Genomic DNA, 105,587 nt, shown 5'->3' on the forward strand with positions numbered 1-105,587 from the left:
TGAGCTTTAAGCAATGGAATCCAGGTTGAGCAGAAAAATAATTTATTAAAAGCTATTAGGAGGTTTATAGGATAACTGGGAGGATAAAAGAGTCAGTTTACAGGTAACAGAGTACTCTATATTTCTGCCACTGGCATCTCCAGAACTAAAAATAGCCACTTCTATGCTAACCCAGGCCCTGAGTAGTCTCAGCAGCAGCATCCAGCCAGCTTCATATTACTAGCTGCCCAGGTAAAAGCAGAGCTGACTACTGTGACTGATGGCAGCAAAGTTTTGCCTGTGTGCCTGGGTCCCCGCAATGAGCAGCAGGGAGAAGAGCAAACGGCATTTATGTGTCCTGCACTGCTTTAGGGTGGGGCACTTTGCAAATATGGAATGGAGGCTCCACTGCTGGGAGAGAAAATAATGGACAAAAACAAATGAAGGACACATTAAGGAAAAAGAATGAAGAAGAAGCAAAATGAAGGGGATCATGCTTGACGTAGTAGTGCAGAGAGCTACAGTTGCTTGTGGTGAGGGTTAGGTCGGGATGTGCCAGGTGACCCCGGACAGCAGGAAGAGGAAGCAGCATGTTTAGAGTCATGGAGTTGTGAGAAAGGGACATTTGGAGAGCCAGAAATACAACAGATGACTTTTCTTTAGCTGTCTCAGGAACAGTAAGGCATTGCTGCTTACTCCTGAAAACCAGATAAAGTTATAGCATGTGTTTCATTAGACAATATTTCCACTGCCAGGACAAAATACCTAACACCCACAACTAGAAAGATGAGAGATTTATTTTGGTTCACAGTTTTTATAGGATTCCATCCATGGCTGGCTGGCTCCATGGTGGAAGGGCACAGTAGAGGGAAAGTGGTCACCCATGGCAGCCAGAAAGTAGAGGGAAGTCAAAAGTCTGGGTAAAGAATAATTACACACTCTAGATCTGCCCAGGGACACACCTCCCAGCAGCACATGAACTCACCAGTGGGCTAATTCACTTGTATGTGTAGTGTGCCCTGATGACCCAATGACCATCCAAAAGCCCCACTTTGGAGTACATCAGACTTTGGGGGGAACATTTTAGGTCTCAACCACAATATGTGCTTACCTGGTACATTTACTTTAACTGAAAATGTATCTGTATATTCCTTAACCATTTATTTTTATATTTGTTATATTTGTTTTGGTATATTTGATATACCTTAGTGTGCTTGGACTGCCTTAACAAAATCCATGGTTTGAGTAACTCACAAGCAACAGGAATTTATTTTGCACATGTCTAGATGATGGAAAGTTCAATATCAGAGTATCAGAATGCCATGGTTCTGCAGAGGGCTCTTACCCAGCTTGCAAACAACCAACCTCTCACTGTGTCTTTATATCATGAAAAGAACAAAAAAAGTCCCTTGGGTCTCTTTGATAAGCCTTCATCTCTTAATACTGTAGTCTTAGAGATTAAGATTTCAATTTGTGAACTTTGAGAGGATACCAACATTCAGACCGTAGCATGTTACAAGACCAAAGCCATTGTTCTCAATGTGGGATCATTGATTCTACTTCCCTTCCCTAAAAAAGATTTTTAGTTAATGTGTACTAATATCACATCATCTGCTTTTTCTAGTTTTGCTTTCTCTAAAATGGAAAAGAATTTTAAAATATTTGCAAAAGACTCTAAATATAATGTCCTAACTCTTTAACGAACTCCAGCCTTTAGATCTTCAATCTTAACTTCCCACCCCAATTTGCCTAAAACATATTTCAGTATACCAAAATCAAGTCTTGTCAAATGTTTTCACAGTATGAATATGTCAAAAATCTGTCTTTCTTTGTGTACTTATATTTTATCAACTTGTATAATGTAATTACAAGTTCTGATTTAAGCAAGTTTGGGGACAGGCACAAATGACTTGGCGAGTTTACCTGTTACCTGGTGGGAGCAGAGGTACACGGTGCTCTGAAGAATAGATTGCCAGGGTCCAAGTCTCACTGTGAGTGTCAGTGCATTTAACAGAGAGACCTACTGTTTTCTTCAGCAGCCGTTTCAATGAAAGACGTCCATAGGCATCCGCCTAACACAGCATTCCAGTACGGAGAGTCCGTAGAGAAGAGTCTGGGATGACACCTGGGAGAATTGATGGGTGCCAACAACTACCGGAGTGATCTGCTAGTCTAAGAAGCTGTGCTTTAGTCCAGAGTGAGAAGTATATGGAAGAGTTTTAGTCAGAAGTATGGCACAATAATTTTTTTTAATTTTATTTAAGGAGAAAAAAGAAAAAAAAAACAAAAAGGGTACAAGTTATACAGAATTTCAGGAAAAATAAACAGTAGGAAATCACTAATTAATTACGTATTGTCATCTTAGAAATAGTTGTTGAAGTTACAAAATTAAAGCATATAGAGGGGACTTTCAAACAGTGAGACTGCAAACAGTTTTGTTCAACGATCCAACAAAACTCAGTAATATGGTTATCTATCGTATACACTTAACTATATATGCAGTTATATCTTTTAGAGAACTTTCTTTTCCTTTCTTTTGTACAATGACAATTACACATTTTGGGTTTTATTGCTCCCACAGTTCTTATTACTTTTTTTTTGAAGAAAGTAAAGCCAAATGTGACATACTACGACAGAGTCAGTCAAATCAAAAGGATGGACATAATACATAATGTAAAAACAAAATACAAGGTGACCAACAATCGTTACCATAATGCCTCTTGTTATCTTAAAAAGAATTGCCTATATCATCAGTTAGAGTAAAATTGAACAAAACAGTAAAGAATAAGACCAATAAAACCAAAACATTGGAGACATTAGAGGACTTCAAAAGAAGATAATGGTCAACCAGAATGGGCGTCACAATGAATCTTACTGTCTTCATAGTTGTTGCCTGTACTTTCAAACTTGGTACTATCAAGCATAACAGAATAGAGGAAAATCAGTCAAAACAAGATGGTGAGAGCAATACAGAGTTTCAAATCAAGTTAATAGGAAATCAAAGTGGGTTACTATAATATATCCTGCTATTTTTTATTTATTTTATTTTTAATTTTTTAATTTATTTATTTTTATTTTTTTATTTATTTTATTTTTTATTTTTCCCATAATTAAAAGGATAAAAATGAAAAAGTAGATAATAAAAAGGAGATTGAGATAAAAAAAAAAAGAGGGCATAACAACAAAACAGCGTAGGTCAAAACATAGCCATTTAAGCAAAATAGTGTTTCACCACAAGATAATCTCGACATAATAGTAGTTACCATAGCGTCTCTTCCCTTAAAATCTTTGGGTATAACTTTGTATACTGTAGCATCAAACATATCAAGACAATGTAAAACCATTCAAGAGAATGACAGTATTACAGGGTATTTAGAATCAACTAACAGAAAATAAACAATGGTTTCTATATAACCTCCTTGTCTATAAAAGTTTTTGTTTATATTATCACATATAATAAAATCCAATAAGATAAAACACGTTAAAACCACTGGAGACAGAAGAACAAAAGCTTGATGGGACTTCAAAACAAGAGGATATTAAATCAGCACCACCTATTATGTCTTGTTTTCTCCAAAATGGCTGTTCCTACCATCCAACCTTCTCTGTCTCATTTCTGTTGAGCTCTTTTTCTGTCATTAGCTGTCAGTTTGTCCTCTTCATTTCGCTTTCTGCTCTATTCATTGTGGCCTCTCTGCCACTTTTTCTGGAATCTTGGTATTTTTCATTTTTAGAATATCCTGCAGTAATCTCTGTAGAGTTGAATTGGTGGTTGCAAATTCCCCCAGTTCCTCTTTATCCTGGAAGCACCTTGTTTTTCCATCAATTTCTAGGGACAGTTGTGCAGGATATATCTATCTTGGCTGGAGGTTATTATCTTTCAAAGCTTGAATTATTTCCCCCCACGCTCTTCGTGATTTGATGGTTTGTGCCGAGAAGTCTGCTGTAATTCTGATGGGTGTTCCCTTGTAAGTGATCTGTTTCTTGTCTTTGATGGCTTTTAATATTCTGTTCTTATATTGGATTTCTGGTATTTTGATTATTATATGCCTGGGTGTAGCTCTGTTTGGGTTGTAGGTGGCTGGGGTCCTGTATGCCTTATACATCTGAGTATCTTTACCTTTTGCTAAATTAGGGAAATTCTCCTGGATATTTCTGTGAATAGCTTTTGTAGTTCATTTGTTTGAGTCCCTACTTCTTCTTTTACGTTCTTAATTCTTAAGTTATGGATCCTCTTATCATCTTCTAGTCATTGTATTATTGCTGTTTGTTTTCTTGTTATTTTTAAGAAGTTTTTCATTTCATGCTCCCACCTTACAAATCTGTCCTCCGGTTCTGATAATCTATACTTAGTTTCTTTCAAGCTGTTATGCCAGCTTTCAATAGAGTTTTTAGTTTCCTGGTAATCTCTTTGAACCTGCTTCACGTATTTTATGTTTTCTCTATTTTCTCCATCAAACAATTCTCCCCTTTTTTTCTGTTCTTCCATTCCACCATCTGTTTTTTCTTGGGCAGTGCTTAGCATTTCTCTAACTATTCTACTTATTACTTGCTTTATTTCATTAAATACTTCATTTCTGAACTCGTCTATGAGGCTCTGGAGATACCGCTTTATGTCTATAGGTGCCGTGTTTGATATTGCATGTTTTCTGTCTTCATTCTCTTTTGCATTTACCTTTCATGGATCAGTGTTCTCAGGATTGGGGACTGAGGACCCCTTTCTTGTTGCTCCCTTTTCCCATACTTTTTGTTCCTTCCATACAAGCATATGTAGGAGGCCCAGTTGTTTTTTTTTTTTTTTTTTTTTTTTCTCTTTCTCTTTGTCTGTTACAGTTTGTTTGAATCTGCCAGTAAGATGTTCCCGCCCACTGCAGTGTACTAGGGAGACACAGACCTGGGCAGCCTCTTCTGGGCCCGCCCCTCCAGGTCAACCTACTGAATGCTTCACTGCTAGGGTGCACCGCCAGGCGCAGGGACCCGATTTGGGCTAGCCTACTGGATCTTAGTCCGCAGCGTCACCAGGCCAAGTGCTTCCCACCACTCCCGCTTGAGAGGGGAATATGCGACTAAAGTCACTGCAAGGCCCTGTTCCGGCTAGTCTGCTCATTCCCAGAATGTCCTCTGTTGGAGCCTCCCAGTCTATGAAAGGGTCCCCATTTCATGCAGGTCGATGCAGGGCTCCCTGCCAGTCCCGCTCTCAACGCCATTTGGTTCGCCGATTCCAGCTCTCAGAGGTTTCACATGTATCTCTCCCTGCCATGCAGATTGGGACGCAGTATCGGCAGCAGGAAATTCAAATCGCGGCTTCCAATGGTGCAGGATCCAGCTTCCGCACTGAGATTTTACCTGTCCCTGTTATAGCAGCAAGATTGCATTTCCAGTTGGTTTCTCTCAGCTTAGTTCATTCCTGGGTTGGCAGGGTACATCTCCCTGGCATAGGACTCCTCACACGGCACCGCTTCTGGATTCTAAACTGGTAATCTCAGAGAGCCTCCGTGGCTGCTGTTATTTGTCTGTCATGTTCTCTGAAAGTCTGGCACAATAAATTTTATGTGCATGTGTCTGTCACATTTATGAGGGAGTATTGATTCAGCAGAATATTAATATGAAATAATTTTTATGGTTTTTTTTTCAGTAACTGTTGAATTCTCTTTTTTAAATCAGGTTTTTCATTTACCAGTTAATCCAGTCTTATTTTAAAATGTAATCTTATATTATTATCAGAGCCACACACATATCCATCATTAGCCATGGCAAGAGTGATTTAGACAGAAAGAAAGATAACAGTTTTCTGTTCTCTCCACTACTCATCCTTCTCTATTTTTATTTCTCACTCTTTCCTCCTTCCTTTCTGCCCCCTCCTCCTCCTCCTTATCCATGATTTTTTAACATCTTAAAATACCATACTTTTCTTATCTCACATTCTCAGTGAGTCTGGACATGGTTTAGCTGAGTCCTAGCAAGCATACAAATCAAGATGTTAACTAGCGCTTGATTGTCTTCTGCAGTTAGTGATGGCTCTATTTTTGAGCTTTCTCAAATTGGTGGAATTCAGTTCCTTGTGGCTCAGAGTTCTGCTCCTAAAGATCCTTGCCAGAGTGTGATTGTCTTCATAAGCTCTTGTGCAACATGGCTGATTATTTCTTCAAAGTCAGTATGATACAATAAGTCTATAGAAGATAGTCTTACATAATATAATCACAGAAAGGGCATCTCATCATCTTTGCCTTATGCTAGTGAACAGGAGAAATCTAAAAGTCACATACATGCAAGGGAAAAGAGATTAACCAAAGGCGTGGTTCTAGGAGGTGGATGTCATATTAGAGCCTATACACATATGAACTTAGTCATCCCTGTTTTAACCCTGTCTCTTAGTTAAGTCTCAGTTATATATATATTGTATACATATAATATATATTTAAGTCTCTATATATAAGTATATATATATATATATATATATATATATATATATATATGTTTTAAAATAAGACTGAATTAACCTTTGCTAAGTGGAAGGAACCTGATTTAGAAAAGGGAATTCAACAGTTACTGAAAAAAACATAAAAATTATTTCACTTAAGTATATATACATAAAACTGGGGTATTATGGGTAAAATTGTATCCATCCAAAATTCATAACTTGAAGTCCTAATATCCAATAACTTTTGAGTGTGACTTTATTTGAAGATAGGTTCTTAAAGAGGTAACAAGTTAAAGTGAGGTTATTCAGAGGGGCCTTAATCTAATATGACTGTTGTTCTGTAAAAAAGCAAAATATAGGAAGAGATATCCACCCAGAAAGAACATCACATATACGTGAAAGTAGAGATGAGGATTAATGGTTCTGCAGTATGTGGAGTGTCTATGATTGCCACAAATCACCAGTATCTAAGAAAGAGTCATGGGGCAGATTAATCTTCATGTCTTTTAGAAGCAACCAACCTAGCCAGCACTTTAACCTCAAACCCCTATCCTCTAGAACTGAAGATACTGTAGTAAATTCGTCTTGTTGCAGTCTGCCAAATTCTTCTACTGAGGGAGGTAATCAGTGGGGTCATATGACTTCTCCAGCATCCCTGTGGTCTGGGTTTCTTATCTTGTTTTTGGAAACTGTTCTTTTCATTGCATAAGTTATTAATGCATGAAGACTCACGCCATCCATACACCGTTTGTGAACTTGATCTCCACGTGTACGCCATGAAGCCTCTTTTTCTTTCTTTCTTTTTTCTTTCTTTCTTTCCTTTTCTTTTCTTTTCTTTTCTTTCTCTTTCTTTCTTTCTTTGTCTTTCTTCTTCCTTCCTTCTTTATTTCTCTTTCTCTCTCTTTCTTTCTTTCTTCCTTCCTTCCTTTCTTTCTTTACAGTCTCTGTTACAACACACTCCATCACTTGGTTCCCAGAACTCAGATCTCAGGCTCACCATTACCTTGGCGGAGGCCTCCCTCAACCTCCTCCTAGCCTAGTCTCACCTGCTTGTCCAACACCCCTAATTCTCCCTCGCCCCTAATTCTCCCACATTCTCCCCTGATCCCATTTTATCTGACTCATTTCGTAATCCTCTCAGGCTTCAGGAAAGCAGCGCCACCCACACAGCCTGTAGGCTCTGCCCCTGAAACATGTTATATTTTTCTGCTAGTGTGGGCCCTTAAGAAGCACCTAGGAATCTCTGAGAATGCCCAGATCCAGCCTGGCTCTTACCTCTTTTCCTAAGAGTCTCCATTTCTAGAGGTCAGATATAATTGACCTGGTATAGATCCTGTTTATCCATACTAATTTAAAAATATTATCCAGGGGATCCCACTAATCTCTACCATGATTCTCTGTTTATTTCCTTCAAAACTACTTTTACAACACTAATTACTACATTACCTTTTGTTGATTGTTATTGTCGCTCTTCATTTCTAAAATTCAAGTTCTACCATGTGTTTTACTATTGGAATAAAAATCGATGCTTAAACAAGGAAACCAAGTTTTTAAAAAAGGAATTGCTTCTCAACAAATAGAAGTTGACACACAAAGATCTACTTTATCTGGACTTCTAGCTCACTTCGGATCAGGTTGTAGTATGCCCAAATTTGGTGGCAAGGTTGCAAAATCCGTTTGTCCCTGTGCTAGTTGGGCTCTCATACTGTGAAAGTAACCCTGGATTTATGTCTCAAGGTGAAGAATGACACTGCCAGTGGAGGAGTTCAGAGCTGCCAGGGAGTTATTAGGAAAGCAAAAGTAGGCTTAAGGAAAGCTCATATTACTGGAGGGGAGCTGAAAGAGGGTTGCAAAAGTGTACTGTTTGTCCAGGAGCTTTTATGGGACCCAAGAAGAAAGTATTCCTTTTCATGGCTATCTACCAGGGTGATGTGCTTCCTGTTCTACAAGGAAATGATCATTTCTACAAAGCCCAGTGATAAAGATGATCACCATGCGAGGTCCACATCTTTCCTTGACCAGCTTGGTCATACTCTGAGGCAGCCTTGGGTGGCTGAAGATACTTGCTGTTTATCTGGTAATACCTTCTTCCAGACTTTAGGACTTCTGCCCTTGCAGTTAGGACTTTTTGCACCTGCCTATCTTCTTTACCTTTGTGGGCCTGTGTTCTAACTGCCTGTGCCAAATTCATCACATATCTCAGTATGATCTCCCCCAACTGCTACCAGACGGGTCATTCTAAAGAGAACATATGATCAGTTCATTCCTGTAGGGAAAGCCCTTCGACACCCAGTTTATCCTGGAATGTTCTTAGTTATCTAGCCTTCTACAATGATACCTCAGTTTATAAACAATGTGTTTTATGATTTGGAGAAAGATGGCTGTATATGCACTTGTGTGGGGAAGATGGTCATGGTCATGTGGTCACCCAGTACCGAATTTGCAAACAGAAAAAATATTTTGCCAAACTCTTGTGAATGGAATTGTTTGCAAACTGAAGAGTTCATGAACCAAAGTATTACTGTATTTCTTCTGGCTGCTATTACAAATTATCACAAACTTCATGGCTTAAAATAATATAATTTTATTCTCCTATGAATCAGTCAGTCAGAATTGTAAAGTGAGACTTGTGGAGTTAAAATCCAGATGTCAGGATGGTTACATTCTGGAGATTCATCAGTTTCCTGCTTTTCCCATTAGTAGAAGCTAGCTAAATTTCTGAACTCACAATCCCTTCCTCCATCTTCAAAGTGGATCCATCTAACCTCTGTTTCCCTCATCATGGTGTCTTCCCTCACTCTGATCCTCTTTCCTTCTGTGTATAAGGACCCTTGTGATTACATTCTGTTCACCCTAATAATTAAAGATAATCTCTCCATCTTGAGATCCTTAACACTTTTACACCTGCATAGTCCTTATGGCTGTGTAAAATAGTATATGTCTATGTCACTGTAAGACACGGACATGCTTATGGGATTGTTATCTGTTCTACCTTCTCTAAACCTTTTTTCCTCTCTTGGCATGTTCACTGTCAGTCTCAGTGTGTCTCAATCACTAGCTTTTGCATGTGCTATTCTCATTGTATGACTGGATCATACTAGTCCTTCAACACTGGCTTTCAACCTAGGTTGCTTCCTCCTATTGTCACCACACTGATTTGTAGTTACTTTATTTTTCTGACTCCTTTATGGGCTTTTAAGCATCCTGGCATAGAGCACTATGATTACTAGGAGTTATGTCTCTTGCTAAAGCCAGTATCTAAAATCTAGTAGGTATTCAATCATAGACACAATTGGGTCAAAGAGTGAATAAACATATGAGTGAGTAACATTTTATTAATCAAGTTATTTCTTCATCACCATTTAAGATAAAAGAATGGTATTTGTCTGTTCAGACAGAGGCAGGCACCGCATCCCTCAGAGAGCAGCACATCTGGGCAGCCACGTGCAAGGAGTCGGTTGCCTTCCGCATCCACAGTTCCTTGCCCAGCTGCACTCTTAACCACCGTAACCACAAAAGTGGGGAAACAAAACAGTGGGTAAGTTGGGGAAAACCTTTTCCAGTCTTCATTTCTCTGATGAATATCTGCATTTAATTTCATTTGTTCATGCATCTAGTTTATTTTAGATCCACGTTGAAATCTACCTTAACTTCTGAACTTTAATGGCTTGTGGCATTTATTTGTAGCTTGAAGTGACACAGCTGTTCAGACAAAGGAAGTGTCATATGTACAACCTGGTAAGCCTGAGGAGTAACTTAATGCTGCTTAACACACTGGTAACGACCAAACTAGAACAAACAACAGGCAAAGCCCATTAAGTGTGGGAATAGTTTAAATGTTGAGTTCTGTTGAAACCCTTGAATTAATCTAGAGGATTCTTCAACTGTAAATTATTAGAGCTAATTTTCTTCTCTTCTAGATAAAGATTTTTACAAAGAACAGAACTTGTTAGATAATGAAAATGACTTTTAAGTGCCAAATTTTTTCTAGAATACTAATTGCACTAGGCTAGAAAGGTAGAATAATTATAGGATATTTTAATGTCAAATTTATCAAATCCCATATGTTTGGCTGAAATATTACTTTTAGAGCCTATGGAATCATTAGTTTATCTCAAATTAAATGCTACATCATGATACAGATGCACATGCTGTAAAATCCATTTTATGTAATAATAAACTTTCATAAATTCAAGTGTGGAGTTGCTACAAATGCAACTTTGAATGCAAATTTGAGCTATAAATGATTTTATTTTTTAAATGAAAATTTCCAGGAAATGACAATAGAACATGAGTCATTGTCATATTTCATGGTAAACTATTAAAAGCACTCCATTAAACTTAATAGTAAAAAGAAATTCTACTATCATAATATTTAGCATTATTCTAAAAGTTCCAGGAAAGGTGGACAAGAAAATAAAGTAAGAAGCTTATTGAGTAGGAGGAATATTGGATAGAAGTAAACTAAACTATTACCACTGAAATGATTATATATCTGGGAAAGCAAAGGGATCAAGTAAGATAATAAGATACAGATTTCAATAAGGTCTTGGCTTACAGTTTTTCCTTATGTTGTTTCTTTAAAATTTTATTGTGTGTCCACAAATTGAAGAAACATAGGTAACTGTAACACAACAGGTAATAATGTTATTCTCTAATCTCATTCCTCAAAAGCAATCATATTTAATAATTCATGTGTAGTCTTCCAAGTGCTTGTCAACACAAATACTACTATTTTAAATATCACATGGAGAAACGGATGTTCAAAAATAATCTGCACAATTGGAAGAAGAGACAAACTCAGAAGTTTGTATGTACAAGTGGCTTTCAATTTTGGTATATCAAAAATTGAATGATCAATAGCATAAAATAAAAAAATCTGTGAACTAATTACAAAAATTTCTAATTAGTGAGGAAAAGCTGAATTGTTTAATAAACCTGGGTGAAGTAATACACTAATTATTCTCAAATAAAGAAGAAAACTATCCAGTGTCTTCTTCCAAAATAAACTCCACATAAGCCAGATATATTTTTAAAATGAAAACAAATATAGGACATATGAATGACTCACTTTATACTCATTGGATGTAGAAAGCATTTCATAATAAGAACACAGAGACATAACAGGAAAGGATTGACACATAAAATTTAGAATGCTGATAGTTTTTTATTGAATTTTAAAATATATGCAACAAAAATAAACTTTAAAAATACAGTATTAGAGAAAAGCTACAGAAAAATATGTCAGTATCCTTAACATCTGAAGGATTAGCTGGTTGTGGTAATCTCAACACTCTGAGGGACTGACGCAGGAGGACTGCAAATTCAAGCCCTGTCTGGGCAACCTGGCAACTTAGCAAGACGTTGCCTCAAAATAAAAATTTCAGAAAAGGTTGGGGATATAGCTCAATGCAAAGGTATTGGGCTGAATCCCCAGTACAAACAAACGAACAAACAAATACCTTACAAGATGAAGAGTCCAAGATGTAAATGAAAAAAACACATTACCACAAGCTCACAGAAAAAAAGATGAAACTGAATTTTAAAATACAATATATATCCTCAATCTTATTCAGAAGCAAAAAAGCAAATAAAATGAATGTGACAAATGTTTTTGCCTTTTAAATTTTAAATTGTAAATGAAACTAGAAGGAAGTGATTGATTTCAGCTGGGTTCAGCTGGGAATACCTCTGTTCCTTGAGCTGTCTTTCTCCAGATTAGTTTGATCTGTGTCTTTTACAACAAGGGCACCAGAAAGAAAGAAAAATCTCCAACTCAGCCCTCCCCTCAGGCTACCTTCTTTTATTGGTCAATCAGTTCATTTGACCAAGTCTAGAATCACAAAGTAAAGAAATATACTCCGCCTTGTGAGGAAACACCAGATCACATGACGGAGGGGTGGATGGGCGAAGGAATGAAGCGTTGAGCAATTACTACAGCTCCTACAAGCAAACTGAGAACAGCCAGGGCACATTTAACTCAGCGGTTGCCCCTGTGTGAGCGGGCTTCTGCTGCCTCAGCCATGGTACAGCAAGACCACAGCCACACTTAATGCAATGACTCTTGTGTCTTCCTCTGCTGAGAAGCCTTGAGGAAGAACAAAGTGATTGGGCCATGGAAAGATTTTGAAATTCTTGGATGTTTTCATCTAACAGCGAGACACGTGACCATTTCTTACAGAAAATGTTAATTAGAAATCACTCTTCTCCTAATCACAGTATGGAAAAATTTCCCTTCAGCACCGAGTGATCCAAGTGAGAGATGCACATCCCTAAACCAACAGTGGTCGCTAAGACAGTATCATGTATTGATGGGCCTAGAAATGAGGGCTCACCCTCTCCAGAACTGGGGATAAGATGACTGGTAAAGGAGAAGAAAATAAAAAGATGTTGAGAGAGTAAATATAAATGTTTACAACTGTGAAGATTTTCTTAGAGAGACAGGATATTAGAATGAGACTATACTTTTGTTTAAAAGTCAAGAATATAAATGTTTCAAAACATTTTCAGTGGTTATAGTGATCATAATGAGATAATAGGTAGATACACAAAAGTAGGAGACTTCATTTTATGGTTGTCTTTTTCATTTGGGGAGTAGGAGCAGGGAGGCATTGTGTATGCATGTATTATTACAAAATAATTAAAACAATAAAATATTTTAAATATAATCCTTATTTCTATTTTCTTTAAAAACTAGAGTAAAATAATCTTTTGCTTTTTGTTTAATCAAATAATCTTTATTTTATTAAATAAAGAGATCTTATGCTTTAGTCACAATCTGATTTTTTTTCTTGTGATATAAACAGTAGAATGATGCGTTTCAAGACTTTCTATCCTTCCATCTTTTAATTAACCACTAAATTTTATCACAGTTCACTGACCCCCTTTTATGTGCAAAGTGTAGTTATAACGACTGTGTAATAAAACTATAAAACATGTTCCTACACTTTTTTCACTTCCCTGCTTCACTGTGTCTATTGAACCTCCAAATACTGCCAAAAGGGATTCATGTACACTTAGGCGTTCTAGCTTGCTGCTTGGCAGCGTCCTCTTCCAGTACCTTTAGTGACCATGGCAAGTCTCCATCTTTCACTTGAAGCCCTTCATTCAGTCTAACTTATTTTATTCACAATGATTTTGTTCAAACTTTTCAACAATTGGGAACATAACCCAAGTTTCCCCTATTTCCCTATCCAAATCTACAAACTCCAAAACCCTTAAGACTTAACTGTCTCCTAGTTAAAGACTAAAATGTCCTGACATCTGCATAAAACAAAACCAAATATTAATGCCTTTAACTCTCTCTGCCTCCTACTCCAGAGCCTTGATTCATCAGCCATCCAGTCTGTCTGATAGCTGGGCTTCATTCATCTGTTTCTTTCTTCTTTACCCTCAAGATTTTCGGATACATCTAGACCCACACCTTAAATTTCAGAGTTATGTCTGTGAAGAAATACAGTAATTTTTTGTTCGAGGACAGATCCCCAGCATGTAAAGTACTTCTCACTAGCAGCACCTATTGTTTGTTCAGTGAATATTTGTCATCTGAATGAATGAATATCCAACTACTTGTTGGAGTTCTCATGTGGGTATTTCACAGATTTCTCAAAACTGTCCTCTTCATTTCCTCCACTGAAAGCTTTTCAAAATTGTCATCTCAGAAGTATAGTAGAAAATTTCCCAAAATTCAGTGGAATTAAGGAACACCTGGAAAGAAGAGAAGTGATATCACAGGGAAAACTTGGATGAATAAATCAAGATTACATGACCCATCCCTTCTCCTCCACCACTCGGTGCTTCTTCAGATCCAAGGCCCTGGCTCAGGTGTAGGTGGGGTCTCAGTGGTTTGAGCTACATTCTGCCTGCCAGTTGAATGGGGGAGGACTCCAAGTCTGAATGCCAGAAACTATAAAAAATATTTGTATCTATATGATAAGTGGACCATGTTATAAAAATATGTACATACTCAACAAAATGTACATATAGAATAACAAAAGGACACATTAATTTTGCTGAAAGATGTAAGAAATCTTTGTCAAGATTTTGGTTTTTGAGTTGACCCTTAGAATATGAGGCAATTTATTGAATTATGATTCTTTTTTAACTCCATTTCAGACTCAAATGGATTTGCAGTAATTCAGTTCTGACACCAATCACCTAGAATTAAAGCAAACTTCACTAGTTAAGGGGAACAGACCCAACAACACTGCTCTTACTGTAGATATTTTCTGCTACTTCGGGTGTCTCCAGGACATTCATGCTTCTTATTTAGTGATCTTTGGAAAAACAAAAGCTCTAGTGAATGAGCACGTGTACAGGTGTGTTGAGATAGAAAATTTTAAAAATCAGTTCATATCATTATTAGGGCTGACAAATACAAAACTTGTAGAACAAGTCATCAGTCTTGAAATTCAGGTGTTAATGTTGAAGTCATGAACTGAATTCTGTAGAACAGACAGAACAAGTTGGAAACTCAGGAAAGATCTTATAAATACAGGGTCCTAAATCCCTCCTCATAGTGTTCAGTAAATGGCTACGGTTAAGCTTCTAGGTCTGCTATAAATGATACAGAGCAGGAGATCAGTTAAGTAAAGAGCCATGTAGGCCAGTGTTGGAGAGGGAACACAGATCATTCTTTTGTCATGGAATTAGGGCACGTCATGTTCCAAGCACATCAATGTATTTACCAACCAAAATGCTACACTTAACCCCAAAGTTCAATTAATTAGGAGACAATTAAGTCCCAAATTTCTCTTCCTGTATGTAGCTGGTCTTTTTGGTGATGAGCTACATTCTGAAGCTATTTAGCAACACACTCTGAGCCATCACATTAATGTGACAAAGACACACACTCAGGAAATTCTTAAGTTTTAGAAACTCTATGCCAGGAATCCAAGACAAAGACTGGACAGATTTCTTACCACATGACGCATATAATGGAAATACGGGCAATAGGAATGGTGTAATTGGTTTACTAAATCTCACTGATTATTCTAATTAATGATCTCCAGATGAAGCCATTGTTGAGCACACCAATCTGATTGCCCTAGTCAGCTATTTGGGACTACTTTAAGGTACATTCCAAGTAACACAGAAATAATATAGCTTTCAGAGAGACATTAAAATACTGTGATAATTTATATATAATGAATTAAAAGAAAGATGTAGTTAATTCAGGATGCTATAACAAATATAGATTATGGCTTAATTAAAACCTGAGCTTCTTTCTCATAGTTCTGGAGGCTGGAAGTCCAAGATTAAGGCCCTGGCAGACTTGGATGAGGCCCAAATCCAGGCCTTTGCCCTAGTCACCACCTTCTCTCTAGTATCCTCACATGACAGAGTACGGTAACATGACAGAGTGTCCTCACATGACAGAGTACGTTAACAAAGTGCCTGGGGCCTGTTTTGCAACACTGATTCCGTTTACTGGAGCTCTGCTTCATGACTTAATCACCTCCCCAAACATTTCCATTTCACAATTCTATAATCACGGGGACTAGGAGTGCAGCATGCAAATTTTGGGGAAGGCACAAAATTCACACCATAGCAAGAAATATGTTTTTTAGAAAGTTCTAAAAAGGCAAATATCTCTCCCAGGCAAACAAGATATCCCAGGTCTTGAGTAATTTCATTAATATGTAAAAGCAATAAAACTAAAATGAAGAATGTGCCCTCCACACCCTGTAGGTCATTTGTCAGCTATAAAATATTGCAAAAAGAAAGACTAGCGGAGGTATCTTTTTTAGGCCAACCTAAGGACCTTGTAAAATGAAAGGTATATCTCACTGGCAGATGAATGTATTTTTTTTATTTAAATAAAGCCAAAACAAAATAGAAAATGGGTAGAAATACTACAATTTTCAAAGGAAAAAATAAACAATAATAAATCACTAGTTGATATTTACATATTGACCTCTTACAAATAATTGTTCAGGATGCAAAAGTGGAACATATAAATGGGAATTCAACCAGGGAGACTGCAAATAGTTCTGTTCAACTATCTAATAAAACTTAGTAATATGGTTATCAATCCTAAACACTTAAATATACATGCATTTATCCACATCTTCATTTATGGTGATAGTAAACAAACCAAAGCAGACTAAAATCACTCTGAACAAAGAAAAATAATATTGCTTGATTTCACACCATGACACTCCGGACAGCACTGGGTACTGAGGCGCCATTTTTTCCTTCAAAGTATTTGTTCATTTCATCATGTGTCATAAGATCAGTTCTCGTAAACTGTTTATAGGATTTACACAAGCATGAGGCTTAACATGAATTTCTATCTTTTCTATATTAGAGGGAGAAACAGAACAAAGCAGGACAGAAAAAAAAACATTCCTATAGACACATAAAACTAAAAAGACATATAAAACTGCTGTACAATGAGTTCTACCATGGTTACTATGTTGTCTCTTGTTAACACCAATAGAATTGGCTATATCATCAGATAAAGTATAATTGAATATATCAGTACATAACAGTAGTAACAAAAATACAACTTTGTAGATAGTGTAGAACTACAAAAACAGGTAGCAATCAAACCAGAATAGGTACTGTAGTGAATCATTGTCATTTTCAGTATAGTTGTCTATACTCTCTGACTTGATACTCAGATGAATGCATTAAATCCTTGTTTAACTATACTGGTGTTTTAATCTTCATGACACTTGTTTGGATTCCAGTAACCCAAACAACCCATTAAAATTCTCCTTCCAATGAGATATCTGTCTCTAGGACAAAGTTCTTGCATTTACCAGGTAAATAAATACCTGGGTTCATAAGATGGCACAGCTCACTGAAAAAGAAAGTCCCTAAATATGCATAGATGAGAAATCCCCAGTCCTGCATGACAAACACAGATAAGGTTGTTGCCATGTTGCCTCAATATTGTTGTAGCACAAAATTCAAGGGTAGAATGTGGTCAAAGAAGGCCGAAGTCTTTCTCCACTTCCTCAACCCCTCAAATGTCTCACCGCACACAAGTTCCTGAGACTATCAACCATGTTCACAAATAAAACGATCGAGTGAGGGCCATGAGTTCAAGAGGCAAAGACAACTAGCTGTCCATCCAAATTTGTACCACACTCCCAATAGTAGATTTTCACTGGCAAGAAGTTTTCCAGCAGGGACTACACTTCCCAGCCTCTGTTGCATTTAGATATAATTACATGACTAGTTATTGTCAAGTAAAACTCAAGCAGAAATGTTATGTGTCACTTCCATGCCAAAATTTTTCAGCTTTCTCCATATCCTCTTTCTCTTTGAACACAGATATCATTGACCATAGCATCCAGGGAACAGCAGAACTAGAAAATGGAAAAAGCTTAGAACTCTTTTTCACTACATGGAAGAAAGCTGTTCACTGTCTATGAATGCATGATATGTAATTCTGCCCCATGAGTAAAGATAAACACATATGTTGTGCTTGAGCTTTTATAAATTTGAGAATTTATTTGTTATGCTGTACAGTTAGTGTATCCCTAACATTATAATTCTACTTATGTATCAATCTATGTCTATACCCTGTATACTGCTTAGCAGTGTCTTGGAATATAAACTGTTAAAAGAACCTCCACTGAAACCTAAGCTCTCTCATTCTCTCAAATCATCATGCTCAGATGAGGTTTTTTATTGCATTGGGAAATATGAGCATTGTATTCATGATGGTAGACTAATTGTTTAACATTCTAATTTTTGTGTCAATTTTGATATTGCTCAATATATATATATATATATATATATATATATATATATTCCTTTTTGAAAAATTGACCTATTCCTAGTGGGTTGACACATTCGAGTCTTTGAGGCTGAGTCTGCATTAAACAGTCCTACACTATGAGAAATCTTTTAGCTTAAAGGCTTTTTCTCTTCTATAATGCCTGGGAGGTAGATATGTGCTATTGCCTTCAAACTTTTATAATTTTAAAGACAAGGAAAGGATGATCCACTAGCCAAAATTCATGAATTACGTTGGTCCACCAAAGGTGGGTAAACAACAAACTAAACACACTAAACATACACAAGCCAAATCTCTTTACTCTTCACTATTCAAAATTTTATCTAAAGAACAGAGTCATCAATATCATAGTGAAGTTTACTAAGGAGGCAGAAGTTCAGTCCCTATCCCTGACTTTTGAATGAGAGTTAACCCTTAACAACATTCCCAGGCAGGTGAGTGCTCAGTAAAGGCTGAGAAGCCCAGCTGCAGACTTCCACCTGCTCGGCCACCTCACTGCTGTCCCCTCTCCATGGTGAAGGACCTACAGGAGTTCAATCAGCTTGCAGCTCATTTGTTACTTGAGAAGCAGTTGTTACGAAGAGAAAATCAGTCAGAAAACTTGAAATCACACTATTAGGGAAGATCCCAGAAATAAATTTAAAAATTCTGACAAAACTGTTTCAAAATTCATCTCTGGTTTATCCTAAACTTCAGCAGTCCCCCAAAGGTTGCAGCAAACACTTGTTCCCCATGCCCCCTCGTTCCATTCTAATGGTGTGACCCAGTAAGTGAGCCCATCCCATGGAAGTCCAGTCTTTCACCAAGTAGACCAGTCACTTGGTCTACTTCCTCTCCTCACCAGTGTCATTATTTCCACTGTTTATGCAAGTATGGGAATTTTCTGAGTATAAATCCCTGCACTGAAACTTAAATACAGCTTGGGATGGTGGCACACACCTGTAATCCTACCACTCGTGAGGCCGAGGCAGGAGTACCACCACAAGTTTGAGTCCACCCTGGGCTACATAGTGAGTTCAAGGTCACCCTGAACTACACAACAAAACCCTGTCTCAAAATAAATAAGTAGAAATAAAAGAAAATATAAAAGAAAAGGCCATGCATTTTGGAATAAAATAAGCTTCTTTTTATTTGTATTCACCAAGGAAACAAAATTAGTAAGCTCTGTAAATTTTATATAGCTAAATGTACCTCTTTTCCTTCTATTTTAATCTTCTTTTACAGAGTCACAGGACAGTAAATAAAGTGGAACTATGGGGAACATTTGCATCTACAAGAAGATCACCCATAACAAGTAAAACATCTCTATCTAGGAAAAATTTTCAAATCTCAGTTAATGCTTTCCTTTTTCCTTTTTCCTTTCTTCCTTTCTTCTTTCTCTCATCTTTTCCTCTTTCCTTCCTCTTTCCCTACCTTCTTTCTTTTCCTTCTAAATTAAAATTATAGTTTGAGATTTTTTATGACAATGAACATATTCCAAATAACTAAGTAAGATTATTAAAGCTCTATTGCTTTTGAAATTTCAGATCTTTCAGAAACTTTAGTTTGCATCTTATCAACATCCATAATGCTGGACTTCCTTTAAATTCATTCTCCTCTCTGAAATTTCCAGATTTACAAAAAACTTTTATTGGAAGAACTTCATAATCTCCAGGTTTTGGTCATCATCAAAACAAAATAGGCATCAGTGTCAATGGAAGCACTAACACCTGCATAATAATTCAAAAAGTCTTCTTCTGAAACCTAAAGGGAGAAAGAAAAGGTGTCAAAATATGGAAGCCATAGTAGAACACTTCCACTACCCCTCAGATGTCTCCTATTGAGTGTGATTCATAACTTGCAATGAACAAGGGATGAGCCAATCAAGTAGCCTTTGAATTTTCTTTCTCTTGATGTGGCTTTCTGAAATAAGATATTTTCAATCGTGGCCATAGTCTTACCCACTCGTGGTCAGTTACTATTCCCCCCCATCACTATAATTTTTGCAGTAAGATAAGGTCTCTAGATCTCTACTACATTATCCAATAAGATAGTCATTAGCCAGCTGTGACTATTTAAGCTTATACTAATTAAAATTAGGTGAACAAAATGTTCAGTTCCTCCATTGCACTAACCATATTGCATGTCTTCATTAGCCCTACGTGGCTGATGACTCCCACACTGCAGAGCACAAAGAAAAGACAGTTTCATCATGACACAGCAAGTTTTACAGGACAGCACAGCTCCAGAGTATACACTCTGTGACCATATTTGTACTCATGGGTTCTTCACCTGTGATTCACCTATCTCCATTTGAAGTTATTCAAAAAAACAAAATGCATGTCATCATTTCCTAAATGGAGCACCTATATTGTATGAAGAAGTTTGTGCCATTTAGAGATGATTTAAAGTACATAGGAGGATTCAAGTACATTGTATGCAAAAATCACGCCATTTTATATAACATATTTGGAATCCAAGGATTTTGTTTCTTGTGGCAAGTCCTGAAAGGAAATTTCTATTGATAAAAAAGAGGAAATACTGTTTTTTAGGGTAGAGAAATTCATAGCATAAATGAGACCAATAAAAAGTACCTTAGGAAAAAGTAGATTAAGACTAAACACATAGATAGAAATAGAGAAGAGAGAGAGAAGTTGACAGGGTCCTCGGGTGGCTAGGAACGCACAGCAACACAGTGTTCCATGGTAGAGTGCAGAGACAAGCCGTATGAGAGGTCCTAGGCCAACTTTCCCATTTTAGCCATTCAGCAAGGATGTGTGTATTTCATGATTAAAAATTTGATTTCTATGATGGGGAAATGAGGTTATGAGCAAGATGCACAGAGCAGGAATCAACATTGGGTACCGTATCTCTTCCATATTAACCTCTCCTATTCCTTAATACCAGCAGTAGAGCTATACCATCCCTCACAGTCCTAAAACTTCTGAAATATGGTTGACTTGCTAGATAGGTGTAAGTCTATCCCTGTAGGCATAAAAATAACAGCATCACACTTTCAAGTTCTTATTATCAGTTGTCAGTACAATGATTTTATGAGTAACAATGTTGTATCTTTTTAAAAGTATGGAAAAATACAATATGAAAAAGACCTTATCATTTTCTAAGAAATTTCATCATCTACCAGAAACAGTATACTGATAACATTTTAAGTGACCCAAAAGCACCATTAGGGAAGTGAATGTGAATGAAGCATATTGTTAGTGAATTGAAATATATTTTGGAAGCACAAAATTGAAATGGAAAGCTACATTTTCTTTCTTATTGTAAGTTGCTATTTCAAGCAAATTAAAAATTCTTTTAAATCAGAGTCATATTAACGTGAAGCATAGTTTGAGAATGTGATAAAAATAGCAAAGTTGATAATATAAATTAAACTCAAGTTTGGTAACTCAGAACCCTCTCAATCTGTGATTTCAAGAAATGATATTCCAAATATTTTCATTAAGGCAGGTTTTTGTTTTCAGTGCAATGCAATGCAATGTAGTTTACCATGTAAGCATGTGCAACTTTTAAAATGCAATATTTTAGTATATCTGCTGCCAAAGCAAGCACGTAAATAAAATATTTTAACATTTATGTCATAAATATGAAAATTCTTCTGTACCAAACATGATGTTATTTTAAAATCAATCTGTATTCCATTTCCATTTTGAAAATACTACCAAAGTATGATTCACACATGGGAACACCTTGCTACATAAAGTATTGATGATGAGACAGTTTCTTAATAATATGTGGGGCTCTGTATGGCTAGCATAATGATTACATTTATATGCAAACAGATATTCCCAGAGACCTGTAAAATTTATATAAGCACAACTATTTTAATCATCTAAGCAACACTGATTTACTTAACAACCTGCTTCCATTTTTATTTTTAGTTTAAATGAAATAAAAGTAAATTTTTACTCAGTGCTTTCTAAATGTCTTCAATCCATAGAGCCTGAACTTTTAGTGATCTGCCATATATTCTTTGCAGCTTCAACAACAATCTTAAGTCAATGGATTTTAAATGATATTGCTAAATAAGATTTCAGACATGACTAAGTATGAAACTTATGCAAAGGTACTTTATTCCCCAGTTCCCTTGGAAATGAAAGCACTAGTCTGGGTTTAGTAATACAGTTCCTGACATTTGGTAGTAGCCTGCATTTGCGTAGAACTTCATCCTATTGATGTAGAACCAGAGTCTCCTGATAGCCTCAGAAGGAGGCTGCACCTCTATATGTGTCATTTGCTCTCAATTTCAGGTCTCCATTGTATACTAAGTCTCTCTCAAAGTGCTGACTATCATCATTTCTGCCTGAGACCTAAGCATTTCCAGGAGACAAGCCACTGAAACCTTTCAAGCTATGTTCCCAAATCAGTACTAATCTCTGAGCACTAAGGTTTAAAATTAGTAAATTCCATTATGAAGAACCAGGACAAGAATGTATACCAAAGAAAAAGGCCATTACATTTTGAGGCTTTCTATCCCTTTTGGACTGTAAGGTCAATATCAAAACCTCAGCTACTGTGAGTGTTTACATGCTCAGTGGATTTCACTCCTCAGGATCACCTTCCACTACATTTTGCTGAGGAGAAAACTGGCTTTGGCAAAGCAGGTGTGAGAATGAGACAAGAAGGTCATGCTATTCTCAGAGAGGAAGGGCTGTTTCACCACAGCCTCTCACCGCACCAACCAAGACAGCAAGAAGAATTCTTCCCACACAGTGGTGTTCTCAGAAGCCCCATCAATCACTTGTTTATATTTCTTTCAACAGATTTCACCTGTCATCCCTTTTAGAAGAAATAACTTGAAGAATTAACTTAGTGGGTTTTTCCATCAGAATAAAGAAACTACCCCTATCAAAAGTACACAGTTTTCATATAAGCATCTTGGAGAAATTAAACCACGTTAAGATACACTGGCTATCAAAAGAATCAGTTATGTGAATATCCCTAATATTATATGATAGTCTGAAAGACCCCAGGCACCTTGTTTTTTTGCTTTGAGTCATAGCACTTCTAACATTTAAAGAGTTGTTGTTTGATTCAAAAAACTTAATTTAACAGACCCTTAGATACCCTTTGAATCAGGCACATTTCTAAGATTTAAAACTTTTGGTTGACTCAATAAGTTCTTTAAAAGAATAATGAATTATTTCCAAGAAATCATATTTGTTGATAAATTTAGAAAATTGGAAGTTGTAATGTTTTGTATTCTACAGCCAAAATAGATGTACATAAATCCAGAATGTATACTACTCAGAGAGTATTAATAGAATTTCCTGAGGCAGAAGTAGAAGGGCACCCATACACCATCCAAGAATATATTTGGTTAACTTTATCTGTTCACTTGGTTAAGCATCAGCATCACAAACTGTACCTGAAGATAGCTTCATGAGGGTAGAATCATTACCTACTTGTTCTCTTCCTGGTTCAAGAGGCAATCTACACTGACAAAGAGAATAGAAAGCATATGACAATACACTGTCTCTAAGAATAAGTAAGGATTATGTTTACACGGTCATTTAGGTGCCTATGTTCATCAAATTGACTTCACAGTTTCCCAACACAGTGTTATACAGAGAGAAAGCTCTGGTTTGAGGGGCTGGCTGGGACTCGTGGAGAATTTCTGTACCCAGGCTCCTTTTTATTCACTGTGCCCTCTTTCATCATTTGCCAACTGTGAGTCATTAGTTTGATATGAAAGCTATTGATTATTTTTGTATTTATTCAAGTTTGCTCCTCTATCTCCACATCCCAGAAGAGTATATGGCCAATAAATACTTATTAAGGGGTTCTATTTTCAAGCTACAATGCATGTCAAGTCAATCCAAAGTCTTCATGGACCAGCTCTGTCTTCAAAGCTTCTATTTGAGTAAGATAGGCAACTCCATGCCTACTGCTAAACCATCATTGCAGGAACACTGTTCTCCAGCGTGCCATCCGGAAGCCATCAAAATTAAATTGCTAGTGCAAACCAGAACTAAAAGCTGGCAGGAAGAATTCTGCTTAATCTACAACCCAAGACATCATTACACTGTGAGTGGAATTCAAGTACAGTGTGCAGGAACTTGCTGTGTCGGAGTCTTTTACTGTCTTTGCATAGATATACCATGAGTATTCAGAACCTAGCCCCAGTATTGTTATGGGTGACTTATCAAAGAATGCTTATCTACATCAGTCCTGTTTCCTGAAAACCTGCTAATGGCAAACTCTTGTCTTTGGCTTGTTTAATGTTTTATATGGGTCCAGGCCAAACAGGTGAGATGCTCTTGAGAAACATTTTGGGAACTTTTTATTATGTTGTATCTTGACACAAGTGTTTACTTTTTAAATTGATTAAGGAATGGGGTTTAAAATATGGAAGTTAAATAGCAGAAAATTATCAATCTTTTAAAAAACATATTCTTCTATGTTCTTCCCACTGTTACTAGTGGAAGAGTTAAATAATGTGCTGACTATTCAGGAAATCTTACATAATGTTGAGAATAGGAATGTATAATCCTGGACCACTTTAAGGTTCTTAGGAGATCTAATTTCCAGAGGCTGAAAAGGACTTCATGGACTCTCATTCATAGACACAGAACTCAAAATGCAAAAAGGGAATAACTGAATGTGTCTGAATATTCTGAGACATAGGTTATTTCAAGTTGGACAGCTGTGCCCTGTGACCACATTAGACAGGAAACAAACTAGCAGTGATGGAGACAAGGCTGATGACGACAGCGGAGGCCCTGCTCAGTGTCATAAGCTCACTCTGTACCCCCATTAAATAAGACATGAGTCATAACTAGAATCAAAGGTGTAATTCTATCTAAAGCAGTAGGCTTGAAACCTCATCATGCCCAGAAAATGGGGGATCTTTCCTTAGCCACATTTTTCAGCGTGCAGACTACAAAAGTATAGATTTTTTTTGCTACATTTCTTCATAACTTCTTTTGGGTTTCCACATTTTGCTTCACAAAATTTGGTACCTTTTGGTCTTTCAGCCTATGCATAAGTACAGATAACAGATCCAATGGAAAAAAAAGATTTATGTTATTTAATTTAGCAAAACACTCTTATATTTCTATGATATGAGAACACTCAAACTCAAGACAAAGTCTCTTTTCCAGCCTACCCCTTGGATGAATAAGGGTTCAGCTTCCAGACAAGAAACAAAGCAAGGTACCCTATTAATTGATAGCTGTAATTCTCATCTGGTAGTGCCTGTTTTCACAATTTTTAACTCAATGATTTCGACTTCCAAGTCTGTGAAATACAAAGTAAATAAATCAATTAGTACAAAAATGGTAAATGTGTTTAGTCTTTAAATCCAGAGCTACATACAAAATCATAAAGTAAACCATTAAACTAACTTATTTCCCCAAACCAGGGAATGAATACAGTGAAGACAAAAGTGAGAAAAAGGAATTCTGGACAACAAAGACAAGTGATAACTACCTATACTCACCACAGCCAGAGTCTGCTGACTGTGTTTTATCTCTGATCAATGACAAAGAATAAACAGCATAAGAACTACAGTTTCAGTGAATATTTTCTAGAAGCTGGGGCTGCTTCTATAGCTACTGGCATTGCCAGAAGATATTTTCATATGCCAACAATATAAAATGAGAGATCAATCCTTGAAGGAAGAAGCTTGAGCCATGAAGTATGGAGATAAAAATCTATTCTGGAATATGCCTATGATCCTTGGCTATGTGACACCCTTTGTGCTGATGGAAACATCATCGTGATTAGCCAACCACAGGAAAGGGGTGAGACAAACATTCTGCCAGGTAAAGTTTTCTGGCATCACAGTTTAAAATGTTCCTGGTAAAATCTGAGACCACAGCAAAGCTTCAAAACTTTAATCAAAGGAATATATGAATAGTCAAGGGTCTCTCAATCAAAGAGGGGGACTCCACCCTTACATCAGTCTTCAAAAATGCCTGAAAACATAGTCATTTTCAAACTACTTGCCAGACTGAAGTATTCAAAACCTTGGGTAGTGAAACTCAAGATTCAAAATTGAGGCTAACACGTGGTCTCTTTCTGGTTCCCAAACAGAAGCTGAAACACTCAAAGATTTATAATCATAAAAGTAGAAATATTTTTCCATCTAGAAACAGACTATCTAAAAGATTAAGAAAGGTTGAGTCACACAGATCGGGGTGGGGTTATAATTAGAATATTTAAATTTTCATTAATGGCCAAAGAAATACAAAGTTGGTTGACATTCTTTAAAAGCATGCATCAGTTGTAGCACTAAAAACTTTACAGATATCATTTTATTTAATTTCTATATTAGATCTAAGGAAACAGCTTGAGTGGAGGCAAGTTTATGGTTAATTGTTTTACTGTCTTTATTTCTGCTGTTTTCTTAGCCCTAGAAAATACAATGTGTTGACAAGAAGGGAACACTTCTAGGAACATGAAATCAAACAAGGTCCTGGGTCTTGAGCTGAGATTTGATCATTTGGAATCAGCGTCTGTCTCCAGCGCCTCGTCTCCTGTTGTGATGCCTTTAGAGGTTCCAGGCAGTTGTCATCATGACAATAAAGTATATGTCAGTGTCAATGGATGCACTCACGCCTGCATAGTAGTTCATGAACTCCTCAGGGGTCACCTGCAGTGGAAAAGTTAGAAATAAAAGAGAAACATTCTTCTCACCCTTGCTACGGAAGCCCATCTTTCATCCCTGTAAACAGAAGGGAAATGTCCACCAAAGAGGTTTTGTGTGTGATCATGACTGAGGAGTAGATCTAAGAAGAAAGAAAAGTAAATGAAATTGAGGATGGCAGTGAGAGTGGCTCAGGAAAGGAGAAGAAAGTCTCGAAAATATTCAAATAGATATTGTATCTATTGATATCAAATCTACAATATCAAATAGATATTGTATCTATTGATGCGTTTATTCTCCTTATAAAAACCAGCCTAAATGGAAAATGAGGCACAAGTTGTCATTTATTTTAAAGCAGGACTTCATCACTTCAGTGAGTAAAGCTGAAACTCAGAATAAGAAACGAATGTCCTCTAAGTGTAGTTAACGCTATTTTCCTGTGGCACGTCAGCAACATGCAGTATCATGCGTCAGTCTAAGTCATTTTCCACTTTCCAAAAAACAGGTGCTGTCCTAAGGATAAAGAAATAGATTTCTGGTCAAAGATGCCTGACTTACACACATTTCTAAGAGACAGATTACTCATTCCAGGCTCAGAGCGAACAAGCCTTTACCTCCTGTTTAAAGCCTACCACCCCACTCCAGGTTCCATTTCCATTCTACCCCTGTGACAGTTAATTTAGGGTATCAAGTAATGTGTTCTCCTATACTCAGAGTTTATGTTACTTTCAGGTTGGAAAGAAATTTTAGAGTTATAAAAGTTGTTTTAACCTTTTCTAATTTTTCTGTGAAGCATTATGGATGATTATGCCTTTGATACTAAAATGGTGACTGGTTTTTGAAAATCGCTATGAAACTTTTGTGTTAATAAGTGTAAGTGATATGAGCATTGCAAGTCAGGACTGTTGGCTGACACGATTAGTTGAGTCAGGGGAAGAATTGTCCTCCTGGTTGACAAACCTCTATGGTTAGTTTAGCTCAAAGAATGGAGTTGCTCATATGGAAGGATGCAAACCCAGTGATGATGGCCACTTGGGAAATTCTTTTTCTCAAGTTTCAGCACTAACATCACAAGAAGGAAAACCTATAATTGCATGAAAACATCTTTTTAGTCCATGGAAATTTCAAGAATTGTAAAAGTCATTGATCCTTTAATTATGCTAAAATTATAAGTAAATATAAAAATAAAATTCCAAGATCCACAGTTACTTTTCCTGAACTGGCTTCCCTGTACCAACACGCACAAAAGTGAAAGGCATTAGGAAAAATGGAATTGGACAGACTGAGTCTGAAGAGTGGAGTTGTGCTTGCCAGTGATCTATAAATACAAATAGATATTGTATCTATTGATGCGTTTATTCTCCTTATAAAAGAATTTCCCAAAGACCTTCTCTATATCAATTTTTTACATATTTAACCTATGATTCAAAGCACAAAATTTTGACTCAACTTTCATATTTTTATTTTCACTTACTAATGTAATTTACTAATATAATTAGTAAATTATAAATTTTGACTAATGTAATATCCCTTACAAATTTTTTTATCACAGTGCCTAGTTAATGAGACTTCTAGAAAGAGGGAGCAGTACGCATTAACAAATTAACCTCTCCAATATTTGGAACCTAGACATTAGAAATACAACAATTTGGGGAAGAAAATAAAGAGGGAGGTAGGTCCCCAGGACCCAGGGCGATCTGGAAAGAAAATTGGAGCGCACAGAGAAAGTGAAGAGCCAGACTTCAAGGCTAAAAGAGGAGGGGGAATCTTGTACTTTCTCTCTGGCTCCTGGCTTTTGTTGTGAGAAAGTAGAATCAAATCTACAGAGACACTGTGAGGATGGGTGATTCCAGAGGCCTCTGGTGAGAAACACGGAGTAGAATGGAGCGGTGGAAGCTGTATGCTACAGCAGCTGTGAGTGACTCCAGTCTAAAATATTGCTGTGTCCTGGGGAGAGACAGTGGTTGGTCAACATCACGTTAGGGTGGGGCCAACTGAACCAAGGATTTGCAGTGGCCATGGGTTGGGTTGATCTCAGGGCTCCCAGTGTTGAAACCCCACAGGGACTGCATGAGGGACAACTATGGAAGACATGCAGGGTCAGGGAGCCATGGTCAGGTCAGCAAGAGACACCCAGAGTGTAGTAGGCTGGATGATCAGGCCCCAAGCCCATGATCAGAGGGTGGGATCAGTCTGAATTTCTGTGGATTTCAAAGGACCAGAACAGATGCCCTTCTGTGATACGACTGCAGGTTTCCTTAGATATCCAGCACCCTTTCCCAATCCTACTGCAGGCTTGCTGGGATTCTGCTGGGCTCCGGCTGCCCCATTTGTCTACCAGAAAGACCAGAGTCACATCCTGAATAGACACTACCACAAAACTCTAGACCACACAAGATACCCATAGGCCTGAAATTATAGAGAAGTCTACCTCTTTTATTTTTAGTGTTTGTTTTTGTTTCTTCGTGAGTGTGGATGTGGCTTTTGAGATTTTTGTTTTGCTTTTTGTTTTTTCCTTCTTTTTCCCTCTCATCTTTTTACCAGTTTCCTGAAGCTTGAGTAATCTTCCTTTGTCCTTTATCCTTGCTTCTAGTCTCTCTCTCTTTTTTTATTTCTGTATTGTTTCCTCTTATCCCTTTTAAATTTCCTTCCCATTTTTTATTTGTCTTAGATCATATATATATATATATATATATATATATATATATATATCAGTTATATCTTAATACATAACTATAAATCTTATACCTATAAAGGTAGCAAGTTAATAGTTATTGCAGTTTGTTATTTTCTAGTATGTGCTTAATGCTAATGTTAATACTGACTGTACTACTTTAGCCAAGGTGACATAGTTGTGATCAATTGACCTTCCTTGTATACCAACACATTGATTATCTAGGGGTGAAAAGCCATACCATAGTCCAGTACCAAAGAACCGAGTACTAGGTCAAACAGGCAGCACCTTTCATCCCTAATAAAATGAACAGGTAGGATCATGGATTCAAAACCAAAACTGAGCTATGCCTAGACAACATCTCTAAAAAGTAACCATTTCCTAAAGAAGTCTCGATACTAGCAATAAAGCTATCTACTATAAGCAATTTACAAGCCTCAATGCAGAAATAATGCCTGGTTGATAAATAACTCAATAAGCATCCAGATTGGAATCTTTATGTTAAATGAGGCTCATGTGCATATTACTTTTAGTAATGAAAAACAAGAATTTCAGGGCAGGGGATATGGCTCACCAGTACAGTGCCTGCCTAGCAAGTACAACGTCCTGAGTTCAATTGTACACATGCACACGTGCGCATGCACACACACACACACACACACACACACACACACACACACACACATACACACACAGGCATTTCTGAATATCTTAAAACTAAAATCTCAAATATGAATGTATACAAGAGACAACTTCCACATTTGTTAAACACATATATCTTTGGGCTCCACTCCTTAAAAGTCATTCTGTGGTTCCTCGAGCAACCAGTAATCTGAATTATTCATACATAGCTGATAATGATGATCATGAACTGCAGGGTTGGGCATTGCTATGCTATTCAAGTGACATCAAATGCTGTAATTGTGAAAAACCTCAATAACCTTTTGAGAGATTAATGTGTCTGATTAAGATAAATGTCAAGAGGAACAGGAGTGAGGACTTTAAACCATCTGAATCACAACAATTAGCCACGTTGACTTGAGCTAGAGGAAAGAGCAGCTGAAGTCCCCCCGGGAGTAAGAGGAACCACCTGCAGGAGGAAGAAAACCGGTCCTGGGATCCACACGAGGTTGGACTGCTTAGGGGAAATGGCAGTTGGCTATTTTTCCACTGATGTCTCAGAGATCAAAAGCCAGCAGTACTAGAAGAAAATATGCAGTTCTGTTATTTATGTCTAAGCATTCAGCTGCCCTGCCAAATCTAGGCCCCCTTGCACATTCCTTGGGCTAAATTCAAAGGTACTTCTCCACCCCTGATAAGAAAATAGCCACAGAAAGGAAAGAAAAATTTCTTTATAATAGAACTATTCATAAAAGTTTTGTGGAAAAAGTTGGGGGCAAATCCTTTCAAAATAGAACAGATATTATTTTTCCTTCCCCAATTCGGCACCTGTTCTTCCTGTCCACTGTCCCACATTTCTTTTCCAGTGTGGCCAAGGAGTTAAGAAATAACACAGCCAGGATTCTGCCATTGTTGATTAAGGCTAAAGAGAGAAATTCCTCCATCACCAAACCTGCTAAGGGCTCACTCACCTAAGGGTAAAACCGGCTTTGTGTTAAGAAAAGTCCACTTAGGGGTGTTAATAAAGACATACCACATTTCCATCTCAGCCTAAATGCAGTGACGGAGAAGTGATTCCTTATCCTCCCAGGCTATGCCTTTGTAATTAACTATTAATGAAGATGGAGTGGTTGCTTTCATTTTCAGGTTCATTGTAATTAAGAAATGCAAGTTAACCTTAAAGGATACTAAAGAACAAATCAAGCAAATCCTGTTGCCTGGCACTCCCTTTACCAAAAGCTGTCTTCAAAACATTTGCACATCACACAGCAAAATGTGATGACAACTGATGCTGAAAAGGGTAAATGTATGTTGTGAATCTGTCAAAAAGTTAAAGTTAAATTGTGGTCTCGTTTTGATGTTAAACATATTTTGTTGTAGTTTCATTTTGGAGAATGTGGCTAGCAAAGTGTGCTGAGTATCGTAGTCATGACATGGAGTTTCTAATCACAATATCACATTTTCCACAGGATGAGCACTTAGCAATATGTGGTTCCCCTACCTACATACTGTACGTCTGCAGCTCTGTGTATGTGTGTCTTTCACATATATTTTATTACTTTAGCTTCCAGCTCTCTAGATGGTCTGTACAGAAATATTTTATTTCTATTTATAACAAATATGATATTGATATGTTGAATCTTTAAGGTTTTAGACCTATTTCACATTTACAATTCAAGTAAAAGATTTTTTTTAACTTACCAATCCATCTTTTTCATAGGGTGAATCAAAATTATCCAGAAATTTCCTGAAGACTTGCTCTTCGGTCCATTCTCCATTTTGGTACTTTGGATGGTGTTTTGCGTTATATACTCCACGCAGGTCTTCAATTGTTATAACACCATCTCCAGTCTTGTCTAACTTTCTAAAAGCTCGCAAAATGACCTCTTTTCTAGCTCTAGACATTGGAGGCTAGAAAAACAGAAAAGCACATAGGCATTCACCATCTACATGCAAATAAGCTTTCCTGGTCTCATGTGCAGTGACATTTTTTTATTCTCCCCAATGTCAAGATGTTTGTGGGCTGCTAAAGGAGATGAATATTGATTGTCCCACACAGTCTCAGTCTGCAGTCTCTTGCCCACTCCTACACAGTGCACTAACAACCTCTAAAAGCAAAACCTCACAATAGCCAACCCAAACCACGTGAAAGCCAAACTCACCAGATAACACTGATTCACCCCGCCACTTACTCTTAAAGTGAGAAGAAATTCGTTGAAGTCTATGGTTCCACTTCCATCTTTATCAAACCTGCGGAAAAGTTCTTCAGCCTCTTCCTTTTCCATAACCACTGCGTAATCATTTAACCCTTTCAAAAATTCTTTGAAATCAAGGGTTCTGTTGTTATTGTCATCCATAATTCGAAACACTCTGAAGAAAACACACAGAAAAGAAGAAAAAACCCACGAAGAACAAGGTGTGGATGTGAAGATTTAAATAAAAAATCACTCTCAAAGATTGCTTAAAGTTAAATATAATAGTCTAGATTCTTTTCTGCACCCCAGCACTACTAAAATTGGAGAGCCTCTTCTTAGCCCGTCATAAAGAAGAAGAAACTCTAAACACACACATATACACACAAACACGCATACAGTTGCACTGTACGGTTCTGATTACATCTTGAATGTCCCCTGATGGCTCATATACTCAAAGGCCTGTTCATCAGCGTGCGATGCTATTGGGGATTAGTGGTGCCCTTAGGAGATGGAGCCTAGTGAAGGTTACTGGGGTGCACCTTTGGTATTCTGCATCTAGTCTTTTACCCTTTCTTCCCAGCTGCTCTGAGATGATCAGCTTTGTTCCACAAAGCACCCCCTTTATCGACTGCCTGAATTATGGGCTTAAAAGCAATGGAGTAAAATGACCATGGACTGGAGCCTGCGAAACCATGAGCCCAAATAAACCTTTCCTCCTTATAAGTTGTTCATCTCAGGCATAGTAATAGAGAAACAGTAACAGCATATATAACACTTTCAGACACCTACCTTTGCTAATAGACCCAGAAGACCTAAGATTTCCTATCTCCCAATTACAGTAAAACAGAAAATACAGGTAAGGACATAGAAAAACTTACTTTATTGTATTTTTACATAAAGTATATAGAACCTAGCATACAGTGTGAACATGGCTTCTCGTTTTTTTAAATATATATCCACTGAATGTCTAAATGTAGATACTGTTTTAGCTACAGGAAGCTTGCTTTAATGTCTTCAACTGTATCTAATCATCTCCAGAAAGTGCTTTCATATTCTTTTCTACGAAAGAAAGAAAATATCTTCCGATTGTGTTTAACTGTAATTCACTAGTTCCTCCCATCAATGTCATCCTATCCTCTTATCTTATTCACTGCTACGTATGCCGCCTCCTCCTCCACCATCTGCTATTACCCTCAGAGCAGTCCTTGGAATTTTCTATTTGCTGGTATTCTAGTAGAATGCCAGTAAATACTCAGGAAACTGGGGTATGAAGTACAGCTCTACAATTAAAACTGTGTAAACTCAAATGTAAGTTACAAATTTTCTTGGTGCAAGTTTCAAATTTTCTTGGCCTCACTTTTGTGTAAGAAGCTACACTGGTTATTGTTTCCCTATTAATGCTAAAATAATGTATAATTTTCAAGTCATAACTTACAATGTTATCTGCTAATTATATATAAAAAATGATAGTTACTATTTAGTATTTAACGCTTAGTTTAACAAACAGCATTTTGCATAAACTTGAATACTGGTTCCATAAGAACAGAAACCGGGACTCTTCTATTTACAAGGCTTCATATTATTTATCTCTTTACCAATATTTTATCACTTTATTAATATTTATTGGTAAAGCAGTCATTTCATCAGTATTCACTGCATGAATGAATGAATAAATTTACTTGCAGCCAAACTGTACTGTGATGGAAGATGAATCAGTTGCTTTGTGAAGCCCTGCTGAAGCTGAGCTGTCAGTGACCCCACAGGAAGTTCTAGTGCCGCTAGAGGAAAACTACACATGACTGTCCAGGAACAGAACTTCAGGGTCTGAGATTAGGGCCAGCCAAACCACTAACCTCCCTCCCTCAACCCAGCCTGTGTTCTCGCCACTCAGGGATGCCTCTCTCATTATCCTGCTAGATGACTCCGTTCCCATACCGTGCTTCTTCTTTGATTTCAAATTGCTTGGGGAGCTGCCCTCTCTTATAACAGAAAAGAGCTTTGCTGAACATGGGACTAAGAATCAAAAGCTTTCACAAGAAACCTCGGAGAACAACTTTTCCAAGCTCTGCATTTCACCAAGGAGATATGAAACCGTAAAAAGAAATTCCCTGCTCAGAACCACATAGCCAATATCAGCCTCACTTAGTTGCCTCCCACTTTTATATACCTGCTCTCTGCCATGTGCATCCTACCTGCTGAGTCCTTTTATGCCCGCGGAGCCCCTGGCCAGGCACTGCAATCGGAGTCTTTCAATGGGGTCAGTGGTAGTGGTGAGCTTTTTCTTGGCCTGGATGGCCATCTCTCGATCATGGCGTGCCGTCCCGGCCATCTGGAGAAAAGATAGCATGTCAGTGGAACTCGGGGCTCAAAAATGCCTCTAGCTGAGCAGGCAAACATCTCTCAGAAGAAAGTTCACAGCTTGTTGTCTTCACCTACCAAGTGCCATCTTCCACCTCCCAGAATTCCCAATTTTTAACTCTGCCACTATGCTTGGCATGGTTGTTACTACTTATTTATTCCGAATATATCTGCATTTTTCAGCCTTAATCCACACTTTTAAAACACAGCCATCTCACAATGTGCTTTGATCTTTCTGCAGCCCTCTGCCTCTCACAAAAAGTTCAGTTTCTCTACTCTTTTGAATCAACCATATATTTCATATCCTTTTATTTAGAATTCTCAAAAACAGCTAAGACCCCTCTGTTAGCAGCGGATGCTCAGAATAGGGAGAACCAGGAAGACAGCCAAGCCCCACAGGCTGGGAGCCAACCTGAAGCCTGAAGTCTGAGCAATTGCTTAGAGGACAACAATACGCAATATAGTAACTATTGTTGATTTCCTACTGTCTTAGCACTATTTCATTTAGATTGATTGTTGTTTTATTCCTTTAAAATAAAAACATAAATTTAAAAAACGAATTCTCCATAGTTTATTCACCCCACACTGAATGTTCTTCTCTTTTATCTAAATACTCTTTTTGTTATTTCTGTCTTCACTAAGACTCTCAACATTTAAGATTTACTGGTGATTCTTACCTAGCAATTAGTATGATCTCTGATTAACAAGTTTGTGTCCATTCATGCCAATAAGGATCTCAGATCAGAAAAAAATTAATAGTAAATAGACACTATGTATTTTTTCTTTTTCTTCTGCTTTGATTTTGTGGTGTGTGTGTGTGTGTGTGTGTGTGTGTGTGTGTGTGTGTGTGTTGAACATTCAGAAATAGGAGAGAGGTTAGGAAAGTGCCCACCTCCTAAAACACCTGGATAACAAGCCTCGAATTCTCAGATTCTCTCATTAGTGAAAAGAGTGCTAGACTGGAGGCTGGAGATCCCTGTTCTAGTCTTGCTTCTTCAGCTCGTCCCTGGTGATGTGCCACCAAGTCTCCAGGCTTCCCACACTCTCCTCTGTTAAGTGGAAGAACTGGGTTAGAGCAGCAGTGGTGAGCCTATGGCATATGTGTTGTTGTTTCCTTTTAAGACAAAAGATGTTAGAGTTCTTTTCCAAAACAAAACCGGTATTTAGGTTTAAGTATAATGTTGGCACTTTGTGATAAATAATTGAGTCAGGGGTTGCAGCTTGGCACTTGGTCTCCAAAAGGTTTGCCACCACTGGGTTAGATGACCTTTAAATTTCATTCCACGTCCAAAAACCACTAATCCGAGAAGGACCCAACTAAGAAAGAGAATTACAGGCCAGTCTCCCTAAAGAACATTGATGTAAAAATCCTCAAAAAAATATTGGCAAACAGATTGCAGCAAATCATCAGAAAGACTATACACCATGAAGCAGAATTCATCCCAGGGATGCAGGGATGGTTCAATATACGTAAATCCATAAACATAATACATCATATTAACAGAGCCAAGGGCAAAAATCATATGATCATTTCAATAGATGCATAAAAAGCTTCTGACAAAGTTCAGCACCCATTCATGATAAAAATCCTACAGAAAATTGGAATAGATCGTCTTTACCTCAATCTAATAAAAGCCATCTATGACAAACCAACAGTCAACATCATACTAAATGGACAAAAACTGAAAACTTTCACTCTAAAATCAGAAACAAGACAAAGATGCCCATTGTGTCCACTGCTATTCAACATAGTCCTAGAAACTTAAGCCAGAGCAATTAGACAAGAGAAAGAAATAAAAGGAACAAAGATAGGAAAGGAAGAAGGTAAAGTATCATCATTTGCAGATAGGGTAATACTCTACTTAGAAGACACTAAAAACTCCATCAAGAGACTTCTAGATTTAATAACCAAATTCAGTAATCTAGCTGGTTACAAAGTCAACACTCAAAAATCAATAGCCTTCCCATACACGAATAACAAACTCACTGAGAGAGAAATGAGGAAATAATACCTTTTACAATAGCATCCAAAAAATGAAACACTAGGAGTCATTCTAACAAAGGGTGTAAAAGAACTCTACACTGAAAACTACAGTCCTTTGGAAAAGTAGACCGAAGAGGATTTTAGAAAATGGAGAGATATCTCATGCTCTTGGATAGGAAGAACAAATATAGTGAAAATGGCCATACTTCCAAAACTGTAATACACATTCAATGCAATCCTAATAAAAATTCCAATAGTATATTTTACAGAATTAGAGAAAACAATACTAAAATTCATCTAGAATCAGAGGAGACCTAGAGTAGCAAAGGCAATCCTGGGCAACAAAGACAAGACAGGAGCATCACAATACCTGACTTCAAATTATACTATAAAGCTACTGTGATAAAAACAGTATGGTAATGGCAATAAAAAAATAGAACTGAAGATCAATATAATAGTTTAGAAGATGCAGAAACAATTGCAGACACACTAAGCTACCTTGCCTTTGACAAAGATGCCAACCACTTTTACTGGAAGAAAGATTGCCTCTTTAATAAATGGTGTTGGAAAAACTTTCTACATGCCAAAGATTCAAACTGGACCCATATCTTTCACCATGTACTAAGCTAAAATCAGAATGAGTTAAAGATATTAATGTTAAAACAGAAACACTAAATCTTCTGGAAGATAGAGTAGATAAAACTCTTGAAGATACTGGTGTAGGAAAGACTTTAGAAAAAAACCCAGATTACACAGGATTTATCACAAAGAGTCAACAACTGGGATCTCATCCTATTGAAAAGCTTTTGCACAGCAAGAGAAACCACCAACAGAGTGAAGAGACAACCCACAATGTGGGAGAATATGTTTGCCAGCTGTTCCTCAGATAAAAGGTTAATATTGAGAACATATAAAGGACTCAAAAAATCCATCCTCCCAGATTTAAAAACCCAATCCAACAATGGGCATCTGAGATGAACACATACTTCTCAGATGAAGAAGTTCAAACAGCAAATAAATGCATGAAAAAATGTTCAACAGCACTGGCTATTCGAGTGATGCAAATTCAAACAACACTGAGATTTCACTTCACCCCAGAAAGAATGGCAAATATTAAGATATCAACTCATAACAAATGCTGGAGGGGCTGTGGGGAAAAAGGAACCCTTCAACACTGTTAGTGACAATGCAGACTGATGCAGCCACTGTGGAAATCAGGGTGAAGATTCCTCAAAAAACTAGGATTCGAGGCCCCTTTCAATCCAGTTATTCTGCTTCTGGATATTATCCCAAAAGAATTAAAAACATCATATCACAATGATATATGTGCACCCACATTTATAGCAGCACAATTTGTAATAGCCAGATCTTGAAAACAACCTAAATGTCCATCAACTGAGGAATGATTTAAAAAGATGTGGTATTTCTATATGATGGAATACTACTCAGCCATAAAGAATGATAAACTGGACACTTTTATAGATAAATGAATGTGCACTGAGAGCATGCTTATCAGTGAAATAAGACATGCATGTGTAAAGTTGTATTGTTTCATTAGTGTGACAAGATGAAAGAAAAAATGTATATGTGTATGTATATGTATATAAAAACAGTTTAGATAGCTTTAAGAAAGAAGAAGAAAAAGCATAACAGCCTCCCTTGTCATTCACATAGCTTTTTCAGAAGCAAATCCAATGCCTCCCTTCACTGAACACCTCTGTAGATTCTGCCTTCTTTTCTATGCTTTTTCCGAGTCTTTTTATCTCAGAGACAATGACCTCAGCCAAAGCAATGACTCAGGTTACACTAACCCACTGTGAGGCATTCTGAGTTGATTTTTGGATGTCTTAAGAAGTTTTTATGTGCTATACGGTTTGGGGTTTTTGCATGTTGATATCCAGTTGTTCCAATATATTTATTGAAGGTACAAACCTTTCTCCACTTAATTGCTTTTACATCTTTGCCAGAAATCAATTGTCTATTATGTGGGTATCTATTTTGGGACTTCATATTGGTACCTTGGTGGCTTGTCTACCTTGATATCTATGCCATTTTGTCATGATTGGTGTAATTTTGTGATAAGTCATGGGTTTGGATGGGTTGGAGCTCTAATTTTGTTCCTTTATCAAAGCTGTTTAGACTCTTCTGAGTCTTTTGTATTTCTACAGAAATGTAAGAATCAGCATGTTAATTTTTATGAGAAATGATGTTGGCATTTTTAAAAAATCACTAGTGCTTATGAATTTCCTGTACAGTAAATGGAAAGTTAGAAATTACCTTATGAATGAAAAGAGCAAGGAGCAGGAGGGCAGGAAGGGGGTGCAGAGAGAAGCACCCGATGTGCAGCATAGAATGGTAATAAAGTGATCCCACCTTGATTCAAGGCTTCCCTCCCTGCCTAAATTCTGGCACTTCCCCGAGGGCCTCATAAATCTGTATTATGTGAGTTTCATCTGGATTTTTTTTAAATCCTCAGGAACATATTCATGGCTAGATTTAAATATTCAAGAATACTTCAAAACATGATGTTATACACGGCTATTAGATACAGTTTTACCCATAGTTCAAAAATAAGTAAACAAAAATTGTGTCTGAAACAGTCATCTTGACAAAAGAGTAACCTAAGGGCTAAAAATGTGCTAACTACCACTATTATATGAATTTCACAGATCGTGAAATGGCGATGCAGGGACATCAGTTAATCTGCGTATGTCAGAGAGCGACATGGCTCATTGAAATTCACTCAGCATTCAACCAAAATACTCAAAACCAGATAATTTATTACAAGGCAGACATTTATTTGTCTCACAGGTGAAGACTGAGAAGTCCAGGATCATGGTGCTGCACCCACTTGGCACTCAGCGAGCACCTTCTTGCCACCTGATAATGTAATGTGGGGCATCACAGGCTCAGACAAAGCCAGCGTGCTAGGTTGGGTCTCCTTCCCTCTACGTACAAAGCCACATTACTACCATCATGGAGTGTCCATGCTTACGACCTCATCTAATCCCAATTAGACCCCCAAGGCCTCATCTGCAAACTCCAGTGACGTATGACGTTATAGGTTAAGTTTCTAATGCATCAGCTTTGGAGTACACATTAAACCACAGCAGTCACAAAGGATTAGGTTGGTAAAGTGACCTGCCTAAAAGTCCTGGCCAACACCACAATACTGGACTTCTGATTTCCAAGTAGAGCTCTTTCTACTATAACACTTTGCAAAATAATATATAAGAAAATCAAAGCACACCTTGGTGGAGCTCGCTCATGGGAAGGAAGACAAATGCTGGAACCCAGAATCCCAGTCTGTCCCACCTCCTGAGTCAGTCCCCACCCAGGGATGACACAGGCAGTTTCCTCTGGAATCTAATTTGATAAATTCAAGGGGAAATTACAATCTTTTCTGCAAGACTATGATGGAATTTTAAAGATTTGTGTTAACCAACTTTTAAATCAGTCACTCAATTCATCAACAAACAAATAACAATTATCCTGTAGTATTTTCAAAGCACATGCTGGCCAGAAAGTGGGAGTATGAAGGACTCAGAGAGACAAGCTCTTGACTAGCTTAGACTCTTAAGCGAAACAGAAAATAAAGTTTGCAAGAACTGCAGCTTCGGAGGAAGGCAGGATTTAGTAAGCTCTCTGGGAAAAAAAAAAAAATAGGGCAATGCTGAGAATTTTTGAGGTTTGTGCGAATGCACCAGGCAACAGAGTCTCTCCCAACATAATGTCACGCTGTCACAGACATCACAGCACTGCTCAAAGTGTTCCTGACTCCAAAAGACCCTTTCTGACTCTCATGGTGGTAAGACCAGCCAGACTCAGGAAAGATGAAAATGCACTGTCCTCCCCAGTGCACGTGTCTACATCGCCACCCAGTGTCACCTCATCGTCTCCGCAGTTCTCCAGCAGGAGCACAGTCTATGCCTTTAAAGGGAAACTATCAGGGGCTTAGGAAGACTGCGCTCTGTGCTCCATGTGGAGCGAAACACAGAACAGACAACTTTTACAGCAAGGGAGGGGAGTAGACTCCCACTGGTGAACTACGGATCACAAGAGGGCAACCAGCCTAGCTTTAAAGGGTGGATTTCTGCAGACATCACAAAGACCATGATGTCTAAGCTTTATTCCTCGGAGAAGGTGACAGTTACCCAGGCTGGCCTGGGAGAGGAAAAGGAAGGGAACTGAATATTTTAGATGGCAAGTGTCCTGAGTATGTAGCCAATGACACAGGCACACCTATGATATCTGTGTTACTTTTCTTTTAAATGTCACTGGCCGAGTTATTTTTTCCTAAACTGAAACCTCAGTATCCAGGTTTAATTGCAGCGTTGGCACTTGACCATGAATAAATGGGTTTTGCTTTGCAGTTTGGCCACATCTCTAAAATGTTCACTGTCACTGGCCTAGACCAAAGTGAAAAATGATGATATAAATAAAGAAATGCAATTATTTTAGTATGATCAGAAAATAGGGGCACAGGTTAATGAAGACTTGAGGATGTCCGGAGGAAATATTAGCAGAAGAAATGTGCATGAGGATGAATCTGAGCAGAGGAGCAGGCACCAGATCACAAAACTCCAGCTTGGCGGGGTGGGGTCACAAGGGCTCGAAACAGGAAACACCAGATGCCATTGCAGAAGGCGCATCTGGGGCTCGTGTGGAGAATGGTGGGGAGGAGGGATAGGAAGACCTGGGGAGACTGCTGTAGCCAGGGTTCCGCTTGGGCAGTGAGGACAGAGAAGGGAGACATGCAGAATGGCAAGCAAATGGGTGCCCAGTTTGAGAGGGTGGACGCGGGCTTTCATCCACAGTGTCAGATGAGAGGGATATTCGCAAAGCAACAAAACGCAGCAGCCTGGAGATCTGGGACAGGGGCTGAGTGGGGCTGCCAGGAGCAAGGAGCACAGGCAAAGGAATCTGTGACATTGGTCCAGCAAGGCCGCCTCCTTCCACTGCCCTGGTGCACAGGCTGCTGCCACTGCCAGCACGCTGCCTGCCTCAAGGGAGCGGATTTGGAAAGCTGACGATGCCTGGAAATCTATGTTTGTCATGGTTTTCAGACAACTTTAAATCAACACCTGATAGGTAAGGGAAATGTTCAAGCCCCAGCCTGCATACTATCAAACTGTCATTGATGCTCCCTGGTGGAGTAAACTAGATTAATCTCTCCCTTCCCATTGCCTGGCCTTCCCTGGCCTCCTATCCCCTGTTGTTGTTGTTGTTGTTGTTGTTGTTGTTGTTGTTGTTGTTGTTCTTCTTCTTCTTCTTCTTCTTCTTCTTCTTCTTCTACTTCTTCTTCTTCTTCTTCTCCTTCTCCTTCTCCTCCTTCTCCTTCTCCTTCTCCTTCTCCTTCTCCTTCTCCTTCTCCTTCTCCTTCTCCTTCTTTTTCTTCTTCTTCTTCTTCTACCCGGCCAACAGTCTAGGTGAAGTGGATCTTATTGTAAAAGAGGCTACCCTTGGTCCACACACTATAAAACATCAAGAACGTCCATACCTTCTTTATGGCAAAATCCAAATGAAATGCCTCAAGACCTCTCTAAGAACCCCTTCCCCTTCTGTTTCTCCTAAACTACATTCTTAGCTTTCCTCTTTCAGAGTAAAGACCGTTGCTTGAAAAAACTCAAGGAACTGAAGCAAGTTTAGTCAGCTTGGGTGAGTTTAAAAGAGTTAGCCAGAGCGGAACTGGAGAGGGAGAGACAGGGTAAGTAAACAGGGAGGCCGTGCAGAGGCCATTCGAGGCCCAGCAGAGACATACTGCGGATAGCAAGTGTCTCTCTGGCAGGCAGCAGTGTGCACTGTGATAGTTAGACCAGCTATTCCAAGCCCAGGTTTTCACCTGCACCCTGCTGCTTGGGGACAACATACTCTGTGCGGGAACTTTTCTACTGAGGAGGTCACAAGCTATGGTTTATATCTAGATGTATCCTCAAAGCCTCAGTCAGTTGTAGGTGGGGCTTTGGGAAGGTGGTTAGATCATGGGGGATGTGGTCATCATCAACGGATTAGTCCACTGATGACTGTCTAGATAAATGGGAGATGAAACCTAGTCAGAGGAGACAGGTGGAGGGTGATGTTCTGGAAGGTTCTATCTCTTTTCCTCTTCCTTAATTGCCCTATTTTTATACACTGCAGGCCATGAGCTGTTTCTTTTCCAGGCCCCTCTGCCCTGCCTTAGAGTTAACTATGGACTACAACTTTTACAAATTTAAGCTGTGAGTGCTGGATATTGTTTCTCAGTGATTAGAAAGTAACTGACATAGCACATTAGCCTATCCCTATGAGAACAGCAAGGACCTAAAGAGCAGTTCAATTTTTCCAAAGGTCTTAGATCACCTCGTAATGCCAGCAAGCCTATTTCTCATTTCCCATAAGTCAATCTGGTGATAATTTTTGCCTTAAGAGTGTTCTTAGGCATGTCTGTGTTCGTTAATATGTCTCCCATTACATTAGCCATTTTCAATGACAAGGAACCTGGAGTTGCTCTAAGAGCCCTGTGTGATCATAAGACATTCTATTATGTAGAAAGAAGAAAAAACAAAGGCAGTATAGAGAACAACTAGAAATCAATTAAACAAGGAGGGCTTAAGCTAGTTCTGAGGAGGTAGAAAGCATGTGCCTTCTCTCGAGTTCTCATCCAAGTCATAACCCTCCCCAGCTCTGCTAGCCCAGGTTTGATCCTAAGCGCGGAAACTGCTCACTCTCCCATGGGAGTAGAGGACTGTAATGACTTCTTGTGATTTTGTGTTGCTTTGTTAATCCAAGTTTAATTTTTCATACCAGAAGCAGGACTCAACTACTTTTGACAGTTTCCATCTCTGTATCATACTAAAATGGCTCAAGCGTTGGTCAGAGATAAGAATTTAGCAGCATCTCTACATCTAGCCCACCAGGATCTCCCCCGACTCCTTCCTTTAAATGGCCCAATCAGGTATTTGCCCATGAATGTGAAGTGAACAATGCTTAACCCTTTATATATAGTGCTGCCCACTCACTTCCTAAAAGCTATTCAGGAGGGAGAAGGTCTCATGACCTAATCAATTCCTAAACTTCTTAACAGTTCTTAATTAGGGATTGTTACATGAATTTTGGAGATCACTAGCACATTCAAATCATAGCAGCACATGTTGAGAATAGCCTAGCAGGTTGCTAGAAAGTGCACACACCATGGTGTTCTCTTCTGAGAATGAGATTGAAGACTCAGATGTATTGAAGGAAGACTTGTAGTAGAGAGGCTGGCAACCCAGGTAAAGGGTGCATGTCAGTATTGCTGACATGGTGAGAGATAGTTTATCAAACCCACCTGAGCTTAGTTCAACTTAGTTCAACCCCAAGTGTACTGCTGGGTATAAAAATTGCTGCACTAATTCTTCAGATGATATTGTATTGCAGTGATTCCCAACCACGTATGGTTTTATGCCCTGAAGACATTTTTGGTTGTTACAGTTAGAAGACAGGGAGAGAATTACTTGTATCTAGTGGGTAGAAGTCAGGGATATTACTAATCCCGCAGAAAACAAGGCATCCCATGACATGAGCCCAGAGTTATCTGATCCAAAATGTCAATGGTACTGCTTGTGAATATGAAGATGCCCACACATCTTTACTAAACAGAAAATTAGATGCCATAGATGTGGATGCTAGGGTAATACATTTTGACATTTTCAGATATGTTTAATGTATGCCTTCATTTAGAAACTAAGTGATAGGATATATAAAGTCACCCTCTACTAAAAGGAGTAAAAACTTGTAAGGAAATACGTGTGTGTGTGTGTGTGTGTGTGTGTGTGTGTTACTTTTCTCTCATTCCTAAGGCAAAATATCCAATATGCAAAGTTAAAAGGGGAAGGCTTTATTTAACTCACAGTTTGTGGGGGTTCCGGTGCATAGCTGGCTGGCTCCATGGATGGCACAAGGTAGAGGGGCATCAAAGAGAACAGCTGGTGGTGCCCACAAGGTAGCAAAGGCAACAAAAGGGAAGGCAAGCCTTTTTCTATTCCTTGTATTGTATTCAGTCTACTGAGATTAGGACAGTGACAATTCAGTAAGTGGACTGATTTAATCACCCACTCATCATCCTAGCACCCTTAATTCTAGCATTGCACCATGAATTAATCACATATTCTAGATTCAACCACCTCTGAAAAAGATCTACCAGTGACTGCATGAGGTTTTGATGCAATATCTAGACACAAACCATAATACCACAGCTCAGGATAAGATGAAGACATGAAGAGAAGTGATAGTAATAACAATTGTAAGTATGTCAAGGCCACAGCCCATGGCTAAAGCACTTTACATACAAGAACACACTGCCTTATGTCATGGGGTCTGTCCTAATATAGGAAGTCAAGAAAGACCTGGAGATAGCATGTTATTTATTTGAGAACGTGAGCACCACTAGGGAGTGGCAGAGCCAGAGCTATAATGACTATGCAGAGATGCTGATAAATTGTTTGGGGAATTTAGAGAAGGTAAGGAAAGAAAACATCAGGGAAAATATCACCGTGGCTCACTGATTGGACTTTCCTGCAGCACAGGGTAGTGGCTGCCAGGCAACTCACAGCTCTGTAAAACAACCGCTTTCTCCACTTCAAGTCCCTAGTTTGGGCTTTCAAATCCTAAAACTTCCTTGAGATGGACAGTATACAGAATTCTCTTCTTGCATCAATTTTTTCTTGCTGTTGTTTCTGTTTTTTAAAATGAAGTGTGAAATTTTGTGAGCTTTTTTAAAACTTAAACTCAAAACTCTTGTACTAGCATCCATAAAATTATTTACAATTTTTTACATATTGTTTTAAAAATGAGACATGGAGAGAGACAGAGAGAGAGAGAGAGAGAGAGATCTGTTTTTTCCTAGGATTGTCACTCTCATTCATCACTTAAAATATGATAGTATTTAATCTTTAGGGATGCAAGCATATTGTAGAAATATGGAACTCCAGCCATTGGCACACATGGGGCTGGGTTAGACCCAGGCCCCTCCCCCAACCCCACCTCTCCAGCAGACTACCTTGCAGGAACCAGCAACTCCAGCCAGTGAAGTAGGAGGATCCTGGCCAAAACCAGGCCTTTCCCATGTCCCCTGCAGTCCTGACCATCCCACCTCTGGACCTAGGAACTCCAGCCCACAATGTGTGCCCCTGCAGTTCCACCACTGTCATCTGGGATACTCCCACTTCCTGGACCTACTATTGCTTTTGAACTTTGGCTCCCACACATCCCCCCAGAACCTTGGACTGCAGTGGATTAACCATGCAGTATGGAGAGGAGACTCAGTAACCCCTCATTCAAACAGAAGAACTCAGCAGGAATCCATCAATGAGGTGAGTTTGCCCCTAAAATAGGAATAGAGTTTTCCACCTTCAGTGGGAAAGCAGGAGTAACCCAAATCCCCCTCTAGAAGTAGGCCACTGGCAAGCTTGACAAGTGGGTCAGTGAGTTCTTCCTCCACACAGAGAATATCAGGTAGGTTGAGGAGGGCCTCCCCCAACCTGGAGAAAATTGAGGGGGACTATGGGACACCCAGAGACACAGTAAGGTCCCAACTGAGACAAACACTGTAAACAGGGAGGTATGGTGACTCTGAAAAACCTGAGGACATAATAACATCAGGAACTATACTCCTCAGCTTGTCAGCCTTGGAATAATATAGGTCTCACCTAACAGGCCCTGCAGGGGGAAGTTAGGTGACTGGCCTGACTTCTTTGTAGGACCCAGCAATTGGACAAATATCAACCTTACATTAGGACGCCAAGGTGCACACTATCAACAGTTGGCACTAGTGGGGTAAAAGGACCAAATATTAACCTGAAAGGGGAAAATGGCAAAGTGAAAAAAGCAAAATGCAATCTCAAACATCTAGTCCATCGGGAGAAGTACAGGAGACATTTAAATAGAGGACTTCAAAAGTAGCACACTAGAAATTTCTGAAAAGCTAGCAAGTGAAATTAAAAAACAACTCCATGAGGCTAAAGAGGAAATCAAATTAGAAGTAATCTCTCATGTAAAGACAGAAACAACAATCTTAGTAAAGGAGTTGTTCAGTGAAGCTAGAGAAGAAATAGATTTGAAAAAAAAGTACAGGAGCATGGGAAATTGATTGAAATCTTGGATGAATAATACAGAAAACAAGCAGAATTCACGAAACAAGCTCAAAGAGACATCTAAGAAACAAAAAGTTCTATTGAAAGCTGGCAAAACCATTTAAATGAAGCTGAGGATAGAATTTCATACTTTAAAGACAGGATCACAATTAGCAATCATGAAAGGATAGAACTTTTAAAAATAACAAAGCAGTATGAAATGACAACCCAGAAGCTTCAAGATGATGCCAAGAGAAACAACATAAGACTAATAGGCATCAGTGAAGATGTAAGAGTCAATGCAACTGACGTAACTATTCACAGAATAGCAGAAAATTTCCCAAATATGAGGAAAAAAATCTGATATGCAGATAAGTGAGACATATAAAACACCAAACAATCACAACCAACATAAATCTATACCCAGACATATAATAATTAAAATCCCAGACATGCAGCACAAAAACAGAATGCTAAATGCTGTTAGAGAAAAGACATGACTTACCTAATCAAGGAAAGCCCATTAGAATCACAGCAAACTTTTCAGCACAAACCCTCAAGTCAAGACCAGCTTGGAGTGAAGTATTTCAAACCCTAAAAGAAAACAACTTTCAACCCAGATTGATGTACCTAGAAAAACTTAATTCAAATTTAATGGAGAAACAAGATACTTCCATGACAAAGAACAACTGAAGAAATTCATGTCCACCAAACCAACCCTAGAAAGAGTATTGAAAGACATACTAGATAGAGATAAAAAATGACCACAATCTCCAGAACAACAACAGAAAAAATCTCCAGAACAACAACAAAAAGAAACCACCAGGTAAGACAAGCAATTAAACAAAGGAGAAAAGTAAACAACTAGAACGTAACATGGCAAAGTTGAGCCAGTACATATCAGTTATATCCATAAATGTAAATGGCCTCAATTCACTTTTCAAAACAAATAGATTGACAGAATGGATCAAGTAACATGATCCCACAATATTCTGTACACAAGAAACACATCTGACCCAAAAGGAAACTCAAATTAAAAGTCAAAGGATAGAAAACAGTATTCCATGCAACAGGAACCCAGAAAAAAGCAGGGGCCACTATTCTATTTTCAGACAATGTAAACTTCAAACCTAAAATGATTAAAAGAGATAAAGAAGATCACTACATACTCATTAGTGGAAAAGTTCAAGAGGAAGAACTAACAATTATAATATATATGCATCAAATACAGGAGCATCCAACTATATAAGACAAATACTAATGGACAAGAAAACCAAATACACAAGAACACAATTATAATGGGGGATCTTAACAACCCATTGTCACAAAGAGATAGATCAATTAGATAAAAAATCAGCAAAGAAATAATAGAACTGAATCATACCTGTGAGCAATTGGACTTAGTAGATGTTTACAGAGTGTTCTACCCAACCACATCAGAATACACGTTCTTCTCAGCTGTGCATGGGAAATTCTCTAAAATAGACCACATAGTATCCCATAAAACATTCTTAAGTAAATGCAAAGGTATTAAATTACCCCATGCATAGTATCTGACTATAGCACACTGAAATTGGAAATTAATGGCAAAAGCAATTGCAAAACTTCTATAAAATACATGGAACTTAAATAACAACCTTCTGAAAAACCAGTGGGCTACAGATGAAACTAAAGAAAAAATAAAGCAATACCTACAACTCAATGAAAATACAGAAACAACATGCTGCAATCTGTGGGATACAATGAAAGTGGTCTTAAGAGGGAAATATATAGCAATAAATTGTCATATCAAGAAAACAGAACAAGCACAAATAAACAATCTAACATTTCATCTCAAGCTTTTAGAAAATAAAGAGCAAGTTAAACCCAAAGCTCATAGAAGAGAGGAAATTGTAAAGATTAGAGCAGATATCAATGCATTAAAACTAAAAAAAAAATACAAAGAATTAATGAATCAAAAAGCTGGGGTTTTTTTTTTTTTTTTTTGAGGAAATAAACAAATCTCTAGCTAACCTTTTAAAGAAAAAGAAAGAAAAAACCCAAATTCATGCAATAAGGACTAAAAAGGGGGAAATTACTACAGACCCCATGGAAATTCAAAAGATTATGAATACCTACTTTGAAACCTCTACTCACATACAGTGGAAAACACAGAGGAAATGGACAGATTTCTAGAAACATATGAACCACCAAAGCTCAACCAAGAAGATATTGCAATTTTGAATACTCAATATCACCTATTGAAATTGAAAATGTAATTAAAACCTCACCAACAAAGAAAAGCTAGGTCCTGATAGAGTCATGGCTGAATTCTACAAGAAATTTAGAGAAGATTCGATACCAATACTCCTTAAACTCTTCAATGAAATTGAAAAGGAAGCAATCCTCCCTAAATCATTCCTGGAGGCAAGTATTACTCTGATATCAAAACCAAAGAAAGACCCAACCAAAAGGGGGAACAATAGGCCAATCTCACTAATGAACATTGATATAAAGATTCTCAATAAAATACTGGCAAATAGAATGCAGCAAATCATCAAGAAGATTATACATCATGACCAAGTGGGATTCATTCCAGGAATGCAGGGATGGTGTAACATATGCAAATCAATAAATGTAATATACCACATCAACAGAGCCAAAAACAAAAACCACAAGATCATCTCAATAGATGCAGAAAAAGCTTTCAATAAAGTCCAACACATGTTCATGATAAAAGCCCTTCAGAACCTCATAATACACGGTGTCCACCTCAATCTCATAAAGGCCATCTATAACAAACAAACAGCCAACATTATGCTAAATGGACAAAAAGAAAAATCTTTCACTCTAAAATCAGGAACAACGCAAGGATGTCCACTATCACTACTCCTATTCAATATAGTTCTGGAAATACTAGCCAGGACAATAAGACAAGAGAGAGAAATAAAAGGAATAAAGATAGGAAAAGAAGAAGTTAAATTATCACTTCTTGCAGATGACATGATACTCTGTATGGAAGACCAAAAAAAAAAAAAAACTCCATTAAAAGACTACTAGAGGTAATAAATAAATTCAGCAGCATAACTAGATACAATGTTAACACTCAAAAATCAATATCATTCCTGTGTACAAACAAACTCACTGAGAGAGAAATTATGAAAATATCGCCTTTCACAAAAGCATCTAAAAAATGAAATACTTAGAAATCAACCTAAGAATGTAAAAGACCTATGTGCTTAAAATTATGCTATGCTAAAAAAGGATATTGAAGAGGATATTAGAAAATGGAAGGATATTCCTTGAACTTGGCTAGGAAGAACCAACATTGTGAAAATGGCCATACTCCCAAAATTGTTATATAGATTTAATGCAATGCCAATCAAAATACCAATAACATACTTCACAAATCTAGAGAAAAACACTCCTAAAACCCATTTGGAAACAGAAGAAACCTAGAATAGCAAAGGCTATTCTGGGCAGCAAAGGCAAGGCAGGAGGCATCTCAATTCCTGACTTGAAACTATACTACAAAGCCACACTGATAAAATCAGCATGATACTGGCAAAGAAATAGACCTGAGGATCAATGGAACAGATTAGAAGATGCAAACATGACTACAAAGACACTCAGCCACCTGATACTTGACAAAGGGGCTAACCATGTTCACTGGAAGAAGGATAGCCTCTTTAATAAATGATGTTGGAAAAAATGTCTCTCCACAGACTAAGGACTGAAACTAGACTCATGTCTACACCATGCATAAAACTAAAGTCTAAATGGGTCAAAAATCTAAATATTAACACAGAAACACTAAATCTACTGGAATACAAGGTAGGAAGAAGTCTTGCAGACATAGGGGTAGGCAGAGAATTCATGAACAAAATGCAAACTGCACCCGAAATACTTCAAAGAATCAACAACTGGGAGCTCATATTATTGAAAAGTTTTGCACTTCTAAAGTAATCATCAACAGAGTGAAAAGAAAATCCACAGAATGAGAAAGAATTTTAGCCAGCAACCCCTCAGACAAAGGACTTATATGCAGAACATATAAATAATTGAAAAACATCAAGCCCCCTAATTCAAAGACCCTCTCTAAAAATGGGCATCTGAAATGAACACACATTTCTCAAATGAAAATATCCAAATGGCAAATAAATACATGAAGAAATGTTCACCATCACTGGTCATTCGAGAAATGCAAATTAAAACAACATTGAGATTTCATCTCACTCCAGAAAGGATAGCTGCCATCAAGAAATCAACTGATAGCAAATGTTGGCGAGGCTGTGAGAAAAAAGGAACACTGCTCCACTGTTGATGAGAGTGCAGACTGGTGCAGTCACTATGGAAATCAGTATGAACATTTCTCAGAAGACTAGGATTGAAAGTGCCATTCAATCCAGCTATTTCCCTCCTGAGTATTTTCCCAGAAAAACTGAAAAGGTCATGTCACAGTGATATACATGTACCCATGTTCATAGAAGCACAATTTGTAATAGCTAAATCTTGGAAACAACTGAAATATCCATCAACCACAGAGTGGATGAAAAAGATGTGATATTTTTATACAATGGAATATTACTCAGCCATTAAAAAGGATGATCTTGAGGTCTTCATAGGTAAATGGAGGCAACTTGAAACTATCCTCATAAGTGAAATAAATAAGAATCATATTTATAAATATCACATTATGTCTGTAGTATAAAACATAATAAGAACTTTAGGAGTAATAAAACCCAAAATGTATAATTGCTATTGTGAAAATGAGAGGAAAAGAAAGTGCTCTAAAGGATATAACTGCATGTTTGTTTAAGTGTGTAAGATATATAAGCATATTACTAAATTTTTGTTGGATCATTAAACAGAACTGTTTGTAGTCTCACTGTTTGAATGTCCACTTTGTATGCTTTAATTTTGTAACTTGAACAACTATTTCTAAGATGACAGTATGTAATTTATCAACTAGCGATTCCTTACTGTTTATTTTTTGAAATTCTGTATTATTTTTACCTTTTATTTTCCTGTTTTGCTTTTTTTCTCTTTAAGTAATTTTTTAAAAAAGAAATATAATGTCACTGAAATCTTGCACCTTACCAAATTTTCCTTACACCAAAATAAACTTTGTCAAAATGTATAAAATTTATATTGCAGGCCTTTCCAGTAGATAGGATTTCCCAGAGTTCATTTCTGACAGGATGTCTCACTGACAGGATGTGAATTAAAACCTTAGCTTAATGTTTATGGTCCAGAACACTTTAAAACGACTGTTTCATAAATATCATTGACATACAATGTTAACATCAAAGATTCGCCTTCTTCATACCTTACTGGATTCATTCATTGTTGGAGCTCCCACTAGTAAGTTAAAGGAGCAGTGGTAGGGGAGAATCCAGGATCTGAAACACAATATCTGAGAGAACACTCAATCTGAGGATCACACAGGGTCATGAAATCTCAGGATCTCACATTTGGAGCCTCGGTAACTCTCCTTAATATTGTACCCTAGGCACTTTCTTCGTCTCACTTATCTTGGTCTGCCTCCAGCAGACCAAGACACAGTTTACTGAGCACCTATTATGTGTAGCATAATAGCACTTGGAAGATAATCAAGGTTCTAACCCTGGGAAATTTACATTCTCAGGGATGGTTTCAACTTTATTGAGTGTAAATAGCAGCTCATTTTCTAAACACTAAATACTGGCTGATGCTAAGATCAATCCATATCCCTTTCTCTGGTGTATTTCACTTCAGTTGAGTATCTATGGAGGAAAATTCTAGTCACTGAGAGCCAAATAAAGGTACTAAAGACTGGAATATCTTTTTAATCATTTTTTCCTTCCTTCTGACTCGAGTCTGCATGTGACGTCTGGAGATGGGGAGGCTATGAAATTGTGAGGGAAAGGACGGGGAGTTGCAGCCAAACCTCCCCTTAAAACCTTAAAATCACTGAGCTGCCAAAACAGTGCCAACAACGGCTGACATCACACTCAGTCTACATGAGAAACACAATCCTTTTGTGTTATTTGTTCATCCATTGTTAGTCTTCTGATGCTTAAGACAAAGTATTTCTAACTGAAAGAATAAGCAAACCTCTCTCTGCTGTGTCTGTATTTGAATTGGCACTAATTACTGGTCTATACGTGAGTGAAATAACTAGCATCCCGAGGAAGAGAAGCTCAGATCCCCTGAGAATGGAGAGGGTGCGAAAAGTCACGGTATTGTAACTTCTTTTGATAGAACTTTAACTGTTAGCCTCTCTTTTACTAAAAAATAACTGAGAAAATTGCCTAGGATATTTTTAAGTATTCATATAACAAACTAATGTGATGAAATCCTAGTTTTAATTAACTACTGGCCCTCTGAATCTTGAACTTTTTTCCTCTGTATGAAGCTAAGATCAAAATATTGTAAGAAAAGCAAAGTAGTGGAAGGCTTTATTTAATGTATTAATTAAAAATATTAAAGCAACAGTTGACAGCACAACACTTATTCCATGAGCTAAACACATTCCCAGCCCTTCATCTCAGCAAATCACCACCACCACAGGAAGTTACTGGGAGAGGCCACCCATTTCAGGATGAGGAGGACCCTCCATGCAGAGATACTCAGACTTCACTGATTCCTTCTTCACTTAAGAATCTCCTCAAATGGTCAACTTCCCAATCACCATCTGCCCCCTTGAGCTGAAGATGGTTTCCCAAATCCCTGTGCTGATCTGCTCTCCATGCATATTTGTACCGCAAGAGTTTGACCTCATTAACATCATCCCCTTTTCCACTGGCTTCCAGCTCGACCTCACCAATAAGAGGCATCACCAAGAAAGAGATCAGAGGGCAGAAGAAGGCTGGAATTTGTGTTCCCTTTGTTTTCCTCCCTGCCAAACTACAGTTTCTCAGTGTCTATAATCCTTCACCAGGATGGAATTTTTCCCGCACAGCAATGGTCTTGCTGAGATCTGGACCTGTTCCTTCAGACTGTTGGAGATTACTCCTTCCCTCACCATTCTGGACTGGGACATTCCTGGGTATTCTGTCATTCTTCACAGTGGAGGACCACCTGGAAGACTATCCTTAAAAGAATAGCAATTATCTTCATTTTGGCTACACCTGGCCCTGTTTTCATGTATTGTTATGTACAGAGCTGGTTAGGACTTTTCCTTATCCCTTAAATTGGCTTTAAGCAATATATAAGTCAGTCTAGCTGAGCTACTAATCTATAGTCTTTGCAGCAAAGTGACAGATCAGTGTTGCCCCCAATCTCTACCTCGTAGCTCCAAACCAAAAAACTTGTGTGAGCTAGGCAAGAAGGAGAGCCACACTCCACTCTGTGGGCTGGGAGAGAGCCATGAGATAAGAAGTTATGACTTCCCAGGGCATAAAAGAGTACATATCAGATAAAACATTAGATGCTAATTCAAATTGTGTTATCCAGATTTCTCTTTCCACGTACCCTTCTCTCTGCATAACGCAGAGGTGATTTCAGGACTCCTACCTCACCCAGATCACAGCAGTACCCGTGCACTCCCCACCATTCTAACTGTCACTCATCCTTGAGCCACTTCCTTCTTCACTGATGAATAAAATTCAGGTTCAGTCCTGAGTTGAGGCCTGTCCTGGTTAGTAATCCCTCTGGCTGAATTTAGGACCCTTTGGCTCCCCAAAGCTATAAATACGCTTTGGTGTCTTTATTCTCACCTGTGTTGTAAGTTCCAATGGCTTTTTCATGGGATTACAAATAAAAACTTGCCAGTCTGGGAAGGGCTTGCTGTCCTTCACCTGTACCCTGTACCCACAGCTTTGTAAAAGTTGATTATAATTCTTTTCTGTTATTATTTTTTAAATGTGCTATTGATTTTCTGCAAAGAAACTGGGACAATGTCTCTATCTAGCTGCTACTGGATTTTTTGCAAGGAACTCCAATTGTGGTACAGCTTTCTCAGATGAAGTCACTTCTGACATCAAATTGTTTGCAATATAGAAGGTATATTGCATTGGGAGCCACTGAAGGTGGAAATTGAACACAGGTGCAGGGCTGCAACTTGGTTGGGGCATGGCTGACCTGAGAATGAAGAGACACCTCAAAGGGAAAGATAAGGCCACAGCGGAGGACACCTGGCTCCTCCTGGACCCCAGTTAACAAGATAGAGATTGTAGCTGCAGGCATTTCACTCCTTTAGTGAAAGTCAACCTGGAGACTTTCTCCTAAGATACTTCTCCTAAATTAACATAAGATAGTTCTCCTAAATTAACATAGTTTGTTACTTGGAAAAGTCCTTGAACCACTCCCAAGGTCCTGCTCAGTTTTCTGGGTTTTGCACTGGTAACTCCTTCCTTGTTTGAAAACTAAATAAATATGGGCTGCCCAGAGACATTCCTTGTCCCAGCGCCCAGAGTCTCAAACTCTGCTAGAGGGTTTTGATCCTCCTGGAGCCCTAAAATCATACACTTGTCTCATTTATTTAAGCCTTCTCCATATACTCATTTGAGATATTGAGGATTTTGGCCAGGTCCCTGATACTCACAGTCTCCAGTGCACCTTATCTCCTCCATTATGTCCCATTCTCATGGTCTCCTTAGAGGCACAGCACAGCTGAGCAGTATTGTTATGCTCTCTGTACCTCTTCCATTTTCTCTGTCCCTGAGACTCTGACTCTGGCCTCATACATGACCTCTCCATCCAAGGGTATTCTTCAGTCTGGGAAACTCAGAGCCCATCCACGCAACCCATCCAACACACAACCATGAAGTTCCAGGAGCCTCTTGGCCTGTACTAACTTTATCTGTTTTCACCATTCCCTTCCAAGAGGGTTGTGTTTGTCCAACCACTCTAAGAAAGTATGAAATTCAACACCTACTTCAGTTTCATTTTTAACTTTCATCATTCAAACTTGTTCATGAAAAGACAACTAGAATCTTCAGCATGCATTTTTACCCCAGCCATAACCTATCTCATTCTGGATCCACTTTCTTATTTATTCATTCTACATATTTCATATATCATCTTTTGTTTTGTTTTGCTTTACGCTGCCTTGCCTTGCCTTGCTTTGTTTTTTGGTGGAAAGAATCTTGCTAAGTTTCCCAATCTTATTTTAAACATATGAGTTCAAGTGAACTTCTTGCCCTGCCTCCCTGCTACACACACACACACACACACACACACACACACACACACACACACACAGAGTACCATTCTCATCACACTTAAGCAGCTCAGCTCTCACTGCCAGTCTCCCTGCCTCTCTTATAAATGCCTAGCATGCTTCAAAGTACCCAAGATGCCAGAGTGCAGAAATGCCAATGCATTTATTCTTTTACGTACAGGTGGACTTTCAGAGATATTCCATTCTACTTTATATGAAGTTGGTCCTTTTCTTCCTCCAAGCTTTGCAGAGTAATTCACACATCTGCTACTCATCTCTATATCTTGTGTTGAAAGTCACAGGAAAAAACAGTCATCACAGAAAGACTCACATCACCCCTGCCTCTTACAAATCTATAAAGGTACAGCTCTCAAAGGCAATCCTGATTTATCTCCTGTCTCCTGGAAGTATTGCAGCTGAACTTCTACGTAGAGAACATCTACCTGTAACATAAACCCCAACCTGCCCAGGAGTCTCGGCTATTCTCTTTACAGCCCCTACCCTAGAATCTCCATTGAAGAGTTTCAGGTTGCTGCAGTTTCTCTTTATTCACACTGTAGACTACTTCAGTGGACTCTTCAACCTGTTGGTGCAATGAATGTGCTCTCTAGAATCTACTGATAACCTGATCAACGATTTCGGTAGTCATTCGGTTTACTTCTCCCCACAGTTTACTCTAATGATCAAATTCCCTTTAGAAACTCTCTCCATTCAATCTGTAAGAGTCTGTTCCCTATCTCTGCTCCTTCTTCTTGTGTCAGGCTCATCTTGTTTCTTCCTTCTCTTCCGCCAGCTCCCTAAATGCTACCGTTTCTCAGCCATCAAGTGTTTACTTTCTGCCTCTTGCACTAATCCATGGAAGTGTCAGGCATAGCCCATGACAAAATGATGACTTGCAGTTGTTTTATTCTCCTGAGCTTCAAATCTAGATTTCCAATTTCCCATAAAACATGTGCACTTGAATGACCATGCAGTTTAACACAGAACCAAGTCGACGTATTTGCTCCAGGAAACAGCAACCCCATTTGCTTAGGACATTAACTGAACATTCTCCAAGACTCCTCCCCACCTTCCACATCCAATTACATTTAAGTCCAATACAGTTTCACTGCCTTAACACATCTGGCAACTTTATTACCCTCAATGTTGTGGCTGCTGACCCAGTAAGCAAACAGGTCCCCTCTTACATCCACTGTTGCAACTATCTCCTACCCAGTTCCCTGGCTCTAGCCTTGTTCTCTACAGTCCTTCACACAACTATCAGAATAATGTTTATAGAATCAAAACCTGAACTTTGCTTTCTAGTTTAAGACTCTTTTATAGTTTCCAGTGATATATATTGGAAAGGGAAATATTTTAGGATTAGATCAATGCACTGAATGATCCTATGATTTCGTCCTGCTTTTTTTTAATTCTTTACCTACTTAAAATCCATTCTGCATCTCTATTCACTCAGATTTGCCTCAGATATCATGAAGTTCCAGGTCTCTATGCCTCTGTACATACAATCATACTTTGAGGAACACCTCCCCTCGTTGTTGGCCTAGAGAAGTCCTATCTGTTTTGGGGTAATCACTGTAGTGAAGCCTCACATAATTACTCCCACCAGAGTGGAATATCTAGTGAGGTCCTTTGTAAACCTCTACACAAAACTAACAGCATACACATTGCACTGTAGTATAATTCTTTGTTTCCAGAACTGCCCACTCCACTAGACTACAATGTCTTAAAAACACTGGCTCTATTTTTAGATTTCCTACCATATTCAACTCTTAGGATGACCATCTTAGAGTCCTATTAGAATTGATCAGCATGTTAAAGATAACTCATCCAAATATAAATGCAAATTCTTATAATTGAAATCTTAATATTTAAAGCATAAAATAAAATATAGATTTTTTATTGTAAGGTTTTAATGAAAAACCAAGAAGTCTCAAAACAAGAAAGGATTTCATGAGCAAGTATGATTTACTTCCACTCCAGACTAAAGGGAAGGAGGGTGCAGATGCCTGAGCAACTAGTATTGCCTTATTGACAGCTTTCTTCACTAATCCAATCAATTATCTGATAAAAGTTTTGAAGAGGCCACGTCAGATAAACACTCTGCACTTGTGTACCCAGTACATAGTGAATGAAATTTTTATTTTTTCCCCATTTACTGAGTGGAATTTCCTTTTTATACTTTTTTTTTTTTTTTTTTTTTTCCGGTACCAATGATTGAGCTCAGGACTTCGCACTTGTAAGGCAGGTGCTTATGCGGCTGAGCTAGATCCCCAATCCCTTACTTTTGTACATTTTTGTCCAATCTTTTCTTCTCAAAGATTACAAATCCACTTTTAATGCCAAGCTACTTCTGCCAGAAGACAGCCCAGTGACATCGCAGTATTTTAAGTTTTCTCTTTAGAGATTAATATTTACTATGCTTTTTTCTTAATTAAGCAAAATAAAAGTAATCAGGTCAAAAGAATTGCTTTACCTTAAATACTAACCTGTTGTCAGTGTTGCTTGGAACTGAAACTACGGACGCCTCTCCTGCATCTGGAAAACTGGTCTCCTCCCATACCTTTGTGAATTCCCTTTCTTACCTGCCTTTCATAGAAGTATTAGTCAACTCTCTTAGCCCTAATTGGGTGGCCTGGGAACACAATACACACTCTTGGCAGGATTGGCTCAGCTCACTGTCAATCTCCATTCCAGGCTTGCCTCTTCTCAAGTTTACATTCTTGTTGCCTAGGAAACTCCAGCAACTAGGGAAGCCCAAGCTGCTTGCTCTGGGAGAAAAGCCAGCAGGATGTTTTGAGGGCAATTGAATGATTTCTAAAACAGCATCAAAACTTGCCATACATGTTTTAGAAGGTAATGTTTAGCAAAATGTCTTTCTTCTTTTAGGCCATTGTTTCCTACCATCTCTAGAAAATAGTGCTAAGATAGATTATTACTGTATGAAACAAAACTACACCTCTCAGAAGTAGGCAGGCACAATAGGTGACTCAATACCCTACTATTAATCTACATTTACACACGATAGCTGTTGTTTCCATCCTTGGTTTCTGCTCTTCTTTCTTTTCTTCAGTTTTCACTTCTATTTTTACACTTCTTCCTTAGAAATAAGTTTTCCCGATAAGAAGTTCTCTAGTAGTTCTGTGCAGAGGAAGTTACCTAAAGAACATTCTCTTTCATTGATTGTCTGTGACATCCACACCCCACACACATCCCCACTCCTCTGCTTCCTCTGGTTGTGGAGTGATGCAAAGAAACAAGATTGTAACTATGAAGACTTGAGTTCCTCTTCCTGTTCTTTGTCTTACCTGATATATATTCTCACATGTGGTAGTTGGTTTCTCAGATGGGCACTAGATCTACTTATCAGTTTTTTAGACTTGCCAACACAGGATTAGATTTAGTAAATCTTGACATTAGTTGAAAAGATTTCCTATAGAGTGTGATTTATGGGGGAAGAAAAGACCATATGTTCAGTATTATTTCCTTTGGCTCTCTTTTGGGGTTAGATCATTTCCCAAAGAAGGGGACAACACTGATTATGGTACATTGCATCTACCAATCAAAGAGCAGGTACTGATGCAGGCAGAAATTCAGTGGACTTCACACTTGCATGCCATCGTAGGTAAAAACATCTTCTCAGAACACTGCCTATCATTTTGTCCAAAAATATCTCTCTACAATATAACAGACTTAGCAGTATTGAGCTGTGCCACTCCACCCTCATTAAATTAAATTATGAAGCTAAACTAACTGGCTATTAAGAAAACCAAACATTGATGGATAAATGTGTCTTTAATAAGCCACTAAGATGATAAAAGTCAATTAAGAATTTTTAGGAGAGAGTCTGGTTCATCTCTGCATCTGTCAGTGCCCTTCAAAGTACCTTGTGCAAGCATGAATTGAGTTTCTTCAAAATTAATTGTTGAACTGTATAAAATGCTTTATAATTAAGGACACTTTAAGTATATAATCTGATTTTTGGACAGTTTTTTTTTCCAGTTGAGATTGTGTCAGACCTTAGGTATCATTTTACATGAATAAATGGTGACATTTAAATAAATCTCAATAACCTACAACTGGAATGTGATGAGTGAAGCAAGAGGAGATTTATAGGAAGGAAAAATAACCTCAGTAGTGTAGATAAATACGTAAATAACCATTGTGTGGCTGTGGCTTGTTGTGATGGACTTACATACAAGACAGAAGAATAGCTGAGCCACTCATTAAAAAATGAGTGACTTATTAACCTTCAATTTAAGATCTGAAAATACATCCCCAAATATAGACATTCCCCAGTTGATAGTGGATCGGCTTACTACTTTTGAATTCACGATGGTGCCAATGTGGTATGCCTGCAATAGAAATTTTGAATTTTGATCTCTTCCTAGGCAGTGAGCCACATTTTTAGTCAGTCAAGATTAAAAGTAAAAACAAATATGGTCTGCTGTGCTGCTAAACTGTGATGTTTGCTAGGTTAGGTTTATTAAGTACACATTTAACTGGTAATCTTTTCAATTTACAGTGGGTTTGTGCTTAAGTAAGGCGGGAGCATCTGTATTTGGTTTTATAAACAAATTCATAATGTGCTTCACATTTCATAAATACCATTTCAAGTTCAGCAAATTAAATACTTTGCTTGTGCTTATAATTTTTCAAATGTGCAAATTCCATTTATATAATTACAGAAGTCCCATTCGCCAAATAAACATACACTAGGTCTGAATCTGTGAACCGGCGACCGAATGTTAGGATGTTTATCATCAGCACTATTGTCCCCAGGGAACAGCTCTGCTGCTTGTACACACGTACTTCCTCCTCGCTCTTTCATATGCCTGATACTATTTCAGAAATCATTAAAATGTGTTCATTTTCAGTTTTATTCAAATGCAACAATAATTTACAAATACAAGTGCTAAATTTTAAGACAATTATCTAGAAAGAAAATGCATCTCAACCATAGGCTATTCAAATGTATTTTAAGTTATGTTCTCTGTACTAAAACCATATCCACTTAAAATGTATCGTTCATGAGTTTTCATAGAAATAACTTCATGTTCACTAGTATGAGTCCAAACCACTTCACCCATGAGTAACCTCCACTTGCATCCATTTACCTACAAGAGCCTCAAGGCTATCCTTCTTTATAGCTGAGTAAATTTCCACTATATGAAAATATATTTCTTATCCATTCTGCGGTTGATGGGCAAGTTACCCTTGCTTTTTTTTTTTTTTTTTTTTTTTTGTCTCCTATCATGTGGAACAATTGTTTTCTCTTCTCTGATTTCAGGGTATGAGTTTCCTTTCAAGTTAAATGTATTTCTTGTATATATAGATGGATCTTGTTTCTTGATCCACTCTCCTTGATGAATTGAGGCCATCTACATTTTAATGGTTACAGTTGTATCTTTCAGTACTCTGTAGGGTTGGCTTAATGGTCATGAATTCTTTCAGTTGTTCTGTATCATGGAAGTAGCTTATTTTTCATCAATTTTGAAAGATAATTGTTTTCTTTCACAACTTGAAATAGTAAAAAAAAAGAACTTCAAATAGTTCATGCCAAGCTCCTCTTGTCTTGATGATATGTGTTGAGAAGTCTGATGTGATTCTGATGGATTTTCCTTGATAGGTTATCTGTTTCTTTTGTATGACAGGTTTTAGTATTTCCTTCTTGTGCTGAATTTCTGGGATTTTAATTATTATACCACTGGATGTAGATTTATTCTGGTTATGGTTAATTGGAGTTCTATATGCCTCATATATCTGTATGTCAGGGTCTCTTCCCATGATTGGAAACCTTTCTGCTATTACTTTTGCAAATAGTCTTTTTATGTCACTTACTTTGACATCTGCTTTTTGATTGACACCTATTAATCTCATATTGTTTTTCTTTGCATCATCTTGCAGGTGTTGAATTGTTGTTTCCTTGTTACTTTTAAGAGATCTTTCTTTTCATGATCATTAGCTTCTATCCTTTTTCAATGTCTGAGAATCTTATCTTCAGCTTCGATCAAAGTGTTTTGCTAGCTTTCAATGGAATTTTTAATCTCCTGAATATCGCTTTGAATCTGTTTCATGCATTCCAATTCTTTCCTACATAGTTCATTTAAGGTTTCCATCATTTTCTTACATTCCACTATTTTTTATCAGTATCTTTAGATATGCTCAACATTTCTTTCATTATGTTTATCATTTCTTTATTTACTTGAGAAATTATTTCTGATCTAATTTCCTCTATAACCTCATGAAGTTGGTACTTTAGTTGCTCCCTGGGATGCTCCGTGGATCCACCTGGGCACTGAGCTGGGAGGGCTTGGCTCCTCCAAGTCCTTTGAGGTTCATCAGGGTGCTTCCCCAATGGATGGCACTGGGGCACTGTGCTGGGTTGGGAGGAGCTCAGAACCTCTGAGACCCATGTGATTGGCCAGGGTATATCCCAAAGTCTTATTCCCCGGCTTTGCATTGGACTGGGCTGAGCTGGGGACCTCCGTGAATCTTGTGGCTAGCCTGAGGTCTCTCGTGATGGATGGCTCCAGGGACTTAGGCTGGGCTGGCAGGGCTTAGTACTTCCAGGATGTGTACCACTGACCAGGCACCCCTCTGATGAACTGCACTGCAATGCTTGGCTGATTAGAGCTTGGATCCTCCATGGCTAGCTTGGCTTGCTGGGACACATCCCCGAAGTATGACACCATGGCTTTGAGCTAGATTGGGGGGATTCAGCTCCTCCAGGACTCATGTGATTAGCCGAGACATAGCCCTAAAGTATGGCATTGGAACTTTGCACTAGGGTGGGCAGAGCTTGGAACCTTGGCTGGGGGATACCCCATAAGTATGGCACTGGATCCTTGTGCTGGGCTGGACAGGACATGGCTCCTCTGGGACACATGTAGTTAGCCAAGGTGCACCTCACCTGGGCTTTAAGATGGACTGGGTGGGATTCAACTCCTCCAGGACCAGTGAACCTGGCCAGGGTACACTCCCAAAGTGTAGAACCAGGGCTTTGAGCTGGGCTAGGTGGGACCACTGCAGCTGGCACACTGAAGTGTGCAACAGGGCCTTGTGCTGAAACAGGGCTCTGAGAAATTTGGAACTCCCAGGACCGATGTGCTGGGCAGGCACACCCCCAAAGAATGGCACTGGGCCTTGGACTGGGTTGGGTAGGACTCAACTCCTCTGGGACCTGTGTAGCTAGTTGGGGCACCACATATAGCTTTCATTAAAGGTACTGCTATTATTTTCATCTGGCAGATGAGAAAAACACTAATGCAAGGTGAGATGACTTTTCAACTTGCACACTTAATACTGGGTATGGTTATATTAAAATATGAGCCTTTAATTTCATAATCCCCAAACTTTCTTATTAAGAAAAATGCAATTTTATTAGTAAAAATGATACATGTAAATATATTTTTCAATCATAAAATAACTTCTAAATTTGATTTTCAAAACTAATAAAAAGGAACAGATCCTTGCTGTCCTATTTTTCAGCAGGATCTTTCTCCTAATGCCCATACATCATGATCTTCCTGACCTCATTTTTCTTTTCAATTCATCGAATAACCTTTACTATAAGTATTCAGTTCTACTATGGCACAACTTAATGGATTTCACTGTAATATTTCCATATATATTCATAATGATTTAATGATATCCACACTCTTCTTTCATCTACAAAGTATTGTGAATGATATAGGTAAATATTATCAAATAACTGTAAAGTGAAAAATATTTTTATCTAATTTTTATAAAAATCACACAAAACTTTAAAACATTTTATTACAGTATCATACATTACCATTAACCCTGTCAAATACTCCTCATCACCTCAAACATTTGTCTATCATTAGTGCCACTTTCTGGAGCAGTTCTGGAAATCTTTCTAGTGTTCACTAGTTGTGCTCTGTGGCTGGCTTGATGTCCTGAATCTATTACCTATCATGGTCATGTGGTCTTTTCGATTTTGGGAAAGAGCACACAGTTACTGACCTCGTGAATGAGGTGAAAAAAGACACACATTAGTTTTTTTCCAGGCCTGCCTTTCCATTGGGTGGCAATTTGTATTAATGTTCATTGAGCTTTGTATCATAACTTGTAAAGACACTGATGAAGACTTTCTGAACTTCACTTAAAGTGTGAAGGTACATTCTGAGGGGGATTAATTCCAATGTGTCTTACACTCTAATGAAATTTTATAAATTTGAATATTCACTATATATTTTGATTATACTCCAAGGGCAGGTTAAAATCAGACCAATGGCTACTAAGTTTTGTATGGTAACAAGAAAAATACAAAGAGAAAGAATTGGGTTGTATAGTGTAGATTACAAGAACAGAAATAAAAACAGAGGTTTGCAATATAACCCTTCAAAATCTATTTTTTACAGAAATTTGTAAAAAAGTGTTGAATGGCTTTTCTACCTCTATACATAGGGCTGAGTTGTGCTATGTAAAGTGTATTAAGAAAATTATTATTCCAAAAGAAAATTAAGGCTTTAGCACTTAGAATCAGTTTAACAAAAAGGGATGTTGTAGATCTGGTCCAACATATTAAAATTATTTAGACTTCCAAAAGTAGACTAAACAGTGCCTTCAAAAATTAAAATCCATTATTAAAAAATCTATTGAAAGAATGTAAAGGTTGATTATCCCAACTCTTTCTTCATTTCAAGGCCAAATTTAAACTATTTTTAAGCCTAAAGAGAACAAATGATGCCTCGCAAAGCTTGACATCTTTATTATGATGATTTTCTGTGCAAGGGATCCATAATCAATGTTAAAATTTCTTATCACTTCTCAACATTCTTGTAATACATTTGACTAATATGCTGTGTTCAAGGCCTATTTCAAAAGGCTTAAATGCCAATTTAATACGCAACACTTCAACAGCTAAAAATTTTCAACAAGATCTTAGTGGCATCCAACTTTTCTTAGAAGCACATTTATGAAATTATAATGAAGAAATTGTTTTAGAAGGCAATCCAAGTGTATTCACTCAAGACATATGCATGGGGAACATTTATTTAAAAATATAAATAAACTCACATAAATAGAAAGTAGAATATATATAGATATATAGAGATATATAGATATATATATAGACATATAGATATATATATATATCTGCAATGAAATAAAAAGAGGAAAGAAACTTTGCTGCTACTAAATTTTTTCTGGTTACCATGTCACAGACTATTTCTCCTTTGCCATGCCGCCTTGCCTTGAGCCAGTCAACTATGGACTAAATCCCTGTAAGCTAAGGTAAATCTTTCTGTCTTTCACTTGTGGGTGTCAAATATTTTATCCCAGAAAGTAGCTGGGAAAAAACTATATATATATATTCTTTTTTTCAAACAAGTTAGGCTTACAATAATAAGGTAGGCCTTTTTTAAACAAGGTATCAAGGTATACAATCAAAAGCAAAAACTTGGAGCTCACTATAGAGTCCATGAGTCTTTATCAGGAATCCAAAGTATCTGTATTGAAAGGTTAAAGACTCTCTGTTGGGAGGCTGAAAATTCTGCACTGGAAGCTTAGCTACAGATGTTCAAAGGTAATGGTGAAGACTGTAGTGCCTCCAAAGAAGCAGAAGTGAGATTCCATTCTTCTTTTCCTTTTTATTCCATCCAAGTTACAAGTCTACTGGCTGGAACCACTGACACCCACAGTGGGTCTTCCTTCTTCAGTGAGTCACTCAGCCAGACACACTCATAACTCTGCTATGTCAATCAAGTAGGCATTTCTTACTCAAGTTGACACCACAATTAACTACACAGTCCACCCCTTGTCAACTTGACAACCAGGCACACTGCCTCAAAATCATACTTGAGTTCCTAAGTACACCTAATATGGTACAACTACTCCAGAGTACAAATGGAAGCACACTAATATTATCCCTCAGAACAGCAGGCAAAAATTTTTTTTGGTGAGGTAATATTCTTAACGTTTTTTGGTGAGGTAATATTCAATTTAGAGCCAGCAATATAGCTCAGCAGCGCAGTACCTGCCTGGCAAGCTCAAGGTCCTGATTTTGATTCTTGGTTCAAAAAAAAGTTATAATTAGATAGATAGATAGATAGATAGATAGATATAGTGCATATTAGCAGAATTGAAGATAACAATTGTAATTACAATTCTCATTTCTGTAACTGATCATATAATTATCACTGGTATTTATAATTACCTTCTTCTGTTGCCTATTCTATGTTCCTTTGGCCTTCAGCTAGCATCTCATTCAGTCTTGGTTCTTTTCCTGGAAAGATGACCTATACTTTTTTTTCTGATGATTCTAGGCCAGTTCTCAGCCTACCTAGACTGGATTGTTGTGCTTCCCTATTGACTTCAATACCAAGTCATGTTAATACTATTAGGTCTCCTAAGAGATCTTCTGCACTCCAAGTATATTCTTCCTTTCCACCATTATGGATTAATAATCCAGCTTACCCTTGATAATTTGGATCAATTGCCCCTTCCAATGTCATAACTCCCTTTTTAGCTTTTTTAGTCTGTGGCATGAGGAGCCCAAAATGACCAAGGGGAGATTTTAGCTTCCAGTTCATTGGAATCATTGTTGTGCTTCTGGTTCAAGCCTTCACCACTCTGAAATGAAGACTTCTAGGTCAGAAGAGTATAAGTTCATTAGAGTAGGAAGCAAAAATTTTGCTAGTGAGTCATTAGGAATAATGGTGAATGGTGCCATTGTCATTTCTACCCCTTAATTTCTGGACTAATGAATCATGGTTATAGGAGAAACCGTGTTATATAGTTTGATCCGGCCTGCGGACCAATCTATGGGTCTCACCTGGAGAGGGGATGGGGATGGGGGCAGGGCAAGAGAAAAGAGAGATGGAGACAGGATGCAATTATGGCTACAACTTATATAGGGTGGGGGGCGGGCCAAGGGCAGGAAGAGGGCACAGAGTGTTATCTGATAGGTCATCATCACATCCGGATATATGACGTAAGCAGGAGAGGATTATGGGTAATGTAGGCGGACATGAGGATCATGGGAAATGTAGGCTGACACACTAAATGCCCTCAGGCGGGAGGGGCAGGGCAGCAGCAGCTATTCGAAGCCGCTCCCTACAATAATTGGCACTGATTCAAAGCACATACAGCCTTTTGAAGAATTTTGCCTCAGCCTTGAAAGATATTGCCACCCAGCTAGTATTGTAATTACAACTTCAAAAGTCCCTTCCACCTTTCTGCCAACCCAGCTGTTTCTGGACGCTGAGGAATATTATAAGATCAGGGAACTCTATGAGCAGGAGCCCACTGCCTTATTTCCTTGGCTCAGAAGCAATCCTATATGGACTACCATGACAGTAGATTAGGCATTTTATAAGTCCACAGATAGTAGATTCCACAGAAGTATCATGTGCAGGGAAAACAAATCCATACCTAGAATAAAAGTCTATGCCAGTAAAGTCAAAGTGTTGTCCTTCCCATAATGGAAACAGTGGAAAAAAGGACTATTTGAAAAAGAAATTAGGAAAACAATTCCATGTTCTCCAACTAATTTCATGACAGTCTCTTCTGGCTATTTCCCAATCAGTCACCAATGTAGGATTTCCATGGCAACTCTATGATTTCTTTATGACTTTTATTATTTTATGACTTTAGACCTCCACCCTAGCTCAATCTCAGACAATAAGCCTACTCTTTATAAGGTTAAATTTCCTGAAAAGTGGTGAAAGTTGGATGTCTAGGTGTGGATTTGCCAGGTCATAAGAACAGTACATTATCCGAACCTGAATCATCTGATGAATCACTTTCAGCCTTCTCCCACAGTTGTAAAAGCAGGTTTTCACAATGTGTTGTACTGAATTGGTCTAGTTCCATTGATAATTAATCACAAGTGTATACACCTTTTCATTCATTACAAAGTAAGTGTACACAAATATCACTTCCCGTATTTCCCCAGTACAGTTAGTGATGCACAGCCAGATAACATAATACAAAAGTAAATATCTCACTGTAAAATTGTGATCCGGTGTATTTTACCCAATCTTATGCATGAAAGGTTTTAAGAGAGCTTCTGGGCATATCACTCCAATATACGAGAAGTGCTACAGTATATTGCTTCTCCAAAGCTAACCCCTCATACAAGCAAAGCTACTTTCTGACAAAATTCTCAATCCAAACTTAAAGTCTGTAATAGCCATGGTTCCCTCAGGCAGCTGGGCTGCCCATCTATTTTTCATCTTGGGAGTTTCTAGCCTTGTGTGGATTTATATTGTGTTTGATGTTGGGTCCACCTCCTACCACCGTCATCAGGAGTCAAGACTTATGTTGTGGACTGCTGTGGACCTTTGTCTGTCTTTCTTTTTCTCTGTTTTTTTAAATTTCCTTTCACCACTTTTTTCTTTCTCAATCTTTCTCTCTTTCTTTGGAATATAGTTTCTCTTTTCTTACCACTAACTTTGCTAAGTTGAAGATTCTTCTGTTGCTACTTTTTTAAAAAAGGCAAAAATACCTAAAACATTGCAGGCACAGGGCTGATAGGTATTAAGAGAAAATATAACATTTATACAAAGACCTACATAAAAATGTCCATATCAGATTTTTAAAACACAAAAGTGCAGACAAGCAGACAGCCTAATTTAGTAAGTTTAAACAAACAAACAAAAAAAGAAACAGTAAAACAATTTCAAGATGTTGAACAGTGAGAGTTTCAGGACCTTTGTAACAGGCTAGAGAGAAATTTTAGAATACATGTCATGGAGTTAGAGATTGCATATTTTTAGGGCATTTCACTGGAGTGGAAAAGATTGAATTCAGGTTTCAGGAGGAGGACAAGGCAGCTGAAATTCATATATTAGAAAAACAAGGAATTTCGGACTACATGAAAGCCTGAGCTTAGAGTCTCCCTGGAACAAGCCAGTAAGCACATGTCAGCAAACTCATCAGAATAGCAATAATCTCTAAAAAGGATCAGGTCAAACAAAATTGAGGTGAATCATAGCCTTCTTCAGACTCTTAATACTTATTTAATATCTAGAAAAAAGTTTTACTATTGGCGTGGCAAAGTTGACATTACTGACTCCTGTGATTAACTGTGTGTGGATTCTGAGATTTGAGAGAAAGGTGACTATATTAAATTGTGTAAATCCCAGTAATCTGAAATTGATTTCAAGTTATAAAGAAAATGAAGATACCTAAAGTAGATACCATTTATGGAGAATCAGAAGTACCCAGGCATTAAATCATAACCTTGAACTGGAAGTTAGGGGCTTTTTTATACTAGCTATGAATCTGCTTCCTGACCTACTCACCAAAAATGTCGAGACTTTGTGGAAGGGATACAAATTGTCTGGACTGAATGCCTTAAGCCCATGGCATTTGTGGTTGCAGCCAGTCCCTAAGAATTACAGATGTAACGTGTTAGGCCAGCAAAAACAAAGATGAAATGTGTCCTGGGACATAATGTCTCCTAGTTATAAAGGTACAGGAAGAGGATTTTTGTTGAAATTTGTATTTAATAAAAATACTGTAAAAATAATAAAACTACTTTTAAAAGCCTAAAACTCTGTCAACATTTTAATAATGTGGTACAGATTTTCCCCAAAGAGATTATGAATTTGTTAGTGATAACCAAGTGACAGATCTCTTAAAAATAGCAAGAGACCAAGAAATATTGATTCAACAGCTGATAGATGATGCAAGAATAATAACGTAAGATTAATTGTAATCAATGAAGAATCAGAAGATACCACAAAAAATGTAAAAAATGTAATTACAGAAGTAATAGCAGAAAACTTTCAAAAAGTGAAAAAAACAGAATTTGAGATGCAAATAAGTGAGGCATATTGAATTCCAAACAGTCATGATCAGAAAAAAGTACACCAAGCAGTAGGATAGACAAGATCGCAGAAACTCAACACAAGCATGCAATATTAAAAGCTACTAAAGAGAAGTCTGGGTGCCGCCTGTTCTTCTGCCTTCATTTCCCATCGTGCTGAGGTGGGTGGCATGGCGGAGAAGGATGACACCGGAGTTTGACGAAGAGGTGGTTTTTGAGGTGTAGCCAGTTCTCCTGAGTCCAGGCTCTGGATGTGAGTGCTTTTGTGTAGCACTATTTTAAGACGTTCTCTCTGCCATCTTGAATGAAAAATATCGACTTCCGGGAGAACATGGCGGACAGATAACAGCAACTACCGGAGGCTCTCTAAAAACTAGGCTCAGAAGCCAGGTATAGTGCGGACTAAAGAGACATAAGCAGGTGGAGTTATGCTCTGCTGACTCAGGAACGAACTCGGCTGAGAGTAACCAACTTGGAATGCAGTCCTGGTGCTAAAACAGGAACAGAAAAGCCTCGCTGCTGAGGCTGGACACCACGCCATTTGGGTTTCCCACCCTGCGGTGGCTGGCTGCCTCTACATCGGCTCGCAAGGAGAGAGACGCACGGAAACTCTGAGAACGGGAGTCTGCGAACGGAGTCGAAAACAGGACGGGCAGGGAGGCATGTTCTGACTTGTGGCGAGGTGAGTGAGAGAAACTGACACTCCACCACAGTTTGACTCCAGCGGACTTTCTGGGCCCGAGCAGTCCTGTGGGAGCAGGGCGCGGTGGGGACTCCAGCCACACATCCCCCTCTCGGGCGGGATTGGTGAAAAGTGCCTGACCTGCGTGACGCTGCCGGCGGACCCCGTAGGCTGGCCTAACCCAGATCCCAGAGCCCGACGGAGGCCGGGAGGGGCGGGCCCCGCGTAGGCTGCCTGGTGCGCAGCGGTGAGCGGGAACACCTAACCGGCGCAATTCGATCAGGCTGTGGCTGACAGGGAGAGAAGCTGGGCCTCTCATATAAGCTTGCATATATAAGGAACAGAGAATATGGGAAGAGGCAGCAACAAGAAAGGCTCCTCAGCCCCCAATTCTGAGAAACAGGCAATAGCAGACACCGCACCATTACACATAAGGCGCCACATAGAGAGCCTCATAGACCAATTCAGGAATGAAGTTATCAACGACCTGAAGCTAGAAGTATGCAAAATAGTTAGAGAAATGCTAAGCACCACCCAAGAAAAAACAGATGGTGGAATGGAAGAACAGAAAAAGAGGGGAGAATTGTTTGATGGAGAAAACAGAGAAAGCATAGAATACGTGAAGCAGGTTCAAAGGGACTACCAAGAAACTAAGAAGTCTATCGAAGCCTGGCATAACAGCTTGAAAGAAACTAAGGACAGACTATCTGAACTGGAGGGCAGAATTGTAATATCGGAGAATGAAATGAAAAACTTCTTAAAAATAACAAAGAAACAAACAGCAATAATACAAAGACAAGAAGATGATAAGAGGATCCATAACTTAAGGATTAAGAACATAAAAGAAGAAGTAGGGACACAAACAAATGAACTACAAAAGCTACTCACAGAAATAATCCAGGAGAATTTTCCTAATTTAGCAAAAGGTAAAGATACTCAGATGTATGAGGCATACAGGACCCCAGCTACCTACAACCCAAACAGAGCAACACCCAGGCATATAATAATAAAAATTCCAGAAATTCAATACAAGAACAGAATATTAAAAGCTGTCAGAGACAAGAAACAGACCACTTACAAGGGAGCACCCATCAGAATTACAGCAGATTTCTCTGCACAAACCATCAAATCACGAAGAGCGTGGAGGGAAATAATTCAAGCTTTGAAAGATAATAATCTCCAGCCAAGATTGAGATATCCTGCACAACTGTCCCTGGAAATTGATGGAAAAACAAGGTGCTTCCAGGATAAAGAGGAACTGGGGGAATTTGCAACCACCAATTCAACTCTACAGAGAGTATTGCAGGATATTCTAAAAAAAGAAAAATACAAAGAGTCCTGAAATAATGGAGGACACAACGAATGGAGCAGAGAACAAAGTGAAGAAGACAAACTGACAGCTACTGACAGAATAAGAGCTCAACAGAAATGAGGCAGAGAAGATTGGATGATAGGAACAGCTATTTTGGAGAAAATGACATCTTAATAGGTAATACTGATTTAGTATCATCTTGTTTTGAAGTCTCATCTAGCTTTTGTCCTTCTGTCTCCAATGGTCCAAATAGGTTGTATCTTACTGGATTTTATTATGTACGATAGTATAAGCAAAAACCTTTTAAAGACAAGGAGATTATACAGAAACCATTGTTCATTTTCTGTTAGTCGATTCTAAATACTCTGTAATGCTGTCATTCTCTTAAATGGTTTTACATTGTTTTGATATACTTAATCCTGCAGTATACGAAGTTGTACTCAAGGATTTCAAGGAAAGAGATAATATGGTAACTACTTTTAGGTCAGGATTATCTGGTGGTGAAACACTATTCTGCTTAAATGGTTATGTTTTGATCTGTGCTGTTTCGTTGTTATGCCCTCTTTTATCTCAATCTCCACTCCATTATTTACTTTTTTATTTTTATCCTTTTAATTAAAGGAAAAAAATAGCAGGATATATTATAGTAACCCACTTTGACTTTCTATTATCTCGATTTGAAGCCCTGTATTACTCTCACCATCTTGTTTTTGACTGAGGTTCCCCTATTCTGTTTTGCTGGATAGTATCAGGTTCGAAAATTTAGGCGTCAGCTGTGAAGATAATGAGATTCATTATAACGCCCATTCTCGTTGACTTTTATCTATTTTTGAAGACCTACAATGTCTCCAGTGTTTTGGTTTTGTCGGTTTTATTCTTTACTGTTTTGTTCAATTGTATTATAACTAATGGTATAGGCAATTCTATTAGAGATAGCGGGAGGCATTATGGTAACGATTGTTGATCACCTTGTATTATGTTTTCACATTATCTATTATGTCCACCCTTTTGACTTGACCGATTCTGTTCTGTTATGTCACATTTGGTTTTACTCTCTTCCAAAAAAGTAATAAGAACCATGGGAGCAATGAAACCCAAAATATGTAATTGTTATTGTACAAAAGAGAGGAAAAGAAAGTGCTCTATACTATATAACTGCATGTATGTTTAAGTGTATAGGATGGAAAATGATATCACAGAGTTTTATTGGATCATTGAACAGAACTGTTTGCAGTATCATTGATGGAATGTCCACTTTACAAGCTTTAATTTTGTGACTTGAACAATTATTTCTAAGATGACAATATGTAATCCATTAACTAGTGATTTCCTACTGTTCATTTTTTTTTCTGCAAATCTGTATAACTTGTACCCTTTCTTTGCTTTTTTTTTCTTTTCTCCTTAAATAAAATTTAAAAAAAAAAAAAAAAAAAGCTACTAAAGAAAAGAAGCTAATTACCTATAAAGTAAAGCCCATTGGAATCACAGCAGACTTCTTAACACAAACCCTTAATTCAAGGAGAGCTTAAAGTATTTCAATCCCTAAAAGAAAACAAACTTCAACTCAGACTGATGTACCCCACAAAATTATCTTTCAAAATTGATGGAGAAATAAGATATATCCATGAAAGAGAAACTTGCATGCCCAAAATTTCTGAAGAATATTTGAGAAAAAGGAAACAATTTCAAGAATCCCAATAAAATTTGAATCTACCAGGCAGGGCAAGTAATTAAATATAAAGGGGAATAAGAACCAACAGCAAGAAAATAATATGACAAGGATAAGTCAATGCATATTATAGCCATCGATGTGAATAATCTCAGTTCACCTCTTGAAACAGATTGGCATATTGGATTAAGAAACAAGATCCTCAATATGTTACAATCAAGAAATATATTTAACTAGAAAAGAAACTCATAGACTGAAACCTATAAAATGGAAAATAATACTCCATGTGACCAGAACCTAGGAAAAAGCAGGGGAGGCTATTCTATTTGCAAACAAAATGGATTTCAAGCCAAAACTAATGAGAAGAGACAAACAGGAACAATCCAAGAGGGAGACATTATCATAAATATATATGCACCAAATACCAGTGCACCCAACTATATGAAACAAACACTAAGGTATATTAAAAATCAGATAAGCACTGATATAATTGTAATGGGAGATCTCAATACCTACTGTCATAAATAAATCAACAAGACAGGAAAATTAACAAAGAAGTATAAGAGCCCAATAAAACTTTTGAACAAATGGAGTTAGTCAATGCTAAGGATTATTCTACCCAACAGCAACAGAATACACATTCTTCTCTGCAGCACACAGAATTTTCTCCAAAATAGGTCACATACTAGCTCATAGAATATGTTTAAATAAATTGAAAAGAATTGAGATTATCCCACAAATATTATCAGATTCTGATGCAATGGAATTGAAAATAAATTGTAAAAGAAATAAAGAAACTACATAGATGCATAAAATTAAATAACAACTTCCTGAACAGCCAATTGGTCACAGATGAAATTAAAGAAGAACTTAGATGGTTTCTACAATTAAACGATAATGCCAATACAAGATATCAAAAATTATGTGTGCAATGAAGTCAGTCTTCTGAGGGAAACTTATCATGTTGAATTCCTACATGAGCAAAACGAGCAACCTCAAGCAAATAATTTTGAACCTCAAACTTCCAGAAAAAGAAGAGCAAGTTAAACCCAAAATGATCTGAGAGAGAAAAATTATAAACATCAGAGCAGAAATTAATGAAACTGAGACTAAGAGAGAGTCAATTAATCTTCATTATGCATGTGTCATTTTTAACAGTTGGTGTAATAGAAGGCCCTTATTCAAATTTCACCAATTATCCCAATAATACTCTCTGAAACAACATAATTTTCTACTAATGATGTCAACCAAAGATTGTTCATGGCATTCAATTATTCTGTTACATCCCCTTCAGTAAGGTTTAGTTAATTAGATTTTCTTATCTTTTATGTCATTAACATTTTGAAGTATATTATTTTGCGAATGGCTCTCAATTTGAGTTCTTCTGATGTTTTCTTCTTATCTGCTCGTTATGTTGTTTGTGTGAGTGATGTCATTTGCCTTTCAGGGCTCACAGGAGGAAACACATAATGTCAGATTATTACATTAATATTAATAACATTAACATTAATGTTTGATTATGGTTGCATTCTCTCAGTCATAGTTGTAATTTCTCCAATGTAAATATCATTGATGGTGATATTTTCAACCTGCACTGACTCTTCTTTATCAACTAACTGACCTTTACCAATCTCCCACATATACATTTTGTCATCTTAAATTCTTGGTTAAAACCAAGATAGTTGCCAGTGAATAACTTCCATACTCCTATATCAGGTCCTGACCTTAGATCCCCGATCTTCCAAACGAGTGTATGGCAGAGGACAATTTAAAAAGGACAAATTGTATAATTTTTTTAGGGCTCCAGGAGGGTCAAAACCCTCTAGTTGAGTTCACGACTCTGAGAGCTAAGACAGACTTCTCTGGATCAGCCCACTTTTATTAGGACCAAGGACAAAAGGCTGTGAATCTTATACCTACAACACCAAATGAGTTGTGAGTATTATCATTCCCACATTTCTAATTCCTTTTAGGAACTTGGCTCAGTATTATCAGTTCATTTACTCATTTGCTCAATCCAAAGAGTGAAAAATGGACTTCAGTGCATTAACCCATAAAACTGTGAATTACAAACTTACACAATAAAGTATATGACTTTTTACAGTTATATTTGCTTTTAAAGTGATACTTGTATACTCACGTTAATTTATTCTATTCAGTGGTTAATTCTGTTAAATATTTTTTCATGTTTTATGGTTATGGTATCCACCTGTAAAAAGATAAAGTTTATTTCTGTTCAAACTTAATTTTAAAGATTTCTTCTATTGTCTATTGAAATAAGTATTTCCTGCATATCATATTCACATAACTCCAAAACTCAAAGCTACATGAAATGCTAAACTCACATTTCACCTTCTTCATCATCTTGCTCATCTTATTCCATTAACACTTTAGTAGATATTCTGACACATGATTCTCTGATATATTCTTTTTATGAAAACTAAATGTATATTCTGTGAAGGATGGGTTTATCTTCTTTTATCCTCCCCTCATCAACTTACTTTATCTTACAAAGATCGGACATTCTATATTCATTCTTTCAGTCTACCCTTTTTTACTTAACAATAGTGAAATTCACTGTGTATCAATTTGTAGTTGTGTATTATTCCAGTATCTGGATGTTCCATAGTGTCTTCTGTTAATTTTAAAAAGAAAAAACAATAATACAGAATTTCACATCAAGATAGTAGGAAATTAACAATTGTTTATATATTGCATATTGTTATCTTCAAAGTAGTTACTCAGATTACAAAATATAGGCATGAAAAGTTGATCTAACAATATAGGCACAAACTGTTCTTTTCAATGAACTAAAAGAAATCGTAGTACAATTATCTTAACTATCTCACATATATATATATATATATATATATATATATATATATATTTCTTTTCTTTTCCTTTCCTTCCTTTCTCTTTTCCCCCACCCCAGCTGCTCTTTCCTTTTGAGCAGTTTCTTCCTCTTTCACTTTCATAGTTACTGTAGATTTTGGATCTGATTTATTCTTTCAGTTTTTATACTATGGAGACAATACAATGTTTACACATACAAGGCTCATTCATTTCATTTACAATAGTCTCTAGTTGCATCCATTTGCTCCACAGCTTCCTTCCTCATTTTAACTTCTTTACAGGGGATTAGCCTTTCACATATAATGTATGTTGGGAAATTTCTTTCTCCCAGTATTTCATCTGTGTATGACATTCCTCTTGGTCTTTTTTTTTTATCCATGCAAAAGTTTTTTTGTGTTTTCTTTCTTACGTTGTGAACTAACTCTTCGTTGGGAAAACTGTTTCTGCCTAAGTGATAGGCCAGGCTTCCTGAACTTTAAAGAGGGCTTACAGGACAGAAAAGATGCAGGTATAAAGTGTAAGAATTTGCCAAATATTTTAAATTTTTTTACATCAAGTGATAGAAGAAAAACTGGGAAAGACAGAAGAGTCATCTGGACAGACAGAATGAAATTGCCAGAGCACTGCACCTGGGCAAGGCAGTGAGGAGAAGGCAGGGCTGGGTTGGGAAGATTTGTAACTGAGTTGAGGTGTCCGAGTCACTGGTGGACAGTCAGCAAGTCCATTAGTGGTACATAAGGGTTTCAAAGCAAAGGCAGATAATAGTGAAGAGCAAATGTCAAAACATGGGCAGGTGCAGGAAAGGGAAAGACACCAGGGTTTCCTGTGCTAGGATGAGGGAAAGAGTCAAAGAATCAGGAATTCTCCGACAGCCCCCCAACAAAGCTGCATTTGGCATCAAACCTTTTTCAGCTTCTTTTCCCCACTCGGTCACCTGGTCACCATACCCAGCAACTTCCCACAGAACCACATGATGCTCAGAGTGAGCTGGATGAGCAGGAACAAAAATACATCAAGCAAATACTGCTCATACCATGGCTGCTGGAAGGCAAAGAGCTTGAGGTGTGCAGCACCCTCATACAGAGGTTGTAGGCGATCCATCCCACCAGTCTCTGAGAAGGGTACAGAGGGTGGGAGCATTGGATGATGCTGGCAGCCACCACAGCAGACTTGTACCTTTAGGAGGAGACAGAAAAGGGGTATTATAGATGTGGTATCATAAGACTTAGAGAACTTCTCTCTCTCTTTCTCTCTGTCTCTCTGTCTCCCCCCCCATACCACACACACACACACACACATACACACACACACACACACACACACACACACACACACACACACACACTTTTTTTAAAATTTTATTTAAGGAGAAAAGAAAAAAAAGCAGAGAAAGGGTACAAGTTATACAGATTTACAGAAAAAAAATGAACAGTAGGAAATCACTAGTTAATGGATTACATATTGTCATCTTAGAAATAATTGTTCAAGTCACAAAATTAAAGCTTGTAAAGTGGACATTCCATCAATGATACTGCAAACAGTTCTGTTCATTGCTCCAATAAAACTCTGTGATATCATTTTCTATCGTATACACTTAAATATACATGCAGTTATATAGCACACAAACTTATTTTACAACTTTATGCCTATAGGTACTTTTCCAAGAAAATTATTTGGCATCACCTTGGAACTATATCTGGATCCCTTTGAAATTTTCAATAAAAAACCTGGACATAAAGATCTGTAGTTAATTCTGAAAGTGCTTCACTGTATAAAAGTGACTTAATCTGTTAGGACTGCACACTATAGGAAAATTATATGTGATACAATCATTTTGCATACATGTAGATCTCATACATTTTAGAGCTATCTTCTTGACTCAGTGGTAATCATTTCCTGGGGAATGCCAGGCCAGAAGGAGTCCTGCACTTCCCTGAACCATCAGCATGTCATGTTGACCAGGGATGGCTTCCTCGATTGAGACCTGTGTATTTGCTCAACACACTTTGTAACATCCTGTGTTTGATCCTGTCACCATCTAGAAATTTCTAAGCTTTATGCAAGAGTTCTCAAGTTTTTGTTTCCCTCTAGTTACAAATTATGTAACTTGTCCTAATGATGCTATATATTTGAGGACCACCCCATCCCAGAATGATCCCTTCAATGAAGCCTGCAGATAATGTATATTTGGAGTTTAATCCTTTGAAAAACCCAAAGGAACACCCATAATACATTAAATTTAAAATATATACAATTTTCCTGGTGTGTAATAACTTATCTATCTCTAAAGCCTTCAGCTATGTGTTTGTTTTTCATTTATTTGGTAAGAATGACTTGAGTATATCTTGTGTGGATGGTAATAAGAAATGAGGCCTGATTCAGGTTTATGCTCTTAAAACTAGTAAATTGTTCATTTCTTCTAACTTATAAATAAAAAAACTTTAATTCTCCCATGAGATTATTGTACTGGATGAATGGTTATTTACCTTGGAGGTCATTGGGCCTTTTTTTTTTTTGCCTTGTTTAATTCATTAATTACTTATATGGTGGCAGATCTTGTGCCAGTCACCGAAAACATCATAGAAAACAAGGAACATACTCTGTTGTCCTTACAGAACTTGTTCTCTACTCTCTAGTGTGGGAGGACAACAATTAAATGAAAAATGAATAAGTAATTGTAAACTCTAAGAAGCAGTAGGAAGGAGATAAAATAACTGGGTGTCAGAAGAGAGGCTAGGAGTACTGTCAGAGAGGAAGCCTCTCAGAAGGTGACATTACAGGTGAGGTTCGAATGCCATGAAGAAGCCATCCCTAAAGAGAAGGGAAGAAGCATTAACAACAAGCACAGGCAAAAGGCCAAGGAAGAAAAGAGCGGGAAGTATTTATGGAACAGAAAAGAAGCTGCCTGCCTCAGTGGAATTCTAGTGTAAGGACCCAAAGTATAAATATTCTCAGAACCCCTGTGTGTAGAGTTTGGGTCCCTCGAAGCCATAGCTTGAAACTTATTCTTTGCATTATATTGCTCTAGTATTGTTCTCAGAGGACACAGGCCAGCTATTAGTTTTACAGAAACACACATCCTGATAATTTAATCTCTAATGAAAAACAGACACACAGAATGGTAGGGTCAGGCCACCATGAGCCTAACTAACCACAATCCCACAGAACTGCTACCTCTTGTCTTCTATGACTTGTTTCATCTTAAGTCAGTGTCAGTGTCTCTGTCTTGAGCTTCTTTAATGGAAGAGAAACTCCAAGTTTTTTTTGGAGTTTCTACGTGGACCATGTTTTCAGGCTGTTCTCCAAAGAGAGGAACCATGGCCACACCACACTGGCTGGTCTCTGCTATGCTATTCAGCTACCATTTGTGGCAAAGAGATGGATGTGAGAGTGAGCTGTTGCAAAAAAAGAAAAAAAGAAAGAAAAGCAGAACATTTCAGGTTGAAATTTTGGAACACCAAGTAGACCAGACCAACATAAGGAAATACAGAGAGAATCTAACCATTGTAAATAATGACTTTGCTTGAGGCACATTCAGTGATGCATGCTTCAAGATCCAGGACTCAGAACTTGCTGTTATGGCTTGTATCTAGATGTCACCCAAAAGTCTCATGTGCTCATAGATGAGACATTTATGGGATTAAGGGTGTGTGGTACTAAATTAGTCCACTGATTGAATTGGCATAGTTCTGGGTGTGGCTGAATGGATTTACTGAAGACAGCAGCCCTCCACCACGGGTGTGGGTGGCTGGAACCTTGGATCAGATGAAAAGGAAAGGCTCGCTGTTGCTGCTCACGGCCTGCTGTTTGCTGCTTTATGTCTCCTGCCTGCTTTCCATGAAGTTCCTCCCCTTTGATGCCCCTCTGCCATGCCACTCTACCTTGGAATCAGCAGAGTATGGACTAAAACCTTACAAACTGTGAACTGAAATAAACATTTCCTTCTTAACCTTGAGTGTCTGGTATTTTGTCTCAGAAAAAAAAAAAGTAAGGCACTTGCTTTTGTATACAAACTTTTCAACTCAACCAGAATCTTGCTAATAGTCAGCATGCAGAAAAAATACTAAAAAAGACATGTACTTCTATGTACCCCATCCATCCATTCATCCTTATTTCTGTGCTCTTTGTGTCTCTCTTTGCTTTTCTCATTTCTGCTCTTTCTCCTCACGTATCTGTCTTACTCCTCTCCTTTCATCCTGAGATCTTTACTGCCAACTAATTACTCTTTTCCCTTCATTTCTGTCACATTCATTGACACATTCACAACTTATGTCAAAAAAACCCTTGCAGATTGTATTGTATCCTCTATTATATAAAAATTCCGTTAAAAACAGACCAGACTCTACAGCTTAGTATCTCCCATTCCTGTCTTTCCATCACAGCATTATTTAGAGATAACTAAAATGATTACTCATAATGAAAAATAGTATCTCAGCTTGTGTCATTCAATTGCAGTGTCTGTCAGAAACTTCTTGTCACTTCTTTGAAATGGGAATCGTGTGCTTCACCACATGCAAAGAAATGCATTTACTAAAGGAAAACAAGAATCTGTTTCTTAATTCCCCAAGTTATTTTAAACCACAGTCTTGATTCTGAGCCTCTGTTCTAGTCAGGGACTGTAACAAGATGACTAAGAAGGAACACTGGGCACAATGAAAATCTGTTGAAGGGTGAGAAAGTTCTTTGTCACTAGACAACCCAAGTCAAAAAACAACCGTAAGTTTGCTAAGCTTGTCACCATCAAGGTATTTAAGTATATTCTCAATAAATCATTGACATCCATGACATTGATTTGAGTTGCTCAGATCTTTAGTATATTTATAAAGTGAATGCATAGCCATTTGTTCATGTAAAGACCCATGACTGAATTGGTGCTTATGAAACCATTAAGAGTGGCACCTTCCTCCGCATCCACCCACAGCTGTATTCTCAGTTAATGGGTTGTCTTGGACCTTTTTGGATGCCATTTTCCAAGACTAAGTGCAGTAGAATGAAGAGGAGTTGGCAAGAGTTTCACTCTTGATTATAGACAGTAGGCCTGAGATAGAAAGGAATGACAGAAACATGTTGTTTTGGTGCCTAGCCTCATAGAAGAATAGCTTGATTCCCCCAAGAACTCCAAATGGCTGCTTCTTTCCTCCCCTCTGAAGACATACCTTTCCCTAAGAGCAGCTCCTTCTTATGTTGGTGCCTATGCCCAGCTAGAGCTATGAGTCCTGTGATCCCTAAAGACATATCAATGGAAAGAAACGAACAGACCCAGACAGCCCTTACCTAGATCATTCTGAGGAAGCCAGTTCACGATTTTCACATTTGCAGCCAATTTGACATCTTTGGGCCAAAGAAAATTCTTATCCTTTCCTACCATTCATTGCGAGAGTTAGAAAAAGGCACTGTTCATCTCCTCGAGGTCTTCCTGTTTCTGGTAACTACTCACCATTGAGCCCAGAGCCACAAGGATAAAATCAGAGTCCCCAAATTTGGTGATGAAGTTTTCCAGGTACTGGAGAGATAACAATGTAGAGGAGACAGCAAAGTTGTTTGAGACAAGATGAAGTCAGATCATTTACTAACAGTCCTCCCCTCGGGGCCTCATGCTTGCTGTCTTGAAATCCTTTCTTCTGGTATGATTTAGCATCCTCTGAGTTGTGTTTATGTTCACTGCATTAATGGAAACTTCTTTGTTCTTTGAAACCTTGATATCAATATCATGTCCAGGATTCATGCTAGATTCAGGGAACCAGAATCATCTGATTGCTTTCCACTGCCAGAACAAAGCTGGTAGTATCTGAATGTGTGCTGGTGATAAGTTAGGATTCAGCATGGGGAGTGGGACTTCTGGAGTTGGTTGGATTATCTGTGTTGTTAGAAGAAATGGAGCAGTGCCGAAATATTGTTCCAATATTCGATGATATTTTTAATCACTGATCTTTGTGCTTCATCCGCTAGCTCAACGATTCCCCCACATGATTGCAAACCGTAACCACATGGGATGATTCATAATAGCAGCTCTATCCAGCCCCAACGGCAGACCTGGGGAGACCTGTCTCAGTTTCCCAGTAAGCTCTTTAAAAAGATTGTGATCTAATGTCTTAACCCTGGCTTTAACACAGATTGTTCAATATTTACTTCCAAATATTTCTTAGGACCTGTGAACTGATTCATCATTCCAAAGGCCCACTTTGAACCAGCCTTTTAATCTTTAAATTACAAAAACATTAGATCACTATGTGATAATTATAAAATGCAAAGAAGAAAAGAATTTGCTGTGTATTATCTCACAGCCACTATAGCTCTTACTCCTACAGTTATCTTCATAAAAATTTTCTACCTTTACTGTATGGTCATACTCTACCCTATAAGCCCTCTCGTAAAAGCCACATCTGGCTTTATTTGTGCAATTGAATTTTCCACTACCTTACTCTAACCAGAATCTCTCAGAGAACTCAAGCTTGTGGCCATCTCATTTCCACATCTAACCACTGCTCTCTAATCTCCCCACCTTGGAAGTCTTTCTTCCCAGATCCTTTTCTTAAAACTCCTGCCACCAACATAGAGCTCATCTGGCCTATCCCAACCCCTCTAGTGCAATTAATGTGTCATCCCTGAAGGAAATATAGATATTTTGCTGCATGAAAGACAGCAAAAACTCAGGGCCTCCCAGTCTGGAAGTGAAAAGCAGAGTAAAAGCCACATACCACCTGACTATGCTTCCCCTCCTTTTTAAAAGTGGAGGCGATCACACCTTCCCACATGTGGCAGAATGTCATATAACTTCTGTAAAATGGCAACTCGGTGCTAATAGGGAACAGGCAGACAACTGATCATAGCTTTCCTTGTTTTTAAAACTTCAAGAGCAGCACTTGTGAGTCCACGTAGTGTGTTCAGATTAACTGGGCAGCTTTTATAGCTTGCAGTGTCTGAATCTACCATAGATGGATAAAATCATAAAGTGTAGGTAGAGCCAAGAAACAGGCTTTACAGGCTGGATGCCCTGGGGATGTGAGTTCTGTCCTTGCTATTAGTCCTACACAATCCTGTCCCAGTTATGTCCTGTCCTGTCTACTTCACTGTAAATCATTCATCTCATTAGCAAGTATTGCATATAAAAAGCACTCATATATATTGAACACATCACACAAAATGCAAAGAAAAAGCTAGATACAGTGCTACATGCCTATAGTACCACCTATCAAGAAGACAAAGGAAGGAGAATCACTTGAACCTAGTAATTTGAAACCAATCTAGGCAGTATAGTGAGAACTTATCTCATAAAAACAAACCAAAAAACCACTCAAATAATAACAAAAAAGGAAACAGAAAAAAAGGTAAATATAAATATAAGTTTTAATGAAAAGCCTTATTTCACTAAAGCCAAAACTAGATTGAGGCAAGAGAAGAGCTCAGAGTGTACACATGAGGAAGCTCTTAATCTTAGAGACAAGCAAGGCCTAACACTACTTGCTCAACACTGAAAACAAGAATGTACTAAAAAATACACCCTTAGTGCTTCACTTGCTTCACCTTATGCTATTCTCCAGATGTCTCAGGTAGGTGGCATTTACAAATCATGCACCGAAGGCCTCTACAAGAAACACAAACTAAGAGCTAGCTTTTACTACTTCTGGTGTTGGCTTAGTAGATTTGTCCAGTAAGCCTCCAGTGTACACAGTGTCAGGAAGCAAAGTTTAAGCCAAATCAAAGGCAAAGCCAGAACTGATAAACCACAGCTCTGTTTTCAGTAGAAGAGGAGATGAAATTGGTTAAAGCCTTCTTCAAAATGTTCCTTGACAGTGTTGTCAAACATAGACTGTGTTTTCCTTTGCTTTACAGAGAATTCAAAGGACATAAAAAGTTCTTCAGTTGGCCCCAGAAGTTTATAAGATTAGTAAGCAAACTGTACGACAAGGGACTTGGAAGCCCGATGTACACAGTACCAGATGAGGATGGAAAAACGGACTCAAATAGTTTTCAAGCTTCTCAGCAATCAAGACAGTAGTCAAAAATTTCAGTTAGCACCATGTGAAAGTTCTCCTTCTTCACACAATCCATTATATCCATTCTGTTTAGCAAATATCATAATAAAATCCTAATTATTTAATTATTTTAAGTAGTTTTCAAAACTTTTTCTACAAGAAGAAAATAAATGATAAATGTATAAAAAGTGTTAGGTACCCTACATAATAAATATTCTTGAGATACAAAGAAAATATTCCAAGTAAGCAGCATGACTGGCAACAGCCATATAAATATGGAATCTCCATATAGATGAATCTTCATTTATGTAAGAGGGAGAAAGAGATTTTTATATAACAGAGGAAATCATGTGATGTGCAAGTTAGACTCTGATCATATTAGAATCCTCAAAATCCTCAGCTAAAAATAAGAATTCCATCTTTCTATGTATAAGAGTTAAGCAGTGGAGGAAAACCAAAAAGTCTGATTTTGAAACACAGCATTAGCCTTTCCACTTCAGTGCAGACGAAGGTATCCAGAGGGAATAATGCCAAAGCTGCTGCAACATCTCAAGACTACCCATGCGATTATTTTAGGGACCATTCTTCTTAAAAGGCTTTTTTTTCATGTTGGCAAATAATATACCTCCCCCACCTTTTTTTTGACAGGGTAGGAAGACAGATGAGGATGTCCAGCCCAAAAGGAACAGACATAGGATCTTTAGATATCAGGGTTCCACTGGCAGCATGGAAAATGGAGAGAGCCAACACCTTAGCACATGCACTTGGAATTGTGCCCTTGGCACTTGCACACCCTGCACAACTGCTTTCCAATAGAGAACCCACTGAGGCTTGAAAACACGCTAGTGACATGAGATCTCTACCTAATCTTTAGAGTCAGCTTTCAGTCAGAGGATGCAAGTGGTTGACTGAAATCATTCTTTGTTATGTATTCTTAAAAATTTCAAATAACCAAGGATAGTTATTCAAATGTTCTAGATAATTTCCACAATACAGTGAAAATTCCTAAAACATAATTCATTAATCATATTTAAAATTAAATTAATAAATAAAAATTCAAGAATGCATTGTTACTTATACTTGTCCTTAAGAATTTTAATCACAGCGGCCCAGGACAGGAACCAGCAGCATTTACTGAGACCCAAGCCATGCTGGGACCTGAGCACTGGGAAACCAAACAACCCCTCCCTCCCCTGGTGAGCAGCTGTGAGCGTGGCAGGCTCGAGTGGCCCAGGACAGGAGCCTCTAGCATTTACTGGGACCCATGCCATGCTGGGACCTGGAGAGCCAGGAAACCAAGCAACCCACCCCACCCCGTGAGTGGCTGTGAGCATGGCAGGTGACAGTAGCCCAGGATGAGAGTCACCAGCGTTTACTAGGACCTGCGCCATGCTGGGACCCGGAGTGCTGGGAAACCAAGCAACCCCCACCCCAACCCATGAGTGGCTGTGAGCATGGCAGGCAACAGTGGCCTAGGATGAGAGTCACCAGCGTTTACTGGGACCTGCGCCATGGTGGGAGCTGGAGCGCTGGGAAACCAAGCAACCCCTCCCCCTGCCTGTTTTGTTTTGTTGAACTTCAATATACATGAAAGTATGGATAGCTATTTTGAAGAGAACAAGAGACTCTGTGACAGCCATTAGTGACTTCCCTGTTGGTCTGGTTTTAAAGACCTAAATAGCTTTCCTCATTCTGTTTGGATCAGTTTTATACTGTGCTGTTTTGTATGAATTTTCTGTATGCGAAGACATGGACAACTATTTGGAAGAAAACAAGAGACAATATGATATGCAAAGAAGATCTCAGGTCATCTATCTTTGAAATGTATATCTCATACATTGCTTTCTTATGTCCTATTTTGTTCTGTTTTGTTGTGTTTAATTTTACTCCCTTTAAAATAAAAAAAAATCTCTTCAAAAAATTTTAATCAGTGGAAGAACTAACAAGGCATACACTTAAAATACATAACTAACAATTCAGGACGATATGGGTTATGTGTAAAATGAGTGGGTTAAATCCAATCAACAAGGGAGCAAAAGTGATTTTCCAATATGGAGGACAAAGAAAACGTTATGATAAAATACAGATCTAAACAACCTTGATACTGAGTAGAATTTTCAGAGTAAAATGAAGAGTGAGACCACTGTTAACTAACCAAAATAGGCATGAATTTGTCTCTCCACTTTTATGTATAAAGTTAAGAAAATATGTTACTTTCCATTTGAGAAAAACCAGGGTCAGTTTTATGATTCATTTTGCAACAAGTTGATAGATTTAAAAAAGATTTTCAAATTCTGCACAATCAAAATTCTTAAGTCTTCCTTCCATATAAGAATATATGAAAGGATGGAAGGAAAATAAGTGGGAACAGGTGGCCTTGACTTCATTATCAATAATGAGAGATATTGAGAGATATATCCCTGTTTTTGTTTAATGAGATTACAGACAAAGATTGTAGGTTGAATATTGCAAGCTAGTCCCCAAAGGAACAACCACTTACTTTCTACAGAAATACATTCATTCATACAATGTAAAAATGACAGTATAAAGAAGAATTTTCTTGATTCCTCTGGGTAGTTTGATGTGCAGCATTAATCTGTTCCACCCATCCACCAGCTGTCTCCTCATTTACATCTCCACCCATGCATTTACCTATCCATCCATCCATCACTTTCACTTATGTCTACTACAAGTAGCCATTCACTCACTCATTCACTTTTATAACTGTAAATTTTAAAATACAAGTAACAAATTACCTGCCCTCCAAACCTGCTTCTACAATGAACTCAAAATATTGGTTAATTTTCTTCGAACATCTTCAGGTGGAAGCCAACGAGTAACATTGAGTGGTTTTTCCTTTGCTTTAAAACTCAAGAAAACATCAGTGAGTCAGAAAACATTAAATATGTCACACAACCTGGCATCACTTACATAAATATCAAAATGTTATGAACTCAGATATGTTTGTTTTTGAAATATTTTTTGCTTTGTTCTTTATCATTCATTCAGTCTTACAAACTGATACCATGCTTGATGATTCAGCGTTGTTTTTCCAATTTAAAGTTATGAAAAGCCAGAGATTTAGCTTAGTGGCATAAGCCCCTACCTGGAAAGTGCAAGGTTGTGAATTTGATCTCTGGTACCAATAAAAATAAATAAATAAAGTTATGGAAGCTTCCATTTATAGCTTTTATTTAAAGATATAAGTAGAACAATATCAAGATTGCACACATAGGAAGTGGTAGAGTTGATATCTAAATTCAGGTCTCTTTCATTCTAGAGCTTCAATTAGTTATTTCAAAAATATCTCTTATTTGTGACATATGCAAATAATTTTTTATTTAGTCAACATGTACTAAAGGCTTAATTAAAACAGTAGTCCCTTACATTTCTACTTACTATGCTAGACCCTTCCCCAGTACCTATATATAGTACACTCTGGCCCCAGTTTTGAAGTTTTGTTCTTGGGTTTCAAGATCCATACCACACCCCCCCCCATATGCCTCATCTGAGAAAGAAAAAAATCCATATTCTACCCCCTCTTGCCCTGGTAGGACTTTCAAATCATGCAAGCTGGTTGTGCTAGGTCTCTGTTACTGTAAAAAAAAATTCCTGAGAGGATCAATGGAAAAGGAAGAAAGACTCATTTTGGCTCATGGTTTCAGTCCATGGTCTATTAGTCCAGTTGCTTTAGGGTCTATTGCAAATCAGTGTATCATGATAGCAACACATGGCAGAGGACAATGTGTCACAGTTGGCTGGGGAGCAAACAGCAGAAAAGGAGGGGCCAATATCCAAATAAACCCTCCAAAAGGCATGCTCCCAATGACCTAACTTCCTACCACTAGGCCTCATGTCTTAAAGGTTCCACCAGCAACAAGGAATGCCATAGCCTGGTGATCAACTTTTAATACATGGGCTTTTGGGAGACACTTACCCAAACCAGAGTACAGAAAATAAAGGAGATCCTTCTCCCATCCCAGTCCCTCTCCACGATGAAAGCACAAGCCAGTTGTCCTCCTATTGTCTTAGGTTATTTTTCAAATTTGGTTGGAAATCTCTCCTGCTCTTTAAAAAAAACTTAATTATATGAGTAATAAACACCTCATGCCCTCTCAACATACATATCCTTCCAACAATAAAAGTATTGAGGGTAGATGATTGCACAGTCACACACATTAATCCCCTGTACCAAATCTTATTAAAAGGCTCTACCCAAGGATCTACGAACAAATACTTTGAAGTCAAAGATTTGCTTCACTTTGCCAGGAAAATAGCATATCTTTAACTGGCTATATATGGAGTACTCGAACAGCCCTACTATCACCTATGATCTTTGACAATTTGACCTTGACTGCTTCTAGCTTTCTCTAGGAGTACAAGTATAACAGCACATTGAGATATCCTCCTCTGAGGAGATTCATTTTGACACATGTATTTTCAAGACATGAAACCATTCACATAGATGCTCACAAAAGGGATAAGCCATTGATTTTCCAGTGAAAAGTCAAGTTCTATCCAGACATAATGATACACACTTGTAATTCTGGAACTCAAGAGGCTCAGGCAGAAGGACTCTGAGCTTGCCACCAGCCTGAACTATATGAAAGTTCAAGGTGAACTTGGACTACAGAGCAAAACCTTGTCTCAAAAAAAAAAAAAAAAAGCTGGGGTCCTTTACTACAGTTAAATCCCAGGGAATTACCTGGTCGGTCAAAAACCTCTCCTTCTGTGACTCTTTAGAAACAACACTCAAGACCCTTATTATTCATAGTATCTTGTAGGCCCAAAAACAGATTATTCACTTGTATATTTTACAAGAACCTACTCCTTCTTATCATTTTCAAATCCCACTTTGAATAAAGCTCCACATAAGTCTCTAGAATTTGCCCAAATTACACTTGGTACCTCATTAGTATTCTAAGAGAAATCTTCATTATAAACACTTTGGCAACCTTTCCTTATGCATCTCAGAGTCCTCTTGACCACCTAATCATGACCATGTTAGTTTCCTATTGTTGCTATAACAAACAATTTCAAACATAATGGCTTAACATAGCACAAAAGTATCATCTTAAAGTCCAAAATGGATCTCATTAGGGCAAAATCCAGATAAGGATAGAGATGTATTCCTTCCAAAAGTTCCAGGGAGAATTCTTTTTTTCTAGCTTCTAGAGGCAGTCTGCATGCCTTGGTTCATGGTCCCCTTCCACAGTGCATTACTTTGATTCTTTTTATCTCTTTTTCTTCCTCTTCTTCTTCTTCCTCTTAATCTTCTTTTTCTTCGTCTTCTTCTTTATTCTTCTCCTCTTTCTCCTTCTCCTTCTCTTTCTTCTTTGACTCCTATCTTCTTGATAATCTTCCTTCCCTTTCTCTAGTGGGCTTACCTGAACAATCTATGATAAATTCACCATCTCAAAATCTTTATATTAGTCCCTTTAGCTATATAAGTAAGCAAGCTTATAAATTTCAAGTACCAGAACTTGTATCTTATTAGAAGGACATTGTATAACTACCACAATCTAGACCACATAGGTTCACATACAACTCACATGCAAAATACATTCATCCCATCTCAACACCCTCCAAAGTCTCAAACCATCACATCAATAATACAAAATGCAAATAACTCCCAAATAATCTATGTCAAGTTTAGGTCAGAGTCTGCATACGACTTAGAGGCAAAATTTCTTTCCATCTCTGGACCTACGAAGCTAGGTAAGGAATTATCTGCACCCCCGAACCAATCGATAGGAACAGGACACTAACTTTTTTAATTTAGTAAGTTTATTGGTATACTTTGGGTATACTTAATGATCATCATAAAGAATTTGTACTTGTACGTGATTGTTATTTTTCCCCATTACTCTACCCTCCCTCAATTCCTCTTCCCCTCCTTATTTACAAAAGCTTTGTTTTCATTTTTTTCCTTCTTTTCTTATTTTTTCTTTTCCCTTCCTTGCTACCACCCTCCCTCCCCACCTCTCTAGTTCTCCTTCTAATTTGATGTATAGATATTGTGAAATAGGAAGAAAATGTTTAAATAGTGCATGAGTTTTTAAGGCTTGAATCTAGATGTCTCCCCAAAGCCTCATGCAGTTATAGGTGAAGCATTTTGGAGATGGCTGAATCTAGGGTGTGTGAATGTGGATTAAAGGTATGGTAGCAGGATTAAGAGTATGGAGTAAGGGGTACTGGATTACTCTGCTGATTGGTTTATCATAGTTTTGAGTGTGGGTAATGGAAAGCCTTACCCTGGGTGTGGGTAATGGTAAGGCTTATAACCTGGATGAGAGTTTGCAGCTCACTGCCCTTTGCTTACTATACCATGGGATGCTACTCCTCTGTGATACCCTGCTGTGGTGCCACTGTGCCTTGAAGCCAGCTAATTATGGACTGAAACCTCTACAAACTGTGAGCTGAAATAAACCTTTCCTCCTTTAACTTTTGGTGTCAGGTATTTTGTCTCAGCAACACAGAAAGTTAACTACAACACCAGTTATTCAAAAGGAACAAGAAGGAAGAAAAGAAACGAGTTGTTAGATCCAAGAAGTTCTGACAAATGAACCAAGTAAGACTAATTCATACACCAAGATTAATCTTCTGTAGGTACAGCTCTTTACTGTGCATTTAATGGTCACCTTCAAAGTTATCCTTCACTTTTTTAGAAAGAAGATCATTTGTGCGCTACGAGTAGTTTATCAACCTATTTCCTACAAGTAAAAATTTGGGAATCCATTAGCCTCTCTCTGCCCCTTTGAGTCCAAACTGACTACTGGTTTGTTAGGTTCTTTGCATACCTCTTCTGTCTGTCATGATAATTCATTTCACTAGATAAAAGCATGTTCCACTGAATTTTGCTAGATCTTCTCATCTTTGTTTTGGGTTCTGCCTCTCTTAGTAAAGGGACTGATGAGTCCTACTCCCTAGCTTCAGGACAGTTCTCCAAGTGACCTTGACCTTATCTTACTTCTCCAGTCACTGCCCTTCTCCCTTGTACTTCCTGAGAGTTAACTGTACAGTTTGCTGGGAATGTAACATCACGATAGGGAAGGACTGGCCCAAACAACCTAGGCTAAGTTTCATTCCCAGGCCATTTCAGAGCCAGGGCAGGCTGCTTTTCAGGGTCTTGTGTCTAAGGGACAAGTGGGGCATGTGTAGTTGAGACCTCACTTACCCCAGGCAGCTTTCAAAGCCTTGAGCACTTGGCTCATCACTCTTAGACTTCTGCCACCCCTCGCTGCCTATCTGTACATAAGGAATCTACTTCATAGAACTTGTTGAATGTAAATGTGTTCTCATTTTCCAGACTCAGACAAGTTGGTAACTAGGGCACAGTGAATGTCCTTCACACTGATCTGTAATGAGCCTTCTGAGTCACTGAATACTCTGACTTCTGAGTCCTTCAGAGACAACAGTAAAAGGCCACCCATCTACCCGCCCCATGACTTTCTCTATGAGAAAAAATATTCACTAATTTCTCAGCATTAGATCTCCTAATTTTAAAATCCTTTTTACTTTTAACAGGCTGAGAATTTTTCAAATCAGGAAACCCTAGTTTGGGAGGTTTTTTGCTTGTTATTTTCTCAGTTTATTCCTTTCCTCCCACATTTTTATATACAGCAAGAAACATTTAACATTCACTTTCCACCAAAAGCCTATTTGTGATTATCTACTGAGTCTCTAAGACAACATAGATTTTTCTCTATCCTGTGTCACTACCAGAATTCTTACTTTTATGTCTACTAACAATCTGTGCAGAGCAACTGAGGCTTCTCATTCCTGTAACATTCACTGACAGCTTTATCATCTTTTCAATATTCTCTCAACTGTTACCTGTAACACTTACAATTCCAGAGACTGACTGACACAGTCGTACATGTATTACAAGTTTTTCCTGCTTTTGTGCCTCTGATGTAATTTATTAAAGTTGTACATGAATAAATAACCTGGGAACGTGTACCCAAGCCAGCTGTTAATAGATGGTTCCAGTATTTCAATACATTGAATTGGGGATCAGGTCAGAAATAATAACTCATTTGTGTGACTTTTTTATTTGCAGACCTCTACTCAAACTCCACAGAGGAAATGAAGAGAGGAGAATCTGACTTAATACCTCAGAAATATCTATGACAAAACAATGGAAACTCCTAAACCTGGGATAAAATGGATAAGATCTATGAACTCTGGATATGCTTTAGTGTACATATATTTGTTAAAGGAGTAGAAAGTCTAGCTTTTAGAACTTTCTAAAAGTTTGTGGGAACTGGAAAATTAATTTTCTAATCTAAATTTTTAATTTTAAATTTAGTTATCCTTTTCAAAATTAAAAATTAATTCCACAAAATAATCAATATAGTATAATCATTTAATCTGATCCCCAGTCAGTACATATGCAAAGAACAGATATAAATGATATGATATAGACATAACTGATGTTCAATGAAGAGCATGGAAACTAATCTAAAAGGTGATTAAAATTGCTTTAAGCAAACACTCAGAAGATATTTGTAGCCCAGCGTACATAGCAACATTATTTACAGTAGCTAAGAGGTGGAAACAGCTCAAGTGTCCATTAACAGATGACCAGGTAAACATACATAGAATGGACCTATCTCCTTGTCTCCTCCTGTTAATTCTTTATTGTGCTCTGTGTTTGTACTTTGCCTTACTAAAAATAGTAAACTCATGTGTTTGATTTATTTCACTTGACATAATATTTGTTTTACAAATGTCTCAAATTTTCTCCTCTCTATAGCAGAATAGTACTCTATTCTAGAGATGACACCCTTTCATTATCCAATCATCTGTTGATGGATATACAGGCTGCTTCTAAATCTCTTGCAAACAAAAAAGGATCTAAGAGAATGTGGATGAGAGGAGAAGAAGAGGGGAAAGGAAAAGTAGCAGGATAAAAATATGGCATGTACAGGGACAATAGCCTCAATGAATGTAAACATTACATGTCATAAATATGAGATAAGATTAATAATACCAATAAGAATGAAAATAAGGGAAACAAATTTAGAGGAGTAATAAAAGAGGTAGGAGGCAAAAGGAAGGTGATTTTAAACAAAGGACCAAGCTGTATTATATGCATGTACCCTCTCCCCAAGATGATTTCAAACCACATGTACTAATATAAGAATCATAGAAAGGAATGGAATATCACATACATATAATAGAATACTACCCTTAAAAAGGAAATAAATTCCCACATATGCTATAAGTTTTAGCCTTAAAAACATTATGCTAGATGAAATAAACCACAAAAGACAAATGTTTCATTATCTTGTTTATGAGTTACCTAGAATTGCCCAACTAATAGAGAAATAAAATAGAGTAATAGCAGGAGTTGGGGTGGGAGGTGATGGGGGAGTCAGTGCTCAGTGGGTAGTTCTGGTTTGTAATAATGAGGTGTTAGGACAGCAGTGGCTATAAAGCAAAGTGTTCTTAAAGCCACAGTTCAGTGGTTTTATGTGTCAACAGAGAACAATCAACAAAACTTACTCTTTTTGTTTTACTTAATAACCTTTAAACTTGATGACTCAAAAGTTTCTGACATCATTGCTATGTTCAAATTCATGAATGGCCATGGATTTTTAAAAAAATGTACAATATTCTCAATAGTTGATTCTTAGCTGAATAAATAAGGAATTCACTGACAAAACTTTATTAAATTCCAGCTATAAAAAGGGAAAAGTTATCTATGATAAACAAAAAGAAAAGTGAGCCTTACACTTAAGAAATGCTAAAAATGGCAGAATAATTCTATTTGGTAGATTTAGGACATGTTATAAGGTGATATTTGTGAAAATAGTTTCTAATATGTAGAAGATTGAATGAGATGGAGCAGAAACTCAGGAAAGGGAGAGACATATGGGACTGTGGAGTGTGCAGTCCTCACTGACAGAGCCTAAAAGAGCTTTCTAATACTTTACATAAACACACACATACACATGCACACACTTTTCCATCCTTTCAGTCCATTTTGATTTTTGAAATACATTTGGTTAAGCATCCTTATGCAAAAGTACCTTTGATGTTTGGAAGGAACCAAGAATTAGTGAGAAAATTTACCCAACATCAAAGAATTCCTGCCTTGTGAAGCATGATAATATTATGTGCATAATCTTGAAGAACTTGAGATAACTGGTTCATCAGTAGCTAATGGCTCCTACCTATGAACAATACACAGCTTTAGTTTTGAAATAGAAGAGAGGATCTGAAGTTGGTAGAATGATAAATTCAGAAGATGCAGAGTTAGGAAGCAAAAAGTTGATAGTGAGGAGAGGAAGAGGAGTTTGGTTAACTTTTTCCACTTCCTTCTGGGCGACCTCCAAACCACAGCCCAGGACTTAAGTGTCCAAATTCTGGATCTGTACCAATCCTCCCAAAAATTTCCCCTCTCTGCTTCATGATCACCATGTCAGTGTGATCCACTTCTCCATGCTTGGGCGTTATGTTTCTCATCCTAAAGCTCATGCTGCATTTTAAGCAGTACCTCACAGAGACACCATGTCCAAAGGTAATGACACTGGTGGAAATTCTGTAACAATACTGTGCATGTAAGTGTGAAGGCTTCCTAATATACAATCAATCAGTGCTGTTTCTAACAGTCCTGTCTTTGGAAATCTCTGTTTCTGGAGGAGATATAAATGCAGAACTAAAATATAAGTCCAAAAAACAGCCACTAGACTAGAATATAGAGCCACCACTTTGGACTCAAAATCCTTGAGATTCAAATGCTGTTTCCAATTTGGGCCTGAGTGTTACTCAACTTAGAATTATGACATTCTACACAATATTGGAAATTATGGGACTGCTAGGTCCTACTACATAACAGATTAAGAAATCATCAATATTGGGAAAATCTGAGAAGGTACAAGTTCCATCTCCAATGTCTTCTCTTAGATCATGTTTCAACTTGATGCATTTGCTAAGTGTCTCAGCAACATTCAGGCAAATCAGCAAAGAAGTTAATACCAAATTCCCAATTTTGAGAATGGAGGTGAAGGAGTGTGTAGCTCTGATAATGACTCTGTTTTTACACCCCAGCTTTCCCAGTTTCACAGAGGAAACATGGGATATATAGAGTACAAATCCCCTATACCTCTTTGCTCATATTTTAATCCACACAAGAACTGGGAGTCAGGGGGAAAGAATCTCCACACATGCAGCCCTGTACATGGTGGATATTTGTGAGCCAGGTGCATTCTGAGACAAAGGAGAGAACCAGGGCCTCAGAATCCACACCAGCTCCCTCCTGGAGGGTTATGGCAGGCAGGAGGGGATGAAACTTCTAAGAAGTAGAGGGGTTCTTTTACTTCATTACTACTAATTTCCAGAAGAAAAAGAAAGTATGTAGAAGTGGAAGTAGTGAGTTTTTAATAGTGATTTTTCAATACCACCTCTACCCTCTACCCTCTACTCTCTACCCTCCTATTCCCATAAAGGACTTTGGAGGAGAAAACATGGAGAGAATGGTTTTGTGATAAGAGACTCTTGAGTAGTTCCCACTGTGCCCTTAGTGTACAAATGTGCTCTTGTGAAACACTCTCAATTCCCAGATCCCATTCCCACTCAGAAATTCAAAACGAGGGTGGAATGAGATGCTCTGCAGAATGAGTGTTCCTTCCTGCTCCCTGATTCCTAATTCTATGTTCTAAAATTCTTTAGAATAAGAGCCCCATACAGGCTGAGGATGATTCCTTTACTCTGATGTTTTAGTCTTTCATCTGTTAATATTCCCTCTATAAATGGAAGGAAATAAAATCGAAACCACAGTATGCACTATCATGGACTAATCAGGCCCAGAACCTCCCAAATGAGTGGAAAGTGAAGGTTTAAATAAAAGAAAAGTGGTATCATTTTAGGGTGCTAGGAAAATCAAAACCCTCTAGCAGAATTCCAGATTCTCTGGGAGTTGAAACAAAGAATTCTCTGCGCAGCCCATATTTATTTAGTTTTCAAACAAAAGAAGGGGAGACTGAGGAAAGCATGGGAACTGAACAGGACCTTGGGAGTCAGTTCAAGGATTTCCTCAAGTAGTAAATTATGCTAATTAGAACTGTCTTATCTCCAAGTTGACATTCATTCCAGGAATGAGATGCCTGCAGCTACATGCCTTTATTTAGTTAATTGAGGTTGGAGCCAGGTGTCCTCAGCTATGGCCTGATCTTATCCTTTGAGACATCATGACATCACTGTACACTACAGGCTTCAGCCAGGACCAGTGATTCATAGCAGTCCCCTTATTATGAATCTACTGCCCATCTCCAGACAAGGGGCCTGGGCCTGAGACAGAGTCACAAGTAACACAGAAAGCCAGCCGATTAATTTTAAATCAGTTGGCTTTTAAGTCATTCCATAGTGTTCTCCATCAATGCACAAAATTAGCCACAACATGAACACAAATCCTGCCAGCAGGTGGAAGTAAGATTTGAAAGACCAAAAGATCCAAATGACCTGCGTGCCTTCCTTGTTCCCACTGCTCTCTGACAGATGAAATTTTCCAACAACTATTGCTTTGATCCTCAGTTGCACAAGTGTGGCATGTAAAATGCACTCCATCAATACATGGGCAGTGTTCCTGAGTCTTGGGTAATCACCTTAAATGAATCTAGGCTTCCTTGCTGTTTATGAATGAGCAACAAACTCAATCCATGAAATTTGTGGTGGGGTGGGGAGGTGGAAATTTGTCTTGCTAGACTCAGATTACTTGATAACCAGTGCACAATGAACCTGTTTCACAAAATTAGCACAACAGCAAGGTCTCATATGTCAGAACTATGGCTTATTTGAAGATATAAAAAGGAAGATAATTGCTGCTTCTCAGTATAAATTCACCTTGGGATATGTCTTAGTTACTTTTTTGTTGCTAGGACAAAATTCCCTTCACTCAAAGTTAAAGGAGGAAAGTCTTACGTTAGCTCATAGTTTGTAGGGATTTTAGTATGTAGTCAGCTGGTTCCAAGGCCAGATAACATGGCAGAGGACAAATAGTTCATGACTTGGTAGGTAGAAGGCAGGAAAGCAGCAAGGTAGCAAGCGTGTCTTTCTCTTTTACCATATCCAGGCTATAAGTCTTTTGGGTAGTGCCACTCACACCTAGGGTGGGACTTTCCATTTACTCACACCTAGAACTTTGATAAACCAACTAGTGGACTAATCCATGCCACATACCCCCCTCTTTCTTTTTCTTTTTTTTTGTTTTTTTTTTTTGGTCCTGGGAATCGAACTCCTGACCTTGCACTTGCCAGGCAGGTGCTTATGTTACTGGGTTAAATCCCCCGGCCCTGCCATGTACCCATGATCCTAGCACCACACTGTTAATCCACATTCACACACCCTTTATCTAGCCAGCTCCTAAAATCTCTACTATGAGCACATAAGGGTTGGGGGGGGCGGGGACAAACCATAACAGGATGCTAGGTTAGATACACATCTGATTATAAGAAAGAGAGTGTTACGTGACAAAAGAGAATGTGCTGGCCATGTAAATTGAGGCAATGAGAAAAATGTGATCACTTGTTGCCAAGACCAGAAGGCCTGAGAAACAGGTGCTCTCAAGAAGCCTGAGGCACCTATGACCAAAACAAGAGATCCAGGTCTTCAAAGTAGAAGACTCGCTATCCAAAAGAAGAACACAAAGAAAGTCTACAGGAATCTTGGGTAGCTTTATTAGTATGCTTATGTGTTAACGAAGGTCACAAATCTGTATTTCTCTGGCTGAATGGTGCTTAGATGGGAAGATGGTATCGAGATCTCCACCTGAGATCAAAGGCTCTGTTGAGCTGTCAAGATAAAAGGAAGAAAGGGGAAATTTTAACTGATGACATTGGGATTAATACAGTGACCCAAGGTGCTTATCTTTTATAAATCCAGCCTTTTAGCTCCTTTTAAGTATACTAACCATGGTTCCACTGAGTGCATTATGGATATTGACATTATGCCTGTCACAGCTAAAACTTCAAAGCATAACAGTGAGACATGTCTACTCCTGCCTGCTACCTAGGCTACCCAAGCCCCATCTGGTTATTCAACAATAGCAAAAATATACACTGAATGCATAAATGTACATAGCTTTGTTAACTGAGGATTTGATACAAACCACCCTGTTATAACATAGCAATATAACAGTACAATTTAAACAATCATAAAGATTTTTAGGTTATAAAGATTACCAGTGGCCAATTTCAGGTTGAATGCCAAGGCCCACTGGGTAGGATGCTAAAAACAGTGCCCAGATGTAGTTGGGCAAACCTTAGCCTTAAACGTATCCATTAATGGAAAGGTATCTTTGGGTTCTAGAGGTAGTATATACCTAAGTTGATTGTTCTTTTCACCCTTTTGGTCAAGGTAATCTAACATTGCCTCTTATGAATAGGACTGTTGTCAGCAATAGACCTGTTGTAGTCAGGGGTTGGGAGGAGAACAATTAGAATAAGGACACAGAATTTATAATACTGTTTATGATGGTCACCCAGAGTTTAACACAAGAAAGTGCAGGAAATCTGTCCACAACACTAAAGATCCATAATATTCATCCAAGAGCCTGAATCTCACAGCAATGCCCTGCATGAGTCCAGATGAAGACCCAGAGCTCATGACAATGCCTCTCACAAGTCCAAGTGGAGGTCTAGAGCCCACAAGAAGGACTCAGGCCAGTCTCTTTTATGGATCCATGCTAGGAAGCCCAAAGGTCAGTGGTAGAAGCTACAAAGTCTATGCCAGTGGGGTGAAGGAGCTGTGCTGGTAGGTTGAGGGTTCTAAGTGGAGCTGAGAAGTCACACTCATAAAAAGAACCAGGACTGTCCTGAAAAGTACCACAGCCATCCTCAGTGACACGGAGGTCCTGAGCGCCTTCAATGATAACAGTTGAGTACATGCCAGAAAGCCAACATGAAGAGTTCCTCCTGGAGATTAAATGACACTTGTCTTCCCCTCCAGAGCCAGGAAGTGATGCTTGATATAAGGACCAGAGCTCCCCCAAAGCAAACCACAGCCACTCTCACTAACAAGGTCCCGAGCTCCTCCGATGACAATGGTCAAACTCACACTAGGGAAGCTAGTCATAATGAGTTCCTGCAAGAGAACCAACAGCTCAAACAGCAACACTTAGAGAAACCCACAGTGCCTCACTCGTGTTCTCCATGTCTCTATTTATGCTGGCAACTTTCCTCAGGTAGAACATCTATGCTCAGCACCATGCTGATTTAATTCAGCCGGCATTGACCATTGGTTTTAATCCATAACAAGACCAAAAACCTTCAGTGTGGTGAGGCCCAGGCACTACCTTTAGGACCTTTGGGGCCTTCTAGCCTAATATGGCACACACCCTGTACCAGAGTTACAGATATCCATAACTACAATGCATGCTGATAGGAGACTCTGAAAACTAAAAATTACCACTAGAGTGTACTAGCATCTGTGATCTTGAAAATGGGAATTGCCTGAGGCAGCCATAAGAAGTGTCTTTTTTGAATGGAAGCTTCTTGCTTGCTCTTGGGCACTGGTAAACACCAGACATCTTTTGGTCAGAATGCCATGGGAGGCGCTGTGACCTGAACTGCTCATTTCCACTTGGGCACGTAAAGGTCTCACTACTAAAGTTGGTAACATTCAACAGGGCTCAATTATCAAATGAAATTAATACATTCAAGACTGACCCAACCAGGTCCTGAAAGGAACAATGGGCTCTGTGAGCAAATGGAGCAAATGATAAGCTTACCGGGAAGGGCCAGGCAACCCGTAGGGGATGATACCCCTTATAGCACTTAGAGCTCAAGTCTCCAGGGTTACTGTGTCAACTGACAGTATGACATGGCTTTCTGAGGGCTTTAGGAAACTATAAACAAGCAACGCCCTCCAAGCTGTGGTCATCATCCAGCCAGTGGCCATGCCAATCACCTCTACCTCACAATATCTTCCTACATTTTTACTGATCCATGAGCTGCTCTCCAACAACCTGGGATACCAGATCAGGAAAATGGCAAGTGAGTGATAAACTCTACGGGCCTTTATGTTAGGGCAAATCCATGGCCATAACTTGTTGTCTGGGACAGATCAACACATCACTAAAGTTGATGCTGGGACTACCCAGCTAGCCCTGATAGGTTCATGTCGTTATGTTTGGATGTTCCATGAGACTTCGCTCTGACCAAGGAACATCCTTTACTGTTCAGGCAACTCAATAATGGAGCATCTTCATGGAATACAATGTATTTCCCATGAACCCAATCATCCACAACCCAAGGGAGACATTAGACAAGGAATAGCTAGCACACATGTCTACTGAAGAAACGTGAAATTTCTTTAGTTCTGAGGCATCCATAAGAAGTATCTTTTGAGCGGAAGCTTCTTGCTTGCTATTGGGCACTAGTAAACACCAAACATCTTTTGGTCAGAGTGCCATGGGTGGTGCTGTGACTGAACTGCTCATTTGAACTTGATGAAGAAAAGTACACCAAGATAGTTGGTAATAGTTAAAGCTTTGTAGGTATATTAAAGTCATACAGGAGTTAAAAGAAAGAGGCCAAGAGGCCTGGGCTAAGCAACAAAGGTACTGATGTCCACATAGGCAATATCTTAGGGATAAGGACAAACAGACTGGGTCACTAAATCAACTTGGCCTGACCATTATCCCATAAACTGGGAACAACTGAGACACCTGGAAGAGGGTGGAGTGGGTTACTAACATATTAGTTTGCTTTTCCCAATCTGGTGGCAAAGTTCTGGAAGCATAACACTTTGATTATGCTCTCTCATTTTGTGGTCACCATGGATAACCTAATAAAATGCTGGATTTGCCACCTTATTCTGTCATAGACTACAGCAATCTTTCTCATCCTGTCGAAAGTAAACTACACGAACGTTCTCAGCACCACAGTTACACCAATAAAACCTGAGCCCTAACTTAGCAATAAGGATATGGCATCTACCACAGGAGAAGCTTTAACTTAACAGGTCTAAGATAGTAGTCGTCTATCATAACCATAATTTTTACAAAAAGCTTTGGTGGACTGGCACTTTGATCACCACATTCCTTTGATGTTTATGGATGAGAGGTGTCCAGTGGGCAGTGACAAAAACCAGGAGAAGACTTATACATGCTCTCTCTATAAAGGGTTCCTGAAAAATACTGTGCACATAAACTAAGTTCATGCAGAACAATGATGGCTCTATATCTATGAGAAGCTATTGAACAATAAAGCAGGGAGTGGAGCGCTATGTGCATCTGAGGGCAACACCTCTCTTCACAGGAAGTCCAGGACGACTCAGAAGTGGCCTGGGAAATGCTGTGCCTGCAAATCTTGTGGACAGTGAGGTCCTGCATGTTCTGTGTTTTGGTGGTGCCCTCAAATATATCTGTGGTGGGAATGAGAAATATGACTAGGCAGACAGCATAAAGCAGGACAAAAGCCTTACCACCAATATACCAGGAGGTGTAACTGACTCTGGGTTTATATCTTTTATGTAACCTTTGATGAGATTATTGATATCATTCTTAAGAGTACTGACTCTTGAAAATAATAATAAATTAGTCCCTGATTGTAAAAGATATTACTTCCTCTACTGCCACCACCTTGGTAGCTTGACAGATACTCCCAAGTCTCAATGATATTTTAGACAATAAAATTAGACTTCCTTTTAGCCCAGCTAAGAGTGTGTGCTATTTTCAACATCTGCTGTACCTGGATAAACATTTGACACAAATAGGAGAGATCTGAAAACAAGACCCACCACCTACACACAGTGGGGCGACCTGAAAAATCCTTCTGGAAACCCTTTAGCAACACCTGACCTGAATTTCTGGTGTCCAAGGCAAGGTTATTGCCCCAGGCAGGCCTGATCAATCTGCTTGTGATATGGGCCACCTGGCCCTAGTGAACTCTGGCTAGTGGCTCTCAACGATAACTTTAGAATGTGCTATCTCTGCAACATTCTGAGATGGAGAGCGACAGGTTGGAACAGCACAGATTCTGTTTCAGACCTCCCACACACATACCAGAAGAGGGTGTACTTCAGTGCTTTTAGTCTAGTGATTCATGACACCCTTGCAGTATGCAACCAAAGACAGCCTGCTTCCTAGAGTCTCTCAGCTGTGGTTCAAAGAAGACATGGGCGGATGGCATTATTTCTACCATAGATAGCTTTCCTGAGTGTTAGGGCACCAGCTCCCAGTGAATCCTAGGTTTTCATGTCTGTTGATACCCATCTGTATGTAACAAACCCACTTCATGTAACTGGTGGAGTTCTGAATGGGCTTAGTCAAACTGGACCAGTGCACAGTGAACTTGGTTTCATCTACCATTCTTTCTAGATTTACTAGCTTATCATAGAACTTCAATTTGTTACTTTGTTTAAAAACACCTGGTGTTTATTTTTCTACTTATGAAATGGCGTGGACATTGTGAGTTTTATTTACTCTTCTTGACTTTATGAGCAGGTGGCATTAGACAGAGATTGTGGAGGGGGAAGATTTTTGTAGCTTGATCCATTTTCTCCATCCTAGTGTACTTTATAAACCCTAGTCAGCCAAAAAACACAACAGTCATCAAAGAATAGGGTAGGCTCAGTAAAAGATCCGTCTGCAGGAATGTTCAGATTAATTCTGGCACTTAACTAGTAAGTACAAAGCCCATGTTCTCTCAAACATGGGGCATTTTGATGTGGATACCAACCTCCTACTCACTAGTTCAGAGTTGTGCAGAGTGGATTTCAGAGTAGTACTGGCTGAAAAGAGAACGTATTTGCAAATCTTATGTTCTACAGAATCCTAACTAGGGTAACTTCCACCCTTCTTAAATAAGTCTTAAATTTTAGTGTTCACTGATTTGTGGTGATGGCCAAAGGACAACATGAAACTCTAAGCTGTCCTTGAAGCAACAGTCTCAGTTTCATTCCTCTTATTCAAAAAGGAAACAAAGACTTTGGTGCCATGATTAATTTTATCTCCTCCCTCTCCCTATCTCATGGTCCCATCGCACTTACAAATTCACTGAGGTCAACTTAGTGCCAGATATTTCCTCACCCTTGAATACGATTTAGATCTGATTTCGTGTGCTCCGCACAGGTTCATATGCTACAATCCTGGTCCCAACTGTATTGTTACTGAGGTTCTAGAATCTTTAAGAGTTATGGCCTAATGGAAGTTAGTTAGGTCAGAAGAACTCCGTATTCATGAATGAATGAATACTATCTTAAGAAATTGGGTCAACTCCTATAGGAGTAGATTAGTTTTCACAAAGGCATTTTTTTTAAAGTGAACTTGGCCATTCCCATCTTTTGCTTCCTGATTTTCTATGCTCTCTCCCTTCTGCTTGTAGCTGTTCCTTTCCATGTGACATAGTCATGGCTGCCCTTGCTAGAACACAGTAACATGCTGTTTGGACCCCCCAATCAGTGTAATAGTGAGGTAAATAAACCCTTTTATAAGTTGTCCAGCCTCCAGGATTTTGGTATAGCAATACAAAACACACTAATATGAGTCCAGCCAGAGTCTTTAAGACACAAAGTTTTTATGTCCCATTATACCCAATATGGCTTGATGCTTTGGTGTATAAAAATAGGTAAGGACAAAATAATAGGACACAGAAAATTCTGCTTCAAGAGATCAATCATTCTGGGGAAATATTTGGCCTTCTTCCACATCCTTGAGACACTACAGGTTGGTTAGGACAATACCCACTTTGTTCTTATCAGCCATTGGAGTAGAGACTTCCATACTTTCCTTTCAGCTTTGAACATCCAGGTAACAGAATTCTGAACAACTATAACAGAAGGTCTCTTGGCCAAAAGGGAAGGGTTAATTCTGTGCAGCACTTGTTAAATTTAAGGTCCTTGTTCTTTTATACATTGGGCAACATTTCAATGTGGAAACATACCTATTTCCAGGAAATCTAGAAACTCAGTTTCCACGCCTGATCCAAAAGGGGAAAAAAAGGAGCTCTTTATGGGTGTGAGAGTCAATGTGAAGACTCACAAGATTGTATCTGATCTTGATTATATATGTGCAGACAGGTTTCCTGAGCACTGGTAAAATATGTGAAATGAGAAAAATAAAAAATAAAACAATTTACCCATACTATTTTTATGGAAGCCATGATAAATGGTGGAGGCAGGAGTGAGGGAAAGAGGCTGAGGAGAAGCTGGAGGAAGATGGAACACTCAAGCTCAGGGACTCAAAGAAGGATTATAGGGAAAAAATGTGCTACAAGGCTGAATGTCTGGTTGCGTTTGGTTGTTTTTTCATCTTTTCGACACAGGTCTTGCTATGCAGTTCAGGTTGGTCTTGAGCTCACTTTGTAGCCCAGGCTGGTCTGGAATTCACAATGATCCTCTGGGCCTCAACTTCTAGAGTTCTTGGATTACAGGTATGCACCACCACAACTGGCTAAGGCTGAATATCTGAGGGTAAGCCAAGTCACTCACAGATAGGAATCACAAAACAGCTCTTGCTGCTGAGCAAATAAAAGAATACTGGGCAAAGAATTCTGACTACAGGAAGAAGTTAGGAAGGAGGATTTTATACCAAAATTAGCAAATGAATAAGGAGAACAATGTTGCCAGAACTGCACCTCACCAGTGCTAAGTTCCAAAGTAATGGCCACGTCACTCAACAGACTTCCAAAACTGCACTTGGAATCTCATCCCTTTTAGCTTCCTGGTCCTAGCAAGCCATGTGGTCACTGTCCAACTGCCCCAAAACTGAGCCTCAGAAGGAAGGAGACATCCATGGCTATTGGAAGGCTTAGGGCTGCATGTGCACCGCCCCCTGTCTGGAGGATGTGGTTGATCCAGCCCATCACCCCTTGGGAAAGGGTTGGGGGTGGGAGCACATGATGTTGGCAGCCTCTGCTGCAGACTTGTACCTGCTGGCAGACATAGAGTTGTCGGGGAATCATTAGATGGCAGTCTAAGTAACTTAGGCTGGACACAGGCATTAGAACCTGGCCCTGAACTTTCCATCTAAATATATATGTTACAAGTTCTCTAAAGAGTCCTATGCATGAGAGACGGGAGAACATGGCGGACAGATAACAGCTACTACGGAGGCTCTCTGAAAGGTTCGGTTCAGAAGTCAGGAAGGGTGCGGAGTAAGGAGACATAAGCAGGTGGAGATATGCTCTGCTGACTCAGGAATGAACTGGGCTGAGAGAAACCAACTTGGAATGCAGTCCTGGTGCTAAAACAGGAACAGAAAAGCCTCACTGTGGAGGCTGGACCCCGCACCATTGGAAGCCGCGATTTGGGTTCCTCGCTGCGCAGCGACTGCCTCTACATCGGCTCGGCAAGGAGAGAGAAGCGCGGAAGCTCTGAGAACGGGAATCTGCGAACGGAGTCGAAAACAGGACGGGCAGGGAGGCGTGCACTGACTTGTGGTGAGGTGAGTGAGAGAAACTGACACTCTATCACAGTTTGACTCCAGCAGAGGACATTCTGGGCCCGAGCGGTCCTGTGGGAGCAGGGCGCAGTGGCGACTCCAGCCACACATCCCCCTCTC

The 105,587-nt window shown here is 38.4% G+C and overlaps 2 protein-coding genes across 4 annotated transcripts; both read right to left on the reverse strand.

Moving 5' to 3' along the window:
* Positions 1 to 19,255: 19,255 nt before the first annotated feature.
* On the reverse strand, positions 19,256 to 58,462 carry Capsl (calcyphosine like). 3 transcript variants are annotated; one of them, XR_010050436.1, is made up of 6 exons: positions 58,276 to 58,462; positions 34,425 to 34,561; positions 32,230 to 32,407; positions 31,739 to 31,948; positions 20,267 to 26,748; positions 19,256 to 19,895 (listed from the first exon to the last, which is right to left on the reverse strand). XR_010050436.1 is itself a non-coding variant. In XM_023565261.2 (5 exons), the coding sequence occupies exons 2-5, from the start codon at positions 34,559 to 34,561 to the stop codon at positions 19,794 to 19,796; spliced, it is 627 nt and encodes a 208-aa protein (XP_023421029.1). In that variant the 5' UTR covers positions 58,276 to 58,462; the 3' UTR covers positions 19,256 to 19,793. The 3 variants fall into 3 exon arrangements, 2 of the variants coding, with proteins under 2 accessions (XP_023421029.1, XP_063114138.1); XM_023565261.2 differs by lacking the exon at positions 20,267 to 26,748; XM_063258068.1 differs by lacking the exons at positions 19,256 to 19,895; positions 58,276 to 58,462 and adding an exon at positions 48,047 to 48,124 and having other exon boundaries at positions 25,976 to 26,748.
* Positions 41,177 to 84,167, reverse strand: LOC100720972 (UDP-glucuronosyltransferase 3A2; the record flags this gene model as incomplete). Its single annotated transcript, XM_063257879.1, is given in 14 exon segments — positions 41,177 to 41,573; positions 46,322 to 46,387; positions 69,061 to 69,146; positions 69,715 to 69,886; positions 77,038 to 77,185; positions 77,188 to 77,279; positions 79,278 to 79,309; positions 79,311 to 79,367; positions 79,369 to 79,460; positions 79,463 to 79,498; positions 81,363 to 81,606; positions 83,726 to 83,868; positions 83,871 to 83,954; positions 83,957 to 84,167. Coding segments are annotated over 14 exon segments (1,860 nt in total), but the record flags the coding sequence as incomplete, so codon positions are not given.
* Between the last annotated feature and the right edge of the window lie 21,420 nt (positions 84,168 to 105,587).

This window comes from Cavia porcellus, unplaced genomic scaffold (genome assembly GCF_034190915.1).
Source record: "Cavia porcellus strain 051 isolate PalLab524CR breed Dunkin Hartley unplaced genomic scaffold, mCavPor4.1 scaffold_11, whole genome shotgun sequence".
NCBI lineage: Eukaryota > Metazoa > Chordata > Mammalia > Rodentia > Caviidae > Cavia > Cavia porcellus.

What these genes read in the sequence shown, in the direction of transcription:
- Capsl (XM_023565261.2), bottom strand. Translation starts at nt 34,561, where the DNA reads ATGGCCGGGACGGCACGCCATGATCGAGAGATGGCCATCCAGGCCAAG. An exon ending in GGCATAAAAGGACTCAGCAG is followed by an intron (nt 32,408 to 34,424) that starts GTAGGATGCACA and finishes TGTTTTCTTCAG; the next exon opens with AGTGTTTCGAATTATGGATG. An exon ending in CCTATGAAAAAGATGGATTG is followed by an intron (nt 19,896 to 31,738) that starts GTAAGTTAAAAA and finishes TTCTCCCTTTAG; the next exon opens with GTTTCAGAAGAAGACTTTTT.